This window comes from Pseudoliparis swirei, chromosome 9, assembly GCF_029220125.1.
Source record: "Pseudoliparis swirei isolate HS2019 ecotype Mariana Trench chromosome 9, NWPU_hadal_v1, whole genome shotgun sequence".
NCBI classification, from domain to species: domain Eukaryota; kingdom Metazoa; phylum Chordata; class Actinopteri; order Perciformes; family Liparidae; genus Pseudoliparis; species Pseudoliparis swirei.
Window position 1 is genome coordinate 12438373 of NC_079396.1, and position 120540 is coordinate 12558912.

The following is a 120540-nucleotide window of genomic DNA, read 5'->3' on the forward strand; positions in this document are numbered from 1 at the left end:
ACACACACGCATACTCTGCAGACTGACCTTTGACCTCCCAATTGTCTCTCAGATATAACCCTTCTGCTATATATTAAATATATTATATTTACCTAAATATAAGACTTTGAGGTCATGAGGGGAATCCCCTCCAAAAGATTCACAAGAGAAAATTGTCACCGTGCCAATAACCCTTGTACGATCCTTAAAACCAGTCTTTTAATTAATTTTGCACACTTTCAATCAACTTAAAGATCTGGATTCTTTTCAGATTCAAAGAGGGGCCTCTGAATATGAATACCCTACAGTTTTGGACCGATAGCTCTGAGCTAAGGGCCCCAAAAACAGGTCCAAAGGGTCAAATTGGGTAAATATGTCAGAGCTTAGCTTTCTTTTCCAGGTTGTAGCCACTCCCAAATGGGGTAGAATACAATTGAAATTGTTCATATAGTACAAACATTTGAGGAGTTGTTAACCTTTGAAGGAAGGAATTTTGTTTTTTCCGGGTTTTTAAACCCTTCCCAAGCAGAGATGCTAAGTGCTATATGTGGCCAGCCTACATGGTTGGGACCCATTTGGGAGGGGCTACAACCTGCAAAAGAAAGCTAAGCTCTGACATGTTTAGAAGAAAAAAAGCTAAAATCAGCCCAAACTCACAACAGGGTCTCAGATTTGCTAAATCACACCCTCTTCAAGTCCTGGATTTCAGACAGCCAATTAACTCTTGTGGGTGTTTCGGAGGAAATTTCACCCCATCACCTCATTGTAGGCTCTGTCCTGAGTGTCTGTGTTCAATTTGGGATTTCCAGGACTAATATTTAGGAGATTATGGCCATTTTTGCACTTGTCAAAAAATATGCAAATTTAAGACAATAAGGCCCAATTTGACCCTTTAGACCTGTTTTTGGGGCCCTTAGCTCAGTGCTATCAGTCCAAAACTGTAGGGTATTCATATTCAGAGGCCCTTCTTTGAATCTGAAAAGAATCCAGATCTTTAAGTTGATTGAAAGTGTGCAAAATTAACTAAAAGACTGGTTTTAAGGATCGTACAAGGGTTATTGGCACGGTGACAATTTTCTCTTGTGAATCTTTTGAGGATTCCCCACGACCTCAAAGTCTTATATTTAGGTAAATATAATATATTTAATATATAGCAGAAGGGTTATATCTGAGAGACAATTGGGAGGTCAAAGGTCAGTCTGCAGAGTATGCGTATTTGTGTGTGTGTGGGTGTGTGTGGGTGTGTGTGTGATTCTGCCTGTGTTTGTATGTATGTGAGTGTCTGTATGTGTGTGTCTGAGTGTGTGTCTGTGTGTGAGAGTGTGTGTCTGTGTGTGTCTGTCATTCTGTGTGTGTGAGTGTGTGTCTGTCTGTGTGTGTGTGTGTGTGTGTGTGTAAGAGTGTGTGCGTATGAGAGTGTGTGTCTGTGTGTGTGAGTATGTGTGTGTCTCTGCCTGTGTGTGTGTACGTATGTGAGTGTCTATGTGTTTCTGTCAGTGTGTGTGTGTGTGTGTGTGTGTGTGAAGCGATGTATTAGTTTGCATGCATATCAGTGGAAGTTGAAGGGTAAATCATGTTTTATTAACAATTCCCAAATTATTTCCCAGATTTTTCCAGATACCTGCTCTTTTTGTTTGATGAGAAGTAAACACGCCTGTAAATAACCCCATGAAGGGTTTATTGTTTTGAGTTGTTTGACTGTTCAGCATTTTCCTTATTGATTTTGATGTATGCCTTTTATATTGTATTGTTTGAATAAATATAGACGTTTTATACTACTTCCGCTTAACAGACAAATCGGACTTTTATTTTGAAAGGTAACAAGGAAGCGCACTACTTTCTAGGTTAAAATGCGAACTTTATGGTATAGATTACGGACAGATGCGCATTTTATAACAAGTTTAATAGTTGATTTGACCCGTATGGGACTGACTCTGTTAAGGTGGTGATGAGGTGGTGATAGTTTACGAGTTTTAATTAATGTATTGTCACCTAAAAAAAAGAAGATAAAGGAGAGTCACCAGCAGCAAGTCTTCACGCCAATTCATATGATCCGACAACGCTTATTGCTGTCAGAATACGCAGGCGAAACAACATATATAACATAATAATAAATAAGACTAGAGGACGCTTTTTACAATTCATAACAGCATTGTAGAAAAGAGAGATAACAAACGGCAAAGATACGTTGATCAGAGACGTATTTGTTATTATAATACGTCAAATACAAACGTAATCTGGAGAGAAATACGTTTCAATCAAACGTAATTTGGAGAGAAATACGTTTCAGTCAAACGTAACTGCAAATTGCATTTTAGGTCTGGGGGAACGTAATTTTTGTGATACAGGGTTGTGTCAAAAGCCTTTTAACTTACTGCCGAGTCCAACTCAGTTTCGAGCTGCATGTAAAATAAATAACAAATTTGTGCTCTATATCATTTTTCTACTTTGACTTTAGATCTTATTATTTTTATTATTACAGTTGTCAAATGTTTGCAAGTCCCACAACTATTTAAAAATCGTATTGCATAAATTAAAACTGCATTTCCATGCAAGCAGGAGAACGTTATGACCATAACTGTTTTCTGTTTCCATCATTTCTCAAAGAGTTCCAGTGAAACCACAGGAAATCAAGACCATACTTTAGAGCTGAATGACAAGGAAACGCCAAGTGTATAACGTCAGATACATCAGAAAAGTAAGTCTGTTTGTTTTAATCATGACAACCTTTATTTCGGCCTTACATTGTTTCTTTGTTGCATTGTCCTCAATATTGTTGATTGAATAATCATTATGTTTTTATTAGTTGACGCTAAAGGTAAAGTCTTAGAAATTGTCCTTTTAAATTTGGCTAATATTATTTCGATAGCTTCCGAAATCCCAAATATCTCCAAGGGGTTGATATACTGTAGAAGCTGCTGAACATGCCGTTACATTGTGGGATGAATGGAGACGAATATAACAACGACATTGTTTTCTTTATAGCTGAATCTGTTCGGAAACAAAAACGGCGAAAACTAAACTAAACAGATGGCGCTTTAATAGTTAAATGAAGGATCTCAATACATTTTTTTATTTTGTTCATAATTATCATGTTTAATGATTGTGTTAGCGTATGAATGTTAAATAGGCTGCTATGGAAATTAGTGTGACCGTAGCAGTCTTTTGAACTGATTGCACATATTTTGTTTTTTTTCTCCATTATTTCCATGAGCCTTTTTAATGGACAGAAAAGAAACATTGATTTTGTTCCTTTGTGTCAGCTTCGATGGATGTGCTTTTCTGAAATAGCGGCAGAACGACACGTTTATTGACAGTAAAATAATAAATCGAAACCCAAAAGGGAAAGATGTATATATATATATATATATATATATATATATATATATATATATATATGACCACTGAATTAGGTAGAATGATTTAGTAAGTTAAAAGAAAGAAAGTCGGTCTGACAAAGAATACTGACAATAAAACATTAGGCCCACTCGTTTTGCCCGACTGTAACACCGGAAATAAACTATAGTAAAACGAAATGTACGTAAAAAAATACATACAAAACAGAAATAAATGAATAAATACAAACAGCATGACCTTCTTGGAAAAGTACTCGGCCAGTTGCTTAAACTGTTGCGTTGTGTTGTGAAACCGTGTCTGTTTCGTGACGAGGCGCATAACAGTGTATGGAATATGAATCAAGTGGTTAATTGGAGGGACAGAAACCAAACGTGATTGAATTTTTGGCGGATTATATCAGACGGCTGGATGCTGCAATAGACACCACACACAAACACACACATAAACACACACACACGCACACACACACACACACACACGCACACCTCTCTCTCTCTCTGACACACACACTCCAGCCCCGGTTTCACGGGTCTTTGTTTCTGATCTGTTAAATCCCACCCACTTGACATGGACCCAGTAGAGAAACAAACGGTCCCAGTCCGGCGCCCACACCAGCGCCCAGTCGCTGTTGTCTATACTGCCTGCTGGACGCGTACGATGGAAACAGAGAGTTGTTTGCCTTTCTCTTCGCAGACCAGCAGGAGGACGCCAGGTAACTCACCGAGACTGGAGCACAGCGGCCCCGGCTCCTTTCTCCCCTGCGATGAGCTGCAGAAAGCCTCGCATCTCCCGCCTCCTCTTCCCCACCGCCTCAGCCTGCGCGGGGACCTGTACGCCGCCGCCATGGGGAGGTTTGGGGATGCTGCGGCGGACTTTACGCACGGCGCTGCCTCCGCCAACCCGCCCGCCTCCCCGTCCAAACACAGCAAGTTCTTGGAGAGTATACACGAGGATCCAAAGGGGACAGCGATTAACGGCAAGCCGGCGTTTTATGACAACAGCTCGGAAGGTGAGTAAGAGAGAATTGATGTGTTATAAACTAAACTAAACTAACTGACGATGAGTAAAGGTCGGAGCAACAGCGATATCTTGACTTGTTTTTTCTGAAATATCTTTGAATTAATTAAAGCACAATTGCTCGACAATACAATGGATTTTAATAAGTAATCTTCTTTTTTCTTTTAAATGAAAGTATAGTCTTGCCAAAATGTCGGAGGTGTGGAAGTGCATGAGCAATTCCCCTCCAATTCTGACATTTTACATTAATTATTCTAAATAATAGGCGGGGGTCAAAAAAAGAAGAATGAATGGAGGTATCGCACACGGCAATAATCTTTATCCCTGTTTAATGTAGAAATAAATTAATTAATATAAATCCAGAGGATCAGTTTTTCAATAAGGCAGTTTCTTTTTGCAGTTTTCAGTTTTCAGGTTTGCATGTGTGATTTCAACTAATAATTATACAAAAGTGTTGATTGATTTTTATTGGCTATTCAAATGAAGACATGGTTGTGATAAAAATGTCAACAAGTTATCTTTCACTTGACAGACCTTGATTTAAAGTCAAAGAGGTTAAAGGTCATCCTGACAGCCGGTTGGGTGTCACATGGCTACCAGTCAGTTATCAGGGCTATTGATACATTTTAGTCCTGGCACTCATTTTTAAAATTGCTTCATATTCTTTTTATGAGCACGTTTTGTAAAACACATCCGAATTGACCTTGAATTTGTGCTCAAAAACCGTCGGACATAACAGCCTAAATGTCCATATGGGAATCAATAGGGGAAGCAATGCCTGCATGTTGAACCGAAGCCTGAAGAAATGATGTTGTCTTTCACTTTATTTATTGGTGTTGATGATTCTGCAAAGCAACAGAGGATATGAGAGCTGATAAGGCCTTTGTGAGATCTCCAGAATAATATACAGATTGATTCATGTCTGCCCAAGACAAATATACATTTCTGTCCACAAGTAGTTCTGATAATGATTTCAGCTGCATGTCCGGTTTGAACGTGGACTTTTAGTACTTTGCTTTGAAATATAATTAACATTTTAAAAAGTCATGGTTTCCTCTATTGCGGACACACACACACACACACACACACACACACACACACACACACACACACACACACACACACACACACACACACACACACACACGCATGCTTGTGCACTGACAATTGTTCAGCTTAATTAATTTGATACATTACAAGTTAATAGGGTTGCATGCATGTGCAGAATAGATACTGTGTGTGTCTGTGTGTGTGTGTGTGTGTGTGTCTGCTTGTGTGTACCCACTCTCCATGTGTTTGTTTTGGGTTCGTTCAGCTTGAAAGGAAGACATGTCTTCCTGTTTTGTCTGCAGTGGGATGAACGTTTGTTGATGGTGGGCCGGCCAACACATTTAAAACCCTTCAACCCTTCTTTGCAATTGCAAGTCTTAATTTAGTTTGCAATGTTGTTGTTTGCAATAAATTAGTGCAATAATACATAATTGGCTTAATTTGATTAATGGGTGAGTTGATATTTTTTAGAAATAATCAGGAGTCAGCATGTCTAAAATATTTAGTGCTTGAATATCAATATAAAGAAGTTTGATGCTATATCTGCCACAATATAGCCCAGACAAAAGATATCCATGAGAAGAATATATTTCTTACCTTATTCAAAATTATTGATATAGAAATATGCTGCACACTTAAATACATATATTTTTTTCCATCAAATTTCATTTTGATCCTCGCCCACTATTTAAATCCTTTTGTGAACTCGGCCGCATAAACTCAGTTCCAAACCTTAATTCTTCGTTAGAGGCTGAGATAGCTTTATTTTCTTCATTTGTATTATTCATCTGCTATAACCAGAGAAGATGAATTTAAAATCAATACATATTATTTTTATGTTAAAGAAAGCAGACGAAACATGTTTTAAAAGACTCATGCCGTTTTGAGCTCATTTTAAACCGTAATGTAGCAAGAGACCTAGAAAAGAAGTAGCTTAAATTTCTACCACGACCATTTCAGTGTTTAAGACTTAATCCTAAACTCACAGCACAATATTCCTACTCATACATTTTGAATTTATCCTCTATTTGCCTTTTCTTGAATGTCACATAGATCTCCTGCTCTGCAGGCAGAGCGGATGTGGCTGTTTGACAGAGTAAAAGCTATACAACGTCTGCCGGCCCCATGTTTGATATCTTAACAGAGAACAGTTGAGCTTGAACTGAGGCGTGAGGTGCAGATCTAATGGACACACGGAAACCAATGCTGCAATGAGAAGTGCTCTCCGTTGGGCCCCATATTGAATTAGGAGAAAAGCAAAGTAATGGCTACCCCATGAGTGAGTGGATGCAGTGAGATGGAGAGTGATTTTGTTTTGGTGCTCAGGGTTAAATGTAATGAACATGGACAACAACATCTAAACTCTGCAGGGGGGAACGGGCCTGGTCTGGTAACAGGAAGTGCTTTATCAGATCTATATATTTGTCATGCAATCCTGTGCTTTATCCTAATTTTCTAACTCTTCATGTTAATATTGTGACATGAACATTGCAATCTGTTACCATGTAATGAATTAGTATGTTTGTTTGGAAAGTGAACCTAAACATTTATTCTATGATCATTTTATTTATTATCCAAATGTCACAAATCAAATGGTGATTTTTTACTGACTGCTTTGTGGTTTTAAATCAAACCAACTCCCTGATGGGATGTCAGAGCGAATTTGATTAAATCACAGTTCGGCTAAATTAGTGTTGTGTGTTTTCTCAGCATCACAGTTCAGCATCTGATGGTAGTTTGAGTTTGGTAATTGAGAAGCATAAAAAACAAGCAAGAGATTAATGGATTTTCTGTCAGAATGTTTGATGTGATCTCTTGCTTATTTTCCTCATTAGTGAAGGTAAGTAAGCTCAAGGTATAAATATTAATCGGTGTTACCCTGTAGAAGGCCGCTGGTTTGTTCCTGATGGTTCTCACGGTCCCACACAGGTTATCTTCAACCTCACAAAACCATAAACAATATATGTTTAAATTGTATTTAACTTTTATCAAACCACAATGATTGTCTTCAAAAGGAAACTGATTTCAGAAAGTATTTCATGAAGGATCACATTTCATTTATTGCCAGAATCTTAATCAGAAGTTCATGTCTGCAAAATCTGAACTAAAACCAGGACCCTAAAAAATGTGTGGTACCGTAAAGAAAAGCCATCTAAAACCCTCTATGTGTCTCAGGCAGAGAGAAAGGAGGTCCAAAGCCCATGGGCTATCCTGGCATTGGCACAGACTGTTGCGGCAAGCTGAAGGAGCCGGGTGCCGGTTTGGGGGACTCCATCGCCGACTCCATCGACTTATCGGGCAAGAACAAAAAACGTCGCAATCGTACCACCTTCAGCACCTTTCAGCTGGAGGAGCTGGAGAAAGTGTTCCAGAAGACGCACTACCCTGACGTGTACGCCCGGGAGCAGCTGGCCCTGAGGACCGAGCTCACCGAGGCTCGGGTTCAGGTGTGTGTTCAGGCAACATGAATTACACCTTTTTGTTTCGTCACTATCAGCAGAAGAAAGTTCACGACCTGAACAAGACCTGTTGTCGTCCCACACTATTGTATCTGAAAGGTTTGGTTCCAGAATCGTAGAGCCAAGTGGAGGAAACGGGAACGTTATGGAAAGATCCAGGAAGTCCGCAACCACTTTGCAGCTACTTACGATATCTCTCTTCTCCCTCGGCATGATGCATACCAGGTAGGCCGCCGCAGACCTCACATGACGTACATGTGTTACTGGAAACTGTCGAAATGACTGTTTAGTTTTTCAAGCTCAATCCGACCTACGCAGATATTGTCTCTTGATTTGGAGTTCATGGCAAAGTACGAACTGCATAATGTGTCCTATCCTGAATCTCTCCCCGTCAGATGCAGGGCAACCTGTGGCCCGGGGCCGCTTCAGGAGGAGGCGGTGGTTCAGGTGCCGGCTGTGTCCTCGGAGCGGACTCCATCCCCTCGTCCTGCATGAGTCCATACCCTCACCCCCACAGCAATCTGCAGGGCTTCATGGGCATGCCTCCATCACCCAGCCATCCCCATCACCACCACCCGCCTCACCATCCAGGCATCAACGGCCTCTATTCACTCCACAGCTTTCCAGGAGCCCTCGGGCCCCCTTCCATGGAGGGGCCTGAGACTGACTACAAGCCGACGGGCCTTGTGGCGCTGCGTATGAAAGCCAAAGAGCCAGGCAGCATCCTCTCCTGGCCTACATGACCACAACAGTGCCAGAACCCCATTATGCACTGACTGAGCCAAAGCTTATTACATTCCTGAACCATAAACAGTCCCCGATGTACACACCCACCTCAGCGTATGACTCAAAGCCTCCGAACATTTATGTAAACTTGGACACTTTTCACAATTCAGAAGATCTTGGAATATGAATTTCATGAACATTGAGGGCAACTTGAGCCTCCAGCATGAAAACCCAGTGTATTCATAGGAACTTTGTTGTTTCCAGTTGTAGTTTGACATCACATTGCTGAGACCAAAGACAAACAATTATTTAAGCATGTAAAAATTGTAATTATCATTTTAATCATTGTTTTTTGTGTCTGTTGTGCTTTATAGTGTGACCAGTAATAAAGGCCTCCATCTAAATACCGTTTTTTTTTCCAGTAGGGAACTATTTTGGCAAAAAGATATGAAGAAAACAGAAATAAAACTATTTCAGACGGAATTATTTTAGGCTCGATGTGACTGAAGTCTGTGTCACATATTTAACTGGGAATGTTGTTGTGAGGCAAACAATGGTTCACAGGCTGTGGTTGCCATAAACACAAAGATTTCTGCTGTGCGGGAAGTGAACTTTTTTCTTCTTCGGGAAGCCCACAGTACATGTGCAGCATACTTGGCCTCACTTCAAGAGGCCTTCAGGTGGCACCTCGTGCATCAGGAGCAAGAGGCAGGTTCATTAATGCAACGTTAACTGAGCAACCACACTCCAGTATTGATGATAAAGTAAGCCTTCTTCCCATTGAGCCATTTCTCATTCACATCTGGCGTCAGTGGTAAACCCGACCAACTGAGTAATGGCTTACAGTTTAATAGAAGCAATTGGGGTTACCATGGCCCAGAGTGTGTTTTGTTTGCTAATAGCACTGAAGCTAGTTCCTCTGCTTCCTACTTTTATTTATGAATACTTATCCATACGGTGTCTTTTAAAAGTCAAATATGATCAATATAAATCTGTGGCATGCTTAGTCTCGCATGTATTCCAAATGCATTCCTAATAGTTGTTTTCAGGAAGTCTCCTTGTTGTGCTTTGCCCCAAACAATTTACTTTATTGACAAGGAAACAACTGAATTGCACGGTACCATCCCATCTGGTGTAAATTACTAAATACCACCATATTAATGTCAGATGTGCAAACATTTACATCTGTCAGAGATTGAGAATGCGAGTTGAATTGAGAAAAAAGAAAGTTCCTCCTGTGAACAAAGCCGTTCCAAGCTCCACTTACTCCCCAGAAATGAGCATGGTTTACGGGAGAAGGTACTGGCTCTGCTTCCCCTTTGCTTGCTTCACATGACAGCCATGCCGGGGCGGATCAGCTGCCATTCCCCGAGTCTGTGCCGGGGTTTTGTGTGAGCCACTAACATGTGGTTCCAATAGAAAATTGCACAAACCCATCAGAAACACTTTCCACACCCACAGCTTCAAATTCCAGCCAGGCCCTGGGAGACGGCAGCCCTTACTGCAGCTACATAGTCTCCTGATTAAATCCCAGATTAAGTGGAGAAGATAAGGAGACCTGTCAGGAGGGATAAGGGATTGAGGAGATGGCCATCTTTAGGAAAGCTGAAGAAATAGCAGATGGTGGCTCAGCGCTCATTTTTAGTATTTATTTTGTAGGTAGGGAGCAGGTTAATCAAATCTGCCAAAACAAAAGAGGAAACTCAGTGGTTTAGTTAATCTAATATGTTAACTCTTGAACACTGTGAGGACAGTTGTAAAGGAATAGATAACAATTATAAATGCAGTATGGTTTAGTCCAAAACAGGACCAAAACTAATGGCCTCTTCTTACAATAGGCAACCATACGTTTTGATTAAGTTGTCATTTAAGTTACAGTGGTATGGTATGCGCTTTGATCTGTATTGGCTCAATATGTCAGGCTGGAAAGGCCTCATACGATCTGTCAGAAATGAAAAATGTTGAGTTAAGAGTGCACGATGCTGGGGCAGTTATTAACTAAGCATCACTTTGTGTGTAAGGGTCATCGGGTGAAGACTGTCATTTGAGTTGGAAAATTACTATACCCTTTGCCTCATTAATGGACACAAAAAATAATAATTCTGATTTAATGCTCATTAAAATCTGTAAAGCTGCCTGCTGGCCACTGCTCTACACTTTGATCTCAACAAGATTGATCTTGGCCTTGAAGTGCAGCTATTGTGACACAACAGATCCTTGCATTTGAAGTCGTCAGACAGCATTAACAGTTGCCACTAAGCTAAACAATGTGGTTGCACACTGCCGCCATCTCGGTACCGCATTAAACATGAAGTGAGTCGAGTTCAACACAGCCTGTCATGAAGTATTAAGCTGCTTCAAGACATTGAACTTAATGTAACAGTTCATAATTTGAAGGATACAAAAAAAAGTTGCCACACTGAGATGACTATTTGCATTTAATTGTGAAGTGTGCACAACATGCTACACCTATATATCCAGAGGTGCATACAGTGGTAGAAACAATAAATCCAGCGATGTGTTATGATATTTCAGTATGATTCAAACATACCTTTGACTTTGAAATGGGTGGTAAATAACTCCAATAAAGGACAAGAAAAGGACAAATCCTGGTCTACTTTAATTTCGCTTCTTATCTCAAAAAAGGAAAGTCTTGGAACTAAAAGTAACAGTGATTAGATGTAACACATCAACATGCTTAAAATATATCCAATTAACCTACAATACAAGTACGACTGGAGCTTGGCAACTGTATGCCTATGAAAAAAATGCACAGAAGAGCCATGGGTCTATCCAAGGTCATTTTTAAGGATAAGTAACTTATAGTGTGCTACTGGAGCCTTTCAGCTCCTGTTCAAATGCTGCCACCTTGTGGATATGGTCGAGCTATGTAACACGAGAGACACATTTTACATAAATATAATAGTTAAGTACTTTGACTGGAGATGGACAAAAACGTAGTCCTGCGATAAATTATAAATCTTTAGATAAATAGTACCTTTTTGCGCTTATAATGTCTAGTATTGAGAGGTGTTGACTTATAGCAGGCCACATTGAGTGTGTTCGTATTTTGTTTTAATTTACAGCTAATTGCTTATTGGTCCAGTTATTTCTTCCGGAGAATTAACTTAGTTCCAAACATGAACAGGCACAAATATACATTCACATTTAAATGTCCCGGTGGATGATTGACGTGAGTTTATACACTTCCACCCTGTTTTTTCGACCAATAAGGACACAGGGGCGGGCCTTCGGGTTAATCTGTACAAAATGGCGACTGTTGTTGTTTTGCCGCTGGCTCAGTGAATAAATCGGTTTTTCATTTTAACAATTTTCTGCACTCAATTGCAGAAACGGCAACAACGGGCTCCGGTGTCCCAAGGGTCGGCTCCGTGTGGACTGAAATGAAAGGTAAAGAGCGGTCGCCGATCAAAAAACGCTCCCGGGCCTTGGACGACATACGAGACAGGGGAGGAGGATGCCACCCGACCAGCAAGAAAATGGGGGCTCTCGCGGTTTCTAGTGGGAGTAATAATGGAAATAACCCGGCAAAAAGCGACGGCAGCTCGACGAGAAGGAGTTTACTCGGCGAGAAAAGAGAGCGAGATTTTGACGGTCACAGTCGGCCCGGGAATAACCACAGCTGTCAGTCCGCTGCCGCCAGCTCCATCGGGAAGCCCCACAGCCTGAGCCTGACGCTGGACCTGGCCTCCGCGAGGACCGCTTTGCGGGCGGAGCCGCGGGTGCAGCCGCCCAGCGTCGAGAGTGAGTACAAAACCCTCAAAATAAGCGACCTCGGCACCCAGCTGAGCGACGAGGACATAGAGGACGGACTTTTTCACGAGTTCAAAAAATTCGGCGACGTGAGCTTGAAGATAAGCCGGAGCAACGACGAGCGGATCGCCTTCGTGAATTTCCGGAAGCCGGAGGACGCGCGAGCTGCGAAGCACGCGAGGGGCCGGCTGGTGCTGTACGACCGGCCGCTGAAGATCGAGGCCGTGTACATCAACAGGAGGAGAAGCCGCTCCCCCGTGGAGAGGGACTTGTACGGGGCAGCTCATAGACATTTGCAGAGACCCCTCTCGCCCACCGGGCTCGGATACAGAGACTACCGGCTGCAGCAGCTGGCCATGGGGCGGCTGCCCCCTCCCCCGCCGCCCCCTCTGCCCAGAGACCTGGAGCGGGACCGGGAGTTCGCCCTGTTCGAGGCCCGGGCGCGACCCGCTTTCATTGCAGAGCGGGCAGCTTTTCGCGAAGAGGATTTTATATCTCCAGAAGATGACCAAAGAGCCAATAGGACGTTGTTTTTAGGAAATCTGGACATAACTGTTACAGAGGCGGACCTGAGGAGAGCTTTTGACCGGTTTGGGGTCATCACTGAAGTGGACATAAAAAGACCCACACGAGGACAAACCAGCACATATGGATTTCTGAAATTTGAGAATCTTGACATGGCTCACCGTGCTAAACTTAGTATGTCTGGCAAAATAGTCGGCCACAACCCCATAAAGATAGGTTATGGGAAAGCAACTCCCACCACGCGCCTGTGGGTGGGGGGACTCGGACCCTGGGTTCCTGTAGCTGCCTTAGCAAGAGAGTTTGATCGTTTTGGCACTATAAGGACCATTGACTACAGGAAGGGGGACACTTGGGCCTACATTCAGTATGAAAGTTTGGATGCCGCACAAGCGGCATGCACACACATGAGGGGCTTTCCGCTGGGAGGTCCAGAGAGAAGACTTCGAGTGGACTTTGCTGACACTGAGCACCGTTACCAGCAGCAGTTCCTGCAGCCTCTCCCAATTCCACCATTTGACATGGTGGCTGAGTCATTTGTCCACCGGGCCACACCTGAACCTCTGAGGGTCAGGGAACGGACTCCACCGCCCCTTCATTTCAGGGAAAGAGAACTCTTTCCTGGAACTGAGTGGCCCAATCCAGCTCTTCGTGACCGGGTACGGGCTTCACCCTTTGAGCCTCTAGAGCACTTGGAACGTGAACGGCGGGCACGAGAGCCCTGGTCATTGGAACGAGAGCTGCAGGGACGAGAACCTGCACGCAAGCGGCGATTGATGGAGGACGGACGCCATATCGACCACTCCCCCGACAGCACCGAGAGGACAGGAAGGCGGAGACGTGCTTCTCCAGATGGCAGTCCTGGAGGTAGCAGCAGAGACGGAGGGCGCTTCAGTGACCCGGAGCGCCCTCTGCGGGCCGAGAGACCCTCTCCTGCACGAGAACGTCACGGCAGCCTGGAAAGAAGTGTGGCTGAACGGAGGCTCAAAACCCAGAGTCTCTCCGACAAGGGGCCACCGAGCAGCAGCGTTTCTTCGGTCGTGGAGCGTAAGCGCAAAGCCGGCGACGGTGGCAAAGGGCCGGCCAAAAGAGAGCGTTCTGAGAACAACGCCAAGGGGGGCCAGCCGTCCAAACCAGACGGCACAAAACTCAGTTTGGCCTGGCATGGTATGCTGCTCCTCAAGAACAGCAACTTCCCGGCCAACATGCATCTGCTGGAGGGCGATCACAGCGTGGCCCGCGACCTGCTCACCGAGGGCACGTCAGGGCGACCGGTGGGCGAGCTCAAGATCACCCAGCGGCTCCGTCTGGACCAGCCCAAGCTGGACGAGGTGTCCCGGCGCATCAAGGTGGCGGGTCCCGGTGGCTACGCCATCCTGCTGGCGGTTCCCGGGCCAACGGAGGATTCGTCTTCATCTGACCCTGCAGCCTCGACTCAGCGGCCGCTTCGCAACCTGGTGTCCTACCTCAACCAAAAACAAGCCGCCGGAGTCATCAGCCTACCTGTGGGGGGGAGCCGGGATAAAGACAACACCGGGGTCCTTCATGCTTTCCCTCCCTGTGATTTCTCCCAGCAGTTCCTGGATTCCTCTGCCAAAGCTCTGGCTAAAAGTGAAGAGGACTATCTGGTCATGATTGTGGTCCGTGGAGCATCTTAAAAAAGAAAGAAAAAAGAAAAGAAAAAAATCTGAACACACACAAGTTCAAGTGGTGTAAAAAAAAAAAAAAAAAAAAATCTGCTTTATGTCAGTAACTATTGCATGCTGTGTTCTGCATTGTGGGGTACACTAGTATGGTTCTTGTGTTTGTATGCTACCATGTAATCCACTTAAATAACAAACCCTGCCCTCCGACTAAACTAAAAGGATGTGTGTATTTGAAATTATTTTTTAAAGGGTGTATGAATTGCTCACATTCATAAACCTGCAGTAATTCAGTCAAAACCTATGAATACAGTAGAATATGAGGAGCATTTGTTAAATACAGTTAATTTAAGAAGAGATTGGGCATATAGAAAAACAATGTTTTGGTTAATTTACAGGTTTAAAAACCGAGTTGTCCAACTGTACGACAATAACTAAATAATTTAGATTTGCAATGATTAGACACAATAACACCTCCACGACAATAGAACCACAAACAATGGCTTCACAAGCGTTATGCTCTAGTGCTGAGGCCACACCTCCCTGACTGTTGACAGCAGCTGAAATGCTTAAAGCTTAAAAAGGCTTCGTTAGTGTGTGGGCCACAGCATCGCCCCGATTGTACCGGTGTTATTGTGTCTACACCCTGTGTCGGCGTCCACATGAGGAGAATCAGAAAAACTGATTTGCAGGGAAATAATATTCCTACCACCATTTTTAAATTGAAGGTTCCCAGTAGAGGGGAGTGACTGGTTTGGTACTGCAGTTACTAAACCAATCAAGAGAAAGAATCCCGGTAACATTTTTAAGTGGCACAACTTTTCTCCAGCACAACATTCACTAGGCGACCGACCTGATGTCAACAAGATGGCTGAAGCAGTCTGGTGAATGGAGTGTGGCGGACCGCTATTTATGCAACGTGTTTGAACTTTGAGGCGCTCACACTGGCTCATACTCCATGTATGTGCGCTCAAAGTTGGAAAACATTTTTAAATTCCCCAGTTAACGCGTCTCTGACGGGCACATTTCAGTCACCTGTGTTGTGAATTCTGTTCTGGATTGGAGAGTATCTTTAGATAAAGGGTTCCTCAGTTTTGGGACATCAAATTGCAAGACAGCCAATGAAGTCAGTGTGTGTGTCTACTGGTAAACTCCATTGTTATGTCAACTCCATGTGGAATGCTGAATACTAACAGATGTGACCCTGTCGCCCAGGGAGCAGCCGTAACACAATACGCATAGCATAGTAAAGAAAATACTAACATGTCTTTCATATTTTTTACTTCATATTTTATTTTGTGCATCCCTACCTTTTTAGAAATGGTTGTGTAATGTGATATATGAAAAACTTCAGTAGTAATGGATAAAAAAAAAAAAGCTTAGAGTTTTGTGTTGTTTCATTTATTGCTCTGAAACCAGTAGGTCCTCAAATAATAATAATACTATTCAGTATCAGTAATATGTTGGTTCAAAGTTACAGAAACCTGCTCTTTGTTCAGTAAGTAGGTCTGAGTAATTTAAAGTTGTTAAACGTTCATGTTTTAATTTGACTTTAGAGGTATACATTGGACACTATTTAACTCTTGCCTGCCAACATGTTCCCCCACGGCCTACTTATTGCATTTTTGTTTTGCCATTGTATGTTTGTCATGCAATAGAACATGGCTGATTTATGTATTGAAAACATTAATATGTCAGAAAAAATTGTTGTTTGAACATCTCACCCACTTCAACGTTGGACTTAAGGAGACGAAGCCCTCTGCAGAGAAGGTGTTTGTGAGTCCTCACTAATGAGGCAACTTTTAAGTTGTGTATCCCGACTGCACCTGTGATGACTTCTGTTTTTAATGGAAAATTGAGCAATGTACACTTTGATGTCGTGGGAAAGGAAAATCCATAGAGCCCATGCGAAGCTGTTCACATACCTGCGAGTGCGTTTGGGCACTTAATGTGACCGATTATCAATAAATTGTTCATTTGAAGGGAAACATGTTTCTTCGATGGAAGTGAATAGAAGAAACACGCTGCCATACCTTAGTATGTTTCGACGGAGTTGTCACTTGATTTTGTTTTCGGCACACGAGGGAGACAATCTTTGTTTGTTTAGCGCCAGTGAAGAGAGACCCCTGTATCGCGTGAGGATCGCGGTTTGCTGACAGGCCCGCTCTGGGCTCCTAAGTGGCCCATCATAAATTACTCCCCCGTGAGTCTCTCGTCCCGTCAACGTTTCCTGTTGGCGCGTGAACACCGGAACGGGATCGAGGAGCCGCCGCCGCTGCCTGTTGTTTACAGCCAGCCTGCAGTGGGGAACGGTGGCGGATGCAGACCGCGGGGCAGTTGGGAGTCGAGGGCAGGAGCTGATGGCAGCGCGTGCCAGTAAGCTGTCGTCTCCCCTGCTCGTTTCTCTAAAGGTCTCATGTGCGCTGTTGCCGGTCCCGAAGAGGAGCTGAGGAAACCCCATCAGCGGCCGCCACGCACTCCACTCAGGAGCTTGTGGGTGGCACCGCTCTGCAGCGTCCGTCGCGGCTCCAGTTCAAGCTGAACCACTGGGGTGAATTGGTCATGATTATTCTTTGCCCGGTTATGATTTGATTTGACTTAATCAGGGATGAAGATTGGCCTCAGCTAGGAATATTGTTTGCCCCCATCGTGGTGTTCTCTGATTGAACCCTCACCGAGGAGACAAGCGGAAGAAGCGTGACGCTGTATCCCATCGTCATCTGAGGTCTGCTGCGGCGTGGAAGTGAAGTGCCGACAGGCCAGATTGTTTACCCTTTTTGACACTGCCGGAAGGAATCCACACTGCGGACCAAGACCCTCTCTCAAATTCCTCTAGGAGACCTGATTATTTTGCCAATGCCCTTTTATAAGTGGCCAAGAAAGTTTTCCATTTCCTCCTCCCATCCATTTTAATCAAACTAATGTGAAAACAAATGCTGTGTTCTGTGCTGAGACGGACCCGTCACTTCACGAGAGAAACATTGCCATCTTGAGGAGCGCGGAGCTGCTGCTTTCCTCTCCGTCCACCTGACCAGTCGCACCGGTGCACAGCAGGCGCCCGGCGGAGCTGCTGCCGCTCCTCGGCCGCTGTGTAGAAACGCCATGAGGCCGAGTGAGGAGAGGAGGTGCTGTCTGCCAGCTCTGTATCGGAGGCTTGGGCAGCGGAGGTAAGTATAAAGTGTCAACACCACACGCTTCACATTAACACAGGCACCATTAACACTCCTTCCAGAGATGTCTCTGAGGTTGTTGTGCAAGACAGCAGGATCATTTAATGCCAACAATAACTCATCGCCCAGAGTGCGGCCCCCGTCAGCGGCTTGAAAATCCACTAAACCGAATTATACTTGTTTAAAGTGAACACTTTAAAACCTGAATATATGCTCTTTAGATATGCCGTCGTCATGCAGATGTGCCTACTTGATGTAAACGGTTGACAATCTACAGTTAAGCTACTGCAGTTGATTATTATTTGCTTAAATCTTCATCTTGGCACTGGGAAAAAAAAGAACTTGCCAGAAACTACAGGAAAAGTAATTTTGATCTAATATTGTTAATGTCTTTAAAGACTTGCAATCTTTCACGTTTAACATTGGGAGTAAGCCACTGCTCCTCATAGATAAGGTTATTGATCCTGAAATATTTGTTATATTATTTATTGTTCGAGCCTCAACATCAGTTAGGTAATTAAAAAGGAACTAATGTTAGAAGAAAATAAAAATAGTCTATTGCATAAGGAGCTATTAATGATTAAAGGCCGCAAATGATAACCTCCAGTTCATACAATAGAGAATATGAGTGTGAGGTCTAAAGGAGGTCAAGTCCACGATACCAGTATGCTCCCAGTATATTGGGGCTGTATGTGCTATTCGTCATACAGTGTCAAACCAGAACCAGAGAGGTATGCAAGTAGGTATTCACAAATCAATTTATCGAGCAGCAATATGATGCTCGGAAAGATATTTGTTTTGGTTAAAAAATTAGGTATTCGCTTTTATCTTCATACACACTGTTAACAAACGTGGCCGTCTTCTACCCTTAAAACGAGGATGTCACACATTTGAAAGGCTACTTTGTGATATCGATTGGCCGAGATCTGGAGAAATTAAGTTATACCGAGTCAATGTATCACTAGATATGGGTTCACGTCATTTATTTATTTATACCGTACACATCCATCAACCCAGGGGTAAATGTGTCAGTCTTAGCGAAAGGCTACATTTCAACCGTGGTCTCTGTGGCCAGATATTACAAGCCATCACTAATGGAGAAAAAGTTTATCACAGAAACATCATCAAAAGCAATAAACATACAGGTTACGATCAAATACTGGCCTCATCATAAAATCATGAAAAAACCCCCCATCAAAAGAAATAAAAATACACACGATCACTGAGGGAGTCATGATTCATGCGCACACTTCTGATTGATAAAAAGCTAGTTCTTCCGGCCGTGTTTAAAAGAGTGATACGTTCTGCTAGTGCGTCCATGCAGAGCGGTCCAGAGAATCCAGGCTGGCTAAAGCAACTCTTCCTCAACGGGATGATGCAGTCACCTCCCCACAGATCTAGTTTGTCTACTACTCTGCTTGTTTTTTTGGATAAATTCAACAAGGAGCCATATCATTACCTATAATCCTTCATAAAGGTACCAAGTTATAACTCTGAGCATTGTGTTAATGCAAACTGTACGATATGGCGTTGAACATTCAGTTCCACACATCTCATATCTGTTGGAAAGAGCAACTGATTTACTACAAGTCAAACCGTGAGCCATAAAAGCCACAAATGTGTCAAATATAATTTCCCAGTAGATTTATGTTCTCCGTGCTGATTGATTGCAGTTCATTGAGGTATGAAGCACACACTGGAATATTATGTTGATAACCAGCCCTAACAATCATTCCCAAATCCGTGACACTGTAAACTGCTCTCAAGATTAAAACATGTGTTTATGTTTCCGATACAGAGTTATGATGGACGGCCGTGTGATTCCAGGCCGGCAATCAACACACACTGTGATGTCATCGACTGTAAGTAACACGTTTGATTGTCAGAACATTAACAGTCTGAATGACATTAAAGGTTGAACCCTTTCTTTACCTTAATTAATCACAAGCATTTGTCGGGTCTACTTTTAAACCCAAGATGGAAATTAATGTAATGATATAGTTTAAATAATTCTGTTTGTATGTCAATTAAGTGTCAATAAAATCTATAAATATGTTTTAAATTGTGAGTGTTTTGAATTGTTTTGGAGAGAGAGACGTTGATGTGGTATCAGCTGATTTATTGTCTAAATCAAACAAGAGCAGACTTGAGTCACATGCCAGTTTATTTCAGCCTGTTACAAGGCTCACAAAGGGACCTTGAAGGAAGAACGTGGATATCTATGATTGGTTAAGCATATTTTCTAAACTATCAGTTGAGAAATCCCGGAGCCAAAGTAGTGACAAAACAGTGCTTTACCCATAAATGCATTTCCTGCAAAGAAAACGTCAAATCAAACAGAACTCGGTTTCCAAAGGGGCGTACAAATTATTTCAAGATATCGCTCAAGCATCCAATTTCTTAAAATATCCAGATCCCAAACCAAAATCTACTTTAAAGCATACATTTCATGAAAGATTTATTATGGTACAAAATATTCAGTGGTCCTCAATCACAAAAGCAAACTGGCGGTGAATGAAACTTGTGAGCCAAAGGAGCTTTTGTGCATGACTGTCGTTATTGAAACAAAACAAAGAGCCTTGCTCAGTATTGTGAAAGTGAGATGAGGGGGAATAATTTGGTACTAATTGAGGCAGCATTCTTTGTGTAGAGGCGATGCTCTGCCACGAGAGGGCAGCGTGGGACTAAACACATGTCTATGTGTCTATCACTGGATTCTGGTCCTCAGTGAAGACTTTGAAATGACATAATAATGGCTGATCATCGTGGTTTCAATTATATAGACAGTCCAAACTATTATTTTACTAATAAGCTTCAAGTTGTAGGTTTCTAATGTGTCTTTGGCTGACATGACAGGAACGTTAGTAAAGATACAATACAGTACCTTGAAAGGCAAACAGTGGTGAAAAACAAGTCATTCACTGAAAACACAAAAAAAACCTCTACGACATTAGAAAAAAGATTGAACAACCATCATGCTCCCAAACATAAACACAATATCATTTTTAAATTGCATTGACATTAATTGCCTGCCGGCACTGTAAAGGAGGGGCAACAGTTCCCGACCAGCCCAGTTAAATTTGGCAACAGCAAGAAAACAGTGAGTCAGAGATTAACAGACATTTAAAGAACAAGTTACACTTAATCTCACAGAAAACCTGCTATTCAGCGGAGCTCGTCAGCAGTCCAACTGTGATCAATATATTCAGGAATCATACTTAAATCTCGACCAAACAGACTTCTTCTTATAGGGGTATTTGGGTCAATTTGCATAGAACAGCTCGCAATGAGCCGTCAGACGTCTCGTAATCTGCACGCTTGCCAGCGCAAGTCAAACGCAACGTGAATGTCAAGTTTTTTTTAAATGAGTCGAGACTGAACCATAAAAAGAGGGAGGCATTTTGTAGTTAGTAGGATTAAAAATAACAAAGTTTACCCACTTGCATTCAAAACTGCAGGTGCAAACACTGCAAGTAGGTTCAAGTGTGTTACAACGTGATTTAAGAAGATGACGTGTCAGTTGAGTCCTTAAATACTTATTATTTGACTTGTAAGCATTGCTAGGAGCCGAGGTGAGTGAAAGTGTCCGAGGCAGCTGGGCTTCAGTTCAACCCTAAACGCTCCTCTCCCACAAGTCAGTGTTCGCTGCAGAATACACACACATCATAACTCCTGAAAAGTTATGAGAAGAAGTTTTAAACATCAACTGCAATTCCAGAAAAACCACGAGAGGTATGAAACAACTGAAGTGATGTTATGAAATTTAAATGGAAGTAGATGAAGGCATTAAACCCAAAACAATTTAATGAAGGAGTTTAATAGGAAAATAAAATGTTCTGTCCATTATAATCTCTGGGGAAATTATCCAAACAGCGCCTCACATGAGCTTAACTTTGTGAAGTTTGATCGTTTAAGTATGGTGAAGAAGTAAAAAGCGGCCGTCATATATCAGAAATAAAGGCTCTTAATGCTTATAGCACATGCCATACAATCTATTCCTGTGAATACAATAATCTAGTTGGGGCAAGTGAATATAATGCTGAAGCAGTAGCTGCTTTTTGGCTTTGAAAAGCAGGTTGCAATTGGAGGGGACATTTGCCACCTTTTATGTGGATCAGTGTAAATGTCGTTGTTTGAAGCAATAAATTCCTCGGTGTGCTAAATTGAGCCAGAAAGCTGAGTTTGCAGCTGCAAAATGTGTTTTGCTGTTCGTGTGTCCAGTGCCGTCCTGTGATGTAATTCGAGGCAAGGATTGCCTGAGGGCATTCGATGCTGCTCAAACCAAACTTCCTTTTGCTTTTCGCTTGTATTCTAAACTAGCTACATTTCCAAAATACAAGTGCAGTGGATGTTTTGGACGAGGACACATTTAGCAGTAATTTGGCAGACTGATATCTAGCCCTATTTATACGAGCCATAGTAAACAGCAGAGTAAATGAGGATATGGCCAGCAGGGGCCCTCCGGGTGTCACAAGCTCACGTGCAATGCATCCTGGTACAGCGTCTTTGAGTATTATGAAAAGCGCGATAGAAATTTGATGTATTATTATTACATATAGGCACAGTTCTCTTTCAATATAGGTGTGACTGAGGAATATATCGCCTCAATTGTCTTCATTGACCTAATTGGATATCCGCTCCGCATAAAAGGTGCCACATTTTCATTCAAAGTGGTTGCTCAGTATCCTAATTATCAGGCATTTAAAAGGTCAGAGGAAATGTCATGCAGCATAATCACAACTTGGCCCAAAGTGCACACCAGTGAGTACAGGTTTACAGACGCTTCCACAGAAATCGAGTGAGAAGTATTTCCTCATGGATATGAGCGTCCATCGATGCCGTCACATGAACAAGAAGAGTTCTGATCACAGGATGTCGAGCTCTTCTGCGTAGCTTTGTTTCCAGACATATTATTTGCAATGAAAAGATGCTGCAAAGGGAATGCAGCTTTGTTGTCACATGGGGAAACAGATTTAGATTGTGTTTTAACAAGTAGTATTACAATATGCTGGAGGATGTATGTTTCAGTTTGGTTGCATGTACCTTCTGATAGGAACAACAAAAGGGAGTAAAAATATTTCACAGAACACTAAAACGTTGGCTCTTTAAAGGTTCAATCTAATCATCTATTCGCCATCGTCCCGTATTAGACATGTTAACTGTGGTCTCCCCGGCCAATGAGTCGCTCCTGCTGAAAATAAGGGTCACTTAGGTCCCAACTTAAAGCAGGAGTCCAAGGTCCAAGGTATGCAGGCCCATGGCAAGTTGTGAGCATGCTGGTTCAAGATCGAAGGCCTTCCCCGAGTTTCATTCCTACACAGCGCCGTTCTGGAGGCGGTCGGGGGTGAAGCAGCCGTTGGTCTTACAGCTGCTTTCTGCTCTCGTGGTCCGGGTCACTTGGTTCCTTGCCTTCCAGCGCTGAGCCACCGGCTCCAGGAACAGAGAGAGAGAAGAAAGCAGATAGCAGAGCCCGGCCAAGTAGAAGGAGCAGTCGTAAGTCTGAGTGTAGTCGTACAGGAAGCCTGCAAAACACAACAAAAGTCTATTTAAAAATAGTCATTTATAGCCACACAACTTCATTAATATATGATGTGGAAACAAGCTGAGGAAGCCTGTTGAATGTGGGGATCTTATGCATATCTTATTTCAATGTTGATTTACAGGCACACATGTACTCTCAATGGAAAAGGCACAATAATTAGTTGGGCTCAAATCCCTTCACATGCTGAGAGAATTATAGTTAGATGTCTTATATTTCTGTGCTCTATTTTTGTGTGTGCATAGTGGAACCCTGAAATACTCTGTAATAATATGTTTATGCAATTATCAATAACGATTTGTACATTTTCTGTATACAAGTCAGATTTCAAACTGAGTTTTTGCTGGAAAAATGATCCAATACATGAAGGGTCAGGACGCTTCAGACTAGGAGCTAAACTAAGATAAAATGACAACACAGTGAAACTCGCCTCTAGAGGGTCCATTTAACCACTTTACACACTTCATATGAAGCCACATTGTATGTGACAAACGTGGCAAAAATGTCATAATCTATTCATTTATATAAATGACAATGTATGTTAAAAAAGATTTTCATAAAAAATGTCGATAGAAAGATTACAGTATGCTTCATCAAAAAATATGTAAATTATGACATACCATAAAAATGTAATTAAGAAAGATCATAGTACCTATAATCATATACATTGTTAAATAGGACACATATGTTTGTTAAATGTTATAATTTTCCTTTTAGGTAGTATGTCTTTCCATAATGGATATTTACATGTTTTAAAGTAACCCTTTATGTTCATAATTTGCACAGTTTTCCGTTCTTCATACGTCTCAACTACAGAATGGTGGGTGCTCACATTTCATGCGTGAAAATATACTGCAGGTGACTTTGTGGTTTTATTGGTCTTCTTCACATGAGACACTTTGATCTTTCACTTGACAAAAAAGTGTCACAGGATCGGATTAAAAACAGGTACAACCATAACAGCTGTGGAAAGTTTAAAATCCTGGATATGACAACAAGTCGTCACAAGAAGGGCGCATAGTTGGACTTATGTTTGTTTCCTACTTGACCAGCAGGGATGGTAAACAGAGCCACATGATATTTCCATACAACCCTAAAGGGGGTCATTAGTCACATTTCAACCCCGAAATCCATATGCTCCTTTGAAGGGACTGCACAACTCAGTTTACAGGGTTCATGTCAAAATGTTCAAGGAAAACCCGCTTTAACTGGAGCCAAATGTTACCTAAGGGCTCGAAGAGTTAAAAAAAACGTATGTGAGTATGTTGCGCAAGCTCTAAGCAAGTTGCAACATTCTATTGATGAAAGATGAAAACTGGTTTTATTCACGCCCACAGTTTATGTGTTATGCATATGATTTTCTGTTTTTATAGGCGAACCGAGGAAAGTCGTAGTTAATGAATCTGTCGAAACCTGTTGTAAAAGAAAACACTGTAACAAAAAACTAATTCCAGATTATAAACGGCTCTCTAAGACTAACAAAGACAATCTGCCATTAGTTAAACAGAGTGACTCAAACCCCGCCATGAGCACACCACTGTTGTTCTACTTGACTTTAGGCAAGATGACATTTGACCCAGTAACCATGTATGCATTTTTGTCAAAGCAACCCCAAAGTCTCCGTCTGCATTGAGGGCTGCACTAACTAAAGGCCGTGTGTTTCAGGTTTCACTCTTCATAATGACTGCATGCACACACACAGACAGGCACACACTTAGAGGCACTGCAGGGAAGTGAAAATATGTACCTCTACACTTCAAAACAAATATGTTCATAAGAAAAGAATCAATCGCACACACACACACACACACACACAAGCATGTACAAACCTCACCTTGCCCTCCGAATAACAGATGACTTCAGGACAGTAAATTCATGGCTACATATGCGGTGCATTTTTATGGGGTTGTTATTGTGTTCATGTAGAAAAGTGGGTCAGCACATGTCTGACTCAAGGTTTTCCATGTGTGATCCACTCACCTGCCAAAGGAGGTCCTGTCAGGCAACCCAGGCCGACAAAGAACATGGAGAAGCCCATGGAGTTGTTGAGTTTCTCTGACCCCACGAGATCAACCTGCAGAGCAGAACAACACATTCAACTGAAGCTCTAGTTGGGTCATCTTCTTTCTGATTGGCTTTTTTCAAATAGAAAGCAAAGTGTTTTGCATGCATTTAAAAAAAATAAAAAATAAAAATTACATATCCTTCATAATACTACAGTATTGCAACAGACATTTTGCAAAGCCAACAGTCTTAAATGGATGAATGTTTTGAGATTCCTGTTACGACTATTCAACAAGTTCAACATGATTATCTGTCAGAAATGTTGAAAATATCTGCAAGTTGATTAAAACAAATACCGGCCTACAGAAGAGCATAAACACCATCGTTTCATTCGGCCTTTAAAACTGAGCCCTTAGTCTTGATTATTCATTTCCCATTCATCCATAATCTGTAAACCCATAGTCCAATTCTTCCAAGTGAGCCACATGTAAAAAGTGAGAGGACCTGTCAAAGTGTAAAGAGTCCCAATGTTCAAATACGGTGGTCTCCTTACTAGAACGGGCAGGAGCAGAGCCATGTATCCACCACAGAAGATGGCAAAGAAGATAGCGTAAATCATCAGCAGGATGTAAGAGGTCGCCAGTGGGGCGAGCAGGTTGACCAGGCCGCAGAGGATCAGGTAGGCCTTGTGGTAGTGGTACTTATGGAAGAGGTTCCGGTCGGTCACCCAGCCCGAGGCCAGCTGGGCGATGGTCTCTGTGATACCTGCAACGAAAGGAGACGGTTGAAAGTAAAACTCTTGGGGATGAGAGCAAAAGGGGAAAAAGTCTTTTCTTTTTCTTAGGCTTTAATTGTCTTATTGTTTGTTTTAAAAGTATGTACTCCTTAGAAAGCATTATTGATACCGAGTTTATTACACTGGTAAGTACAAGATATTCCTCCCTGTTTCTTGAAAGAAGGACTGAGAGAAGAGAGGCAGACAGGGGGATGCATACACTAACATATTCAGGGATGAGCTGCTCTTTGGTTATAGAGCTTTTGACGGAATACAAAAAACCGAGCATCACTGCTCTCTTCACCTTTCGACTCAAACGACTTTAATAATCAGGGCGCTTCACATTTAACATTTAAAGTTAGATGCATAAAGGAGTCAGTTCACCCAATTGTTAAAAATATATATAGGAAAAGCGCAACCCTCAATGATATTCTGCCATGCAGATAGTTTAGTCCAGGGGAGGACGACACACGCAAAATATGAGGGGAGAATGTCGCTCTGCAGCTACACCTCTTTGCATTCATGTCAAACGTGAATGATGACACATGTATTTTGAGTCCCAGTTGTCACTGTCCTCTTAAACAAGCATGTTTCCACCAACAGTGGCAACAGATCCATTTGTGAACATCTGTATTACACGTGCAACACAGGCTAACTACTCATTATGCACTTCGTCCCATCCGATTGATTGTTTACTCCAATCGGGTGTGATGACTTGGCAGAATTGTGTTGTTCTCTGCTGAGGTCACCTGGAATGCGATAGACACTGCAGGGGTATATTGACCGGCGCAGGAATAGCTACAAGCAGGGAGCGCTGAGCTATTGATACCCATCCCTTGCTCAGCCTCTGCACCACAGCTGCACAGGCTGCAGCCACTGACACTCAGTTTGGAGCAGAGGACAATTCTGCTGAATATGGATGAGTTTGTGACCAAGTAAAGTATGCAGGTGTGTTTGTATTGTGAATAAACGTTACATTAATCTACATAAATCAACAAGTGGATGTAATTAATGCTGGTCAGCTACATGTTCACTCCTCAAGGCTTAGACTGAAATTCAGATGAATACAAGAAACAAACGCCTCGTCAGTGAACACGTACTTTCCTTACAGAACCGAAAAGATGAAATGAGGCAGCTGTGCTCTGTTTATGTGTCCTCCTCTCGTGTCCCGGGGTGTCCCTGCTTGCACACAGACAAGTTGTGAGTTTGTTTGTGTGTTTTAGCCTCAGCAGGTTGTTTCAGGCCTGCAGCTGTTCTTGTTCAAACTCAGTACACTGCAGCTTAAATGTGGCCTCTCCAAGTAGCACCTCAAGCCGACTGCATCAGGGACATTATTAGTTCTCCCCGTAGAGCTGACAGGTAGAGAAGGTGTATTCTTTATGCATATTTCTGTGCATTAACCCAACCGTCGGGAGGTTGCCAGGCATGGAGAGGTGCCATTCCCTTTGCTTCAAGGAGGGATATTTTGTCACTAGATTAAAGCAAAGTGGTTATAAAAGACATGTTGGGTTTCTCAGCTTCTCTAAGGTGGAAGTTGGCTTGTCTTGCCTCCTCTTTTGTACATATTCATCCTCTGCAAAGTATGAGCCACTTTAGGACGAGACTCAAACAACATCGGGAGCCCCTGGTCCCACTGCCAACAACTTTACTTAGTTAGGTGTTGCTTAGCAACTCCAGTTAGCGCCGGTGTTGGTGGCTGAGGGTTGACGAATAAACTGACCCGGACGACAGTGGCCTCCCTCCCTCAGCCGAGTCAATGGGCTTCTATGACAAGCACTAGTTTGTGGAAAGAGGGAAACTGGGATGGTGGCTTTGTGGTCTCTCTCTCTCTCTCTCTCTCTCTCTCTTTCTGTGCACATGACCAGAGAATGTGACTGAACAAACGTGTCTGAATCAAAAGAATCAGTCAGTCTTGCTGCTCGCTGGCATGAAGCTCAGAAGTGACCCCATAGACCAGAGGGACAATGTTCTCTGCTTTGTGTCATAGAAACGATGTAGAGATTAGTTTCAGGCCCTTAAAGCCTATTTGTCAGTTACAGTTTTTCTCGATTGATTACACACAAAAACTGGAACTTATAACACAATGACCACAACCTGTAACTCATGTGCCAACTCCCTAAACCAATTCTGCTAAACTATAAACACAATTATCTGCTTTAGACACAGATTTCAATTGTTAGCCACACTTTCTTCAAAACACTAAACACCATCCTCTCTACTTTGCACACTTCATCAATGCCAAAACCTCCTTGTGTTCAGACAGAACACACTGCTGTTCAATTGGCAAAACTTCCATTTCCACGGCTGTTGTGCAATTTGGAATCAAGGCTTTAGCAATATAAGGGCCACAGGTGACCTCCTGATTTGAAGAAGAATGGATGAAAACATGGAAGGTAGAGGAGACCAGAGAGGCAGAGGAGTATTTTTTGTGTCCTTTATTATTTACACTTTTCTTTCTTTTTTTGTTGACTGTAGTGGTCTATTTTCTATTGTTTGTTCTGTGAAAAAATTTGAAAAAAGAAAGAAATTTTGTTGTTGTATATTTGTGTGTTGTTTTATATTTTGAGTTAAAACATTATACATTTACAATATTTTACAACAGGAGAAAGCGTACAGTACTACTGGACATGAAAAGGCATGCTCCTGATAAGGCCTTCATACTCGTGTTTTCCCATTTCATCGTAGTGTTTTCCATTGAGCACATCAGTGTTCAATCGATGCTCAGAATGTCAACTCATATAATGGGCTGTGTTTGTCATTTGAAAACAAAATACCCTTTTGAGGTGACATAGCAATGTTTTGAAAACAAAGTTGCATTTTGCAGGAGATATAAAGGGTTTTGCATTTTGTGTGAGTGGTTTTGGGATTTGTGTTTAGAGTTTTGAGAAAACGAGGCATGCTTTCAAAAAATGTGTTTAAGCAATCGAGAAAAACTGTAATTTGAGTGAATCCCGTCTAATTTTCTCCAGCAGTATTACTTGACACCATCCTTAGTTTTGACTCAATCGCCCAGCAGTGGTAATATCCAGCTGCACCAATGCTGACAAAAGGAAACACTAATTATTCACAGGCTCACCCTGATACCGTTGATAAAAAATATTCCTTTTTTTGGGAAACTCTCCTTTAGGCAATTTAAACCATTTCCCCAAAATAATTGTTGATACATAATTGAACAGGAGATGTATGAACTTTCTGTATTAGGACAATATCATCCTTTACATCATCTCCCTTAATTACTTCATAAAGAAATTGATGTGACCATTTAACTGGAATTATCCTTAACTAAAAAGCTCCTTTGATCAAAGCGTATCTGGAGCGGCCTTCAGCTCACAATAAAGGCAATAAAAAGCCCTAAAGAATTATTTAAAAAGTGTAATAATATCGCTGTTTGTCGATTACCGATTACCGATGTATAGATTACAAAACAGAAGCCAGTAAGTCGTAAACGCACGAACCTGTCTGGAGTATTTCAATTATTCACAAAGCCTGACAAAGCAATTTTCCAAAACTACACGCATATGTGGACAGTGTTAAAAATGTTAATGCTGCTTTCTGTAAATAATGGAGAGGCCTCATCAATGGCATACTGCTGAACCCTGGCCTGTGGACCAAAGTTCAGCTTTTATGTAAGCACATTACATAAGACTGCAGAGTCTGAACAGCTCACAAATAATTAATGCCTAAAAGTTGACTGAGGACTTTTTTTGCATTGCTTATTAAACCTGGATCTCCCTTTTCAAAATCACTGTGAAATTCCTGTTGGAAGCCAAACAAACCGCAGCAATCCACTTCTATTCAATCAGGAGTCTGGAAGGTTTACAAAGGGCGCCTACATTTGCGTATGACAATGCTTCTATACGTAATAGGAGACGTTTGATCTGAAACTCAATCTATGGGAACCACCGTCATAGTTTCATTATCAAAATCAATATAATTAAGATGACTAACGAGTCTCATCGAATAATGAATGAATGAATTTGCATAACCATGAAAATAGATCTGTGTTTTGGGAAATCCGCTTGGATCCACAAGCCCAAATGTGTTTACTGAAGATTTGACGTTGATGGGATCCAACGTTTAAATTAGTGAGCTTAAGAGTTCCTGGTTGAAGGATCGTGTTACCTTTGCACTGAGCCAAGCTAGCTGTTTCCCAATGTTTTCAGTCTTTATGCTAAGCTATGCTAGCTGGCTGCAGCTATATTTACTATGCAGACATGCAAGCTATATCAATTTTCCTGGAAAAGAAAAAAAGTCACACTATTCCTTAAAATTGGATCATAAAAACAGAGTCAAACATGTTGACCAATGGGTGCCTCACCTGCCACAGAGATGATGAAGGAAGCGTCCATGGCATCGATGCCCAGGGTTCTGGCTCGAGCAGTCAGGTGGAAATAGGGGATGAAGTAGGCCAGCTGGCTGAAAACCAAGGACCAAGTGTAGATACAAAAGAACGGGTCCTTTAGCAGGGAGAAATCCAATACCTTGTTTGTTATGACGGCCACCTCACTCGGAGGACCGGCATGCGAGTGAGCAACACTTGTGGACCCATTCATGCTGCCATTGAGCTCCGATGAGCTGTCTGGAGCTTTGGGCTTACACTGACCCAAGTCATGGTGGGGCTTGTGGCCATTCACACCATTGAGGACCAGTCTGGTCAGTTCAGGGTTCACGGACTGATCCTGGGATCCCTGAGTACATTGGCCCTCCGGGTTCTCAGTGTCCCCTTGAGGAGGAGGAGAAGGAGGGGATGGGAATGAGTCTGCTTTGGAGATGCCATTGGATAAGTGAGAGGAGCCATTCAAGCAGCTCTTCGTGTATTCCTTCTCTGAAGAGCTTTTAATGGATAAGGCTGGGCTCTTTTGAATAGGAGAAGAGGTAGGGTTTAAAACAGTGGGCTTCAAATAAATTGGTCGCAGGAGCATCCCAGTGGCCACCAGATTCAGCATGAGGCCGCCAAGAATCAGCATTGCACCTGTGGAGGGGGGGGGGGGGGGGGGGGCAAAGAGACCTCAGGACCCAAAATGTCACCTTGTATATACTGTATTTCTACCTACACACAAAAAGGAATTACATAAGAACAAATACTCACATATATTATACAGAATGCACTAGTCATTAACAGATTTGTCCTGCATACCTTGCCAAGCATACTGTTCCAGCAGCAACTGAGTGAACGGAGCAAGGGCAAAGGTCAAACCCATCCCAGAACGCCCGATCGCATACGCCGTGGCGAGCCTCTTTCGGAAGTACAGCGCAGTGACGACTGAGAAGGATTGGTAAAGTAGTGCAAACCCCATTCCTAAGAAGAATAAGGAAGGTTATCACTATCAGACACAGTGTCCTCAGCAGGAATGTAGGCAGACAGGATAAATAATTAATCTAGACAGAAAGAGTTGTCTCGTGAGAGGATACGCTGGGTTGGCTTTGTGTTTTCAGTCATCAGCAGATTCACGACTCATTGCGTCATTTTGGCGAACCACATATTTTGACTCACCAACTATCACCCCCATGCTGATGCAGAGGAACAGCACACTGCTGGCGAAAATACTGATGATGAAGCCTCCACTAACCAGCAACGCACCGGCAATGGAGGTCACCCTGGTCCCCAGCTTGGCACAGGCCACAGAGGCAATGGGTGCTGGAGAAGATGCGCAAAGATATATAGAATCATTTTATAATCTTCTGCTGCCTATGTGTAAATATGCAGAGGAAATGTAGCATCAAACGGGAATATACATTATATATCGTCTTCATATTCAGTCTTAAGCCTCACTGCAGGGGGGCTTCAGACAGAGTCTCTTCCTTCTGATACAAACCTCCAGACAGACGCAGACTGGACATGATGGAACCGATCCAGCTGATGCTTTCTGACGAGCCTCCAAACTCATCTTGGAATGCCACAAAGAAGATGCCGAAACTCTTTAGTGTTCCCATCACTAAGACGTTGACCTGCAGGAATGCACATGCAAATGCACACACGCGTGAGATAAATACATACACTTCTTGTCATGCTTAATTTGACTCGGAAAGGCTGGAAACCACATTATTGACACACAATATATTCGGATTTGTATACATCGTTTGGGAAGGCTTGTCGGTCGACAGTGTTGGGCTAAATATTCACATGTTTGAGGTATGAAAGATTCTTAAAAAATGAAGTGGATATACCAGAAAGCAATGCAGCACCACCATCCAGCCCCAACCTCCGTCTGGAGGATCCTCATAATTGATCTCTTTTTCCTTCTTGGAGACCATGGCCTCCTTCCTGAACAGGTTCATGGCTTCCTTGGTGTCACTAGAAGATAAAGAAGTAAATAAAACATCAATAACTTCACAATCTCATCGGCTGCGTAATCAGAAGCATTCAACACATAAGGCCGTACATATTCTAGCATAACAAGCAGAATTTGTCTTCATTAAAGTGCTTTGAATCTAATCAACTTTACAGAAAACTGTGGACCAAAACCTGTTAATCAAATCTTTTTTGGATGATGTTCGTCATGAGTCGGTTATGATCCTGTAATGACGCACAGGAGACAGTAATACTCTGCTCACTTGTAAGTCAATGAGCTGTGAAACGAGTCAGTTACAGTGCAACTAAACATGGTTAATTGTCCACCTTTTTTCTGCTATTACAGTTACTGGACTCAATGAGCGGAGTTTAAAATAAGTGCAAATATCCAATCGTGTGCATCTTGAAGCTTCTTGTCAGCACGTAACATCATGACCTCGGCATGGTGGGCTTAAGCTTCATTTGGTGGTGAACGAACTTTGTGCTATTTCAATTTGTTCCTAGAATTGACTTATGAACATTAAACCCCAGAGCTGTATTTGGGATTTAGTCCTACAAGCACTGGAAGTTACAGTAACAGCTGCACTGCAGTTTATATGCGCACCTCAACAGCCAAGGGGGACATTGAGTGACTTTGAGCCTTTCTTGTTTCCAAAGGATCATCAGAGAGACGTAATAATAAATACATCTGTAAAAGAATAGGACAATAAATGGGGGAATATAAAGAGAAATATATAAATAACGTTATAAAAAGTGGAATACCAATAGTAGTACATTTAATGATAAATAAATACATTTAAAAAAAAGTAAAGTATGAAGACAAATAACAAAATATTAAATTCAAAGCATTTTTTCATTTATTTTCACATCTCTTTGTTCATTTATTTCTGTATATATATATATATTTTTGTGAATCTGTTGTTTTCATTTCAGTTACTACCTTTTTCTTAATATTTTGGATTTTTTTTTATGGTGTTATTTACTTATTTGTAACTCTTTATTTGTCCTTATTACTTTTTCAATAAGGAGAAAGCTGCAGAAATACATGTAACCCAGAAGGGCCAAGTAATTATAATGTTTCTGTTGTTTCATAAATCAAAGTGACTGAAGTCAGATCCAATACTGACCATTGCCCAGCACATACATTCTCAATGAAACCTGAAGAAATGAGGGTGTTACATGACTGACGAGACTCTAATATACTGGAAGGTAAAGAGGCCTTGAACAGAGTAGAAGGAGAGGCCGTAGTAAACCTGTGTTTATCGCCAGTCCTTTGTAGCCTGCATCTCTAACTCAGTCCGACTAAGACATATCAGAAGCAGCGACCACATTAGGCAGAGAGCACAGAGCGGATTAAAAGGGGAATGAATTGGGCCAGTGTACTGCGAGCAAAGTATTTCTCCCCATGTGCTGTGCACAGGTTTTCCTCAGAGTGTGTTTGGGTGCGTGTCTGTGAATGTGCCGGGGGTCTGAGGGTTCGAGCGTTAGGGGATTGCAGATCACAGCTTTGTATTTACGTTTTCCTCAGTTGCCCTGGACATTTCTCGATTCATCCTTAACATTTGCAAAAAAGTGCATCTCTTGAAACTATTTGTACAAACAGCACTAAAAAATGGATTACCTGGCGCCAAGTCCTTAGTTTATCTCTGAAAAGTAAATATGAATGTTGATGACATCAGAATGACATGTCTTCGTGTCCTTCTTCCCGAACAAGATAGTCACACACCTTAACCGTGTTGTCAATACAGCAGTGTTCTCTGTACGTATATTCAGAGGTAAACTTTGGTTGTGGTTTTCGGTGATTGAAATAGCTTGAGGCTTCAGTTTGTCTTTGCTTGCATATCCAAATTTAAACTATGCAGTTACAAATTTCTGTATGTGGGAGATTGATTGCAAGAAATTGAACAGGTATCACATTTACAGCTTGTCTGTTTGTACTGTAACTTAATTGTAACACAGAAAAGAAAATACAAGATTGTTTTACAGCAGTACAAAGACATAATTATAAATGTAAAAACATCTCCGCTATTTTATAGAGAACCGGTTGATATTTGGTTGATCTAATGCTTCCTTCATTTGTGAATCAGGATACATTTACAAAACAAATCAAATAGAAATAAATGATAAGTGGTTCAGCCACTTTGCATGTGACTGATATTTTAAGGGGTGAGACTATTGAACAAAGAGCCAGTACAATGCATTTTGATCAACATGTAGTTGATCATGTAGGAAACAGCAGAGCATGTTACCTAATCATGCATGAATGCCAAAGCATATACAATTTGTTTAAAAGAATGAGAAATGTATTTTATAAAGTGCACAAGTGACTGGATGAGTAGGAGATTGAATCCACAGTTTTGAGAATTCCTATTCCAAGCCACTGAGAATAACACTGTGTTATTGCACACTTCCAACATCAGATTCTCTCCTCAACTTTTACATTATTCTTCTCGTCTAATATAAGATTTTTCTAAAGTTAATGGTGAATAATGTCCAAATGTCCTAAATCTGTCCTTGTATGTACACAACATCTGAGCTTTACTTTTTTTTATTTTTTAAATGATCCCAACAACCAATGACAAACTAAAGACGTATCTTTTCATCAGGCATGAAGGCTGTCTTAAAGTAGTCCGGTGGAATTCTTTCATTTTGCGTGACTTATTGAAATGTACGTTTGTACCCTTGAACCTGAAAGAAATGTGTTGAAACCTGTCCTTCCTTATAGCACGCATTGGTTACACCCATGTTTACAAGCTGCTGTCACATACCTTAATGTAACTTACAGCCAACTGTTGTTCAGTGGAATAGCGTGAATATGTTGGCATGACTATGTTCTGAATCACCTGTGTGCCTGTGCAGCATGCGGAGGACGGCTCCACGACTCTACTAAAGGTCGGGGAGCGGGAACCTTTCACCAAGAAAAGACTTTAAGGGAAGCCTAAACAATTGTTAACCAATTTTGGGAAATGCGCTTATTTGCTTTCTGGTAGCGAGTTTGAAAAGAAGATCAACGCCATGCACTCTCTTATTCGCCCACAATGAAGTATTAAAACTAGGGCTGTGAAACGATTAACATTTTTAATCAGGTTAATCACAGGTTTCTGTGGATTAATCATGATTAATCCCATATATACATTCAGGGTTTTTCCTGGGTCAAAATGGGTCTTCGGTGCTCCCAAAAATGTTTTTTGCGCGCTGTGCGCGCACCATCTGTTCGTTGAGTGAGTGATCAGCAGCTGGCCGCTCGGTCCATTCGCACACCTCACAGTTGCGTATTGATCAGACAAGAAGACACGCTTATCAACTCCAGTGTCTCCCCTACTATTATAACAGGTGGAAATCTCCACCCGTCACCCTGTAATTTTCGTCTACCCCCCGTGTCCGGCTACTAGTGTGTGCTGCCTTATTTTTCCCCTTCTGTCTGTTTTTCTATTGGTATTTATTATACCGCCAGGTGATTTAAGGGACAAGAATCAGCTGGCACTTTGTCAGTTCGTTCCAGTCACCAGTCTGGTTCCTGTGAGATGGAACATCGAGTCCATGTCCATTACGTTCGATTCCAGGAACTTTGAGTTCCGTCAAGTTGCCCTCCCGAAAGAATAACTCTAGTCTTTGTATTGTTTTATTCTTTCTTGGTTTTTTCTCCCTTGCTAATCAGGAAAATAAAGTCCTTGCTTTATTTTCAAAACTGCTGCGTGAGCGTTTGGGTCCTCAACACCACACACCTTAACACATGGCAGTGATGTCCGTGCCATCCAATGAAGGGGAAAATACTTAAAAACACAAATATGTGTTACAGGAGTTATGGTTAGACATATCTTGTCCAATAGTTTGGAAAATTGATGATTTTGATAGAATTGAGAGAAAAATCCGAGCCAGGCCAGACGTTTTGTCCCAGTCTGAAAGAAACAAAGATTCTCTGCTGCAGCGTCTTGAAGACAGAGACAGTCTCTCCACCGCTTTATTGGAATGACAATCTGTCAAAAATCCATCCCTATTTACTACATAGTGCACTACTGTTTCAAGCCTGAGCCTAAAACAATGCGGAAAAAAGTAAAAGTCCACAAGTTTAAAATCCTGTGGTACAATACGCTGCATTGAATAGATGCTGAAGTCAGAGCTGTGTGACAACACATCCGTCAGTAAAGATGATAAATAATAATCATCCTAAGTATCCAAAATCTCTGTTTACTGCTATAGAGAAAACTACTGCATGATGTGTGGGGAGAACTCTGTGATCCTCCGGCCTCGACCACCAGCAGGAGTTACCAGTGCAAAGACACTTATTGATAAAAACCTCCCCTAAATACTCAAGAAGTATACAGTTTTGGCCTCAGGCTCGTGCATTGGTCCGGAGTCCTGCTCGGTTGAAACTTTCTCTTCAGCTGCTCTGAATGATTAAGTTGCACAAGTCTATCCTGCAATAGTACAATAAGGACCATTACAAAAATACACCCACACCCACATGGGTAACGCTTCAGATCACATCCTACATACCTTGTCATTACCAAGTGACCAAGGGAGGAACATTATATGGTTAGTTGTTAACGCGAGCAGCGACAGCATCACACGATAAGAGTTTTTTTTTAACTGGCTAATTGAGTTACCTGTTAATGCTGATTTGGTAGGATGCCTGAAGCCTCTGGAGGTGGAGAATAAACTCAGAAGTCCTATTCTCCGAATGTCATTCTCAGGTTGGTCGAAGGGCACGTGTAACTATGACTGTTTCAAGAATATTTGTATGCCTGCAACAAGGAGTGGACCATGATAAGATTTAGAAAAACAAGATGAAAATGAATGCAGGCGCACACTCACAGCTCTGAAACCTGAAAAAAGAGAAATAACTCACAGTCTCTATGGATCAAATGTGGTGCCAATACATCTTGTTTATGTTATATTTCACAGTATGCCTCCAAACTCATCATCTGGGAACCACACATTTCTGTACAAACCTGACCTGATCTAACCGCTGTTGAAATATTTCAGACAGAAATGACGGACCTATCGGCACAGCGTTACTGTCGTTACCTTGTTACACAATTTACAAAATTAGTCACAGAAAATTGCCCAGAACTCGTCAAAATAGTTTTGTAACCTGTAATTATCAACATGTTAAAATGTGATGCGTGACTTTTACTTTTTACGAGACAAATCAACTAATTGCATGAACTGTTAAGTCAACAACTGTCCACTTTGAAGAATGCGGACCTTGAACTGGGATGCACCAATAGTGCTGCAGGCAGTAATCTGGCTCAAATGATGTGGAGCACTATGAAGAATGCTGCGCTCCTTCCATTTTCAAAGAGAAATAATAACAAGTCATTTTAATTGCTAACAAGATGTATGGTAATGAAGAAAAGCCATTTGAAAAAGCAACATTTAGCATCAGTTAGGTCATTTGTCACCAAGAGCCAGCTGTGCCTTCAACAGAGTGATCGAGTGGTGGTATGGATCTATGAGGGGCCTTTAAGATCTAATCAATTTCGTGGGGGAAGGAATTTGATTTGATCACAGTAATCAGGCTCTTCTTGGTCTTTGGTTTGTTTTAATCTAGAAGAAGATAACAGGAAACACGGTTTTGGACAAATAACAGGATTTAACTTGTAATAGCTACTAACATTGCTTTCATGACTGACACACACACACACACACGCTATATTAATGAATGATCTCAAATGTCTTCAATAGCATGAAAGTACAACTTTGAAGATTTAAATAAAGTTAAACAGATGTCAGCCTGGTGCTGACCTCTGTGCTCTCACAACACCAAAGAGGCATGCGTCAACACCTGCAGAAAGTAGGAGAACCCCCCCGAACCCCCCTCCGAACCCTTCCTTTTCCACAGCTGTGCTTTAACCTACCCATCTGCTTTTACAGGACTGGGTCACAGCTTTGTCCTATTAAGGTTTATTGTACAGTTTGACAGAAACATCTACATGCAGCCACAAGGTGAGCCTCGCTGCATGAGTACAGACATGATGGACAGCTCACTCAAACGTTCTTTCCTTTTTTGGGATAAAACTATTTTCTTCCATTTTTAAACAAGAGCTTACACTTCAAATATGTGCAAAGACATGTCTTCAGGTAAAAGACAAAAGTTGAAATGGCAGGCATTTAAAAGTTTGCCATAGATTCTGAGTGTCACATGAGCTTCATGGGAAAGCAAGCTAATTGTACAAAGAAGGTGGAGAACGATAGTTACACATTTCACACACACAGTTTGTACAACATTTTCTGCATTGAGTCAAATTGAGAATAAATCATACCTGCACTAAAGACAATACCGTTCACACCGAGACCGCAGAGCAATAACTAGGACACATCTCCCTCTGCAGCATTAATGTCCTCAAATGCAGCCTGCACAAGTAGTTTAATCTCTATTCCTCCCAGTAGATTACTTTGTCTGCTAAATTTATCTTTTGCAAGAGTTTGCATTTCTTCATGGCTCTGCATTACAGTAAAGTGAGGAGAAACTGTTTTAAAAACTCAGTATGTGAACATTTGTTTTCAATAACCTTCTCTAATGATATTTCCTTTATTTCTGCCTGACTATTTTCAACAAAAATTCACAACCTGGAGCCTCCAACTATCTGAGCACAGTTTTACTTCTGCATTGAGATGTGAAGAAGAGCAGACAGACAGTTATGTCCTGAATAATTGTGAGATTATATAGTAAACGCTCAAAGTTTTTGGCTTAGTCCACGGAGGCACACACAGACACACACACAAACACACACACAAAGACACACAACCGTATTATTGAGGAGAGAACCCGGGTAGGTCTTACCGTGTGTAGCTGGGAGCTGGTTGTTATCTCCACTTCACAGGCCTGTTGCATTGTGGCCGTCGCTCAACTCAACACTGCTGGGGAGACGAGAAAAGGATCTTTCAAGCAGATGCGACGAATCAGCCACCTCGACTCTGTAGCGGTACACTGTGAGCTGTACGGTGAAGAAAACATGCACTGACGTGACCAAAAAGTTATGTAAACCAAAAATACCTTGCTCCGGGTCACATAAGATAACAGTTTGAATGGTAACTTAAGTCTTGATCTCTCAGGGGTGTTGGTGTGACCAACATTACAATCCAATGCGAATAAATGTGTTTGTTTATCAACTTATATGTGCAAATAAGTCCATACCTGATATATCCTCCAGTCCTCGACGCGCTTCTGCCCCAATATTCAATTAGATCAATTTGACGCGTAATGTGGGTGTTCTCGCTCCCGGTTTGTGCGTCGCAGAAGGATGTGCGCATCACCAGTGAGGGACTTTTTGGTAGAGAAAGATTGCTGCGGGACCTTTTTCTCCAGGGATGACCGTGCCATAACTTTGCTTCTATGAGCGAGACTCCCTGAGTTGCATCTCACATCGCTGGCACTGCCGAGGAGCCGCAAGAAGCAAAGTATTCACTGAGGAGGGCCACGTGACTGAGAGAGCAGTGAACCTCATCTGAGAGAGAGAGAGGGGGGGGGGGGGGAGAGAGAGAGAGGAAAAGAGAGAGAAGGGGGAAAAAGCTCTGCAGCGAAAACACCAGAGCCGCCGCAGACTTCGGTGCTTATGCAGTGCGCCACCAGTTCCACCGCAGATAGGCAACCACATGCGGACACGCGGGTTTCCTCCGACCTTCAGCCAGAGATGAGTTGAATCTCCCCGGTGAAAGAAAACAAGAATACACCTGCATGGCGCGTCACGGGTCCCTGGTCCTTTTTATCGCTTATTTGATATCTGATTGAGAATATTTATTATATTCTGGGATTCACGACATGCAGCTGCCACAGAAAAGTAATTGGTTCAACACACCACACTGACCAAAGGAGGAAATAATGAATACTTAACACGGACAAGGGCAACAATCAAGTTGAAGTTTATTAAGCGGCGTTTGTTTTCATCGTGGCTTGAACAATATGGTTGATAACAAAAACACACACAAAGTATGAACATAGTTGTAAAAAGATGTTGACGGGCCTTGTTATGCGTTACAGACAGCTATACATATTAATAAGAAGGGAATCTCACGGCAAGCATGTTCTTGTATGGGACATGCAGAAAACAAAACACACATGTGGACATTCCAGATCACTCTTGCAAACTGAAGATCTTTGATACAGTTGAACCAGATGGTCTGAATACACGCGTGTGCCTTCATGTACTTTTCTTTACATATACAAGTCGTCTTCAGGAAGATATCTTGTGAACTGCTACTGTGATGGTCCCATGACTCCTCACCAGAATGGTTCTACAAAATAAGCAAACAAATACAATTTACTGAGAGAAATATTCACCTGGGCAATAATAAATATTGTTTAGTATGGACTTACCAATCATATCATTATTATGAATAAGATGCAGTGTGACTTGTTATACAACTGATCGATATATATTCTTTGATAAAATTCCCTAAACATGCAGTAATATTGTTGGTGATGTTATAACTGGAAAAATGTCATTTAGTATTATTGTCATCATCATGGGCATCAGCAATAGTCCCAACCCACCACAAATACATTTATATATTTTGCATAAATGCACCATTTAAAATGCATAAATATCTACTAATACTAAATGTTGACCTTTTAACTCACAGTAAAATAGCATGAGGATTAACAACCTGCCGATTCTGTTTTGATATATGTCCCAGTTATGAAGTTATTGATTTAACGTCCATTAACAGCTGCTGTGATTTTACCATACTTGGTCACAATAGGGCAGCAGACTCATCTTCAGTCACTTTGAGGTCTAACTTTTCTAATGACTCTCTACCAACGGTAGGAATGAAACGGAAGATGTTTCACAAAGTCCAGAAGGTGGCAGCATAGTCACGCAAATAAGAGCTAAACTCCTTCGCCAAGACTTAGGTTCAAACAATAGACACACAGTCTTTGATTTGTTATCTCTTTCAACAGTTTTCTTCCAAAGAGTTTTTGATCTCCACAAGTGTTGATCAAAACCACTGCAGAGAGACCCCTTACATCCAGAAAGACAAAATGGAGGAGCTGCAAGTCAGTCAAGCAAAAAAACCAAAAGTCGTTGTTAGTGCTCACCCCGACTCACACTCCAAACACACTGTGGGACTATCCGTTGGGTCTTTGACGAGAGCTGCTGCTTGTTTGGCCAAAACGGAGATAACACCGCCATGTTCATCAGACAGGGAGCCACGACCTGGGATATGAAAGAGTGTTACGAAACAGAACTCAAGAAACATTAAAAAAGCATTCATTCAACTTTCTTCCCTGATAACTGATCCAATCATTATCACTGCTAGATGTGTCTTTTCAAAGTTTACAGCTACATTTGCAAATAATCGACATGTTTTTAGTTTCATCAAGTTAATGACCCCTCTGGTCAAAGAGACACTCAGCTTGTATTTCTAGGACTGTCCAGTGACCCCAACTGATCCCCTCGAAGAATTACTTCAATATTTTGATCCTGCCATATACGTCTCTGTAAAACCACAATTTGTTGTTTTGACACTATGATTTTTGAACTTACACAAACGAGGTCCAACCAGGTGAACAACTGGGGCACGACATAATACACATTTAAATCTCTCAAGGCTTTTTCATTGTAAATGTGATCACATGGGTCAGACCAAAAAGCCACAGATGGAAAGCCTCCTGAAATGATACAGCGTCAGTAAAATCAACTAAATTGGGAGAATTCAAACAAGCAATTATTAGCCTAACATTGGGACTGAGTGACTGAGCGGTTTGTAAGCCAGGTCGGCATAACGCTACAAAACACTCTTTTATTGAACCAGCTACCACCTTCAGCCCTGGAGGCAGACACAGTCACCTCATGTAAGAGGAGACTGAAGACTTTCCTCTTTGTTAGTCTTATAGTGAGGGTTGAATCAGGTTCACCTGGTCCAGCCCCTTGATATGCTGCTATAGGCTTAGGCTGCTGGGGGACGTTTTAGGATACACTGAGCACCTCTCTCCTCTTCTCTCTCTCCTTATGGATGAATTTCCATCTCTCTATTGCACATTATTAACTCTGCTTCCTCCCAGGAGTCTTTGTGACTTCACGTCTCATAGGGTCCTTTGGACCTGGCTGGGTCTGATGCCATGGCCCTGCTGATGTGCCCCGCCCACTCCTCCTCTCTACCTCCATCTGCCTGATGGATCATGGAGGTCTGGATCGTGGTCCATGCCTACTACCAACTATTCATACACTCTGTCATACTCATTGAATGTGTTATAACTCTGTAATGATTCCTTCTCTACACATGACATCTATTACTTCTGACATCCTGGAGAGGGATCCTCCTCTGTTGCTCTCCTGAAGGTTTCTTCCCTTTTTTCCCCAGTGAAAGGGTTGTTTCTATTTCTTGGGAGTTTTTCCTGATCTGATGTGAGGTCCTGGGACAGGGATGTCGTATGTGTACAGATTGTAAAGCCAACATCACACATTTTATATACACAACATCACAAATTTGTAATTTGTGATGTTTATATAAAATAAACTGAATTGAATTGAATTACGGGTAACAAGTTGTTTGTGTTATACACATTTAGATAAGTGCATTTCTGCATTGCACCAGACTACAAAGCAGCTTCTTTCCTCAGGCTGCAAGACAAATCAATGTTCTGTTTTTGTTTGTCTTGTTCAGCATCAAAGTACGACAACGAGCCTTTCTTTGTGCAACCTTGTGCTTTAAACTGATAGCACATGCACCTTACATCTTGAACTGGTTGGTTTATGTCAGTAAATAGCAGGACAATAATCATCACATTTCTTTTGCAATTTACGCATGAAAAGATATATTTTTAACTGGCGTTAATAAAAAGCCAGTCTGGTTTAAATACATTTGGCTAACATGTGTCATGTGAATAAGCAGTGTTCTCTTACAGCCCAGATTGTGTCCTTGTTGATCCGTGCACAGCACTCCGACAACTGCTGGATTTTTCATGCTGTCAACAACACAGAAAAAAACCGTCTTTAACGTCGCACCAGTTGAAACACAAACTCATCACAGTCCGGTATGAACTCACGTGTCATCGAGATGCTGTTCCAGGGTCGACTCCATTATTATCAATCGTAAATAACTACAAAAAGTCCAGCTTTGTGTATGAAAATGTGTATGTTCGTAGCCTGCGTCCTCAAAGCTTCCGGTTGGAGTCAGCTGATCGTCACGTGCACTAAGGGTCGCGGTGAGGACCAAACTATACGAAGCGAGGTAACAGACGGCCCAAGAACCCGCCCACTCAAGAATAAATCCCCTTGAATGATTACTTAAAGCAACACTATGTAACTTTTGTACCTTAAAATAACAGCTTGAAAAAAATTGTGCCGCTACAATGACTTTTAATATGGCGATTTGCGCCTCCGCTATTGTCATCGGAGGTCTGTGGGGAAATAACTCCGCTATGTAGGATTCTGGAGCCGCCCGCTCCGGGGCGGATGTACTTCGACCTGCTTTCTGGCTGTGATTACGCAATGTCATATAGTGCCACTCCACGCTCGCAGCTCCAGTATAAGGGGAGCTTTTTTATGTCGCTTTTTGGTGTTGTCAACAATATTGTATTCGATCACACGTACTCCACATTCAAACATTTAGAAAACAACGTATATAGGCTGAAAACGCGATCGGTATTTCATCTAAACTAATTGTTGTCATTCTTTTGGTTATGTTGTAACAATTCGCCCTTAGCAACACAATCAAGGGGAAAAGGTACAATATGCTAAAAAAAAAAGGGAATGGGCGGATCTGCGAATTCTGGTGTTAACTCTGCTCAAATGGTCGTAAAAGAAAAACACACAGTCGATATGCGGAAACCCAAATGTTATTATATTAAATCAAATTCAATGCATCTGCAAGCCCCCAAAATGAACATACACTACTGTGGCAGCGGGGGTGTTTAGGCTCGGCTGCTGAGTGGGTGGAGCGGGGGTGTGGTTCAGGGAACGGTGTCTGATTGTCATCAGCTGGACTGATTGCTAATCTGATTGGTAATCAGTCCAGCTGATGATATGTGTTTGTGTATCTGAGGCTGGGATAAATTGGGATAAATGGCTTGACGCTCTGTTGTTTGCAGTACGGGAGGTTCCCCAGGCCTCCACGGGATTTTCTCCCTTTGAACTTTTGTTCGGCAGGACTCCACGGGGGGTGCTCGACCTCATTACAGAAAACTGGGAGGAGGGGCCGAGCACCAGTAAAAACGAGATCCAACACGTCCTGGACCTGCGAGCAAAGCTCCACACACTGGGTCAGTTGTCACGTGAGAATTTGCTCCAGGCCCAGGAGCGTCAGCAGCGGCTGTACAACAGAGGTGCCAGGCTGAGACAATTCACACCGGGAGAGAAGGTACTTGTATTGCTTCCTTCTTCCAGCTCTAAACTCCTCGCCAAGTGGCAAGGGCCCTTTGTGGTCACACGGCGAGTAGGGGATGTCGACTATGAGGTGGTGCGTTCTGATAGGGGCGGAGCTACACAGATTTACCACCTCAACCTCCTAAAGGCATGGAGGGGGGCGGAGTCTGTTTCTCTGGTGTCCTCAGTATCTGAGAGAGGAGCTGGGGCCTGAGGTCCCAAAATCCACCAATCCAGCCTCGCTCCTTTGTGAAGACCGTCTCTCCGGGACCCAGAAAACAGACATTGCCCGGTTGCAAAAGCAGTTTGCTGACGTGTTCTCTCTCCTTCCAGGACGCACAAACCTCATAGAGCACGAGATTGAGACTCCTCCGGGCGTGACAGTGCGGTTACGACCCTACAGGTTACCTGAACACAAGAGAAAGGTGGTTCAGCGGGAATTGGCTGCAATGCTGGAGATGGGGGTAATAGAAGAGTCCCACAGTGCCTGGTGTAGTCCCATTGTTCTGGTGGTCAAGAAGGATGGGTCTATACGGTTCTGCGTGGACTATCGCAGGGTGAACGATGTGTCACGGTTCGATGCTTACCCAATGCCCCGGGTCGACGAGCTCCTGGACCGACTGGGCACTGCGTGTTTCTTTACGACACTGGCTTTAACCAAGGGCTACTGGCAGATTCCTCTGTCGCCAGAGTCTAAGGAAAAAACGGCCTTCTCCACTCCGTTTGGGTTGTACCAATTCACCACGCCTTTGGGTTGTTCGGGGCCCCAGCCACCTTTCAACGCCTCATGGACCGGGTGCTGCGTCCGCACGCTGCATTTGCTGCCGCCTACTTGGATGATGTGATCATACACAGCACCACCTGGGCGGAGCATGTGCAGCGGATGGGCGCGGTGCTGGAGTCCCTGAGGCAGGCGGGGCTTACGGCCAACCCGGGAAGTGTGCAGTTGGACGGAGGGAGGTACGGTATCTGGGGTACCACTTGGGCACCGGGCAGGTGCGCCTCAGGTGGACAAGACCGCCGCCATCGCAGCCTGCCCGCGCCCAAGACTAAAAAGAGGTGAGGCAGTTTTGGGGCTGGCGGGCTATTACAGGCGGTTCATCCCGAACTTTGCGGAGCTGACCAGCCCCATGACTGACCTGACCCGGAAAGGTGCCTCAGATCCGTCCAGTGGACGGAGCGGTGCCAGTTGGTGTTTGAGGAGGTAAAGCAAGCTCTCTGTGGGGAACCACTCCTTCACACACCTAACTTCTCTCTCCTTTACTCTGCAGACCGATGCGGCGAACAGAGGGCTGGGGGCCGTTTGTCCCAGCAGGTAGGGGGTTTGACCGCCCCGTGCTGTACATCAGCCGCAAGCTGTCGGAGAGGGAGGGCAGGTACAGCACGGTGGAGAAGGAGTGCCTCGCCATCCGGTGGGCAGTCGACTCCCGCGCTACTACCTCCTGGGACGCTCATTCACCCTCTGGTCGGACCACGCCCGCCCAATGGCTCCACCGCATGAAAGATACCAACGCCCGAATCACTCGGTGGTATCTGGCTTTACAGCCTTTTAATTTCAAGGTGATTCATAGGCCGGGGACGCAGATGGTCGTGGCCGACTTCCTCTCCCGCTCTCATGGGGGGGAGGGGGAGTAGGTTAGGCCGGATGTTGCCCCGGCCTAAGTCGGGCGGTGGAGGTATGTGGCAGCGGGGTGTGTTTAGGCTCGGCTGCTGAGTGGGTGGAGCGGGGGTGTGGTTCAGGGAACGGTGTCTGATTGTCATCAGCTGGACTGATTGCCAATCTGATTGGTAATCAGTCCAGCTGATATGTGTTTGTGTATCTGAGGCTGTCTCCATAAAGGAGGTGGACGGACAGAAGAGCGGGAGTCAGGGTGGAGAGCAGAGACACAGTCTGCGGTGGCAATAAAAGTAATTACCAACTATCCCTCTGGATGCTCAGTCCTTATTGGTGCTTAGGGGGGGAGAAACCTACTGGTGACGGCAACCCGCTTGTCACAACTACAAACAATCAAACCCACTCAAAACGAAGTATGATCCCGACAGTCCCAAAGTCTTTGCAGTCCCCCAAAACAAAAGTAAATGACTGCACGCGCACACACACCCCCTCCCCCCAAAAGCCGGCAAACAGCTGACCGACCAGGGTCCGTGTATGTTTTGTTAGTTTGTTTTTTCGTAAAAACAAAATAACAGAAAGAGGAGGTAGAGGGACTGGGCGGCTCTCTAGGGCAGTGGTTCTCAAAGATGTTCGTGCTCCACTGCACAAACAAATTGTAACTAAATGGTCCATGCTGAATTTGTATTGAAATAAGAACTTTGTGTGACTCCTGTGACTGTGCTTTTTCAAATAGAATGAAGAAAATGTCAATCACTTTTAACCAAACCAGATTGCTCCATCAGACAAAAACAAATAAAAAGTCCAACAACTTTGTTAGAAGAACAATGCAAATAAAGTTGTGCAAAAGCTATTTGGCAAATAGCTTATTGTGACTGCAATTAACACGTTTGGCACTGGATATCTTTTCAAGAAATAACAATAAGTGCAACCTGTAAAAAACTAAACAAGTTCAAATATTTGGCAATAAAGAGTTTTACACTAAATATATTTTCAAAACAATAACGTGCAACCGGTGCTAAACAAAATGAGTGCAGATATGTGAGCCATCAAGTTGTATCAGTATTAGTTGAAATTTATTCAGGGGAGGCTGCTGCGCTGGCTTTCTCACTACGCCAAGGGACGTCTCTCGTCTAAAGCAGTGGTCCTCAAACTACGGCCCGCCTCCACATTTGGCCCGGCCCCCTGAACAATACCAGAAACGCATTCTGATTTGTTTTTATTGATTTTTTTTAGTCTGGCCACGCAAATCCTTGACTAGCCCCTGTCAAATAGAACGGATCAACGGAATAAAACTGTTAAAGGTGGTATTTTATCATCCTAATCCGTTCGGTCAGATTTGAGATAAAATCAAACTGCAGGTTTTGAAAGCACCCGTTGCCATATTTCAGTCACTGAAATCCGACGTCTCTGCCAAAAGTTGAGTTTTGGCAATGTTTACATCTATCTTGTGGAGAATCGCTCACCTTACTGCTGCCAAGATGCAAGCAGACACAAGTGTTTACAACTCATATTCTAAACTAAAGCAAAACAAAAGAGCGATTACAGAAAAAAATTGTATAAATCTGAAGTGTTTTATTCAACACTGGCCACATACTTTCTGACATGCATATATGCAAGTTTATATCCATATGCATGTGCTGTAATGAAAACATATTGTAAAAGATTTTACACCGTCTTAGCAACACAATTGTTTTAGATAGAAGTCTGACCTTAATTATTTAGTATTTAACCTTCTGATTTAACCCTTGTGTTGCCTTAGGGTCATTTTGACCCGAATCAATATTACACCCTCCCCCCGCCTTTGGGTCATTTTGACCTGATTCAATGTTTCACCCTCCTGTTACCTTTATATTTACTAACATATTTTACCCTTTGGGTTCAATTTGACGCCAGCAATTAAAACCTCCAGAAAATTATTAGAATTAATATTGTTTTCCAAGTTTAAGTGTGAGGCACTTTATGTTTGTTTGTTGACTACCGAAAGAACACCGACATTAAACATTGAATGGGGTCAAATTAATCCTAAGGCGGGGGGAGGGTGTAATATTGATTCGGGTCAAAATGACCCTAAGGCAACACGAGGGTTAAGGGATGGACGAAAAAAACATATAAATAGTGTGTAGTATATATATATAAAAACGTAAGACATTTATCAAATACATAATTAGTTTGAATTGCCTTCTTTTTCTTAATGTGTTCTTAATGAGGTGCCATAGTTTTTAGAAAGCAGATTGTAAGCACTTGATATATAAGCTTAATATTGTGTAAATGTAAATATAATGTCTGGTTTATTCTAGTTCCTCATTCCCTGAACTCGTTTTTTGAACTGGATTAGTTGTGACATGAAACCCTGCTTGTATATATTTCATCATTCATGTGTTACCCTTCACCACAGACACAGTGAACATTTATTAATATATTTTATATTCAGAGTTGCATCGATATTAAATTATTTTCCCCTCTTGAATAGATAATCTTTATTGATAATCCAGTTCCCACCTTTTTCTCAAGAAATGCAAAGGTGATCACAATCAGATGACTCGCACTAAACTGATGTCAGGCAAAAGAGCTCCAGCAGTGTCACATGATCGTTAGTCATAGAAGCACTATTTGGAGAAGCATTCAGTCCTTGTTTGACACTCAGATCTAATCACTGAGAATATAAATCATCTTTAAAATCAACATCACATACAAACAATATACAGCATGAACATCATCAGAGGAGTATTAATGTTGTGCTTCTCGCAGCCTTTAGTTGATGTATTTTGTATTTCCTCCACACTGAGCTGAGGCTGCCGCCTGCAGGGCTCCTTCCCTGCATGATTTCTGCTGCCTGTCCCAAGACGCCGAGGCTTCACTGCTCTCGCTGACTAAGCAGAAATGGATGAATGTAATTGTGTGGCTGCTGCATTGGGGGAATCCATCACCTGTGTAGCAGCAGGTTAATGTGCTGCTGACTAGCCCACAGGGTATACTCCCCCTCCTCTGATCTGATTCTTCATCTTGTCCTCTCCTCTTTGCTAACTCATATTTCTCTCCTCACATCTTAAATCAGATCAAATATATATATATATATATACAAATGTATATATATATATTCATACATTTTCTGTCAAAATAGATATTTAAATTCCTACCAAACAAATAGTTAATAGCGTATCTAATAAAGAGAATATGTTTGTTTTTTTACCTTTTAGGCCTTGTGGATGAATGCTGATGTGCAGCTAAAGATGATGTTAGCTGGCAACATACAGCATTATGGCACACATATCCCATAATGAAACAAGGAATATCACTTTTCATAAAGCCCAGTTCATGAGTCAGCTGCTTCGGACTGACATATAACTGCATTTCATGGTACCGCTGCTCTTTTTCTCACAAAGAGGTGTCAGTGTTTAGTTCATATGTCATCACTTGCGGTGCACTTTTCCATATTTTTGGTGTAAGCTTGAACCACTTGAGTCATGGAAACTCTGTCAGCCTCTGCTCTGCGCAGATGTCTGGTCAGACCTCAACAGGCATTGATGTACAAGTAGAGGGGACTTGTGAGCCTCCACACTGTCATCCGGAGGAGTAAGATGACGAAGCTTCGGAGGAGACAGGCAGAGAGGGCGTGGTGAGATCTCAGTCACGGTGAGGGAGGGAGGGCTGGGTGGGGGTCTGAGGTAGATAAAGAGAGGGAGAGAGTGTGGCTCCCCCCTCTGAGGAGCTCTGGGAATCTTCATGCCTGACCAGAGAGCCAGGGATCCAGTGTGAGGTGCCGGACAGACCGTTGACAACTGCTGTCCAGTGTTGAGGCTGTTGAGAGAGTCCAGACCTTCTGTTGCTGTCATGGGCTTGAGGGCGGTGCTGCTGTCCTTCCTCCTGGTGTCTCTGAGCTGCTCCAGAGGAGCCGTCATCACAGGGGTGAGTGAGGGGTTTCTGTCTCCGCTGCACACTGTTATTAATCACGCCGGTCACTCTGTTGAGTCATGTCTGGTTAAAGATAACATTTTACATTTGTTATATTTATATTTATCATCTTCCTTATCACCTGTCTTATAAAGTAAAAGTATATTGAGACACTGTGATTTTACAGTGAAACTTACTTACTTGAGCTGTAAGACTTATTTTCATCTGTCTGTTTTTTCTTTGTTTACTTAGTTAATAATTTAGTCTGTAACATGCAAAACAATGAGACACGCTCAGCACAAGATTCCTGAGCCAGTAAGCCAGAAGCAGGAGCCAGTAAATGTGTGACATTTTTGCTTTATAAATGCCTTGAATGTTAACTTTAAAAATTGCTTCTTTTTTTATGGATTAACTGACGAATTGAATCGTTTCTTAGCTAATTCTGTCAATACATTGGGAAGCGTGCTGCACTTTTGTAACACTATATTAAATGTAATACTATCCCTACAAACAGCAGTGCTCACTTTTCTGGATAATTTTGTAAAATGTGATTACACATGACTGACAGGAGACCACATCCTCCTCTGCTTCAAGTCCAATGGAAAACACAGAGGAAATGATCCCAGCCCTTGATTGATATTCATTTGTAAATGGATTAGGGAGATGACAAGCAACGAATAAAATGGCTTTCACTGTCAACATGAGATTACTATTACAAAATAAAAATGAAATAGATGCAAACATAAAAGGGTATCTCTATGAGCATAAATAAAACAGAGTAGCTCTTTTACTGGTTTCTGTCTGTCCTCAACCCCCTCGTCTCTCGCTCTGTCCTGCAGGCCTGTGAGAGGGACGTCCAGTGTGGTTTCGGTCTCTGCTGCGCCGTCAGTCTCTGGCTGAGGGGCCTGAGGATGTGCGTCCCAAGAGGGCTGGAAGGGGATGAATGCCACCCCTTTAGTCACAAGGTGGGGAGAAACGTGACGCCACTCATCTTCACACACGCACACACATCCTACTTGCCCACACGTTAGTGGACATTCAGATTATATCAAGCTGCGAGCAGGTTGGTCGACGTTTTAGAAAAGCTGCTGATAACTGCAGAGGATATTTATCTCCTCCAGCGTGAACCGGCCAATCGAATCCATACATCACTATGATCATCTAGCGCTGGCAACAATTAGTTCTCCTAACACCACATTCATCTCTGAATTCAGACTTTGAAGATCATTTTTTAAAAGATTATCAGCTCCAGTTGTCAGCTGATGAAGGATTTGTACTGTCAGATTTCCCCCTCCCACTTTATGTCTCACTTCCAGGTGCCCTATGCAGGGAAACGGCAACATCACACCTGCCCGTGTCTCCCACACTTGATGTGCACCAGGTACAGTGAAAGCAGGTATCGATGTACTGACGACTTCAAAAGCCTGGACTTTTAACAGACGCCCAAACATGCAGATGAAGAAGATCGTGGCGGAAACTGCATTCAGAGTGAAAAAAACATGCTGTGGATCTGAACAACATATTTAATCTTCACTGGCTGTATTCTTTATTTGCGTACTCTATGCACTATAATACATAGTTTGGATTCCACCAATCCATACATCAAGGAGAGAAAGAGAAATGCCAAGAGAGTGTAACCGATTAACACGAGCAGACGATTCTTTGTACTTAATAAAAGCAAAGAAGATATTTGTGAACAATTGAAATATTTACTGTTTTGTTTTCATGTTCAATTCATGTTAAGTTTTCAAAAGTTATGTATACATATTATTGTCAATAAAAGTATAACTCCAACATTGTTGTTGAATACGTGCTCTCTGGAGTGTTTGTCTTTGTTGCTTGATGAAACATGAAGAGTTTTATGGGATGTTAAGTGGTTTTAATCTCGGTCTGATTATGATGAAGGTCATGTTATGGCACTATATGTAACTGAACTGACCTCCAGAGATGTTGTTTTTATTTTTTAGTACCATAACCTTTTTCAGTTTATTTTCTGCCAATGGAATTTTCTTAATTTGGATGTTATTTTAAAAAGTGTTGCTTCAGTATATTTGTCTAAGACATCACATCCTTTGCCCTGATAAAAGCAAATTATTAAAGAATCTTAATACTTTTTTCCACCACTGTGCTTTGATAAAGTGTTCAGCGTTTCATGGTCATAGAATAAATTCACTGCAACAACATATTGTGTTAAACTAGATGCTACTCAAGGTTATGCATAATGGAGTTTTAATTTAGATTTTCAAAACAAAATTAAATGTAACTTCAACCATGTAAATATGACCAAAGTCATATTACATATGTTCTGGGTCAGCTGCATCTGTTTTACGTCTTACTGCTATCAGATACTCCTGCCCAGGTGACCTCAGCCAACACCTTTGGAAACCTTTGGAAAGTTTCCGTGTCAAAGTTATACAAGAACTTGAATCCCCTGATTTCTATGTCAACACATTAAGTGTTCTGTTATTAAATATTAACTTGCCTGTACGGTACATTCAAATCACCAGAGACCAAAAGTCAATCCTCATGTTGACACGTTTCCTTTGAAGAATTATTTATGCTGAACTGATTTTACGAAGTAAAATAAATGAACAACGCCGAGCTAATCGTTAGTTTACATAACTTTTACATGAAGGATTTCTCTTCAGTGCGGTCGTAGGAAAAGTCAAACAAAGCTTCAAAGTATAGTTGTAAGAAACACAGTTTCTCCGAGCTGTGAATATTCAAACAAAATCCCTTTTAAACAAATAAATTATTAAATGAGCTGCACTTTATAAAGCTCTTGATTTTAGAGTTTATTGTTGTTGCAACGTATTTTTTTGAATTCCAGCGAAACCTTTAATTGTTCATTTGTTTAACGGGATATTTGCTCTCAGATAAGAAGCACCGCATCACCTACTTCTTATTTCCGGCTGATACGTGGTATCAAGTTATGAGGTAGGGCATTTTGGAAACTCAACCTTGATTTGTTGAATTTAAGGGCTGGACTCAGCCACTGGAATTTCACTTGTCTGAGTCCAACAGTGAAGTAACATGATGAAGTTGCTCGTGGTCCTGTCAGCTCTCGTGGCTTTCTCCGAATGCTTCCACAAGTAAGTCTGACCTGGCTGGTTGAAAAGCCACCAGATCTTTTATTGCTCTGACATTTTACACATGAATAGGTTGAATTGTTGAAATACAATCTCTCCATCTCGTTGTCCTGAGGGAAAAGTCTTCCGGACATCTTGTTCTGAGCTATCACGCCTTTCAAAACTTGCACAAAGCTCAAAGAAAAGCTCACTTTCTGATTTGTCTGGCAGTAATATGTCAGACGTCTGTACATATTGATGATCCCTTCTTTTTGTTTTTGTGCTTAGGATTCCCCTGATCAAGGGAAAGACTGCCAGGCAAGACCTGCAGGAGAAGGGACTATGGGAAGAGTTCAGGAAGCAGTATCCATACAACCCCATGGCGAAGTTCATCCAGGGTGGTTCTGAGGCCATGACCAACGATGCTGACGTAAGTCCAAAAGACAACAATAGCTGCTATTTTACACTGTGTTGTATTATAATTATATCCACCTCTGCAACACTTTAAAACATATGTTGTGCTACATTTGAGTCAAGTTCATGTTCATTTGCACTGTTAACTTCCCGCCTTGCATCCCTCTAGTTGTCCTACTTTGGTGTGATCTCCATTGGCACCCCTCCTCAGTCCTTCAGCGTCGTCTTTGACACCGGCTCCTCCAACTTGTGGGTGCCTTCAGTCTACTGCTCCAGCCAGGCCTGCAGTAAGTGTGACTGAGACCACCGCTGCCGAGGGTTAGAAGTGGGCTGTTAAGATTTAAACATTTGGTTCGTGTTTTACACAGCGGTTGAAAGGAATTCATTATATTTACTCAAGCACTGTGTATAACTACACATTCAAGGTTTCCATTGTATGCTGCTTTATTCATTTCTTTGACAACTTTTGTGACTTGGTATTTTGCAGAGTAATATTTGACATATACAAATAATGCAATTCTGCATTAATTAGATATATTACATATACTGTTAAAGATTAAATTAGCTAACCGTGGAAAAACAAAAGTAGTAGTCCCTTCACATTCATCGGCTGCAACATATTATACTGAGCCATTCTGCAACATCAGTGCCTTTATCTTTGAAATTAAAGTATATTATTCCTAATAACTTTAAACTTATTCTTGGATGTAACTTAGATTTCAGGAATTTTACTAATGCAGTATTTTATGACTGCTGTACTTTACTACTCGAAGATCTAATTACTTGTTTAAAAAAAATAGAGTTTATAAAGAATCTGCCGAGGTCTGACAAAGACTCCACTCCTCCGCAGACAACCACAGGAAATTCAACCCACAGCAGTCCACCACCTTCAAATGGGGCGACGAGACTCTGTCCATCGCGTATGGCACCGGCAGCATGACTGGACGTCTGGCCGTTGACAACGTTGAGGTAACCAAAGCCCCTGGAACAAAACGCCTCGTGTATTTAGACTGCAACTAGGCATATCTCTGTGGTCTGTTGAACTGTGACTGACAGCTGTCCTATGTGTACAGGTGGGCGGCATCACAGTGCACAACCAGGTGTTTGGAATTAGCCGCACAGAGGCTCCCTTCATGGCCCACATGGCATCTGATGGTATCCTGGGACTGGCCTTCCAGAGCATCGCCTCTGACAACGTCGTGCCTGTCTTTGACAACATGGTCAAGGACGGACTGGTGTCTCAGCCCCTGTTTTCCGTCTACCTGAGCAGGTACTGAAACACGATGGAGATCTGTTGGTTGGCAGGGTTTCATTTCCTGTGACATTTAATGAAATTGTTTGATTTATTTCCTCCCTTTAGCCATGGTGAGCAGGGCAGTGAGGTGGTCTTTGGTGGTGTGGACAGCACCCACTACACTGGACAGATCAGCTGGATCCCTCTGAGCTCTGCCACCTACTGGAAGATCAAAATGGACAGGTGCCAAGAAAACACTAAACTGAATACGAAGCACAAACGTATGTTGCGTAACTTGACTGTAATCCACTTTCTGATGCTTCTCCTCCCAGTGTTATGATCAATGGAAATGTTGTGGCCTGCGGTGGTGGTTGCCATGCCATCATTGACACTGGTACTTCCCTGATTGGTGGCCCAACCAGTGACATCAAGAACATGAATGCATGGGTTGGAGCCTCAACCAACCAGTACGGAGATGTGAGTCATCCCATCACACCGTATCCATTTTGAGTACATTTCCCCCCTTTTCTGAACCCAGGGTAAACAAACATGTAATGCTCTGACGTCAAAGCAGGACGTGGTGACTTGCTTAAGCTGGAAACCGGCACAATACCAATAAATACAACTTCTGCTGAAACACGGTATTCAACTGTGTGTGTGACGTTCTTCTCCCAGGCCATAGTGAGCTGCCAGAACATCCAGAGCATGCCTGAGGTCACCTTCAGTCTGGGCGGACATGCCTTCACCATCCCTGCATCTGCCTACGTCTTAAATGTCAGTGAGACCCAAGCAACCACTGGAGCAGAAACATTGTCAGTACTGTAATGAAGATTGTGTGGAAGTAAATGTATTTCCTGTTGTCTCTTCACAGCACGACAACAGCTGCATGACTGGCTTTAGCGGCGGAGACTCTAATCTCTGGATCCTGGGAGATGTCTTCATCAGGGAGTTCTACGCCATCTTTGATTCCCATTCTAAGTACATTGGCCTGGCCAAGTCTGTGTAATCAAATGGGATATCTGATCGATATCTATGAATGTTTATTCACAGTGTAAGGGCATGTCGGACTCAAAAATAAGAATACTTGTGCAATTGGAGATTGTGAATATACTTTTGAACATGTGGCTTTGCAATAAATTGATTATAGCAACTAAAGTATTTCTTTGAATTGCTTGTGTTAGTCTGACTGCGATGACTACGATGAAGATCACACATCAGTGCTGCAAAGACGTCTTTCGAAACATCTCTAGCCGCTTGAGTTTTGTGTTTCAGCTCTGCACTGAAATGTCACAGAAATAAGAATCTGTTCCGTCTTTCCATTCATTCGCTCTTAAGAGAAACTTGACCTTTTATAGAAGATTGAAAAAGACTTGCCATCAGCTTTTTTGGTGTGAAGGAAGAAGAGGCCAAGAATAGAATATCGAGCTGCTCTGCGAATAACCTGAAGGCTTGGTGGTAATCGAGAAGAAACTGATAAGGTCCAACACTGATTTAAGAAAAGATAACCTGATGACATCATTTGACAACTCGGCTGCTTTTTCAACCTGTGGAGACTTTTGAAAATACTCAAGCGAAGGTGTTCTGTCTTAAATTCTCCAGACTATGTTCATTTCTTCCATGCATCATTTCATTTTTATGTCTTCACATTTTCACAAACAACACAAGCTATATATATATATATGGGGTAGTTCAGTGATTTAATATTGCACCTCCATAAAGTTAGAAAGTCACTAAAGACAAAAGAATAGTTCAAACAAAGTGATTGTTAGTCCCTGATATGGGTCAAGCTCCAGAGAAAGCTGGATCTTACAGTACATTTCCCATAATGCAACCAAATGCATGTTTTTGTTAGCTCCCGTCTGCATGACACATCCCTTTCAAACTCCACCGTCTATCTAGTAAACTGAACATTTCAAATGTGGTGGTGAAAACAAAACCGGTGGCATTACAATCCCAAATGAACTAGATCCTCCCAGGTGGATTCACTGGTGGATTGCCAGTGTGGAGTACTCCACCGTCCCATCGGGCTCGGCGCTCCAGGTCGAGTCGGGGGATCCCGCTTGCTGCATCCTCAGGTTTGCATACACCTGTGTTGGCCTCAGGTGAGCTGTGAAGTCCACTGTTGTGTAGACGATGCCGCTCATGTCCTGGAGGAAACACACGTTGTCAAGAGACTGTCTCGGGGAGGAAGTTTGAAGCATAAACATGCAATCTGCTTTTGAAAACAAGTGACAATGAATCACGGAGGCTACATGTTCCCTGTTTAGCACTTACCGGGGCCTCTTGTTTCAGTGACTCACATTGAGTTTCTGCATATTTGTCGACAAGGGGAAAAAAATAATTCATTGGTTCTCTATACCCATTCCAAGAAAAAGAAATCACAATTTCTTTTCAGACACTTACCTGAAAACTGCTTACCGGGAGGTTTACGTCTTCCCTCGACTCTGCAGCAGACAATACCAATAACTGAAGTAATCAAAATCATCACTGCAATGGACACAATGACAGCTAGTGGCAGGCCCAAACTCCACGGAACTCTGGAGAAGAAAACAATAACACACACACACACACATATATATATATATATATATCTACGTATACGTTTATATACATATATATATATGTTTATTGTACAGTTTGACAGAAACATCTACATGCAGCCACAAGATGAGCCTCGCATATACATATATATACATAACCTTCAGTCAGACAGCACTTTTTGGCCAACTCGCAACAGAAAATGAGTAATCTGCTGATGTCTACCTGTCCCTGTCACTGTGGTCCCGTGCCGGAGCAGGCCGAGAGGAGCCTGGGAGCGTTGTGGAGTTGTTGGGGGTTTTGACAGTTGTTGTCAGTAAAGGCTGAGTCTGGCTGTGCGGAACAGAAACCTCTGCAAAATGCAAGAATATTAAAAAAGCTTCCAGAGTTTATGGCTGAAATGTATCTTATGAAGCTGCAATAATGCATTTCTTGCTGATGCGTTATTGTTCAAGCGGCTTTGGCACAATTCACATCTATAACATCACATTGATGAAGATTAAGACTGCTTACCAGACACCTCGACATAGTAATCACTGTAGATGCGGTTCTGAGTTCCCAGCACAACACATCTGTAATATCCTCCGTCCACAAAGCGCACATTTGATATTTTAAATTCTATCCAGCCGTCTTTCTCAGTTGTCGTAACTCTTCCTCTCAGTAACTCACAAGTGAATCCTGCACTGTCCAGCAGCTTGTAGCATCCTCCTGGATAGAGTTTACAGCAGGACTTGGAGTAAATATTGTAATATGAAGGGAATTTGAGTTTCAGCAGAACGTGTTCAAACTCCTCGATCTTCTGCTGCCCTTTTAGATAAGGGATATCTGGAAAACAAACATTTCTTATTAGTGTACAATTTACAGGCACTCCAGAACAGGCAATCTATGAAATTGAACTCTTAGGGAAAAAACAAACAAACCTAATAAAAGAAACAAGACAAAGGAAAACTTCATCTTCAGCGTAATCCTCGCTGAGGCGCAGCACTTTGACACTTTTCCACTCTTTTTAGAGGATCTGAGGCCCCTCCTTGCTGAGGGAAAGAGGAAGTTGTCAGTCCAGCAGCTGGAGAGAGAAGAGTCAATGCCGACTCTTTTGAGAATTGTAGAGGCACACTTCTTCTCCGTTTAATTTGTAACCTATTTGTAAGTACGCGTGAACTCTATCCATAATGTGGATGTACACAGGAACACCTGCATTGTGTGGTACCACTGAGACAAACAATAGAACTTTCCAATGTTGACATTTTTCCAGTTTCATTTCAGTTCCTCATCAGATCAGCTCACTTGAGTTTGGCTTAAAGACTGCACGGCCCATAATGCACCACCAGCAGGCCAGTGCAGGCTGCTCAGTACTTGTTGGAACACCAAGTTCTCTCAGAAAACATTTCAGCAAAGAGAGAAGCAAGCCAGGATTCAACTCATGGGACAACCAAAGAAGCCAGTGGTAGTGTAACAAGACTATTGTGATTATCGTGTGGTATTGGGAGTGCTTCTATATTATTGATGTGCTGCGCACTGTTTGCAGTCATTTGTTGGATTGAAATTGTTTAAAATGTATTTACATGTCTAACTTTAGCTTTTTGTGTTTTCAAGGTTTTCGAGAATCATCAGATAAGGAACAAATAAATATTGAGCCGTGTTGGAAAGAGTCATCCCGTGCGTCCTTTGGGGTTCACGTACCAGGCCATTTCAAGGTGGGCCAGAGTAGAACAAAACACCTTGGCACTTAACAACCACTGTGTGGTCAGTGGTCACACGGTCGCAGGGCGTCGACTTGACTCCGCTCGGTTTGAAGGTTGCAGTTTGTGTTGCGCTTGTGTTGCATTACATTGTTTGTTTCGGTCATTTCACTCTACTCTGCTCTTCTACTGCAAAATGTCGACACGTACTGGAATCGCTATTAGCACATAAGACAATATAACACCAAACACTTCAGGATAGAGTTGCATCAACTCATTTCTAAATGTGTAAACAGCGACTCTTTGGTAAGGGCTTTGCTTTTGTGCTGTCCAACGCATTATAAATCGACATTTTAAAGCAGATAGAGGTTCCTTTATGAAATCAATCTCTTTATCTGGACATGTATGGCCCCATTACAGCGTCAACACAAGTATACACAAAGTGATTTATTTGGTGTCAGCGTCCAGCTTATTAAACACTTCATATTCACCAAATCAAAACATATCCTCCATTGCAGAACAGAAGACAAATGCAAAAGGTATGTACATATTAATATTTAGTAAACACAATATTGTGGCAGTCTAACAATTAAGAATATTATTACAGAGCAAACATCACTCTCTCCCCCCCATTCAAAAACTAAAATGTTCCTTTGGATACTCACTATATTTTCTAAATTATGATATAAGCTGTTTCATTCTCTTTGATAACATTGTCTTGCAAATGGAGGCAGTTGAGGCATGTCAACAATACTAATTACAGAACAACCTTGCTAAATGAACTCTGAAATGCACAGCCCCTATGATTAAGTTAGAAGCAATGGGTGCAATCATTTGAATTTACAAAAAGTTGGCGATCTTATTGAACAGTGCAACTGCGGCCGAGCAGGTGACCGTTTGGAGATGATGTTTTAGTTCACAGCCAGCTAAATGCATAAATAAGTTGAGGTCACTGTACTTGTCAGTTCAAAGTGGTTTATAGTCATTTGTATCCAAGCATTGTTAAGAAGCAGTCTATTCCTCCGTGAAGGTGATGACGTCATAGTGGATGCCTTGCTGCTGCAGCTGCTCCAGCTGTTCCTGTGTAGCTTCAGTGTAGACGGTCTGGGTCAGAGCCATGGATGCGTCCGCTACGGGTACAAGAACAAAGATTGTTGTCAATGTAGTTACTTTAAGTGTTCATCATAGGCCTATTTCAAGGTTTATGTTATTCTAAAACATAATATGATTACAAATGAACAAGATCATAAACTATTCACCCATTAGACAACACAGGTGGTTTGATATGTTTTAGCCCATTATCTATATATCTATATATATGTTCACCATTTCTCAAAGCATCTACATTTCAGCATCTACAACTTCAATTCACTGGGGCTTGAAATTAAATGTGCAGACACACAAGTCATTGTTGGCTTCTTAATGGTGTGATCAAGAGTACTCCAACATCTGTGTTTTTATTCTTTTTATCAAACGTTAAAGCGAGGAATCTGTATGCTTTGGAAAATAGATGCTAAACACAGGCATGGTATTTAATAGATTGGGTAAATAAACAATCCAACAGTGTAGTGGAGGACTGAGGATACAACAAGTGAAGTGCAATCCGTTCCCTAAAAGAGCCGACCTGTGATGGCAGAGTGGGAAGCGGCCTCCAGATCTTCAGGATTCACCAACTGCTCCGAGCTCACAGGAAGATACTGGATCTGACCGTCATGGCTCACAGCAATCTGAACGCGCCAAGAACATGGAGCAATGAAGTTGTCAAAACTAAAATCTCTTACTGCAGCATTTGAGGCCATCCGTCTCAGTTTGTGAAGTTCAATGTCTCTCTGTAGAGTGATCCAAGTCTCAGACTCACCTGTTGCTCCTGCAGAAATGTCCCGTCATGCTCGTACTGGATGATCTGTCCATCGGGCATCTGAGGAACAGAAGAGCAGTTTGAACATTATCCCCTGAAAACGCTGCATGCATCCATCAGTTATGGCGACTTATTCTGAGCCGAACACACTGACCTGTATGTGGTTGCCATCAGCCACTACCACATACTCCTGAGGGATCAAGTGCTGCACACCGTCCTGAGAGATGATATACTGAACCTGAAACAGGACAAATGAGGTGAGATGAAAGTTTAAATATATAATAAGGGCTATGATATAAATGTATACAGCAGAATCTACAAAATGGCTCTTACCTCAGTCACCTGGTTCTCTCCTGTCATCAGGTGCTGAACTGTTTGTCCATCTATGGTTGTTATCTGCTGGATGTATGTTTCCTCCTCCTGATTAGTGTACACATTAATGCATTTTGTTACAATTGCCCTCATTCTGTATGCAAAAAGAACAAATCACGTATGTCCAGCATGGTGTGAACGCTGGTACCTGGTCTGATAGAGCCTGTTCTTGAGCTACGATGATGTGCTCCTGTCCCAAGACCTGTAGCGCTGTTACACGCACAAAAACACACACATATTCATTGATTTTTGTGATTTTGTGTGCCATTAAACATGTGCTATCACTCAAATAGTATTTGTGTTCCTTACAATGTAGTGTGGCCAGTGCCTCCTCATCACTATTCACGATGATGGTTTGCTGAGATGTGGGGGGGCGGCTTTTGCGAGCAGGATGATCCAGATTGTGAAGACGCTCCATATGAAACTTTAGATGGCCATTACGGTTAAACCTGTGATATTGAGCAAAAAAAATACATTAACATGAGTCACTGTCCATAATCACTTTGCGATATAATGTAAAAAAACATTGTTTTATATAGGAGAAAATGCACGTTTTGTGACCGTTGTATTTCATTTCGTACTCACCTTTGTCCACAAAGTTTGCAAGTGAACGGTTTCTCATTGGTGTGTGTCATCATGTGTCGCCGCAGGTCTTTCTTGTTCTTGGAGGCAAAGCTACAGCTTGGACACTTGTGAGGGCGCAAGTAAGAATGCAGCTCCATGTGAGCCTAAAGAAAATAGGATATGAATCCCATTCAGAAAGAGTGGATCAAAACAGAAATGCTTTTAAAATGGCCTTCACATTACACAAGGGTGGAAATGCCGCCATGTAGTCATAGCTGCTCACTTTGAACAATCTGGGGTCAATTTAAGGCAGGCTACGAGTGGTGATTATGGTCTGCATTTGCTCGAAAAACCAATGTGTTTTTGACAACTCACCTTGACCTCCTGCCAGGAAGTGGAGGTGAAATCACAATCAGGACACTTGAAGGTGTTGGGATCCAAGTGGGCCCTCTTGTGGTTCTCCATGTCAGAGCGTCCGTGGAAAGACTCCATGCATATGCGGCAGGAAAACCTCTTGGTGCTCAGACCGGGAGAGCTCTCAGCAGAGGGAGAGGCGGGGTCTTCGCTGCTCAGCTGAGAGACAACAGAGGACACGGTCAGAGAGGAGGGGTACGCGATGAAGACAGATCTCTACATAGCAAAACAACGCATCTCTCGCTGTTACCTCCACCTGTTGCAGAACACCATCAGGCAGTGCCGACGTCAAGTAGTACTTCTCACTTTTCAGGCTTTCCGACCCGGAGACTTCTACAGCCTGAGAAGGACTGCCCTCATCGTTGCTACTGCAAAGACAACAGTTTTATGACATTACAGATTGAGAAGAGATCATAAAGGTGATCAATAATCCTACATTTAATCTCATTAAAACCAAAGTAGTAATGTGACATCTGTTCCACTGTGTGTTATGTAGTCTCACATAGCCAGACATATTTCCACAGAGCAGTGTCAGCGTCTGGCGTCCCACATGATCAAGTTGAAGGGAGGAGAATGCTGCGTGAAGTAGGCGGTTACGACCCACAGGCTGTTTAAGTCACCTGTATCCAGGGCTGTGGATCTCTTCCGCCGCCTGTTCCACCACACTGAATTCCCCTTCGCCCTCGTAGGATTCGATGGAAATCTGAGTCAGCTCTCCTGCTTCGTTGGTGGCTGCCTCGAAAGCTTCTTGGAGCACCGTCTCCCCGTTCTCAGACACGTGGAAGGTCACAACCTTCGGCGCCTGGCCTGATGCTGTGGTCACCGTGCTCCACGTGCCCTTTTCTAAAGCTTTGCCGTTGGAATTTAGCACCGCCACCTGAGGAGCACGTTCAGTCACTTTTAACATAACGTATCTTATTTACACAATGAATACATACTATCCACATAAATGTAACGCGCTTATGGAACATTTAATCTTTTTAATGAGCACCAACCTGCAAGGCGTTTCCAACCAATTCCCGGGCATTGCTCATATTCAGCAGCAGGTCAAGGGCGTTCTGGGCAGATTGGTCACTGGATTCAACTGAGGAGCAAACAGTCAGCAGTCATCTTCAACCTTCATCCTACCAACATATTTTACAAACAAGGACAACCAAATCTGGAAAACATTAATAAACTACTGGGAAAAAAAAACCATTTGTGTAAACTAATTTGAATAAAAGTTAGTTAATTAGCTTCAGGGCTCTGAGATGGTCGTCTAAAACACGCCTCTACAGGGTCATTGACTGCGGGTACATTTGTGCTGCTGGATAATGGATCTAATATACAACCAAGCTCTTCTTCACTTCCCTAGACTCAACGAGCGATGAGTGGTTCCGTCTATTGGAAATACATTGGACTGGGGCACTAAGATATAAGTTGGTATTATTAAAAAAATCGAAAACAATGATAAGAAGTCATAAAGAGCAAATGCATTGACAAAGTCACGAAACAGTGGCATGATAAAAACAAGCAGTGGTATGTATAGCTCTGAAGTCTGTGTGTACCTCAGAGGTAGATGGCGACATACCCCAAATACTAATAATGTGTGTTGAATAGAAAAAGGACTGACCATGCTCATAGATGATGGTGGTGTTTCCCAATGCATCCTGGGACACTGAGGCATTTTCCATGCCCTGCATGGCTTGTAGTGTTGCAGAATCCACTGCAACCTAATGAAGGCGGATGAGAAAAAACAGTTATCACCAAATACCGCAAAACATTACACATCCTTAAACAAAATCCAAAGTGTGCCAGAGATGAATAACAGAAAACCTCAAACAGACTCACAATAGTGTTCTGCAAATCCTGTGTGTCCTCATGTTGTTGTTGTTTGAACTCCTCTATCTGCTGCAGCGTAAAGAAGGGCCTGCGGCGCCTCCTCACAGGCTCCTCAGGGTGCGTCACCGACCACTCGTCAAACGTCTCAGGGTGGCGACACTGCACATGCAGACGCAGGTTCTTCCTGTGCTTGGTCGTGAAGTGGCACAGATCACAGGAGAAGGGCTTCTCCCCTGTAGAAGACGGTGTTCATTGGAAGGAGATTGTACGCTATTGCATCCGTGAGGTGAACACACTCATCTTAAATACACTGAATGGAAGTCTTCCTGCTCCACAGACCTGTGTGTTTGATGGCCAGATGGGAGACCAGGAACTCCTCTTTACAAGTGGAGTATTTACAGTAGTCACACTTGAAGGGCCGGTCGTTGGTGTGGGACAGCTGATGGTTGAGCAGCAGCTTCTTGTTGTCACAAGTGTAATTGCAAAATTCACACTTAAACCTGCACATGAACATTTAAGAGTTAATCATTGTGATAATATCATGCTTACTCACATCAACAGCAAATGATGAATGCTGATTCATTAGGGCATGTTCTAGACTACATTGCTGATCAGACATGTCTGTTACATCCATGTTTTTAAAATACAGAATGATTAATGACAAAATAAATATATAATAGAAATACTGACTTGCTGTCTCCAAGACTCTGGATGTGAGTCAGCAGGTGCATTTTGAACGTGTAGCGCTTCTTGAAGGATTTGCCACACTAAAAACAAGGAAGAACAAAGAACATTGGCAAAATCTGGATATTTGTGAATATAAAATATAATAAGCATGTAAAGAAAGAACAGGTGGAGCCTTATGATTTAGAATTAACTTATTTAAGATTTTGTTTTTCACTTCAACGGACGTTTGCTAAGAGGTGTGTCCTAACTGTTGCAAGGTAAAGTGCGGTTTTAGTGCGATACTAAGCCCAATTTTACGATTATCTGTATAGTATTATAAGTTGCAATCACGTTTGCCAGGATTGTCGTGAAAAGGACATTTTCATATCAGGCTATGCCTACTTTAACCACTTAAAATAGTCAGTGCCATGTGCCACACATATTAGTGTTCATTAAATATTCTTAAAAATGTTACGGTCTTTATCAGCTGACCTTATCACACATGTGTGGTTTCTCTGAGCTGTGGGTCTTCATGTGCTGAGTCAGTCTCTTTTGCATGGGGTAAATCCTGTGACACACTGGGCAGAGGAACTCTGACACCTTTGGTACCTGCAACAATGAACATAAAAGCCATACAAATGACTTGAAAGTAATTCTGCTACACGAGACCATGAGCATGCTAACTAGCATTTAAACATCATTCAAATATTGGAGTCCTGAAATGTCTTACCAACTCCGTCTTTCTTTTCCTGTAGAGATAAAAAATAACACTATTTAAAATAAAATAAAAATGTGTTCTGTATTTCAAATAGTTTATTATGCATGTGCTCTATGTTGACCGAGTTACTTACTTGTCTTTGTTGTGGATTGCTGCGTGGCGAACTACATCTTTCTTGTAGACGCTTGTGTAATCGCACTCCTCACACTTGAACGGCTTAATGCCCTCATGGTTGAACATGTGCTCCTGCAAAACAGCATCAGACTTTTAGGGCACCGTACAAACCGGCATGTACACTGAGGTTAACCCTATTGCTGTGACCTGCTTTATTGCAACTGACCTTGAGTGAAGACCAGCGCTTGCAGCGATAGTTGCACTGCAGGCACTTGAAGAGCTCTGGGTCATTGCCTTCATGGGAGTCAACATGGAAGTGCAAATCTTCTTGGGTGAGGAAGCGAGAGCCACAGATCCAGCAGTTGTGAGGTCTCAGGAGCGGTTTCAGGGACTTATAGTACCGACTGTGAGAAAACGAAGAGAAAAAAGCAATTAGCTTGTTGTAATAGTATGTAATACTATTTGAACACAAGTTATTTCATAATTGTATACTCACTTTCTATTGATATATTTCTTATACTTCTTGCGAAGAAAACGCTTTGAGGGTCGGCCGCGTTTCCTCTCAAAGAACTCTGGCTGTGTGTTGGAAGACGGGTCTTTGTTCTCAGAGTCTGATTGGCTTATTGCTGCCTCAGCTGTGTCTCCATCTGTCCCTATAGCAGGGCCAGTGTTCAGCCCAGAAGAACTCGCCTCTTCAGATCCACTGGCATCCGCACCCTCACTGGGCTTCTTTGCAATACTCTCTGCTTCTGTAACAAACCAACGAAAGAGAAGAATGTGGAGGCTTTCCTGTGCAGTGACAGGCGGTTTTTTGCTTTACTTTGTCGAAACTTAAAGCCAACCTTTGCCATTGTAGCCTTCGTCTAGAAGCCTGTACTTCCTTGGACGGCCAACCTTGCGTCGAGGACGCCCTTGAGAGGAGGAAGAGATGGGAGCGGGCTTCTTCATGATGGCAGGTGGTCTTCCTTTGCAGTCCTCGTTTGCAGGGTTGTAGTCACTGTCCTCTGGGAAGAAACAAAGGAACGGCGAGAGGGAAAGTGAGAATGATTAGTTTCCCTTTTACTGATTCACTAAGTCAGACAATAATGTATGTTTGTCTGCATGGGGGTTGAATACAAATCTTCCTCTCTGACCTTCAGGATCATCAATAGCACCAGAATCCACAATATCATCCTCCTCTTCCTCTGCTTTTTGGGGCTGAGCTGCCTTCGCCTTTGCTGCATTCCTCTCTTCAGCTTCTTCCTTCTCTGCCTGACGACGGGCAAATGTCTCATTTTTAGGAGGTCGGCCACGTTTACGCTTCTTTGACATGTCCCCTGAATCCAGACATTATACCACAAAGAAAATGTATAGTTAATAGTGTTACATTTAAAAAAGAATCTGAACTTAAAGTCAAAGCAATATTTATTTGTGATACAAAACGTATCCGTACTACCTTACCTGCAAGTCTGAAGTGTTTGTCTCTCATGTGGTTGATTAGTATGTCTTTGGAGGCACTCTTGTACGGACACATTTTACACTTGAACTGCTGTACAATCACTACTTCCATCATCTCCTCCAACTCAGCCATGTTTGGTGTTCTGTGTCCAGAGCCTTCTGCCACTGTTGATGTCTCCATCTCTCTGACCAGCCCAGCTTCATCCTGAGGCCCCTGGGAGCCTTGGGGCTGCTCTTGGCTGGGTGAGTATTGTTGGGGCTGCTCAGGCTCTGGATTGGAGGTGTATGTCCCACTGCTGCTGATGTAGTGCCCAGGCTGGCTCTCGCTGCACTCCAATGCCTCAGGAAGCCCACCTGAACCCACCGTGTCCGCCAGAGGGTGGTCTGATGAGGAGCTGTCGTCGGCATAGAGAGAGGCCTCTGGACCATTGCTGCTTTCCATATAACAGGAGTGCTGCGGCTGGTCCGGATCCTGGTTCCGCTCGTCATCATCGTCTCTCGCTTGATACTGAGAACAACCTGGCTGCTCAGAGTCTGCAGCTGCAACACAGTCTCCTCCATACTCCGCCTCATACTGCCGACTTGACTGGGTCCGGTGGTCCTCACTACTGTCAATGTAACTGCGTGAATGATGCGGTTGCTCTCCTTCGTCCATCCCACACTCCAGATACCCAGTGCTGCACTCCACCACATAGTGACCTCGGCTGGTAAGGTTTGAGTCAGCCCCGCTGCATTCCACATATCCAGGCAGGTCCTGGTCACTGTTATCTCCACTGTAGTCAGGGAAACCCGACTGGGAGCGAGTCTGGTCGGGTTCCTCGCCTGAACACTCCACGTAGGACGATGAAGACTCTCCTGTCTGGTCTGGACCATCTGCACTGCAGTCCATATACTGGGAGGGGTGGGAGTGCTGGGGCTGGTCAGGCTGACTGCTGCTGTCCTCTGGGTAACCAGAAGGACCAGGCTGATCAGGATCAAGGTTGCCATGCACGTCTCCCTGGTCCAGACAGGTGGACGTTGGCCCTTCTGCCAGACCTTCTATATGATCAGAGAGGGCCGAAGATGACATCTGGGCTACCATAGGAGCCCCTATAGCAGACAAATACATAGAGATGGATTGAACACACTACAACATATTCTCATACTGTGTGTCACCAATGTAAGTGGATTAGAAATGAACTAAATAGAAGCTCCCTTATTAGAAGACTAGAATAAAGTTGAGTCGTAACAAGTCGACATGGAATAGTTGAGTAATGTATATACATTACTATAAATAAATGTAAATAAATGCTGTCCGAGCAACACCCCACCAGAGTATTCAGTATCGGGTTTATATTATATATAAATATGTTTATAATTTTCTCATTAACTTGTACAATGGTTTGAAATGAGGTGGAGACTTAATGAGTTAGCACTAACAATAGCAGTTTTACCATCATCTGGTCCTTGTAATATTAGATACTGGGTTGTTTCTGCACCTCCTTCTTCTGCACTGGTCACAGCTATGCAACCTGACAGAAGAATAGCAGCCAGCATCAGATATCTGCTACATTAAAATACTAAAACTGACTCAACATAAAAGCTTCTCAACCTATAATACAACAGAAAGTGGAGTGTCGGCTGAATACCATTCATGATGTCAGGGCCGATGGTGGACTCTATGATCTTGTCAATAGCCGACCCGAGGTCTGATGAGGTAGAAGCAGTGGAGTCAGAAACCATCATGGCTCTTTCAGACGCAGCACTCGAGTGGACCAGCACTTGGACTGACTCAGACACCATCACTGACTGCGTCACTGTGGAGACGCTGGACACGCTGGTGGACTGGGCGACTGACGAGGAGTCTGGGAGGTGGACTGATGAAACTCTGACGTCAGTACTGGAGCTGGTTTCTGAGACGAACACCTTGACAGAGAGAGACAAGAACCGGATTGTAATACCAACAAATGTTAATGACAAAAGCAAAACCCTTATAACTTTTTTTGTGTTTTCTCACACACGCACAGAAAATCTATTTATTTATGTTTTTAAACGTACCGCGAGTCCCTCTGAGCTCTGTCCCACATGGCAGTCAGACTCTGGGGCCTGTGCATGTGAGGCAGCTGCATCGCTGCTGTCTGCAGACATGGCCTCCGATGACTCCACACCCATGCCGCTTTCGGACGGTTCCTCCATCCCAGAGGGACCGGCATCACTGCTGCTCTCCACCTCATTCTCCTCCGAATCCATAACTATCCACAAACATGGAATAAAAACGATATTAATTTGAAGTGTGTGTCATGTTTAAGCATATCTTGGTCATTACTGTAATTAACAAAATTGCTCTTTCATCATTCGAGTAATAATGGTTTGCAATATTTAAGATTGTTCATGGTGCCTGCTACTTTGTCACTGGATTAACAGGAGTATGGAAAGCAAAGAACTTTGAGACTCAAAACTGAAAGTTTGTCAAAGTTTTTTAAACGTGTGGAAGGGCACAGGCTATATTGGAAAAGGTAACTCAAGGAATTTATTTTTGGTTTCAAAGTCTCTTAATTTGACACTTTACATTTAGTGTTTGTCTTTGTGAGGTCTTTATTTAGATTGTGATACCGTGATGGGTTTTGTGGAAATGCAAAATTCTTTCATATACTTCACATAGTGTGCACATGTAAACAAAGGTTAAAATAGCCAAGAGCAATATCTCCAATTATGGGTGTGAAATGTCATGAGTACATTCACTCAGATAAACACCTTTGATTTACTGAGTTTATACTTTTACTCCACTGCATTGAATAACAGAGTGAATGCATTTGTGATACTATGTATAACATTTTCCAATTGATTTCAGGAAAGAGTATTTAGGCGTCATCACTTCGGTTAGTTCACTAGTGATACAGGTACAGCACTGAGTATATTTGGGACAACTTAAACCCCGGTGGCTCCAGCAGTTTATCTGTTATCCAAGTTATAAGAAGTAGTGTCATTCCAGGACGTCGGTGTGCGTTAAAGGGCTCTGTTCTGGGGGTGTGGTGAACGTTTAGACCGGTTCAATGTGCCTGTGCTTGTAAAACGACATGAGCAGTGAAGTTGTTTGGAGACTAAGGGAACCAACGCTGGCTCCCGGTGATGCAGAGCCGGCAGCTCTGAGCAGGCTAGCTGACATTGTTGTTCGATGACGCTGGAAAACAACTAAAATGGTCCCAGCGGCCGATGGAGTGGTTGAATATGACTGCGTCGTGGACGAAGAGCCGCTATAAGCCAGTCATCACGTCGGGTGTAAACACAGCGACCTACACAGCGCGTGTTAGCCGTTTTAAACGGGCCCAGCTGCCCTTGATCCTGCCTGCTCCGCGTCGCCATTTTCCACCAAGTAGCCCCGCTTTACACTCAGGCATCTGAAAGCTCTACTGGGGACCTCGAGGGCCTCAGCTGCGGCAGACCGCCCAAATGCTCTCCCTGAAGAAAATGAAAATGTTTTCCCTCACCGCTACAAGAATCTCCGAGCTTTTTTCTTACCGTGTGTTTTCGAGTCGACGGGTTTCCGTTCGTGTAGAAGCGCGGGGGAGAACAGGAATTAGCATCTGATAATTGTTGCTTCTTTCTAGTCGGGCGCCATGAGACTCTCCTTGCTTCCTGTCCGTGCAACCGGATCTTATTTATTGTTTTGGTTGAAAACGCTTTCTGATCAAGCGAGCTTTGGTATATTTACCTATTTTAATCATTTGTGTTTACTGACTGGTCGTTATATTTTTCATATGTTCGGCAAAAGCTACGGTTATAATCACTTAGTGGACTATTGTTTTTAGAGGAAGGCGTATGACGCAATTAGATGCGGAGTAATATCTATTCACTCGGACCGTCGTTTAAAGAGACTCCATAAACCGTACTGCAGACATGTATTACATTTAGTTTTCTATAGTCCGGTTGTTGTCGTGTTATCCTTAATGGCTACGTGGGAAATACGTATCTTCATTACTCGCAACATATGAATTATACATGTTTGCAGGGCTCTCAAGTGTCACGCATTGAGCGTGAGACTCACGCATTTCGGTCTTAAGTCACGCACTCCCGCCACACATCGTATTTCTCACGCTGAAAAACAACTCTCGGCTATTTAATGTTTTAATGTGCCGCAGCACGCAAACATGAGCCGCGCTGCCCTCACCGTGGAGGAATCAAGCGCTCCCCTGGAGTTCTGCTGTGAGGAGCCACTTATCAGCCAATCCAACAACAAAAAAATGGGCTACACAATAGCCAATCAGAAAAAAAAACGTATCTGTTGTATCTGGGTAAGATCGAAAATTACGTCCGTCTTAGTGAACAATCGACACAACTGGAAGTGCGATGTAGTTCTCACAGTTTATTGCATTGAAAGAACAAACTTAGACAAATACAAAACAAATCAGTCTCATAAATAATTTCAGTGAAGGAGACAATAAATTGTCTTCCAGTGCAAGTGATTGGTTTTAAAGCCATTTTCAGAAATACACAAATATATTTATACAAAACAAAAAATATTTATGACACGGACATAATATTAGATATTGCTAAGCATACCAAAATAATCTAACACTTAAGAGTCTGAACCTGTCAGACATAACCATACCATCTGGAATCCAAATAGCGTTTGAGAATATTTTAGTTGTAGTTATGGGTCTCAAATTTTAGACCACCACAACCGACCAGTTCACAGATTATCAGACGGAGGGCAAAGGCAGTGCCAACAATCATTTTGCTTTGCTTTCCTTTTGGCCAATGCTGTATGTTTTAAGAATTAGCCAACATCAATGACAGGAAATCTGACATCCCAGAAAGCAAATACATCATACAACAGACGCTATACGCAAATACTGCATCACATTCTCAATGACACCTGCACACGAGAGAGAGAAGTAGGTGCTGCCACATTTAAGACGATTTCCAGCTCATCCCTGTTTATTCATCTCAGTAGCTCGTGCCTGAAGCATCTGAGCACTTGAGGAGATCGTATTTCACATAACCAACACGATCCACCTGCCTGCGGGAGTTCATACGCCAGTAGAAGCGGTCTCGGCAGAAGTAGATGTGACCTAAAACAGAAAAATAAACATTTGAATCACCAGAGGACAACATGACGATTATTGCATGAAACTATTTGTTACATGCTAATTTAGTTTATTGAGCTCAGTATACATTAAAAAAATTACCTTTGTACTGGAAGACATCATGAGCATCACTGGGGACTCCACCAAAAACGGCATCTGTGTATTTGGGGTACCCTCTGTCGATTTTCTGGGCCTTCACATCAAGCCTGTGTTGATGATAGCAGATGATGTCATTAGATTAGAAGGTGAATAGTCAAAGAGCTGACAGGTTTGAATTAAATCTGAAAATCTTCCCATCCTTATTTCTTACACAATTTTAACTCACCTCCAGTAGTTCTCCCCACTGAAGAGCAGCACTTTGCCTTTCCCCCTCTGGAGGGCTCCCTCCACATTCTGAATGCTGTTCGGCAGGCCGAGCTTCTCTATGCTGCGGGGGCCCAGGACACTCTTCCCTGTGTACACCCAGAAACGTGTTCCTACAGAAAGAAAATGATCATTAGAACAAATGTTCTCGCACTTTTGTCCTTCGTGTTTGTGGTCCCTTATACACTGTATGTAGCTTTATTACCTGAAAAAAAGTACAATTTCCTGGCCAGAATGTTCTCAAAGGCAGAGTCAATGACTGCTGGCAGAGCGGGCCACGTCTCTGAAATAGAAAATGGTCCCTTGAGCCCTCCGTTTCTCTCGCTGGACATCTTCCAGTAGTCTCTATTGATAAACACAACATACAATTAACAAATCAGCACTCCTGGTTTGTGTTAATGTTGCTGTTCTTACAAAGTAAAATAGACTAATTGCTTACCCGTCCTTAAAGAAATGTAGTTCTCCCTCAATCACAGTGATGGCGTCAAATTTGGTCATCTTGCAGGCATCTTTGGTGGGATCCACAGGTCGTGTGGTGGCAGTTGTGGTGGGATCAGTGGGTCCATCTGGAGAGTCGGTCTCATCAGTATCTGGGTAGGTGGTAGGGGTGGGTGTGTTGGGCCCAGGTGGGGTGGGATCAGGGCCTGTTTTGCTTCCTGAAAAAAAGAAAAAAGTGATTGAGAAGTGGAAATGTAGGCATTTTAATGCAATTTTATATAATAAAACCGTTTTTCATGAACTCACCATAGAGATATTGAATGCCTTCAATGTCATCTTCATGCAGGGAGAAGTCCTTCACGTAGCTGTACATGGGGTACATGAGAGCCTCTCTGATGTTGGAGTGATCCAGGCCAAGGGCATGGCCAAACTCGTGGGCTGCCACCAGGAACAGACTGTAACCTGGAACACATGCATGGAATATTAATGAATGGTAAGGGTGAATACATATATCATGAATCTTCTCCACTTTCATATATTCTTATTCTTATATTGTCTTATATTCACATTACTCACCCTGGTCAGGACAAAGGCCCCATTTCTTGTCGTCATCATAGCTGTCAGTGGTACTGCACCACAACTTGCCATCTCCTCGTCCCTCACTTGTGCAGGAGTCGTACTCTTTACCCAGGAACACAAAGGGGAAGTGGCAAGGCTCCCCCTCAGCGTTTCCACCAATTACAGCAGTGTCTGGCCAAACAAAGACATAATATCAACAGTAAGATAACATCGTGGCAGTACTCCACCGTATTCAGGAAATGTGGTTCCCGTCACTCACCACGACTGGGACAGAATCCATATTTCTTGTCATTGTCAAAGTTGCTTGTTGTGGCACACCAGCGATAGCCATCACTGCGGCCCTCTGTGGTGCAGCTGTCATATTCCTCCCCCAGAAAGACGAAGGGGAAGACACACTCCGCCCCGTCTGCGTTTCCATCAAATGTGTACAGAACTGTCAGGAGTAGAATAAGGGGCAAGGACAAGCGGGTGAAGCGAGTCAGTATTCCACAAATGGAAACACATCTAGCTGACCTCTGACCTAGGATTATCCTTGCAGAACAAATGCTCAAACTTACGTTCACTTGGGCAGAAGCCATATTTCTTGTCAATGCTGTAGTCAGCTGTGGTGGCACACCACGGCAGGTTATCCGAACGGCCATTAGTGGTGCAGGTGGTGTAGTCTTTGCCGTCGAAAGTGAAGGGGAAGTGGCACATGGCACCCTCAGCATTCCCATAGCGAGTCTTCACAGCTTCAGTGACAGAACAATAACATACATGTTATGTAATGCGTCATGTGAACACTAGAGGGAGGCATATTATTTGTTGGTGGTGAAGTACTTTCTTTTGGTATTTATTATTACCTGGTCCTGTTCCCAGGGTCCAGTACTCATCATCGTCAAAGTGTGCGTCACCCTGCAAACCCTCACCAGGGGGATAAGCATGGGCCAGAAGACCATCTTTACCATCGAATGGATATGGGTCTCCATGGTCTGAACAGAAGATCAAAACTTGTGCTTAGTTCAAAATCATTATTCAAGTATGTGACATCAGGATGAACACCGCCCATGAATTGACCAGAGCACAAACACATACCAGCTTTTCCAAATGAAATCATGATGTCAGCTGTTCCATCAAAGAGGCGGGTAAAAGTCAGAGGGGTCATATCACTCCACACCTTGAAAGCTCTGGCAAAGGCGTCATCAACCAGAGAGTAATCCATGTCTGGAGTATAGTTAATGATCCTGAGGAGAAAAGAAGAACAACACTGTTTCAGACTTATAATTGACAATGTAAGTGAAGGAACTTACTTCTCCATCAGAGACGCACTTTGTATTTGGCGCCTTGCATTACAAAGCACACACGTTATAATATAGCATCCAGTCTATTAACAGATTATTTCTACCTACTCACCTATAAGTGACATCACGATTGTCCCATTTGAGATCTCCGTCAAACGTTTTGTAGTTGGCCACATCGGGAACCCCGCAGCGAGGCCGTTTCATGGCCTCCAGGGTGGACTTGTCCATCTCTCCAGTCTCCTCCAACCCCATCTGCCTCTGCATCCTCTTCAAAGCCTTGGAGGTGGACACCATCGACTGGAAGCCGCTGCGTTGCGGTGAGTTCATGTAGCCAAACTTCTTCAGGTAACCCTGGCAGGAGAAAAAGAGAAACCACGATAATGAGTCCATATTGTGTTTATGTCTTGTGATGAGCAGGATAGAGTGTGTCCTTATGGAATACACGTTGGTTTGTATAAGTACATCCAACTTTTACACCTTCATGTAACTTGAATTCAGAAGAGCATGCTTTTCATTAACATCATAATAGAGGTATTTGCCATGGTAATTACTTGCCTGCACAGCCTGATTGAGACAAAATGAACCATCTGCTACTTACTTCTGCCAGCTCCGTATCCGTCATGTTCTTCACGATGTCTCCTGGGAAGGTGACAAAGACCGACTTCAGAGGAGCGCTCCATCCATCCTGGATGCTTATCCCCAAAATTAAACACACAGCTAAAGCACAGCACCTCATGATGAGACCTGTTATCGATTGCTGATAAATATATACGAAGAGCCTTGCAGTGAACAAGTGCTCAGTTAGACAAAAAAGATGAAAAAGCTGCTCCACGGACAACCAGCAGTGTTTCTCCTTCAGTGTTGGCTCCTCTTTGTTTTGACTGGCGGCTCCTGTTGTCTCTGCTCTGTGCCCTTGGTTGTGGACCTTGTTTTTATGCAACGTGCAGCGTAACGTCTTAGTCACTTAACCCTCCCCCACCCTCTAACCTCAACCCTCCCACTTACATCTTGATTGCACATTAAATGTAGGGGAATTTCCAGAATTTCCACATTTAGCCTTACCTAACAGCTAGTGAGTGGTTAGCTAGTTGTTCTTCATTGGAAATATTTCAAACTGTAGGAGGTGAAGAATGACAGTAATGGATAAGACCAATTATGACAACGTTGTATGGTTGCATTCATATTATGTTAATTAAAGTAAACATGCCTGAAAACCCACACAAATGATCAACCAGATTACAAGTTATTTTGAGAACTCTTAAAATGACTATGCTACCATAAATAAATAATAATAGTACAATAAATAAATAAACTAAAAAGGACATACACATAATATGTAGATGGTGACTGGACAATATCTTTGTCATCTTTTTAATTCATGTGAAATTATATTCTTGGCATGTTAATGTATTATTACATTACACACTGATCATGGGACCCAGCCAGACACTTCTGTTATTAATATGGTCTCAGCAATGATATAAAAAGTTTCTTCCATCCTTTTCAAAAATAGAGATTTGTTTCCTCTTTATCTGATGCCGAATTAAATATCAAACTAGGTCAAGCCTAAAGTCAATTCTGAGAGAAATGTCACATGTCAGTTGTTTTATTATATTAATTGTTCTATGATTGAGTTGATTAAGAAATCCCAATCTATTTAAATGTGATTTTTTTGCAGTATTACATTATTGTTGTTGGCCAGATTTTGGGGAACTACCAGCTTCATCATCACTTCAGTGATGCTGATGCAACATCTTCACTGGGTTCTTCCACAAGATGAGCCAATTCACTAGCAATGATGAGCATTGCACCTCATTTTCTACAAAGCACATTTCTGTTACATAACAGTTTGAGCCATGCATTAAAAAACACAAGAAAAGAAAAATAAGAAGCCTAATTTGTATTCTAAAGACCAACTTCTACGTTGGCTGATCTTGAGGTTACCAACTAAGTGTTTCGCTGGGTACGTACTGTATTTGTTGACATTTAGAGGTACCGTATGTGAGTGTTGAGGTGTTGTGGAGAAGGATGCGTCTCAGCCAGCATGTCATGACTCATTTACATTCCCACATGAATAACCAAAGCTGCAGATGAAGGTTTTTTTTCCCAATGAGCACACTGCTGACATCCTTTCCTCCCATGCAAACATGTTTACTCAGATGCTCTGCAGCATTTTCAGATGCAGGAAAATAAACATCTCTTTTTAACTGATGAGCCAAGTCAAAATACTCCATATTAAGTAGAGTGGGAAGTCCCTGCAATGCCCATATTGAAAAATGATTTTCCAATTTCTAAAAGTGGATAAAAAGACATTAACTGCAACGAGACTTGTCTTTCATTGTCAATGACTATTTGTATCAACGTCCTAATGAAGAGGAGGTGTGGCGTTTTGAACCTGCGGTTTGATGAAGAAGGTATCATATTTGAATCTATGGTTGTATGATGTGGTTGATGACACAATTTGACACATCTATCATTCTTCCCCCATTTTACCAACTTACCTCTTTATTTTCCAATATATGTTGTTGTTTGAGATAATTTCCCCTCAGAGAGCAGCAGCCATAATTATGCATTTCTTTTGTTTTTTGGATCAATATGTCGATACATTTTAAATCTCTAAAGTTGAAGTCTTGATTTCCCACACATACCTCTCCAGATCTTCAATGGTATTGACGGGTCAAAACACAGTAAGGGGGATTAAAAAAATGTAAATTCCCTTCATTTTAATATGCTCATTACCCTTCGCTGTCTCTCACTTTATATGCACATTGTTCACATGGAACTCTGTAAAACAAAGCCAACTCATTCTTCCTGCAAAACACCAAGTACTTTGTTTTTCCACAAAATACACAATACAAGTTACAATGTACTGTTACATAACAGATTCAACAGCTTCAAACAGGCACATGCACAGACATTTTGGGGGGCAGGTGCTCAAACCAAAGAAAAGGGCACCCATCGCCAAAATGATTTTTCCAAGTTAAGGAGTTGGTTGCTAGCAACACTTGAAACACATTGTGTCGTGAGAAGACATGAGAGTTGAACAAAATGACATGTTTTCTATTAACAATTACAATTTATTTTCATTTACAAAATAATAGGAGCCAAAAATGCCATATAATAAACAACGTACTAACCTCGACCGTTCGGTCATGCCGGGAAATATCAAACTTCTGTAAACGTTATAAGGCCTCAATCTGATATTTCCCAGCATGACATCACTCTTGGTTAGTAAGAAGCTATTACAAGTGTTGTTTTTTCTTGCGTTTACTCTTTTCACCCTCTGCAATTACTCATACAAGATTGATCTTTGTAAAACTGGAACAGACAAAACAAAGAGAAACATACCACATAAAACAATGTGGCACATGGATAGCATGACACCGAGAGCTATTGTTAGCATAGTTTAGCTGCTCTGTTCTAACTGTGAATTATTGTGACATTTATAAAATGAATGAATAAATTCAACATAGGCTACTATCGAAATTGTCTAAATGGCATTTATAAAACAGATCTCTCTCTCTCTCTCTATCTATCTATCTCTATTTATATCTCTCTCTCTCCTCTCAAACATGACGTCAGTAAACAGCTGGACTAGGCTTTGAAATCACGGATTTCGGGAATTTGTGTTTGTTTATTTTTTTAAGGAAACGTCGGACCAGTTGTGACGTAATATTTTCAGTTGTGGTTAATTTATCACCAAACAACGTCAGGGGACAAACACCGTCATGACTCATGACCTGTGTGTCTGATGCTGCGGGTCAGAGGAGAAGGAGGTGCACCCGTTTAGTAGCGGGAGGAGCACTGCGCGGCGGAGGAAGTGGAGGAGGAGGAGGAGGAGGAGGAGGAGGAGGAGGAGGAGGAGGAGGGAGGGGCGCGGCGGGGGCGCGGCTGGGGCTCGTGAGCGCCGCGGAGCATGTCGGGGCGAAATTCTCACAAGAACTCCAATAAATGCCCCGACAGATATCCAAACACATTTGGGAGGACTTGATGACAGAGACTATTTTTTATTCTTAAATACTTATTAATGAAGAAAAAAAGTGGGCTCCAGAAAAAAGGGCACTTTTCTCATCCAGGGCAAAAGGGCTGGTGCTTGAGCACCACTAGGGGTCTATCTGTGCACAAACCCTCTTTCATTTGTTTTGGTCATTCAGACACAATCATGAGGTTATTTCTGTTCACATGTGGCTCCTCCGTGGATCCCCATGCCTTGAAAACATCTGCGACTAATTTGACATGGCGTCAAAGCCTTAATGAAAACGGCTGCATGCATTTAAACAAATGCCACATTTCATTTGGTTTTGCCACTTCGTTTACAAAAATACTTCTGGCACAGAATCTCGAAGAATACACATTTCTGTGTGGCACACTTCTCAAAATTGCTCTCAGTCCCAGAACAGCCTGTTGGCACACACCACCTCGAACATATGAGGAGGCCAACTGCGTCATCGGAGAGCTGTTTCATATCATCGTAGACCAGCAAGACCCTCACAGCCCACGGAGCTTTACGATTAGGTTAACGTGCAACAAAAGAGCCATGAAATATCAAAAGTCGTCCTTTGTGAAAGCTTTCTATTTGTTTCTGGACCTGCTGGAACACAGTGAGGCAGAACACGAGACAATCCTCAGACATCATCTACATGTTGCCGTTTTAAGGTCATCGGATGCTCAGGGTGAAAACTCTGATCAGATGCACTCAGTGTGTTTTATGCCCTGATGTTCTGTTCACAGTTCATCGCTACACACAATGGTTTGCAACTTTGTCCTTAATTGTGACCTACCCTGTTCAGTTTACACCCTGCCTTGTTAAAGCAACCTGTTTATTTCTTATGGCATGTTTCTAGCAGGCAGTTCTAAATGAAAAATCACTTCCTGTCTGCCAGAGTTGATGTGGTTCCTGCTTCCTCGTTCAGCTGCGTCGTGTTTTATAAAGACTGGTTTGTTGACTTTGCGGTGGGACACAGAGACTGGGTTTGATGTGGAGGCCGCGTTGCTCCTACACCACGTCCAGGTACTTTACCCAGCCCTGCTGAGTCTGCAGGGCCTTGCAGTTATTCTGGGAAACGCTTTGTTTTTATACCCCACTAAACTCTCACAGCAGTTTATTTTGGCTTTCCAAGAAGTTGGCCCCTTCTGGTCATTTTATGTTGTTCACTTCATGATCACAATAACACTAAAACAGCAATTCACGCATGTCTAATGTATTGTCTCCAAATATTTGTGTATATATATATATATATATATATATAAATGTATTTACAAATATATAAATATAGATATACCTGTATATATATATAATATATATATATATATATATTTACATACAAATATATAAAGATATATTTACATACAAATATATATACACAAATATTTGTATATATATATATATATACACATAATTTGTCATTGGACCCTTTGCATGCTTGTGGGGGAAACTGTCACACAAAGATCTATTGCAATCCAAACAAAAACGGATCAAAACAAGCAATTGCTAGGGCGGAAACCATGTTGTGCCTCCAGGGCCTCAAGTGTCACTCATATAACAGCTTGTCTGTAATGAGTCACAAGTCAGCATGATAAGTACGATATAAATAAGAAGAAGAACAAGCTCTAAACAGTTGCCATTAAGTAATGTACAGTCATCTGAATGGGACCGTAGGCGCACAAGAGGCCACAGCGCTGACTCATGTCTCCCTGGAGGATTACTTCTGCTTCATCAAAATCTAGACTATGAGTCACCTATGGGAATATATATTGTTTACTGCGCACACACCTGTTCATACAATATCTCAATGTAACAATATAATAATCTGCTATAACAATTGCGAAGACGAAAGGATATTCAGAGTTGTAGGAATAACATGTGTATGCAATGATATGCTCCACAGTCATTTCAGATGCTGAAAAGGTATTAATAGTGATAATAATGATTATCATATTGATGTGTCAGGCATACAGCCCAAGATGAACAATGCTGGGTTAAATTTATACTGGGTTAGGTTTAATTAGGTCACTCCAAAAATAAATGGAGAGAACAGTTGTTCTCATCTTATTGTCTTCAAACCTTGTCTTAACACTTCATCTGTTAAAAGATGCTCGTCCTATTAGCCATTACTGCTTATCGCTGTTTTTTCCCCATCGCTCTGGCACCGACTGTTTGGTAGCAACTGTTTCTTCTCAGGTACTCTCCAGGATTGGGACACTCTGCTGCTGATGAGTGAAACAGGATATGACAAGAAGTCCTGAAGGCATTTGTACTGATGTTTAGCAATGGCTTTGCATGGATACATATGTGGTTATGGCACTTTGTTGACTAACTTGTGGCTTTATGAGAACACAACACATCATCTTAGTTGTGCACATGGTTCATCTGTGTGAGAAATGATAATGGCAGAAGTGATTGATGGATAAATACCCATACACACGCATATATTTGGACGTCCGCTGCCCTTTCCAGATCGTGACAGTAGATGACAGGAAATGTGAGTGGTTCATGGTCGGCAGCTCAACCCCCAGTAGGCCCCCGCAGGGAGGAAGTCTACTACTGATGTGATACTGTAGTGTAGACATGTTGTAATTATATAATATCACTATAAGCGGCAGACGGGTTTGGCGGCGAGCTATGCATTAGGCGTGGGCTGCCACTGCAGAGCAAGTCCAGGCAGGCGGAGTTGTGTTGACTTTATGGACAGCCTGTCAGGTCTTTGTGACGGGGTGAGGCTCAGGCACAGAGAGACAGACTGGACGCAATATAAAGAACAAAAAAAGCACTCTTTAATGAGGCAAAACAGTTTACAAAAAAACAAGGTCCAAAAGGGGCAGGCAGAGAATCGTCGGTCAGGGCAGGCAGGGTCGAAGCAGGCAGGATCAGATACGACAGACAGGACGACGGGAAAAAGACACAGAACTAGAGACGACAATCCAACAGCAGACAAGGGAAAGACTGATGACACAATATATAGGGGGGAAACAGGTGTACGACATCAGACAGTAACGAGACAAGAGTGGCTGAGGGCAGGTGCAGGGAATTAAACAATTAAGACAGAGAAGACACAGAGGAGACATAGGAGACACGGAACATAGGAGACACGGAACACAGGAGAAACAGAACCGGGTGTTACACAGCCATCTTTCACCATCGCCGTTAAAAGCTAATCACTGCCAGTAATAAGCAGCGGCCTTCATGGGCGTCCTATCCTCCGCCCGCCAAAGCACAGCCACAAGGGAGTGACAGCATGGGCCACGAGGGAGCTCTAGTTGCACCAAATATTATTATTGCTTTTCAACTGCATGTGGAGCAACGCCTCCATAACTTTTTTAAGAGTTGTTTTCCAAACCTGCGGCCTGTAAACCAAAACAAAACCTTGCTCTTTTCAAGAGTCATGTATTTCACCAGGTTTTTAAAACCAACATCCTAGAAAATGGGGAAAACATTGGGAATTTCCCCTTTCCTGATGAAGGAAAAGCAGCTGATAGCGGGCGGGAAGTGAGTCAGAATCAGAACTGCAGCTGGCTCGGCACACTTTGGGTCAGACTTGTTGAGGCAGGCAATCATCTTCTGATGTGTGTGTCTGCTGCCGTTTGAGCTCTCTGTTCCCGAATGAGCGGTTGCCGGAGTTTGAACTTGTGAAGATAAATACAACATTTCCCTCCAGGACCAAAACCCAGATTGTGGTGCACACACTGTGACACTTTTTTTCGGTAATGTAGTAAAACAGCGTGAAGCCTGACATTACCGTTAGTGGTTACACATTTGCTGATGACTGTCTCACCAAGATGGTCAGCAAAAGATCCAGCGTCACATTAACTCGGGGAAAGCACTTTTTCCAACCTCTTTACTTGAGTATTTACTTTATATTACTTCATACTTCTGCTCTACTAAGTTTTGAAAGCAAATATTCTACTTTTTACTCCCTACATATACTTTTCAAAGGTTTAGTTACTTTACAGATTTATAGTATCAATACAAAATAGGCTAATAGGTTATGATGTACTATTACAGGGTAAACTACCAGCAGTTATCAAATAATAATAAAATAGCCCGATCTTAAGCAGCTAAAACATTAAAGCGGTGATCACATATTATTACCAAGTCGTATATATATTATGAAATGGGTCAATCCTTTGGAACTTTAAGTATATTTGGATGTTAATACTTGTTGCACAATTGTTCTACTTTTACAACATTAACATTTCAATATTTCTTCCACCACTGAAGGAACATTACATTGGAGTTCATAAAATAAACACAATAACTCCTGGGTGCTCTTTTGTGGAGGTTGGAAAATGTTCTGGAGCTCTGTGAGATAATCAACTTAAAACAACATGTTCTCAAATCTAGAATGAAAAAAGGTTGCTCATGATAAAAGTTGATGATAAACTGTCATGCAAATTTGACTGGACATTATTTTAAAATACACCTTTTTACTGTGAAAAAATATATGAAATAGAGTTATTCCATCTTAACCAAGCTTGTTTTTCTGAATAACATTAAATAAGCAAGGTTTTGTTTTGGGTTACAAGCCACAAATTTAGATAACAACTCTTTAAAAAGGTTACGGCAACGTTGCTCCATATGCAACACCATCATGTTGCTTAAATCTGCAATTTTTAAAATGTGGGTTTGTGTTGTTTCTGAGCATCATGTGACTGATTTGAATCCAATGTGCAAATGCATAAAGTGTTTTTTTGTGTTTATTCATGAGCTAAAGTTCTAGTGACTTTGGGATATTACACAGACAGGCAGGTTTTTATAGCCGCCATCAATAGATCTTAAATAAAAGTTTATGGATGCTGAAAGCGTCATCAGGACCTGTGGGAGAAACTTAATGAAGGAGCCAGATGTGACAGCGGCACGCTGAGCCAGACAGCCAGAACAGCAGTGAGCACTCCTGCTCAGTTTTAATCAGACAAATCCAATTATTATTTACCAGCAGGTGGCAGTCCGTCATAAGGACCGTCAATGTCGCCACAATAGAGTGAGACAGCTCTCATGGGGAGAAATGCAGCATCAAGCGTTAACGGCCAGGAATGTAAGGGAAACATATTTGTTTCGGGGAAGTGAATAATGCTTCAAACTATCCGCTCCACAAAAACGTCTTTTCCAAGTGAAATTCTATTAACCATTTTTTGCATCTTCTTTTAAATCTGGGTTCACACAGGAGCCAATATCCCCAATAAATGTTACTGCTTTGCTTCAAAATACCTCCTCAGGAAGAGATTTGATTAAAAAAAGGAGATAACATAGGGTTATTTGGGAGTTTTTCCTGGTCCGATGTGAGGTTTTGGGGCAGGGATGTCTATGTGTACAGATTGTAAAGCACTCTGAGACAAATTTGTAATTTGTGAAATTGGGCTATACAAATAAACTGAATTTAATTGTATTGAACATATTTATGTTGTTCTGATTGTGTAAGCCTGTTTGGTGAATAATTGATTGTTAGGGTAATTTGGTTGGTTTCATTAGTAGATACCCTAATGTGGTTTTATTGAAGGGTTGTCACATGCTGCGAGCCCTTATTTCTGTTGGATAAGATCATTTCTGACATTTGATCGATCTCATAAGCTTTTTTCTGTTATAGCACCTCTAGGTTAAATTTACAACGAACGATGATGGCAGTTTATCTGCTCTGTGTAATCACTTTGCTATATTGCAGCTTATTAACTAAAACATGTTTCATATCATGACATCCTAATAGACTGTGTTCAGTTGTTACAGCATGCAAATATTCCATCTGCTGCAAATGTGCATCCACTCATTTGTTTGTACATTTCCCATTTTTTATGCATGTATCAGTTTGGACGAAGCCTCCGATGAGCTGAGGCCAACTATAAACCGATGTCCCCACATTATATCATAAAACAGATGCGTATGACACAGATGCTCTTTCAGCAAAGGCACAATTGGTGGCCTTGTTTTTATGACCGATTGCTTTCCAACTGATTGTGGCAACAGTCAACTGTATGCGATGGTGGAGGTTGTACTGTGGAGATTCTTTTATGTACACATTATCCATCAAAGCGCTTCATTGGAGCTGTGTTACAGCTGTTCCCAGAGACAGATGTTGTGATGGCACATAACGCGTTCTGACAAGACGCCTTGTTTCCCGTTGTGCAGCAGCACCGAGGGCACAACACGCTTGCTTATTCATGAAGCCCAACCAGAGCCCAGGTAGATCTAACCACTCTTCCATTTTGAATGAAAGAAGTCTTTTACTGGGTCATAAATATCATGCGGTGCCCTTTCCACTCGGCCTGAGCTGCAAGTGCAGAGTATTTGGAGGATTGGAAGGTCAGTGTTGGTCAGATCTGCAGCTAATGTACCGAGATACATTTTGACTTGAAAGATGGTTGAAACAAACCATTCTGAAGAAATATTTATCCAGGTGCATTTCACCAGAAGGGACAAGGACAGGTACAGAGATGTGGAGGTCACATGCTCTCTTGTTATTCACATATAACTTAATCTCACTTGCAAATTTGAACAAAGCCATTTACAGGATCTAATGAACATGTAGTAGTAAAAGTAACATCAAATACAAGGTTACTACACCCTGAACCTGGTTTCACTTCAGAATGTGAATATAAAGTGGTGGAAATAGAGGCCACTCTCCTCTCAGGATCTGCGGTTAGCACCCACATTAGCCCCAAGGACAGTAGGTCGCTGCAGGGAAAGGTCACCTCAGGCTGTTTGGAAATACAAAACAGCGGTATTTCCTTTCCTCTTATTTGTAGTTCTTATCTGAAGTCTCCTTCGACATTTAATCCTTCCCTGAAACTCAGCATTTTAGCCAATGAAACCGAGCCAACATGATAAAAATAGCCTCCAAGATTTAATACAAAGTGTTACTCTGCATGTAAAACATGTCCAACATTGAACCAAACTATTGATTTACAAGGTTGTTGTTTAGCACTATATCATATACATGTCTTGTTTATTTTCTACTTTATGGATTCTGGACACATTTTTCTTAAAGATGAGATTGAAGTGAATCGGATGGCAGATTGAAAGATGGAGACCTCACAGACACAGCAAGAGTAAGCAGTCCTCATTAGGATTAAGTAGTCTTTCCAGGGACTTTATACCTCGCCAAATATCAAAGGAACTCAGACACAGAGAGAAGAAAAATGGGTTGTCAGAGCTGTGACAACTCTCGACTGTTATCTAGAGCCACCGCATTATTGTGGCAGTAATGAGAACTCTGCCAAGCAAGGCACCATGGAAAGTGGGTTTTGCAGTGAAATAATAACAACTGAAGAATTGGTGACTCGCACAGAGCATGGAATAGGTAGAAACAACTTTACTATCATTATTATATTTTAAAATATTAAAGAGTGCGTTGGTGTCTTTACTTGAGTGTATCCTCAGTTAGCATACAGACCTTGTGTGAGAAAGGAACAGATTGATAATGGGTATTGATGCAGGTTTAAAACAGATTTTCTGTTCTTTTTTTAGCCACTTCTGGGAAGCTGAAACAAACTGTAAACCCAAGACTGCAATATCATATCCTTATCGGTTAATATGGCAAAACAGCTGCTTATTTACAAAACCAGCAGATATGCAGCAACAATAGCATTCATGTGGAGTATGGCTACCTGAGAACTGTAAATCCAATAATCTCTTCTTTAAAAGCTGCACCATATAACGAGAAGTTGATATATATTGGATATATATATTAGCTGGTCTGGTTTTCACATTGCTAACTTTATCTGATATAGGGGGGGGGGGGGGCGATTAAACATCTATCTTGTTCTGCCTGTTTTGTGATATACATGCCTAAAAGGTGCCTAATATTTCTAGACTGAACTAATATCGGCATTATAATTATTATAACTATGAGGATTTTTTTAGTTGCCTATTTTGTGGAGCCCCCTCAGGACTTGGTGCCCTATGCACAGTGCGTAGTGCGCTATGGGAGCGGTGGCGCTGGTAGGAGTGTATAGCATGCCGCACAAACAACAATGAACTAGTGGAAGCGGCAAGGTGCTCAGTGTTGCCAGATTGGAAATGGTGAAGTATCGTACCAAAGGCTCAAAATTGTCTTATTTGGAGGATAATTATCGTGTATCTGGCAACACCCGCAAGAAGGTGGAACGTAAGGGAGATACCATTTCCAAAACTTGTAAGGGGTAAATAAATACAGAGAAACACAAATATCCGACGAAGCAAAATCCCGGACGTTTTTGGAATCCCTGCCGGACGCATTTTTTAGGTCTCAAAAAGAGGACGTCTGGTCACCCTAGTTTATTCACTCCTTTTTTGGAAAATGTATTACACTCAAAATGTGAGTGAAGGGAGATGGAGGGTAACCATAACTGTGTTATCGTTATCACGTATATTCACTATCGACCTTATTGTGACTTGCTATGTACTGCCTATGTTAATATGAAGAGTAGTTTCTTGTGGTATTAGGTTTTCTTCAAAACATATTTACTGTTGCAGATTAGTTGTATTTCAACATATTTCTTGGAGATAGGGACTGTGTGCTCAGGAGAACCATTTGCACCAGAGGTCATTCATCAAGCTAGGAAATAATATATCACAAATATTAATATTTCTCTATTCTATTGGAATCAATACTGTAAACATATCTTGAACATAGCATTAAGTACATGATATCATACATTTATTCATCTTCTTTTTTCCCTTAGGTGTGTGTTATATACAGTACATCTGGCCTATACACTTTGGTGTGGATTGCATTAAGGTTTCTGTCTTCTCAGCCATCCGATCATCAACACACTGAGTGACTTTCTGCTCGTGCCCCAGACGTTTTTTCTCAAGACTACAATCGAAAATACATAAGAGATTGCCACCCACTCAGGAGAACGTCAGTAAACTGTCTTGACCCGAGCTCAAGAGACAAAACAGAATTACTTTACATTCTCATTCAGTATTTTGTCATTGGCATTAAACAGAATTTGTAGTCTACAGATGCACCAGGTATACATCTTGCAAAATGATGAGCTTACAGTTTAGTTAAGATACTTACAATCTTCAGGTTGCCTTTTCCTGTCCAGTCCATACTAATTACAATACTGGATAAGGCCATGGAAGCCACGGTTCCTTTTGGTACTTTGTGACAATGTTATCAGTCCATGAAGTGTAAAAAAGGGGAAAAAAACACAGCTCCCACTACCAGCTGGCATGGAGGCTGGATAAACACGAGCTTTTCAGTGCATCTCGGTCTTTCTCCCCCATGAGCAGCGAGTCTCCTGCACGCAGCTTCTAAAAGGTTTAAACCAGCCATTCTCTCCAGCTGCTTGTTTCTTATCCTTGTCCATCACCTCAGTAATGGACCAGAACTTCTGGATCTATTGAGGGACTCAGCTCCAGTGGAGAAGTGTGAAGGGATTACAAAACCCTTCAGTCTGCACAGACGGCTCCTTGCTGTAAAAAGCTCTCCCATAGTGCCACTTGCTCCAACACTGTTGTGCAAAGACCCTGAAGAAGAGATGAGCGTTCAAAGCCGTGCTGCTGTCGTCCCTTATTTACATTGTTACATTCATATTCTTCAGCTACAGTCCGCTTGGACATACACACGGTAATAAAATGAACCTCCTCGGACAAACTTTCATTCTATAGCAAATTATAACATTTGATAATCTGACACTGACCAACTACAATAACTTATATTGCACATTTTGTAATGTTCACACCAACTGTCTGACCATAATGAACAACAGTTAAAGCTGAACGTCTCCAGTCTGTTACTAAGATAGTCACTGTCAAAAAGACTTCCATTATTGCAAAAAGTAGATTTTGCTCTGACCAAACTTTCATAAAATCCACTCCTCCTGAGTAAATATAAATGATCTCCCAGTATTAAGTCACCTCTTTCTCTACAGCATCGTAAGCACTTCATGCTTCTCATGAGACTAAATTAAAACGAGGAGAGAACCAACGCTTGTGCAGTGATCATTATTTTTCAAGCTAGCGATCCGCTCCTTCCTCGGCTTCGTCGGAGTTCTGCTCCAGTAAGGGCAGATGCTCTTTGGGTTGTTGAGATGGTTTGGTCCTCTGGTCCTGCTGCTGCTTAGGTGAAGGCGGCTGTTGTTGTGGTGGATCAGATTTGAAGCTTTCCTTCTGGGGGGGGCTGTGGTGAGCTCGCTAGCTCTGACTCTGGATCGGGCATCTCTTTCCTGTCGCTGGGCTGAATCTCCAGAGCCGGCGTGTCCTTGCAGCAGAAGTACTGCTGCCATATTTTCCTGAAGGCCGTGCGGAACTTCTTAATACGGAAAGCGTAGATAATTGGGTTGACAGCGGAGTTGCCATGGGTGAGTAGGATGGCGACGTAGAGGAGGACTATAGGCTTCTGGCAGTCAGGACAGAAGAGTGTGATGCAGTTGATGATGTGGAGGGGGAGCCAGCTGATCGCAAAGAGAAAAAGAACCAGGGCCAGCGATTTTGCCAGATTCAGCTCCTTGTTGTAGTATTTGTTGGGGTCTGCGTGGCTGGTGGTGAACTTCTTGTTGTTAAGTTGCTTGTGGATAACATAGAAGATCTCTGCATAGATGACCAGCATAAACAGCAGTGGCGGCAGCACCCAGCCAAAGAAGTTGAAATAGACCATGTAGTCCATGCTGATGACATTTTCGAACTGGCAGGTGATAATGAGGTCAGAGCTGATGGAGCCGTTCTGCTGGAGGCCCTTCAGGTTGTTCCAGCCTAACATGGGGGTGAGCCCCACGATGAAGGCCACCGTCCAGCATATCACCACTGCCAGCCCTGCTCGCCGAGGGGTCACCACTCGCTTGTACCTGCAAACAACAGTCTCATGTTAGCACTTTCTCTCACAGCCAGGCACGTGCTCAGACATTTTGGGGGGCAGGTATTCAAACCAAAAAAAAGGGCACCCAATGCCACAAAAAGAATTCTGACAGAGTTGAAGCATAAGCATCAATACACTGATGATGCAATACATTCTCGACCTGCGTTTCCTCTGGGCAGCATCAGACTGCTTGCTTACATTTTCTTTATGAATAAAGATGAATTATTATATATAGCAACAGTGAGCGCGGCAGAGCATGTCGGGGCGAAATTCTCAGATAAATGCCCCGTCGGATATTAAAACACATTTGGGGGGACTTGATGACAGAGAGAGTAACTTTTATTCTTAAATACTGATGAATGAAAAAAGTGGGCTCCAGCAAAAAGGGCACTTTACTCATCCAGGGCAAAGGGGCTGGTGCTTGAGCACCACTAGGGCTCTATCTGTGCACGTGCCTGCTCACAGCGCTGTCAGGACTTGCATGGTTTCATATATGCGACATCTTTGTCTCTCTGTGTCTGTGCCCTTGGGTTGACAAGTGCAATTCACAAGAAGGAGTTATCATTCAGACACACGCTCCTGGACACATGACACACTTGCAACACCTATTTCCACTTGAACAGGACCGTGCCTGCAAACCTTAATCAGTAGACATTTTCCTTTGCAGAACTGATGTTGTTCAGACTTCCTTTGGTGCAGCCCATAGTTCATACAATTGGCTTGATTTTGTCTAATAATTTATTACAGCGGACACAAGCTGCAGGACTTTGCAAGCTGCAAACTAGCTTTAACAGATATGGCTTTTTTCATTGCAGTGTTGTATGGATAAGAGGCAGAAGGTAGAAGGTAAACAGAGGCTGTCAAATCTTATCACTGCTGTCCTTTAAACAAGAAAGGGCACAGAGAGACTGATAGTTGCCTTGAGGCAGGGAAACAGATCTGATCTCACTCATGTTGAAAAGTGTATGGAGCAACCAATACTCCCTTTTAGATTACCAATGATGGATATTTACAACGTGTAGAGCCTGAAGCAAAAGAAAGCCCTCCAATGTAGCTTATATCTTGGATAGGTATCGACCAGGAATTGCTGTGTTGAGTTAGTTGTGTGTACGAAGCATGGCAAGGCGATCATCATTCACACACTGAGCCTGGGAGCTGGTCTGAAAAGATCATATGCTAATCTAATATGCTCATCTAACAGCAACAATCCTCCCTCTTAATCAAAGCTGTGAGAAAGGAGTGGCAGTAGCACTCCCGTGTGACTGTATATTTAGGATGGAAATAAACAGCTCTGACATCTTTAAGCTTGGAAGGTTTTAAAAGACTGTGGTAAAAAGCCCAAACCCCTGATTAACTGCTATCATAACCCAAAAGACTTTGTGATAGCTTTGATTGTTAATCCGTTGTCAGACTCCACTGACAATATTCTCAGACAATGAACTCCCATCTTCTCCTAAGCTTATCTTTTCAGCACCACTGCTCAGTCTTTAGTTTCAGCCTAGCACGATAAACCACTGGCAGCATTAGATCTAGAGGGATACTGAACATATTCATGGCAAATATGACCTTTTTTGTGCCCTCAAGAAACACAGAACACATATTTCTCCTGAACACAACCCCATGCTGTCAGTATGCTACTCCACCACATATTAGCATCAGGACAAAGGAACTCATTCAAGCTGTTGTTTGATCAGAAAAGCCCTGGTCAGCTGTCAGGTAAGAACTAAATGCAAATAAAGGGACTGGGAGGATGGAGGCTGTGAAGAGGAACAAGACCCATGCATGAGGAAATAAATGCCCACAGCTCTGGAGCAAATATAAACAGTTCCACTGGTGTTGATGGTGCCATCCTTTATCACCATCAATGTCATGTGTCCACGTTGCACAGGTAGAAAGAAAAAAAACGCCTGTCCGTATTGGGTTGTGAAAACTTCATTACCTGGTTGGGATCTTGACCCTGAGGTAGCGGTCAATTGCAATAGCCAGTAGGGCCAGGATGGAACTTTGCGTCAGCACCAGCACCGTGCACGCGACGAGCAGGCAGCTGTAAAAGTGAGTTTGGAGTCCGATACTGATAGTAATGGCCAAAGGGATGACCAGAGCTCCCACTGCAATGTCGGCCAGAGCGAGAGAGACGATGAAACAAAACGTGTTGTCTCGCAACGATTTGTTAATTTTCACCGCCCAAACCACCATCACGTTCCCGATCACAGACGCGACTGCAATCACCACCTCCATCCCGATGTAGAGCGACTCCGCTGATAGAAGTGCTCCGGGCATCCTTGCAGATGATTATGTCCTTGATAAGAAAATGATTGATTTCAGAGAAGCAGCCTCAGGAGAATCCAGCACAGCAGTCCTTTGTCTTTTTTTTTGTCACAGTAGGCTATGTTCCAAATGAGCCGTGCGTCCATCCGTGTCACAGTGTCCACATTCTCCTGGTTAAGAGATATAAATAGCAACACAATAACCCATTTATTTTGAGGGAAGAAGTGCGCTAACCAGCGGCATATCTAAAGATGAGGGGGTTTCCTTTGGAGCAGGTGTTGTGATCCGGTGGTTGCTGTGCGTCGCTCCCGCTCCGTGCCCTGCGCATCCACTTGGCTGAATACACCTGCTCCTAGTGAGAGCAGCATCCTTCCCGTGCGCTCCGATTCATCCAACAGGGTGCTTCATCTTCATCTTCATCGGTCGCCGTTTTTAAGTCAACAAATCAGGTTTTAAGAAGGCAATAAGCTGCCTCCTGAAGGCGCGCACATGAAGTTGCAGCTCCTGCACAGGCGGGTCCCTCTATCCCCCCTCTCACGGTGCCTTCGGTAAGATAATGCCGTTGCCCAATAAAGCTGCGGTTCTCTCAGATTGTGTTTGTTCCATTCAGATGTTTTGTCTTTGTTTCTGTAAAGTCCATATTCTTGGTTTCACTCGGAGTCGATCATTTCCTTTGGCGGGTGCGACTGCTCCTCTTTCCATGCAGAAATACATACATGCGCTGTTGCCTTCTGCGGGACCGTCCCAAGGAAGTCAGGTCGTGAGGTGATCTGAACTCACTCTCGTTATAAAATGCCATGCACGCCTTCCCCCAACGCCCTCTCAAATGCCTTGTTGGTTACCTATTGTTCTGATAAGAGGAGAAGCAGTGCACCGCCACAGCTGCCGCATATTAACATACACTAGAAAAAACGATTCAAGCCCTAGAGGTGACACATTTAAATATTGTTTGATACATTTAAATAAATCAATTACAAAACGAAGATATTTATATTGAATGGGTGTAACACAAAATGTATGAATACTTTCATTTATTAGATTTATTTAGGTTACACTCACAAAAACGATTCAAGCCCTTCTTCGAGGTGACACATTTAAATATTGTTTGATACATTTAAATAAATCAATTACAAAAATAGATGTTTATATTTAATGGGTGTAATACAAAATGTATGAATACTTTCATTTATTAGATTTATTTAGGTTAGATGGTGCGCATATCAACTCAAAATAAATGTGTTTCATTGAGGACTACCCTTTGCGCATGCGCCAGCTGAAAATGAGTTGTTTACATGAGGTGAAGACACTTTCAGGGCTGTACGGTGGTGTAGTGGCTAGCACTGTCGCCTCAAAGCCAGAGGGCCGTGGGTTCAATTCCCAGTTGGGGTGTTCCTTCTGTGTGGAGTTAGTTAGTTTATATTTTGAGTTGGACAAACACGAATTAATTTAATTTAATGAATATCGTTATTTTATTTTAGATGTATTTGATACAAATGAGTTGGACTAACTTAATTACATTTTATTGCACTGATGTGCTAAATTTGAGTTGGAGTTGCATATAATTATTGGATGGAAAACCTGCCAACAATTTAATTGAGTTCATCCAATGAGTCATTTCTTTGAGTGTAGATACCACTATTGAACAGGGCAGAGGTCATATAAACAACTCCTTTGTGACAAAAGAGAGAGTTGAGAGATGGAATCGATCGATATGAATCCCACTGGTTTCCTCATTTTCCATATACTTATGTAACTTAATTCACACCACCTCAGAAAAACATCAATCTGAACTACAAATAGATATTCAGGTCATTATAAATATATGTGTGTGCATCAGACTTCAAAGACCTCCACTCTGAGTCCAGCCTCCAAACTAAATATATAACAACAAGACTGGAAATGGTATGACTGGGGTATAGAGGTCAGCCAACATATGCACTAATGAAGGAGCAGCCATATGGTCCGCTGGAGGTGATTGGCACCAGATGCATTTCTTTCACTATCATTTTAATAAGCAGAAGCTTGTTGGTAATGCATGAGAAATCAATCTTTACACAGCAAAGGACACATTTGGGCTGATATGATTTACAAGCCAGAGCGATTCTGAATGCTTTTTAAAATTATTTGTTTTGAATAAGTTTCACCATCAAGGTTGTAGTTTCTTCTATGCTTTAAATCAAGTGTCATTCAGCATACAAATTCCAATGTTATGTCACGCCTTGAGAGAAGCAAAGGGATCTTAAGCGTGGCATACATATGTCAGGCTGTTTTCTCCTGGTGTTTTATCCTTTGAGCAGCTTAGCGACAGGCAGCAGGCAACACGGACATGCTCAACATGGCCAGCACAGACCTCGCAATGCTGCGTTTTCTTTTTCACACTCAATGTTTTCACTCCGAGCGACTGCGGCTCGCTGGTAGAACATGGTCGTCCTTCAATGGGATCCGGTGTTCGAACCCCATCTCCGCTAGGCCATGTCGATGACACTTGCCCCAAATTGCTCCCGTAGTTGCCTACGGTGTCTAAATGTTGTATATAGTCGCACCTTGCACGGTAGCCCCTGTCATCAGTATGAATGATGACAAGGAGTGTGAAAGCGCTTTGAGTGGTCGGAAGACGATAAAAGTGCTACACAAGTACAGACCATTTACTATGTACCATTTACTGAGGACTGCACCCTGATGATGTGGGAAGTATGCAATGTTCTCTGTGTCACTTCCATCTATGGAGGGATGGATGTTCTCTGTGTCACACACAGACTTCCTTTAATATACTGTTCTCACGACCAAGGCCTTTCGGGGATGAGTTGGAATGAACAATCCTGAAAAACTTCAAACAGTTCCACAATATCCACAGAGTCAGGAAACGAGGGAACGCTTCAGTAAACGATTGTCATATTTTTCCATTTGGGGACGTGTGACCAGTGAAGTGCAGCGTGCTTCAGTTTGATGGGATTCTACTGTTCAGAGCTCTTTTCTTGTTGAGTCCAGAATCAAAGATAGCTCAGCACAAAATGTCTAAAATATTTACGTGACACCTTCACAAGCTTGTACAGTGCGTCAACCTTTTTATTCTGACACGGCATTATTTAAACGAGAGCTTCAACTGCCTGGATAAAGAACCAAGGGCTGAGCATATCCATATTCAAATGAGGAAAGATCACATAGCGTGTTCTTCCGTGTTTAAAAAATAAATAAATAGCACAAGCCATGAACTGCACTGGGGTTTCCAGCGATGCTCTGACCCAGACGGAAACAACATTATTAATATTGACGAAAAGTCTAGGATCTCGGCTTATAGGCCAGGACTCAGTTTAGCTATTTCAAAGGCCGGGTCCATTGAAGAATACAACTACAAGAGCCACTCCAGTAGAAACAAGACAAGATGGATAGCCCGGGCTACGTCGTTCAAAAGGCCTTGAATGAAATTGTTAGATAAGAGGCAATATAAAAACATTTCAGCATTCACATGTATCCCCCTGAACAAGCACACAAACAGCCTCTAAAGTATTATGGCCACTGGGGATAGACTCTTGTGATATACATGGAAATTCTCCAGAAAGTGGTGTGTCACAGGGAAAAAAGGGAAAAACAGATGTTAGATTAGATGCACGTCCTCATTTCTTCCATGAAAGCTATTTGTTTAACACAGCAATCAAGTCTGCTCGTTTCCACTACAATTCATATAAAAATAAAGAAACAAACAGAGTAAGAGCATCTGCACAAGGCACAATGTGTTGCTTCAGGAACAATCGATTTAATAGCATTGAACAGGTGAAATACTGTACATCTGACTGCAGTTGCCTTGGTCGCTATTTTACATTATCCATGTGACCCAGATTGTAAAATCCGTTGGCGTATACTTTCATTTTCTTCTTTAATCAGAGAAAACAACCTGTGAACAGGTGACTTCATGGATAGAAGAGTGATAATAAAAAATGTCAAGGGCTAGTCAGGAAGCTCACTCTCTGGTATCATACAGAAAGCAATCATTGATCATAACTGGGAAATTGTAAATGTGTGAATCTTTCCACTTGGCCTGCAGAGGAGGTCCTGGGGATGGAGCCATGGGATTTGGAAATACTAGACTACACCCACCTGTGCATCAAATACATAGAGATTGTTACACTGTATCATTATTATAATTAAATTCATTAAACCATTCATTCATCTTCAAAGAAAAATAAGCCTAAACATTTTTGAAATTGTGAACTGTTAAACCCGCCTCAGATGATTAAATCCTGTAGTAACACAGCGTTATCAAGTGAAATAAGTGCTTTGACAATGTGAGAAATGTAGTATTAGTTTAATTGCTCATCCTCTCTTGTTGTTTTAACACTTTGGTTTAGTACCAATTAAACAAACAACATATATGCTAATTATTGGGCTCTCAAGGGGGTGGGGGAGATCGTGTTGCCGTTGGACCGACCCAGGCTCGCTCTCTCCCTCCATTTCCAATTTTTGAAGAACAACTTCTTTCAGGTCCAATTCTGTAGCTGGTTCAGATGAGTTTCATTCATTATATTTTATTGAACTCCAAATTGTCAACATATTTTTTTGACAATATCCTACTCTTTAGATATCTGTATGGAAAGGTAGGCTACCCTGTCAAATAATCACGTCTATATGTTGTCAGCTGTTGCTCTTCAGATTTAATATTCTCCTTTTGGAGAAAGCTAGAGCATAATTTGGGATTCTCCATGTGTTTACACACAGAGAACCAGCAGGCAGCAGTGCCACTCACTGCCTCTCACAAAATACCACGGTTAAATATATAATTCACGCCTTGCTTGTTGACATTTCTAATATTCATTCTGCATTCTGATGGGCAGCTGATCAGGGTAAAACATTTTTACATTTTCCCACGGACGACGAGTCAAAACGCTTTCCAGCAGCCTCCACACCAATCATATCATTACATGCAGTGCTATTTGGAGGACAATGTGTCAATGTAAGTGAGGAACCCACATCCTGTTTCCATAAAAGTGGGCGAGTCTTGTGCTTAAGTACTATTTTTGAGATCATTTAAATTGGCCTATGTGAGCTCAATATAGCTGATGTCAACAATTTATAATTTCTTCTCTTGGTTCCACACTGTTACACACACAAATCGAAAGGCCTCGCATAATAAGAGGGAATATGTAATGTCTTTTTCCCAACATGCGATACTATTAATGCTGCACACCACTAATTGGAAGCATTTTGACAGAAGGATGGACAGTGAGAGAATCACAGCTTGGACATGAAATATTGATGCTCGATATAATAACAGCCGGCGATTACACATTTCTAGTTTGTCAACAACGGTGACAATTAGGGAAGCACAATGTGTAAAACTGTAATGTAACGTTCTGCATAAACAAGGTTCACACTATATAATTAGATCACAAAGTGAGAGGGAATAAAGATGGAAAATGATGGCTTTCAAAACACAAGTCAGCACTTCCCTTTGAAATCTGCATCTTGTTCTTGTTCGCCGCTACAGTAGTGAACTCCCTCTCGCATATGAAACAACACGGAGGAAACAAGTGGAGAATCAGCAAAAGGGAGAGAGAATATAATTAGATAGGAGTAGGAGAGAGGGATCAGTTGGGCTGCGAATAGATTAATCAGAGAGATGAAAGAAAAGGTGGAAAAATGTGTAGGTTAATGACAAAAATCTAATTCTAATCTATTTAAGAGGGGGGGGGGAGTCAATCCCAAATCAAAGGACTTGATGTGGCCTCTTTGTGTTAAGGTGTGTGTATCACGTCTTGACGGGGCGCCACGGAACGTAGGACTCAATTGCGGAAATGAGGAAGTCAGAATTCAGGAAAAAGTAACATCTTTTACTGGGCAACATTTAGAGACGAACCGACACAGACAAGAGGTCGACACAGACTAAATACACAGGGGAATGAGGCACAGGTGGAAACAATGAGGGCGGGGTCTGCAATCACAGGAGGGCGGCACACAAGGAGGGAGGAGTCTGAAACGAGAGACAAGGTGAGTGACAGACAACACAACAGAAACAGACCGTGAACACAGAACTACCCAGAGGGTCTGGGCGTAACAGTGTGGTGTTGAGGACCCAAACGCACACTCACGCAGCAATTTTGAAAATAAAGCAAGGGGGGGAAAAAAGAAACAAATAATAAAACAAAACAAAGACTAGAATTATTCCTACACCAGTCGGGAGGGCAACTCGACCAAACTCAAAGTTCCTGGACTCGAGCGGAATGGACATGGACTCGATTTTCCATCTCACAAGAACCAGACTGGTGACTGGGACAAACTGACAAAGTGCCAGCTGATACTTCTCCTTAAATCACCTGGCGGTCCTCATCACAAAAATTACGTTCCCCCAGACCTAAAATGCAATTTGCAGTTACGTTTGACTGAAACGTATTTCTCTCCAGATTACGTTTGTATTTGACGTATTATAATTACAAATTCGTCTCTGATCAACGTATCTTTGCCGTTTGTTATCTCTCTTTTCTACAATGCTGTTATGAATTGTAAAAAGCGTCCTCTAGTCTTATTTATTATTATGTTATATGTTGTTTCGCCTGCATATTATGACAGCAATAAGCATTGTAACGGATCATATGAATTGGCGTGAAGACTTCTGGTGACTCCTTTATTTTCTTTTTTTAGATGACAATACATTAATTAAAACTCGTACACTATGCGCATTTTATAACAAGTTTAATCGTTGATTCGACCGGAATGGGGCTAACTCTGTTAAGGTGGTGATAGTGTACGAGTTTTAATTAATGTATTGTCACAAGAAAGAAAATAAAGGAGTCACCAGCAGTAAGTCTTCACGCCAATTCATATGATCCGTTACAACGCTTATTGCTGTCATAATACGCAGGCGAAACAACATATAACATAATAATAAATAAGACTAGAGGACGCTTTTTACAATTCATAACAGCATTGTAGAAAAGAGAGATAACAAACGGCAAAGATACGTTCATCAGAGACGTATTTGTAATTATAATACGTCAAATACAAACGTAATCTGGAGAGAAATACGTTTCCGTCAAACGTAATTTGGAGAGAAATACGTTTCAGTCAAGCGTAACTGCAAATTGCATTTTAGGTCTGGGGGAACGTAATGTTTGTGATACAGGGTTGCATTGGGACGAGCATCAGCTGTGCCTAACGAGAGGGGCGTGGTAGTGGGCAGAAACCAGGGGTGGAAGCTGTAGGCTGACTTAAAACTAAACATTAAGCACATGGGCCACAATAACAAAACAGAGCAAAATAGCAAAATAGGGCAGCACACACGGGGAGCCGGACACGGATCCCAACACTTTGAATTGATTGCTCCAGCGTATCTTTCACGGCTGTTGTCGGCCCACTTTGCTGTGATGCTACTTTGAAAAGGCGCGACCCGACAAGTAAAAGAAAACTGGGTCAAACGTGTAGTTTGGTCTCTCTGTGGATGAAGACGTTGTGCTCGACGTCTTTGATGTCGGCTCATGATTTTGGAGGCTGCCAGGATCCAGTGTTGTAAAATAAATAATTCATAAATAAAGCCAGATTCCTCATAAGAGGATACATTGAGAAGCTCCAGTGTTCCGTGTGCGAGCGAAAGACGACCATCACGTATCGCCACACGACACAATACAATTGGGCTGGGACTGTGCTGGTACTGGTCTGCATACACAGCAGTTTGGATGCCACTAATCAGACCGGCAGACTGGGGAGCGATGCATCATGCATCAACATATTATGTATGCTGCTGATTAGGTAGGTAGGGGGCATTTCATCTTCTAATTTATTCGGATGCCTCTGTGTTTGTCTAACTGCTTACAGCCTGTGTCATGCACTGCACGATGCTGTTCTCTATATTGGGACAACAAGTTGAATTAGGCCAAACTCAGTATTTTAATAACCGTATTTCCTGTTAGCCATCAAGTTACATTACTATTTGTCTACATTAATCCTCCCAGAAAAAAAAATCGTTCTGATTTTGGTGATCTCCTAGACCTATTTTTTTAAAGATTATTAATCCTTGGTTTATGAGCATCAACATTTTTGGTGGATTCTCCCATCTTCCTTTAAATACCATAAACAATCCCAGAATGTGTTATACTTATGCCATTTGTTCCACTACTAATCTCCATCATATGTGTGTGTGTGGTGTGTGTGTTTGTGTGCATTATTGAATTGTTCTTCACTATATGTGTCATATGTGCACCAGGAAGATATGTTGCCCACACTCCATAAAACAAAGACCACCACCAACAACTTGTGTGTATGTGTTACTGTACTTAGACCAACATCTGCTCTTCCCACAGAATAAATGAGGCAGAGTCCTTGTGCTACATTCACATGCATGCCAGCCAGCATAATTATTCCTTTTCAACACCTCTCGGTTATAAGAACCCCCTGACTAAGACGTGATAAAGAGGGAGTTATGTGGGTCCTCAGAAGCTTTTAGAATATCCAACAGTGGAAACACTGTGGGCAAGACGGCATCTTCTCCTTCACCTTTTCTGCCTCCGGCAGTGACACATCTCTAATAATAAGACACTGCTTTGTGCAAAACGCAGTCTAACTGTCTTATTTTCCTGTTCCTGTTATCCAGATGAAACTGGGGGAAATATAAATAGCTGCAGGATTAGATTGAGTACAGAATGTACTCAGCTTGGACGTCACACTTTAAATGAAACACTTCAACAAACATACTCTCTTTGGCTTCTCCATTAAAATTTAACAGCCTTGTTATCAAGTATCTGTAATACTTGTAAAACAAACAATGACTCGAGTCAGAAAGAAGGGAGAAGAGGTTTGTCTGTATTGCTTCACCCACAGACACAGTTCTTGTCAATTGTTTGGAGCGGGTTCACCCTGGCTGCACTCCCCAGAGGAGAAACTGAATGCTAAAGGGTCCCCTGCCTCTTCCTTTCAAACCATCTATGGCTGAGAGGGGGCATTATGACTTATTATTAAGATCAATCCCTGCACTCTGTGGCCGCTTGCCATTTCAATTCAGGAGCAATATTGCAAATTAAGAAAATTGTTTGCAGATCTGGAATTATTAAGCACCATTTGGAGAGTGGTGTGTGGTTTACACAAAGGGGACGTCTGCATATTGGTGCCATAGGCAGGAAATAATTACACAAATGTGAAATGCATTATGCTTGCTTCTGTGTGGATGCTAGAAAGCGCTTTGGTCACAGTGGGAGGGAATAAAATCCATGTTAAAATATGTGGTTGCATTATTAACATTCAGAAGATAATGAGTGGCACAATTTTAGTCATTTGCATCGTCATGACTTAATTAGAAATGCAATCAGTGTAATGTGTTGTGTACTGGGCCCAACATCTTGAAAATGAAATAGACTTCACTGGGTTTACCTTCGATTGATTTAATGTAATCAGTTTTTCATAGGCTTTTAAATTACAGAATTTAATTGAACAGACTGGAAGTTAATACGTTTTAATGTAAAACACAAGAACGCCGTTTGGGAGATGAGGATGTAAACAATCTTATTGCCGATCAACTTGTCTTGAATCTAATTTCCATAATTGTGTACTTCAGTTTTGACTTACTTGGCATCCATTCATCCATCCATCAATCCCCCCATCCCTTAAATTATTAAAATAATAAACCCATCCATTCATCCATCCATCATTCCCCCCATCTATTACATTTTTAAAATAATAAACCCATCCATTCATCTATCCATCAATCCCCCCATCCTTTGAAAAATAATACACCCATCCATTTATACACCCATTCATCCTGTCAAAAAATCATCCATCCATCCTTTCAAATAATACATCCCTCCATCAATCAAATGTTTGTAATTGACTCTTGATGAAATTTTGATCGTCACAAATTGAAATGTTCTCATTGGCAGGTCAGTTCGATATGACGTCCCTCTTAAATCTTTCACCAGCCATATAATAATAATAATAATAATAATAATCATTTATTTTATATAGCGCTTCTCTAGACACTCGAAGTCGCTTTACAGTCCAGATTCTGCCCCCATGATGGATTGATGCGACTGTGTTCAGAGGTTATAGTTTACATACAGTCTGTGTTTTCATATGCAGATTGGTTGATGGCTTTGCATCATAATAAATGTCTTCTTGGCCCAGTGACCCTAACGTGCATGTGACAGCCACGCAGCTCTTGATTAAATGCTTTGCTCAGAGCTAAATCCATTCCTTCTGCACTGATGTATCCTCCATCAACCACCAGCCTCCATATGGGAATTAATTTGTTGTTATGGAAACAGATAGCAATGTTGGAAATATTGCATTCTACAATTTTCAGTGGAGGGAACATATTCAATGTTTAGTGACATAATATATGACCAACACAGATACACACACACACTGAGCTCTTTTGGTGAAGTCAAGCAGAATGTTTTAGTTTTTGGTGGAACGGGGTAAGGGAGGTAAACACCGCCAATAACAGATGAGACTTGAGCTTTTGCAAAAGCACGCAGTAAGCACTTTCCTCCCCATTGGCCTTCCTTTTGCTTTTAACCCAGACAGCTGGGCCATGGCAAACTACTTAAATGTTTAACGCATGGGCAATTCAACACACGCACGCGCGCACACACACACACACACACACACACACACACACACTTGAAAGACTGAATAACACTTAATAGTTTAAGTGAAAAAGAGAGGGATCAAGACCTCCTATTTACAGGTGGAAATGGAATCATTATGGACCAGATGGGCTCTGTGTTTAGGCACAACATGCCAGGCCAATGGGGTCACGTGAGGACTGATTTCTGTTGTTGTTAAATAGTGCAAGAGAAGTGATTAACAACTACACACATGAGTAGGTGTGTGTGGGGGAGCTGTGTGAGAACAGATAAAGAGGGAAAAAGAGTAGAGCGTAGAAGATACAAAGCGTGGTGAAAAATGGGCTGGTCGATGGGGTGGGAGTTTTACTCATTACCCATTTATAACATATTCTCCTTTCTTTACACATATATACACTACCGTTCAAAAGTTTGGGGTCACTAAGAAATGTCTTTAATTTTCAAAGAAAAGCACTGTTTTTTCAATAAAGATAACATTAATCAAAAATACACACTATACATTGTTAATGTGGTAAATGACTATTCTAGGTGGAAACGTCTGGTTTCTAATGAAATATCTCCATAGGTGTATAGAGGCCCATTTCCATCAACTATCACTCCAGTGTTCTGATGGTACATTGTGTTTGCTAATCGCCTTAGAAGACTAATATCTGATTAGAAAACCCTTGTGCAATTATGTTAGCACAGCTGAAAACAGTTATGCTGGTGATATAAGCTATACAACTGGCCTTCCTTTGAGCTTGAAGTTTGAAGAACAAAATTAATACTTCAAATATTAATCATTATTTCTAACCTTGTCAATGTCTTGACTATATTTTCTATTCAATTTTCAATTCATTTGATAAATAAAAGTGAGTTTTCATGGAAGACACGAAATTGTCTGGATGACCCCAAACTTTTGAACGGTAGTGTATATATAAAATTTGGTTTTGATTATCTTGTTTTCCCCTTGTTTCTTCCTCCTGCGTCCTTGTTTTCTTTTGCGTTAGTCGTAGGAAGTTGCTGGCCCATTGGAGGTGTGTGGCACATGATGATGTCTGTGTATTACTGAGCCATGCAGTGGAAGGACTGTTTGCTGCTGCAATAAAAAAAATGCAGATCTTCTTAGTAAATAACAGTAAATTGATGTGGAAAGACGAGTAAGCGCTTAACATCTCAGTATTTAGAATACTGTCCCTGCAGAATACCTTCAGGATTTCCTTCCACAGTTTCTTTTCCAGGGGCTGACTGGAAAATTTATGTCAAAACTGGCAGCGTACCGACTACTGACTGACTGCTGACTGACTGCTGACTGACTGCTGACTGACTGCTGACTGACTGCTGACTGACTGCTGACTGACTGCTGACTGACTGCTGAACGACTGCTGACTGACTACTGACTGACTGCTGACTGACTGCTGACTGACTGCTGACTGCTGACTGTGTTTTCTAAAGCTGAGGTGTTACAAAACTGTGAAACAGCCAGTGGCATCGTCCTCCTCTATTGGCATATTCATGTGTGAGAGTTGATTCAGCCCGACACAACTGAACACACACAAGCTGCAGCTGCAATCTGAGGCTTAATGCTGACTTTAATTATGTTTTAAATTATTAAAAACACAAAGAAATTTGGCACCTGAGCAGAAATTTAGAAAAACATTTTCTATGACAATCGCTTGTCTCCCTTTACATGTTAAACCAGTGCATTAAACACCATTAGCCTGGAGAGCTGGTTTCCTCGGTGCCAATCTGAAATTATTTCTTGCCATGAGCTCACCAACGAAGCCGGACTTAGTATTCTTATCAAGACTTGGCTGGCTAAAAGTGACCTCCTATCAGATCAGCCAGGTCACCACACATTACTTATAGATCAGGCCACTGCACTGCCGTGGGAGAATTATGTTTTAAAATCTATCCACCCTTTGTTCTAATAGCCAAGAAGCTTGTAATAATAAGCTATATTTCAAGCATCTTACCAAACAAGGTTACACAATACTGTTACACAATACAACAAGCAAAGCCTCATTAAAGGAAAACACATTGTTATCCTCAAAATGGCCTAAACTCTAAATCCTTTAGTACATGTTTATTACAGAGTTTGGTCAGTGGAGCGGAGATGACATCTTTGTTTATATTGGCATGCAATTTAAGCAGGAGAATAATTTGTTTTTGCTGTAATATTATACACATTTTAAAGTTGCTTCTATCATTAGTTAGTCAGTCTGAAATAACTGCAGGTACTAAAGAGTTTTTTCTCTGAGAATACAGATAACATTCAACATGAGATGAAACAAAAGTATGAATATTGTGTTACCCATGGTTACTTCCAGAGAAGTATAGCTGCATTTGGAAGAACAGCAGTTTACAGATGTTGTATCACGGCTCAAAGGTCACGAACCCCAAGTCCTGATAACTAACTTTCTTTTGCATTGCAAATAGGCTTCAACTACATTTTGTTGTGCAGCTATGTTGCATACAAGACAATAAATGATCCCTGCACAACACAGAGATTAATATTGTATAGAGATGTTTTTAGTAACAGACACTGTGGTAGTTTACAGTCAGGAAGGAACATTCCTACAATGTGCACTGCAGGTGCAGTGCAATAACTAGTTATTCAATTCAATTCAATTCAGTTTATTTGTATAGCCCAATTTCACAAATTACAAATTTGTCTCGGAGTGCTTTACAATCTGTACACATAGACATCCCTGCCCCAAAACCTCACATCGGACCAGGAAAAACTCCCAAATAACCCTTCAGGGGGAAAAAAGGGAAGAAACCTGGAGGAGAGCAAGAGGAGGATCCTCTCCTAGGATGGACAGATGCAATAGATGTAATGTGTACAGAAGGACAGATTTAGAGTTAAAATACATTCAATGAATATGACAGAGTGTATGAATAGTTCATAGTAGGCATATTCCACGATGGAGACCTCCACGATCCATCAGGCAGATGGCGGTGGGGAGGAGGAGTGGGCGGAGTCTCAACATTATGACCGAAGCTGTTGTTCAGTTATCTACTTTCTTTACTTCCCATGGAGTCTCTCCAGTTTGCACAATGCAAGGCATTCCTACTGGCACTATGGCTATTATGTGAACATCGACACAGAGTATTAAACATGTTTTTCAACTTAGTTTTCTCAAGAGGGTTGGGGCTCGAACATGTCTGAGACAGCTGAAAATAAAACTTCATGCTGTAGGGAACATGGCTGACTGAAGTGATGAGTATAATAGTTGCATCAAGTCCAATTATCTGTGGTCATCCATCCACTATATTCCAGTAAAAAGCTTTATTGAAAATGTTAATGTTCATTTTGTGTTGTGCAAGAGGTGTTTACTGGCTGTTTGGTTACATTGCAAAACAGTGAACAGGTGTTGATGTTTTGTTCTGTTCAGTCTGTAGCTCCACATCCACAGGGCAGGTGGGGACTGAAGTGCATACTTAGTGTCTCCTGAGGATAAATCCTAATGGTTTTCCTGATCTGCTACTGGTCAAGGCAGAATACACAAAAAGTGTGAAAGTAATCAGATTGACATTAAAGGAACACATTCATCTTCCACAGAGGACAACCCACTTCACATTAAGGGCAATGGATCCATGAGTTTTTTTATGCCCGACCTGGTTTGTATTTTGGTTAGGGCTGTGAAACGATTAACATTTTTAATCGGATTAATCACAGGTTTTTGTGGATTAATCATGATTAATCACATATTACCGATATTCTCGGTATATTTTGTGAGAACATAGAGATTTATGACAAAAGACGGATATATACATTTATACATTCTTCTATACAATGGTGCTGCAACTCAGCAGTTATTTAGCAGTTTTCTTCCATATGGAACATTAATACATCTTCATCCTAAACAGAATGTTTAACCCTCCTGTTACCTTTCGGGTCAATTTGACCCCATTCAATGTTTAATGTCGGTGTTCTTTGGGGTCAATTTGACCCCAGGCTGTTTTTCACTGTGTCAAACATATCAGAAATATCAACTTTTTATTTATTTAAAGGGCTATTTAGGTAGTCAACAAACAAACATAAAGTACCTCACACTTAAACTTGGGAAGCAATATTAATTCTAATAATTTTCTGGAGGTTTTAATTGCTGGGGTCAAATTGACCCCGAGGGTAAAATATGTTCGTAAATGTAAAGGTAACAGGAGGGTTAAACAGAGCATTTTTCTCTTGTTTGTCAACCATTAACTCCACCATGATACAATCTAAAGGTGGATAGATTGACAAGTGACTTTTTTTGCTCGGTCCCGATGCGGGCACGGAGCTCTGTGGCGCGCCAGACGGAGATCGATAAGTGTTAACGCAATGCGTAGAGACAGAAATGACATGCTGCTGTGGAGATACGATCAACAACAGATGTTTAGTTTAATAAAAGAACAAAGACGTGCTATAGAGAACATGTCAGGGGGCGGGCCAATCTTTTTAATGTCATGCGATCTACCAACACTACGCCGCGATCGACTGGCAGGTCGCGATCGACGTGTTGAGACCCTGATCTACAGGAAGTAAAAGTCGTAACAAGGTTTCCGTCGGTGAACCTGCGGAAGGATCATTACCGATGAACAGACCGTCTGCATGAGAGCGGACAGAGTTCAGATTGAAGTGGTGGATTGGAAGCTCATTTTGCAAGTGACTTTTTTTTCGTCCCGACGACCAACAACAGACGGATTGGAAGCTCATTCTGCGCATGCGTTAAATGCGTAAAAAAAAAAAACTAGTTAAACCTGTAATTGGATTAACTGAGTTAACGCGTTATTTTTCACAGCACTAATTTTGGTAAACACAATTCCCCAGTGAGGATTTCAATTTTAGTGTGACATTGATTTCTATCTGGCAGCTGGTAACTTTTCAATGAAAGGGGACCAAGTCAGTGCCCCTGAGGAGGAGTGGTTGAGTTTAGGCTCCAGAGTCATTTACTTTACTTCTTAAAACCTATATCCTTTTATTACACTCACCCAAGATTTTACTTAGTTCCACTTTGTGTGTTTTATTTTGTCATTTTACAGGGTTTTTTCAATCTTATTTTATTGCATTTAGTTTATTGTATTTGATTATCTGGTTAACATTTTTTTAACATTCTTTAAAAGTTGGTCATTATATTTACATTTCACTTTCTACGAAGCATTAGATTTCTGAACTTGTTCACTTTCAAAAGTTGGAAAACAAATTCTGCTGATATTTGTTTCTATTTAGATTGTTTTTGGAACCATACTGTATTTCTGCCAAACAGATAATTAAAAAATATATTGGCTTTATAGATGCATATTGTTCTCATGGGAAGCATATGCACCAGCACGTACTGGGTTATATATTGTATTCATATGTTTTGTGATCATCAATCATAAATTCGATGCAACATTGCACAGTGCCCTGTAAGGAGGAATGAGATTGCCTCGGCTGAACTGAGATTCTTTGATGTGGTCTACACAAACTGTCTTTGCCTTAAAATCCTCAGCCAAGTTTCTAAACAAAACGGTAATAACAAGTATTTAATTTATTTTACAGAATTGAAGTTGGAAGCCACGTGCCCAAATATTTACATTTATATTTCTCTCAAGCAACAATAATGTGTATTTTCCTACGATTTATCATTACTACATGCTATATTCAAAATAATCCGTCCATCAAAAAGTTGTGCTTGTATTTATTTTTAGAAGTGTTCTTCATTACCATGTTGTAAATGCACATGAATAATACATGCCAAGGCCAAGGTCATCTATCAATTTTCCTTCAAGACCTACGGAAGTGTCCCTGTCCTATACCAAGGGCAGGATATCAGGATCATGCTTCTGTGCATACCAATTGCTTACAGTAAATTATCTTTCACAAACAAACCCGGTGACATGAAATAGTAATTCATACCAGGCTATGTCTGTTGGGTAGATACTGGGTTGGTGCCGACACGTGACTGCAAAACAATGTTGCATATTTCAGCACCATTGACATGATTGGAAAGTATGAGGACGAATGCGCTGCTGGCCTGTATCTGTTTTACTACTCCTGCAGAATTCTGGAAGGGTTGGTTCACCAAATTGTTGCCTCACAATTTCAAGTTAGATTGCGTCATCGAGTCTGCACAACCATAGGAAATGTTAGCAGGCTAATGAGCTAAATAAAAATGGTAAACATTATTTGCTAAATATCAGCATGTTAGCATTGCCACTTGTGTTTCCATTCAATTGTTGTGCAACTTTTGAAATGTCTTAAAAACAGAAATGTGAATCAGACACATTTCCATTAACTGGTTAAACGTGTATAAACAATGCTCCAGCATAGTTTGGTCAGTTGAGCTACAGGTTGAATTGTTTTTTTCCGTTTCAGCTACCATTGGCCATGTTTCATGTTGCCATGTGATGAAGACGAGCATTCGAGCGTTATGGCAGTTTCCAAGAAGACGGCAACAGTGGATTGATGGAGTTAAATATTCGCTATATCAGAATTATTAGGCAAAGGCGTTTACCATAATCTATTTGAACTCTGTTTCATATCAGTGTCAGAACTATTGTGGGAAGCAGTAACAAATGGTTTCGTCCTGCCAATAGAGATGTCACATGAGAAACGTTATTATGCGTCACCCTGGAGGGAACAATGTGTTTTGTCATGTGATTTGGAGGACCTGTTGTAAACATGTAGCAGCCAGAGCAGAATTACATGCCTGTGGGCCAAATGTTAAGTCAATCTGCATGAAATAAGTTGTGTGCAACCGTCCACACAAAAGCCACGCAGTATTTAACATGTAAGCCCTTTTAACCCGTGGTAGTGAGCACAGCTGAATCCAGATCTGTTCATCTGCATCAATGCTATTTTTCGAACGCTATTTTTCATAGGTTGTAGCAGGGGCGTCGTTGGGCTAATTTTAGGGGGACGTCACAAAACATGTTTGTCATTAAATTAAACTATTGTTTCTCACATGGACACATTGTTTATAACTCTATGCTACATATGTACGTGCATTCTGGTTTGTATGTTTTATTCCCCTTCAAATTACAATCCCATAACTTTCTTTGAATCCTACAAACGCCTCTGGGTTGTTGCATCAGTGTGAAATATTCACCCATCACTAATTATTTTACAGATGTATTCCAAATTCATTGGGACAGCAGTGCAGAGTTTGATCAGCATTTATTTTTCAATATTCACTTCATAGCTTTCCAAGAAAACAGTTCATCTAAGAATCTAACGCTGTCGAACACACAAGTTCGACTTGGATACCCGAAGGTCAAACTGAGTTAATTAGACATCGCACCACAGAGCACTTGAGGGAACAACTGATCTCAAATCAAATCAACAGCACTTGACAGGACCACTGCTGGTTGAACCACAGGCAAAGAGACCGGAGAGAGAACACATAAACACTCTGAAGTAAGCAACAGGACCAACCTGCTCCATTATAGATGACCGGCATGACAACTGGAAGTGCAAGTTCTCTTAATGGAATACTTTTTAAGCAAAACAGAGATACGGAGAGAGGGAGAGAGGGAGAGAGGGAGAGAGAACACAAAGCTCTGTATCTCAGTGGAGAGCAGTGGATTTGAAATTAATATTTCATCCCTCTCTCCATCGGTCTCCACTCACCCTCTTTCTTTATCACTTTCTGCTTCTGAGACAAGTTCTGCTCCAACAGAGTGTTGGCCTTTCGCAGAGGCATTTCACGGCCTTGGCCAAAGCCTCAATCGCAGCAATCCGCTCACAGGTCACGCCTGCCTTCATGGCATGTTGAATTTAAGATGCAGCACGGTAGAGAGTCTCATCCCATCCAGTCGTACGGTCTCTTTTTATCACGCTATTCTTTTCTTTTTTTTGCCGTGTGATGTTTCTGCTCCGGATTCTCCACTTCAGTGAGCCTTATTTTGTTTGCTCTTATCTTTTTATTTCTCCATTCGTACCACATAGTAGGCCTAATGCTAGTTCTCCACCCCCCACACCAGCCACCCACGAGCACACATTTTTATACTCTTGTAATCCTGTTTTTCATATTTCACCAGTTGCCACCACGCAGTGTAGGCATTACACTCACGCTGGCACGAGGGCGTTGTCAATTAGGAGAAGGCTGCACTGTAAAACGCTGGGGTGCTCACAACAGGAGGCTCCACGCCATCTCAATCAGAAAATAATCAGGGATGACACTTAGCTGCACCGCGTATCCGACAGCTAAGCTATCATGCTCTCAGAGAAATGCCAATTTAATGGCGACTTTAGAGACCCCCCATTTCCATTTGCCACATTAATGTGTGTATTATTAGGTTGTGTGTGTGTATGATCATGGGTGCTTTATTCATTTCCTCCGTGCCAATATTTGTCCATCATCATCACCTGCTGCCTGCTGACAGCCGTTAGCGAGCGAGCATTTTCAACCCTGCCATGCTGGCAGGCTGTAACGAGCAGCAGTCCTCCCCAGGGAGCTTTTCACCCGGCCTGTCTCACTAACCTGGAGGAACCTTGTGTTACAAAACCATTGCTCTCTCTAGGGAGGGAGGGAGACATTTCAGGGCTGACTGACAGCGTGTCATCACTTCATTCTGCAACGCTTTTCACCTAATCCGCTGGTGGAGGAGGTGACCAGCGGTTGCAGAGAAGATTTGAAAGGTTTCTATTGTTAAAAAGTAAGTGAACTGAATCAGAAATGTGCTGCAAGAAGTGCAAAGTCAGCCAAGTAAGAAGTGGTGAAAGCGTGTCAAAGACTTTTCGTTTCTTTTACAATAGTAATTGCGTTTACAAAATCCAAAACATGCTGCACAGCTACTGACATGAAATGTACATACAATGCATACATACAGCGAGTGCTTTTGATCTCATGAATTATGAATGGCCACTCATGCTGCTCTCAAAATAGTCAACATGGCAGCCTGGCATGACAATAAGAGTATACAGAATATTGGATTGCGTCTCTCATTGATAGCTGCCGTTTCAGTGTAAAGATCCGACACACTAAAATAAATGACACACACCTTCAGCCTCAGTGAAACTTTCAACTACAGTGACAAAAATGAAAGCATATTAACATTAGTGAGAGAAAACAAAGTAATATTGATGAAAGGAAAACAAAAGGGAAAAGGTTTTTGCAGACCTAAGTGTTTCTGTTATCTCACTGCTCCCTCTAGCCTTTATTCAAGGAGAACATTTGGCCTTAGAGAAACTATTAAAGCAAAGGCAGATTTCTGATTAAGTATGATTGCGGTCTTCCCTTGTGGGCTCGCCTTTCTGTGACATTAATTGCAAAAGGGCTTCGTATTAAGTCAAATGGTGTGAGGTTAGATAAGAGAATGTGGGGAGTTTTTTATAGAAAGAGATTATAATTTTGTTGAAGATCTGCTCCACACTTATTAATATTATGTCATATTTGAAAATGTTGCCTCTGCAGTACTTTTCACGTCAGCCTTCCTAAAACGCTTATCGTGCATTACTCGTTTTTGCATACAACTGTCGACCTCTGTCTGTCTGCATGAAAAGAGCTCAGTGAATGTCAAACAATCCAGCGACGGTCTTGAACACAGAGATACGGTGAACAGCCCTTTCAAAGTGCCGAGCTGATGACCTTTCCAGCAATCATTGCCCCTCAAGTCTTTCCCTCTCGTTTTTTCTATTCAGTTGTCTTATTTTTTCTTGCAAGAAGAACTTGCATTTCTCCCAGTTTTCTGACTGATCGTTCAGATATCACCGGCATGAGTTGTCTCATTGATGTCAGTAATTGATCCAAGTAGACAATATGATGGTAAAGACTCATATATTAGTGTGGCGCAGCACAGCAATACTTGTTGGTTGCCTGATTAAAATACATTGTTCCATCTAGTAATTTAGTTTTAACAATGAACAAACACTGAGCTGTTGCATTTAAAATGGGCTTCAGTTTCCCACTTGCATTGATTTTCCTGGCTGCAATCAATACACACGTCCAAGGTCTCTTTTGCATGGATGATACCCGAGAGAGAAACAGATGTTGTGAATACAGAGTTTGGCTTGCCTAAAATGTATGCACCTGAAGGGGAGAATTGCAAAAGTCTAGTTATCTCTAGTTATCTCCACTCTCCCAAGGTGTTGATCATGAGCTGTTATCAGCTCAGCAGGAAAGGTCGCATCACAGATTTGGCCTTTTACTGACTGATCTCTGGACATTTAGTCCCTGCATCCGCAGCCTGAGAAGACACTACAAATAACTAGGGCAAATGTCTGAATCCTGTTTTAACTTAGCTCACTCCAACAGAGTTGGAGGCGCACAGCACTCCGCCAACTGGGCCTCATGAAAGGCTAATGAGAACGCCGCTCTCTGCCGACAATGAAAGACAAAGCTAACGCAGATGCATTGGCAGCAGTTCGAGATCGGTTGCTTATTTTACAGTTTGAAAGATTCCCCATACTTGAAAATATGATAGTTTTTCTCTTTGGATCAAAAGAAAAAAAAAATTTCTCAGAACTGAGCAGTTTCTTCTGCTGACACTGAGCGTCACAGCATGGTGGTGATAGCAGAAGTTGTCTGTACAGGTCTGTCATATATGACAAGAGCAAAACTCAAAGCAACATATTAAATGATCATAAACCGAGTATAAAGGGATAGTTTTGTAAAACCTGGTGAAGGGAGCTCCAGAGCTCTACTTCCATAATCTAGCTTCCTGGCTGCAGTGCCCAGTGAATAGCAAACAGCTTTTGTTCACACTTTTGAGACCATAACCCTCCGGGGTCTTCTGAAAGTATTAATATTTCACTCACTGTACATAAGAAGAATCTTAAAAGAACTTCAAACTGACACATAGTGTGTATCTGAAATGTCAAGCTTACACAGCATATGATGTGAATACATGGGGATCCAACTCTTTTAAATCTCAGTGGAGGAGAATATGACAATATGCTTCCTTCCTCCTGAAGCAAGATGCAAATAATGAAATGCCTCCTACTCTGTAACCTAGAAACAGGATGCTACTGTGTCTGAGCAGAGCAAGAGCGGTATTTCACAACAATGATTTCTGCTCAGTGGAATTCAATAATTATGGCTCTATAATCAATATATAGTGCCCTCCCCCCAGCCCCAGAGAGTCGCCTGATCTCTGCAGTTCCCCTCAGCAGCTAATGAGCCAGATATCCTCGAGAGGAGTTGGTGTCGACAAAAACACATCTCAAAGGAACGTCAGGTGTACACAACAGAAGCCCGCTGTGCACCAACCACTTCACGTTTCGAACCAGTTTTCCCTGCTCAGCGACACACCCGCTGAGGAACACACCCTGGTTATCGGGAGCTCTATAGTCAGGAACGTGAAAATAGCGAAGCCACGGACTAGAGTCGTGTGCCTCCCGGGGGCCAGAGCGGGCGACGTGGAGTCTTGTTTGAAGCTGCTGGCTAAGGATAAGCGGAGATACAGTCAGATTGTAATACACGCCGGTGGTAATGACGCCCGAGCCCGTCGGTCGGAAGTCACTAAAATTAATGTGGAATCGGTGTGTGCTTATGCCAAGACATTGTCGGACACCGTAATTTTCTCTGGCCCTCTCCCAAATTTGCAGACAGACGAATTGTATAGCCGAATGTCGTCTTTCAACCGCTGGCTGTCGAGGTGGTGCCCAGCGAATAATGTGGGCTACGTAGACAACTGGAAGACTTTCTGGGGAAAACCTGATCTGATGAGGAGAGACGGCATTCATCCCACGTTGGACGGAGCGTCTCATTTCTGCGAATATGACCAAGTTGATCACCGGACTTAATCTATGACAACCCAGGGTTCAGATCAGGAACTGGGAGCAGAGTTGTAGTTTAACACCCTTCTCTGCTCTTCCATTCGAGCAGTTACCCACCCATGACTTTAGAGTAGAGACTGTGTCTGTCCCACGGCCACTTCAATTAAATAAATCAAAAGTAAGCAGAAGAGGAGTCGTACACAATAACCTTATACAAGTTAACACCATTATTTCAGCAGTGCAACAAAATAGGTCTATTAAATGTGGTCTCCTAAATATTCGATCTCTGTCATCTAAAGCTGTGTTACTAAATGATTTAATATCAGATAATCACATTGATTTATGTTGCCTAACTGAAACCTGGCTGAGCCATGAAGAATATGTCTGCCTGAATGAATCGACTCCTCCAAGTCATATTAATACTCACATTCCTCGAGGCACCGGTCGAGGAGGTGGAGTAGCAGCCATCTTTGAATCGAGCCTATTAATTAATCCTCAACCAAAATTACACTACACCTCATTTGAAAGCCTTGTTCTTAGTCTTTCACATCCAACCTGGAAAACACTACAGCCAATTCGATTTGTGATTCTGTACCGCCACCAGGTCCATATTCAGAGTTTATATCTGAATTCTCAGAATTTATATCAAGTTTGGTTCTTAAAACCGATAAAGTTATTATTGTTGGAGATTTTAATATCCATGTGGATGTTGATAATGATTGCCTTAGTGCTGCATTCATCTCCTTGTTGGACTCGATTGGCTTCTGTCAGAGAGTACAGAAACCCACTCACAGCTTTGGCCACACGCTTGATCTTGTTCTTACTTATGGCGTTGACATTGAGCATTTGAACGTCTTCCCACAGAATCCTCTTCTGTCAGACCACAACCTCATAACTTTTGAATTTATACTACCGGAGTGTACTCCGTTAGTCAAAAGTTTCTACACCAGATGTCTAACTGACAGTGCTGTAGCTAAATTTAAAGAAGCGATTCCTTCTGTATTTGATTCGATACCACGTCTCAATATAACAGAGGACTCCTGGTCTAACTTTAGTCCGTCCCAGATTGATCATCTTGTTGACAGTGCCACAGGCTCTTTGAGAATGACACTGGACTCGATAGCCCTCTGAAGAAGAAGACAGTGAGGAAGAGGAGGTTTGCTCCTGGTATAACCCTCAGACCCGCAAACTAAAGCAACGTCACGAAAGCTTGAACGCATATGGCGTTCAACTAATCTCAAGAATCCCGCTTAGTTTGGCGAGATAGTCTTAAAACATATAAGAAGGCCCTCCGTAATGCCAGAGCAGCCTATTACTCATCAGTAATAGAAAAAAATTAAAACAACCCCAGGTTTCTCTTCAGCACTGTAGCCAGGCTGACAGAGAGTCACAGCTCTGTGGAGCCGAGCATTCCTATAAACCTTAGTGGTAATGACTTTATGAACTTCTTTAATGAAAAGATTTTAACTATTAGGGACAAGATTAATATTCTCTTGCCCATAACCAGTGCCAATCTGTCCTCAAGTGGAATGGCCTTGGAAACCGCTGTATGCCCTGGTGTATATTTGGAGGGCTTTTCTCCCATCAACCGTGACCAATTATCTTCAACGGTTTCTACTTCTAACACATCTACCTGTCTCTTGGACCCCATCCCGACGAGGCTGCTTAAAGACGTTTTGCCTTTAATTGGCGGCTCTCTATTAGATATTATCAATGTGTCTCTGCTAACAGGCCACGTACCACACTCCTTCAAAGTGGCTGTTATTAAACCTCTCCTGAAGAAGCCCACTCTGGATCCAGAGGTGTTGGCTAACTACAGACCGATCTCTAACCTCCCCTTCCTCTCCAAGATCCTTGAGAAAGTGGTCGCAAATCAGTTGTGCGACTTTCTACATCATAATAGTTTATTTGAGAAATTTCAATCAGGATTTAGAAAACACCACAGCACCGAGACGGCACTGGTGAAAATTACAAATGACCTCTTAATGGCAGCAGATAAAGGACTCCTCTCTGTACTGGTCTTGTTAGACCTTAGTGCTGCATTCGACACCATTGACCATGACATCCTGTTACAGAGACTGGAGCAGTCGATTGGCATTTCAGGCACGGCACTAATTTGGTTTAAATCCTATTTATCAGATCGATCTCAATTTGTATTTGTAAACAATGACGCCTCGATGACCACCAACGTTAATCACGGAGTTCCACAAGGTTCTGTGCTTGGACCAATTTTATTTACCTTATACATGCTTCCTTTGGGCAATATTATCAGGAAACACTCCATAAACTTTCATTGTTATGCAGATGATACTCAACTATATTTATCGATAAAACCAGAGGAGAGCAACCAACTCTGTAAAATTCAAGCATGTCTTAAAGACATAAAAACATGGATGACCTGCAACTTCTTGATGTTAAACTCAGACAAAACCGAAGTAATTTTAATCGGCCCTGAGCACCTCAGAGATAAATTATCTGGTGATGTGGTTTCTGTAGACAGCATTGCCCTGGCATCCAACACCACTGTAAAGAATCTTGGCGTTATCTTTGATCGGGACTTGTCCTTTAACTCCCACGTAAAGCAAATCTCAAGGACTGCATTCTTTCATCTACGTAATATTTCAAAAATCAGGCACATCTTGTCTCAAAAAGATGCAGAAAAATTGGTTCACGCGTTCGTTACTTCGAGACTGGATTACTGCAACTCCTTATTATCAGGCTGCTCTAATAAATCTCTTAGGTCCCTCCAGTTGATCCAGAATGCTGCAGCTCGTGTTCTCACTAAAACTAAGAAAAGAGATCACATCACTCCTGCACTAGCTGCTCTGCACTGGCTCCCAGTAAAATCAAGAATCACTTTTAAAATTCTTCTCTTAACCTACAAAGCCTTGATTGGTGATGCTCCATCATATCTTAAGGAGCTTGTAGTACCATATTGCCCCACTAGAGAGCTACGCTCACTAAATGCGGGACTACTTGTAGTTCCTAGAGTCTTAAAAAGTAGAATGGGAGCCAGAGCCTTTAGTTATCAAGCTCCTCTTTTATGGAACCAGCTTCCAATTTCAGTCCGGGAGGCAGACACAGTCACCTTGTTTAAGAGTAGACTTAAGACCTTCCTCTTTGACAGAGCTTATAGTTAGGGCTGAATCAGGTTTGCCCTGGTCCAGCCCCTTGATATGCTGCTATAGGCTTATAGCTGCCGGGGACGTTTTAGGATGCACTGAGTACCTATCTCCTCTTTTTTCTCTCCTTAAGGATGAATTTTCATCTCTCAATCACACGTTACTAACTCTGCTTTCTCCCCGGAGTCCTTTTGACTTCACGTCTCATGGGGTCATCGGACCCTATGAGACGGCATAGATCCTATCTGCCTGATGGATCGTCTGGGTCGTGGAATTCCTGCTCATGACTACGCCACTGTCCTGTTGAGACTCCGCCCACTGTTGAGACTCCGCCTCCTCCTCCCCACCGCCATCTGCCTGATGGATCGTGGAGGTCTCCATCGTGGAATATGCCTACTATGAACTATTCATACACTCTGTCATATTCATTGAATGTATTTTAACTCTAAATCTGTCCTTCTGTACACATTACATCTATTGCATCTGTCCATCCTGGAGAGGGATCCTCCTCTGTTGCTCTCCTCCAGGTTTCTTCCCTTTTTTTCCCCCTGAAGGGTTATTTGGGAGTTTTTCCTGGTCCGATGTGAGGTTTTGGGGCAGGGATGTCTATGTGTACAGATTGTAAAGCACTCCGAGACAAATTTGTAATTTGTGAAATTGGGCTATACAAATAAACTGAATTGAATTGAATTGACTCCAATTGAATGGCGGTGTTTGTGTTGGTGTACATGTGCTAACATTTGCCATGTCAACATAAAAGGTGTCACCGATATCTTTCCAGCTCCCCAAAAAAGAAAGTCAGACACTCAGTGTGTGTTGCTTTCAGTGCATGTTCATGCATGTGAGCGTGATCCACTGGCTAGCTCACGGAAGCTGCTCTGAGATATATATATATTTGTATATATATATAGTAATTAATTGAAACCCCTACATACTTTGACCTTTGATCTGACATGTTTAAACCCTGTGTGTGAGGCCTCTTTTACTTAACCTGCGGTCCTGCTATCACATCGCTGAACGCTGCACTGCACTAAGTGGATCGCTAACTTCAGTTCAGTCTCTGAAGTCTGTTAACCAGACAGGAGGTAATGAAGAGGTAATGAAGACAAATGAAGGCGTGTTTTTCGCCTCATTATCGGAAATTTCTCGCCTAAATAAATGTGCAGCTTTGTACGTTTAGACTCCAGAGGGAACGTCTGGTGGGTTGTTATTCACCCAAGCTACATCAGTTTGTTTCATGGTTGAGTCATAAAGGTAATTTCAGTTCATCTGAATGACAGACTCACCTACAGGTTGATTAGATATATACAGTCTAATGCAATAAAAAACAATTAAACACGGTAAATAAAACTTATATTTGTAGTAGCCTATTCTGCTTTTTTTTACAACATGTGAAAGAGGAGGTGAGTCTCCATGGTGTTGCATTGAACTGCATCATATTTAAAGATATTCTTGATGTGTTGTCCACTCGTGTTTATATAAGGGGTGGACGAGGGTCACAGAGCAGTAGACAGGCGTTACTAGCTTAGCCTATAAATGCTGTGGTATGTGGTAATGGTCAATGTCAATAAACATTGAATAAATTGGAAACACTATTTAATACAGGGCAGTCCAGAACAACACCAATACACTTTAAAAATGACCATCGAGCCTCTGCACACTGCCAACAAAGACTTAACGTTATAATCTCCACAAAGCTAGATAGATATTGCAGTGCCACAGTATTGTATTTATAATACAAATGTACCCAATATACTGGTCACTTGGCATCTGATTCAGTAGGTCTAAGGACAACTGCAATAACTGTCCAGCACTGCTACACCGTGTCAGATAAATACCTCACCGCATGACCTTTAAACTGCTGTCTCAGCGGTCTCAGTCCGTCATGGAGCCCTAACATGTGCAATGATTCACCTCAGTTTACAGTGGCTGTAATTGATGCTGAGCAGGCCATACATAAGCTTCACGTATTGGCATCTGGCTGGTGCCCCGGAAGAGGGACAAAGATGAGATAAGAACATTTTTAATTAACTGAAAAGCACTCTCAAGATGTTTACCTGAGCATTGTATTTTCTTCTTTTCCCAATGTGCACATTTGTCTCTTTCAAAATCCATGCAAATTGTGTCAATTGTGGGCACATGTACAGAAAATAACTTTTCTCTTTCATATAATCTACTATGTCAATATCTGTTTGTGCATATTTTGTAACAGTTTAGCTCCACGCCTTCCTTTTTGTAATAGTTGTTTTCATCCTGTCACACCATCTCGTCAATCCAACTCCCCTCACCTGCCTCTGATCACTCCCTCGTTAGTCCCTCATTCCCTTCACCTGGTCCTCATGCCCTTCTCACCTGCAGCCCATCCCCTCATTAGTCCCTCACTATTTAGCTCCCTCACTTCCACTTGTCCTCTGCCAGATTGTCTTGTGTTTTCGTGCCAAGTTCTCCAGCGTTATTTGAGTATATTCCTGACCTGCCTGTTCTGACCCTGCCTGCCTGCCCTGACCTCTGATTCTCTGCTCTGCCCCTTTTTGGACTTGTTTGCTTCTTCGACTGATCTCCCGGTTTTGACCCAGCCTGTTTCCAACTAAAGACAGTATTCTTTGTTACTCCTGTCTGAGTCGTGCTTTTGGGTCCACTCTAATAGCGCTGTGACATATTTGAAGGCGATATGAGATTTAAGCCAGTTGGATATGCAGTATAAGGCTTTGTATGCATTCTTGTTGAATCAATTAGTGCTACCGCTATCATGATGACATTGTAATGTATTGTGTTTGTAAGGATGCTGGATTATTAAAATGAAAATTCTGATTTTAGAACTAGAAACACTGTGAAGCTCGATGGAAAACACAACACAGGCATCAGGAAAAAAAGAGAGCATGAAAAGAGGCCTCTTGGGGGGGAAAGACAGGGAGAGATGCCATAAAAGTGTGTTTTATGTCAGCCCAACTGGAGCCGCATGAATAATTTGAACTATTTTCTATTGCACTGTGTGCACCGGTTTGTAAATTGGAACTACAGCATACCAAAAAGTGGGTTAGCCAGAAAGCCAGAGGTGTCATCCTGTTTTACACTTTGGCTGTGGACTCTATTCTTCTATTTTCAAATCTATTGTAAACAGAGATGGAGTACATGAAACCTGCACCCACTGAAACCATAAAGGACTTGATTTCTTTCTCTCCCTTTCTGTGCAAATATACTCAGCGACCTAATCCTGCTGGGGCGAGAGAAGTTAAACTGCTATCAAAGTGAGTGGTGCTGAGCTCATATTTGATATTTACAGACTTAATGTGATTGAAAACACTGCAGGCACAAGGTCACGCTGAATACTGTCAGGACATTTGGAATAAAAGGCTGTGAATCTCCAGAGCCTCAAGGGCCTGCTGAAAAGTCAGATATCCT

General features: G+C 42.1%; 10 protein-coding genes across 18 annotated transcripts; 4 read left to right on the forward strand and 6 right to left on the reverse strand.

The window, feature by feature from the left end:
- The first annotated feature begins 3972 nt into the window (after positions 1–3972).
- Positions 3973–8992, forward strand: alx3 (ALX homeobox 3). The gene is made up of 4 exons (XM_056423487.1): positions 3973–4345; positions 7579–7850; positions 7962–8087; positions 8258–8992. The coding sequence occupies exons 1-4, from the start codon at positions 3994–3996 to the stop codon at positions 8603–8605; spliced, it is 1098 nt and encodes a 365-aa protein (XP_056279462.1). The 5' UTR covers positions 3973–3993; the 3' UTR covers positions 8606–8992.
- Positions 8993–11868: 2876 nt separating this feature from the next.
- Positions 11869–16515, forward strand: rbm15 (RNA binding motif protein 15). The gene has a single exon (XM_056422882.1). The coding sequence runs from the start codon at positions 11993–11995 to the stop codon at positions 14540–14542; it is 2550 nt and encodes an 849-aa protein (XP_056278857.1). The 5' UTR covers positions 11869–11992; the 3' UTR covers positions 14543–16515.
- Positions 16516–19799: 3284 nt separating this feature from the next.
- slc16a4 (solute carrier family 16 member 4) lies at positions 19800–39747 on the reverse strand. 4 transcript variants are annotated; one of them, XM_056422887.1, is made up of 11 exons: positions 39449–39747; positions 39095–39171; positions 36915–37052; positions 32184–32310; positions 31832–31964; positions 31510–31653; positions 31153–31314; positions 30334–30987; positions 25794–26005; positions 25217–25310; positions 19800–23219 (listed from the first exon to the last, which is right to left on the reverse strand). In XM_056422887.1, exons 4-11 carry the CDS (start codon positions 32292–32294, stop codon positions 23011–23013), a joined length of 1719 nt encoding a protein of 572 aa, XP_056278862.1. In that variant the 5' UTR covers positions 32295–32310; positions 36915–37052; positions 39095–39171; positions 39449–39747; the 3' UTR covers positions 19800–23010. The 4 variants fall into 4 exon arrangements, with proteins under 4 accessions (XP_056278862.1, XP_056278860.1, XP_056278861.1 ...); XM_056422885.1 differs by having other exon boundaries at positions 39095–39248; XM_056422886.1 differs by lacking the exon at positions 39449–39747 and having other exon boundaries at positions 39095–39435.
- Positions 39748–40157: 410 nt separating this feature from the next.
- lamtor5 (late endosomal/lysosomal adaptor, MAPK and MTOR activator 5) lies at positions 40158–44617 on the reverse strand. Its single transcript, XM_056424082.1, has 4 exons — positions 43301–44617; positions 43158–43219; positions 41351–41468; positions 40158–40545 (listed from the first exon to the last, which is right to left on the reverse strand). Exons 1-4 carry the CDS (start codon positions 43750–43752, stop codon positions 40485–40487), a joined length of 693 nt encoding a protein of 230 aa, XP_056280057.1. The 5' UTR covers positions 43753–44617; the 3' UTR covers positions 40158–40484.
- Positions 44618–49940: 5323 nt separating this feature from the next.
- Positions 49941–51911, forward strand: prok1 (prokineticin 1). Its single transcript, XM_056423707.1, has 3 exons — positions 49941–50139; positions 50964–51089; positions 51408–51911. The coding sequence occupies exons 1-3, from the start codon at positions 50065–50067 to the stop codon at positions 51558–51560; spliced, it is 354 nt and encodes a 117-aa protein (XP_056279682.1). The 5' UTR covers positions 49941–50064; the 3' UTR covers positions 51561–51911.
- Positions 51912–53107: 1196 nt separating this feature from the next.
- Positions 53108–55998, forward strand: LOC130199450 (pepsin A-like). The gene is made up of 9 exons (XM_056422940.1): positions 53108–53216; positions 53481–53622; positions 53776–53893; positions 54457–54575; positions 54680–54876; positions 54967–55083; positions 55173–55317; positions 55516–55614; positions 55712–55998. Exons 1-9 carry the CDS (start codon positions 53158–53160, stop codon positions 55844–55846), a joined length of 1131 nt encoding a protein of 376 aa, XP_056278915.1. The 5' UTR covers positions 53108–53157; the 3' UTR covers positions 55847–55998.
- Positions 55999–56510: 512 nt separating this feature from the next.
- LOC130199814 (uncharacterized) lies at positions 56511–58450 on the reverse strand. 2 transcript variants are annotated; one of them, XM_056423603.1, is made up of 6 exons: positions 58299–58450; positions 57892–58203; positions 57604–57730; positions 57244–57377; positions 57115–57149; positions 56511–56987 (listed from the first exon to the last, which is right to left on the reverse strand). In XM_056423603.1, exons 1-6 carry the CDS (start codon positions 58330–58332, stop codon positions 56823–56825), a joined length of 807 nt encoding a protein of 268 aa, XP_056279578.1. In that variant the 5' UTR covers positions 58333–58450; the 3' UTR covers positions 56511–56822. The 2 variants fall into 2 exon arrangements, with proteins under 2 accessions (XP_056279578.1, XP_056279579.1); XM_056423604.1 differs by lacking the exon at positions 57115–57149.
- A 1039-nt stretch (positions 58451–59489) lies between these two features.
- On the reverse strand, positions 59490–70605 carry znf335 (zinc finger protein 335). Of its 5 annotated transcripts, none has more exons than XM_056423860.1 (28): positions 70520–70605; positions 69059–69252; positions 68650–68926; positions 68455–68532; positions 67025–68059; positions 66718–66900; positions 66427–66588; positions 66081–66333; positions 65811–65988; positions 65604–65716; positions 65483–65522; positions 65245–65361; positions 64777–64853; positions 64426–64586; positions 64096–64319; positions 63878–63977; positions 63261–63349; positions 62886–63142; positions 62516–62633; positions 62227–62424; positions 61873–62015; positions 61597–61736; positions 61436–61497; positions 61249–61335; positions 61070–61153; positions 60916–60975; positions 60682–60784; positions 59490–60187 (listed from the first exon to the last, which is right to left on the reverse strand). In XM_056423860.1, the coding sequence occupies exons 2-28, from the start codon at positions 69248–69250 to the stop codon at positions 60072–60074; spliced, it is 4647 nt and encodes a 1548-aa protein (XP_056279835.1). In that variant the 5' UTR covers positions 69251–69252; positions 70520–70605; the 3' UTR covers positions 59490–60071. The 5 variants fall into 5 exon arrangements, with proteins under 5 accessions (XP_056279835.1, XP_056279833.1, XP_056279832.1 ...); XM_056423858.1 differs by having other exon boundaries at positions 65483–65501; positions 67025–68110; XM_056423857.1 differs by having other exon boundaries at positions 67025–68110.
- Positions 70606–71337: 732 nt separating this feature from the next.
- On the reverse strand, positions 71338–75683 carry mmp9 (matrix metallopeptidase 9). The gene is made up of 13 exons (XM_056423035.1): positions 75346–75683; positions 74860–75098; positions 74542–74690; positions 74310–74438; positions 74025–74198; positions 73727–73900; positions 73465–73638; positions 73195–73350; positions 72890–73106; positions 72656–72795; positions 72413–72563; positions 72190–72293; positions 71338–72072 (listed from the first exon to the last, which is right to left on the reverse strand). Exons 1-13 carry the CDS (start codon positions 75481–75483, stop codon positions 71948–71950), a joined length of 2070 nt encoding a protein of 689 aa, XP_056279010.1. The 5' UTR covers positions 75484–75683; the 3' UTR covers positions 71338–71947.
- An 11673-nt stretch (positions 75684–87356) lies between these two features.
- adora1b (adenosine A1 receptor b) lies at positions 87357–92583 on the reverse strand. Its single transcript, XM_056424028.1, is given in 3 exon segments — positions 87357–88842; positions 88844–89507; positions 91458–92583. Coding segments are annotated over 3 exon segments (1167 nt in total). The 5' UTR covers positions 91799–92583; the 3' UTR covers positions 87357–88680.
- Positions 92584–120540: the final 27957 nt, after the last annotated feature.

Bases quoted from the DNA above. Each gene is read 5' to 3' on its own strand.
- alx3 (XM_056423487.1), top strand. From the start codon at position 3,994: ATGGAAACAGAGAGTTGTTTGCCTTTCTCTTCGCAGACCAGCAGGAGG. The intron at 4,346-7,578 runs GTGAGTAAGAGA...TATGTGTCTCAG, and splicing joins TTATGACAACAGCTCGGAAG to GCAGAGAGAAAGGAGGTCCA. The intron at 7,851-7,961 runs GTGTGTGTTCAG...TGTATCTGAAAG, and splicing joins TCACCGAGGCTCGGGTTCAG to GTTTGGTTCCAGAATCGTAG.
- rbm15 (XM_056422882.1), top strand. From the start codon at position 11,993: ATGAAAGGTAAAGAGCGGTCGCCGATCAAAAAACGCTCCCGGGCCTTG.
- slc16a4 (XM_056422884.1), bottom strand. From the start codon at position 32,970: ATGATCCTTTGGAAACAAGAAAGGCTCAAAGTCACTCAATGTCCCCCT. The intron at 31,965-32,183 runs GTATATCCACTT...GCATTCCTGCAG, and splicing joins TGGTGCTGCATTGCTTTCTG to GTCAACGTCTTAGTGATGGG. The intron at 26,006-30,333 runs GTGAGGCACCCA...CTTTCGTTGCAG, and splicing joins CTTCATCATCTCTGTGGCAG to GTATCACAGAGACCATCGCC.
- lamtor5 (XM_056424082.1), bottom strand. From the start codon at position 43,752: ATGACATTGCGTAATCACAGCCAGAAAGCAGGTCGAAGTACATCCGCC. The intron at 43,220-43,300 runs GTGAGTTCATAC...TGTTGTTGACAG, and splicing joins GAACAGCATCTCGATGACAC to CATGAAAAATCCAGCAGTTG. The intron at 40,546-41,350 runs GTGAGCACTAAC...CTTATTTTGTAG, and splicing joins TGTTTGGAGTGTGAGTCGGG to AACCATTCTGGTGAGGAGTC.
- prok1 (XM_056423707.1), top strand. From the start codon at position 50,065: ATGGGCTTGAGGGCGGTGCTGCTGTCCTTCCTCCTGGTGTCTCTGAGC. The intron at 50,140-50,963 runs GTGAGTGAGGGG...TCTGTCCTGCAG, and splicing joins GAGGAGCCGTCATCACAGGG to GCCTGTGAGAGGGACGTCCA. The intron at 51,090-51,407 runs GTGGGGAGAAAC...TTGTACTGTCAG, and splicing joins GCCACCCCTTTAGTCACAAG to ATTTCCCCCTCCCACTTTAT.
- LOC130199450 (XM_056422940.1), top strand. From the start codon at position 53,158: ATGATGAAGTTGCTCGTGGTCCTGTCAGCTCTCGTGGCTTTCTCCGAA. The intron at 53,894-54,456 runs GTAAGTGTGACT...ACTCCTCCGCAG, and splicing joins CTGCTCCAGCCAGGCCTGCA to ACAACCACAGGAAATTCAAC. The intron at 55,084-55,172 runs GTGCCAAGAAAA...TTCTCCTCCCAG, and splicing joins TGGAAGATCAAAATGGACAG to TGTTATGATCAATGGAAATG.
- LOC130199814 (XM_056423603.1), bottom strand. From the start codon at position 58,332: ATGAAGTTTTCCTTTGTCTTGTTTCTTTTATTAG. The intron at 58,204-58,298 runs GTTTGTTTGTTT...TTTGTTTTCCAG, and splicing joins TGTCTTGTTTCTTTTATTAG to ATATCCCTTATCTAAAAGGG. The intron at 57,150-57,243 runs GTAAGTGTCTGA...ACAAATATGCAG, and splicing joins TCCCGGTAAGCAGTTTTCAG to AAACTCAATGTGAGTCACTG.
- znf335 (XM_056423857.1), bottom strand. From the start codon at position 69,250: ATGGATTCGGAGGAGAATGAGGTGGAGAGCAGCAGTGATGCCGGTCCC. The intron at 68,111-68,454 runs GTAAAACTGCTA...TGTCTGCTATAG, and splicing joins ATTACAAGGACCAGATGATG to GGGCTCCTATGGTAGCCCAG. The intron at 61,336-61,435 runs GTACCAGCGTTC...TACACTAATCAG, and splicing joins AACAGGCTCTATCAGACCAG to GAGGAGGAAACATACATCCA.
- mmp9 (XM_056423035.1), bottom strand. From the start codon at position 75,483: ATGAGGTGCTGTGCTTTAGCTGTGTGTTTAATTTTGGGGATAAGCATC. The intron at 74,199-74,309 runs GTAATAATAAAT...CTGTCACTGAAG, and splicing joins GACCCTGGGAACAGGACCAG to CTGTGAAGACTCGCTATGGG. The intron at 73,107-73,194 runs GTGAGTTCATGA...TCTTTTTTTCAG, and splicing joins AGGCATTCAATATCTCTATG to GAAGCAAAACAGGCCCTGAT.